The 144,179-nt window shown below is 41.8% G+C and overlaps 6 protein-coding genes, 2 long non-coding RNA genes and 1 pseudogene across 8 annotated transcripts; 1 reads left to right on the forward strand and 8 right to left on the reverse strand.

Moving 5' to 3' along the window:
* Nucleotides 1-666: 666 nt before the first annotated feature.
* On the reverse strand, nucleotides 667-64,771 carry LOC120437782 (nuclear factor 7, brain-like). The gene is made up of 2 exons (XM_039608338.1): nucleotides 64,683-64,771; nucleotides 667-2,156 (listed from the first exon to the last, which is right to left on the reverse strand). The coding sequence occupies exon 2, from the start codon at nucleotides 2,137-2,139 to the stop codon at nucleotides 754-756; it is 1,386 nt and encodes a 461-aa protein (XP_039464272.1). The 5' UTR covers nucleotides 2,140-2,156; nucleotides 64,683-64,771; the 3' UTR covers nucleotides 667-753.
* Nucleotides 36,096-37,895, reverse strand: LOC120434546 (piggyBac transposable element-derived protein 4-like). The gene is made up of 2 exons (XM_039602789.1): nucleotides 36,663-37,895; nucleotides 36,096-36,548 (listed from the first exon to the last, which is right to left on the reverse strand). The coding sequence occupies exons 1-2, from the start codon at nucleotides 37,893-37,895 to the stop codon at nucleotides 36,096-36,098; spliced, it is 1,686 nt and encodes a 561-aa protein (XP_039458723.1).
* LOC120437781 (zinc-binding protein A33-like) lies at nucleotides 62,358-64,648 on the reverse strand. The gene has a single exon (XM_039608336.1). The coding sequence runs from the start codon at nucleotides 64,562-64,564 to the stop codon at nucleotides 63,146-63,148; it is 1,419 nt and encodes a 472-aa protein (XP_039464270.1). The 5' UTR covers nucleotides 64,565-64,648; the 3' UTR covers nucleotides 62,358-63,145.
* A 907-nt stretch (nucleotides 64,772-65,678) lies between the features above and the next one.
* Nucleotides 65,679-70,082, reverse strand: LOC120437783. The gene is made up of 4 exons (XR_005611403.1): nucleotides 69,821-70,082; nucleotides 69,292-69,450; nucleotides 67,932-68,946; nucleotides 65,679-66,581 (listed from the first exon to the last, which is right to left on the reverse strand). It is a non-coding gene; the product is annotated as an uncharacterized LOC120437783 (long non-coding RNA).
* A 9,426-nt stretch (nucleotides 70,083-79,508) lies between these two features.
* LOC120437785 (nuclear factor 7, ovary-like) lies at nucleotides 79,509-81,526 on the reverse strand. Its single transcript, XM_039608340.1, has 2 exons — nucleotides 81,381-81,526; nucleotides 79,509-81,279 (listed from the first exon to the last, which is right to left on the reverse strand). The coding sequence occupies exon 2, from the start codon at nucleotides 81,260-81,262 to the stop codon at nucleotides 79,871-79,873; it is 1,392 nt and encodes a 463-aa protein (XP_039464274.1). The 5' UTR covers nucleotides 81,263-81,279; nucleotides 81,381-81,526; the 3' UTR covers nucleotides 79,509-79,870.
* A 9,050-nt stretch (nucleotides 81,527-90,576) lies between these two features.
* Nucleotides 90,577-92,072, forward strand: LOC120437788. Its single transcript, XR_005611404.1, has 2 exons — nucleotides 90,577-90,632; nucleotides 91,897-92,072. It is a non-coding gene; the product is annotated as an uncharacterized LOC120437788 (long non-coding RNA).
* A 13,118-nt stretch (nucleotides 92,073-105,190) lies between these two features.
* Nucleotides 105,191-107,682, reverse strand: LOC120437787. The gene is made up of 2 exons (XM_039608341.1): nucleotides 106,533-107,682; nucleotides 105,191-106,410 (listed from the first exon to the last, which is right to left on the reverse strand). Exons 1-2 carry the CDS (start codon nucleotides 107,226-107,228, stop codon nucleotides 106,363-106,365), a joined length of 744 nt encoding a protein of 247 aa, XP_039464275.1. The 5' UTR covers nucleotides 107,229-107,682; the 3' UTR covers nucleotides 105,191-106,362.
* A 480-nt stretch (nucleotides 107,683-108,162) lies between these two features.
* On the reverse strand, nucleotides 108,163-110,163 carry LOC120437786 (annotated as a pseudogene).
* Nucleotides 110,164-130,278: 20,115 nt separating this feature from the next.
* On the reverse strand, nucleotides 130,279-132,743 carry LOC120437784 (nuclear factor 7, brain-like). Its single transcript, XM_039608339.1, has 2 exons — nucleotides 132,620-132,743; nucleotides 130,279-132,518 (listed from the first exon to the last, which is right to left on the reverse strand). Exon 2 carries the CDS (start codon nucleotides 132,499-132,501, stop codon nucleotides 131,083-131,085), a length of 1,419 nt encoding a protein of 472 aa, XP_039464273.1. The 5' UTR covers nucleotides 132,502-132,518; nucleotides 132,620-132,743; the 3' UTR covers nucleotides 130,279-131,082.
* Nucleotides 132,744-144,179: the final 11,436 nt, after the last annotated feature.

Below are 144,179 nucleotides of genomic sequence, written 5' to 3' on the forward strand. Positions count from 1 at the left end.
AGAGGGACAAAAGGACCCCCTAATGATTATCTATCTAATCACATGAGCCAAGATGTGAAAACGGGTGTAGGTCACAATCAGCCAAGGTTTCAGGTGAGCTCATTGGGAAACCGAGCCCCACCCTATCATGTGATTTCCTGAGGTCAGATGGCCCAGGATGTGACTGAAGGTTAATTAGTCACTTTGTGGAGCATTGGACTGCCATTACCTCATAAGACTTTGTTGTTACACTATTTCCTACCGTACATTACTAAATCTCCATTTGCACTATTTGCCTATTTGCACTACTTTGCCTGGTTTACACTCAATGTCATTTACCCTTACTTGAATATTGTATATTGTATATTGTATAGCTTTTTTTGTTATACGTAAAATTGTATTGTATTTATTTAAAATTTTTACTTTTTAATTATTTTACTTGCATTTTTTAATCACTCTCTTATATTTAAATGTTCATTTGTTATTTCATCTAGGGTTTGAGAGTAACGAAATTTCTATTCTCTGTATGTCCTGTACATGTGGCAGAATTGACAAATAAAGCTGACTTTGACTTTGACTTTGAACTGAGAGGCAGCTCAACGTTTTCTGCATAAACTGCATGAAGGCGGTGCTCAGCTACCACAGTAACAGAAAGAAACAGTGAGAACTAAAATAGAAACAAAGAGCTTTGGAACAACGAGGCAGCAGGAGGACAGCTGCAGTTTAACAGCTTCAATTCACTGACAGGAAACAACATTAGAAATATCATCATCCTCAACTCATCTGCTCCACTGACACTGACACCTTCAACGGACACACCTTCACTTTACCATCAGTCTGAATGTATGGAAACATCCTGTGAGTGAAAGTGTGTGTGAAGGTGTGTATGTGTGTGTTAGTATCAGGATCAGAGAACGACAGCTTTCCTCTGTTCCAGTCCAGATTCACTCTGATCCTCTGGAACTTCTTCTCTACTGAGAGATCAGTTTTAGCTGATGATGACCATACTGAGTACTTACCTTCATAGAACCATATTCTCCATAATCCAGACCATACACTTCCCTTCCTCTGCACAGACTCTGCTAACACACCCAGTCCCCACCCTGTACTGTCTCCAACCTCAACATCCCAGCTGTGAGTCCCTGAGTTAAAGCCCTCAGAGCCCAGGACAGAGAAGTAACGATCAATCCTCTCTGGTTTATCAGGAAGCTGCTGTTCATCTCCTTCTACCACACTGGTTAGATCTTCAGACAGGATGAGGTTTGGATGAGCAGTGTTTGGGTCCAGAATGAGAGGAGTGTAGGAAACCATGTCCTTCATGTTGTTCCAGATGTTGAAGGTCAGGTTGCCCAGGTGTTTGGCCTGGTCTATCAGAGCTCCTGAGGGCAGCTGTGGATCATCCAGCAGGGGGCAGCGCTGGACTCTTTCCACTGCAGCCTTGTAGTTGTGCAGGAATGAGACGTCTTCAGCTCTCAGCTCCTCCTCTGTGGCTCTGACTGTGTCTGAAAGAGCTGCTATCTCTCTGCTCAGAGCCTCCATCTTCTCCTTCATCATCCCACTCTTCTGCTCCTCTTCCTCCCTCAGTGCAGCCAGCCTGGCCTCCTCTTCCTCTGCTAGAAACCGGTGAAGCTTCTTAAACTGCTCCTTAATCTGCCTCTCTGTGTGTCGGGCCTGGACCTTAATGTGTTCTGCTGTTTGATCAAACTTCACTTGAACTTCTTCACAAACCTTTAACTTCTTCTTTAAGGGCTCCAGAGTTTCCTGAAGTTCCTTCTTGTGTTGTTGTGCAGCTTCATCGATGGGTCTGAATCTGTGATTGTTGTGTTTTTCTGAATCTCTGCAGACGACACACGCTGGCTGCTGATGGTCCAGACAGAAGAGTTTGAGTTTCTCAGAGTGCAGACTGCAGAGAGCCTCTGAAGCTCTCTGATATCTCTCCTGTAAGAACGACTCACACAGGTTCTTTAAAGCTCGGTTTAAAGGTGGTTCATCCCTTGAAGATCTTCTCTTACAAACTGGACACTTGTGTGTTGTTCTCTCTCTCCACCATCTCTTCAGACAGTCTTTACAGAAGCTGTGGCTACATGACAGAAGAACAGGATCTCTGAAGACCTCCTGACAGACCGGACAGCAGAGATCCTCCTCTGATCTGGAAGCCATTGAGTCTGTGAGTGAAGCTGAAAACAGCAGACAGGAAGTACAGTCAGTCCTGGCTCCCCTCCCTCCTCTACTACCGTCACTGAAACTGAGTCGTGTTGTGTTTTTGCACAAACTCACACATGCATGTATTGTATCTGATGACGCATGAGGGGCGTTACCCTGATGAATCAAAAGCAATCTGAAGTGTCTTTTTGGGCAGAGATCAATGCTGTCTGCGTGCAGGATTCATCTCCCACACGTGTGTTCATTAAAATCATCGTTTTGACTAATCCGGCCAGACCAGTGTTGTTATTTGGATTTCCTCCTACAGTCCTTAATATTTGAACCTTAACAACACATATACAAATTGTTACATGTGAAATTATTTTTGGAGAGAATCAGAAGTGAGATAGTTTGAATCCACAGCTCAGCGCAAAGATGCATGAATTAAACCTGATTATAAAACACATCGAGGCAATGAAGACCAGCTTACATTCATGAATGTGAATACATGACAGAAATGCTAGATTCAACATACTTAAAGCTTGAGGTGGAGGAATAACTCAGGAAAGTTCCATGACAATAGAGTGATTTTTTTGAAAAGGAAAAAGGGATAAACCAGTGATTAAAAGCTTAAAGTAGTTTTAAAATAGTGAGTTGTTAGTGCTCTTGTGCCGATTGAGCAAAAGAAGTGACTACGGTAAAAATAAAAATAATTTAATCATGTGGTAAGGTTTTAAATATGCATTTCTCTTGTCAGGGTAACTTGTTGAGATATGACTCAGTATGCAAATTAGCTGAAATCAGTGGTGACAAAGAAGCTTCCTGTCTGGCAGTGTGTCTGAGGCTTTCAATGGAAGAAACATAGCAGTGACTGAGAAGAATTACTTGGTAAAATATATAATGGTAAAATACAGGATAATTAAATAAAGTGGTCAGGTCTGTCCAGAAGTGCAGATTTGGGCAAGAAATTTATAATTTAGTGATGACACATTGTTATAACGTGTTTAGAAAGTGCTTAAGGGGGAATATTACTATTGTGCAAACCGTGTGGCTTTTAACAAGATTTTCTGTGTATTTAGCAGGTGAAATTATGTCAGTTGACCTGAGATTGTCAGGACGCTGAAGAACCTGAGGCCAACAAAAATTGCCAAAATCACGCCTTCCTGAGGAATACCTATCTCGATGATTATCTCTATAGTCACCACCTCTGCCTCCCCTTGAACGACCAATTAGATTTACCTCCTCTGTCTTCTGCCATTTGGAGGAGCTTTGGGTTGATAGCCATGTTGTTAGATGAGTAAGCAAAACTTTTCTGTGATTAAGATTTTTGGGGTTGTTGTTTTAGTGATGGGTTGATTCTGTCAGTTAGGTTTGGGTTGTTTTCTTATTTTAATAGAGGGAGTTTTACTAATCATGGACATGGTTAGAGCTGGGCCCTTTAAAATTGTAACAGTGCACTTAGAGAAAACCTGTCAGGTGATTATGTTTTGTGTTTTGATGAGCTATTAATCAGCTCTTTTTTTCTCATTTTAAGCAGGCCTGCACGATTGAATTAACAGCGCTGCAAAAAAATTTTTGGGAGAGCAAATATAAGGTGAGCTTTTCCATTTTATAATGGGGTGAGGAAAAGCCATCTGTGCACTGTAAAATATAACTTGTTGTTTCAACTTAAAAATATGAGGTAAAGGGCTGCCTTAAAATTTTAAGTCAAGAAATAGAGTTTGTTCTTATAACACAACCAATTGTTATCTTAATGAAAAATTACATGTTGTCTAAACTTTCATCTTAGTTTAGTTGACTGAGATTTGTTAGTCAGTTCAACTCCTTTAATTGTCATTTTTACTTGGGAAAACCCTTTCAGCTAAATTAAAATAATCTATTGTTTAAACTCTTGTCCTAGTTCAGTTGACTTGGGTTTTTTAGTTAATTCAAATACTTTAGTAGTTCTTTTAACTTAGGAATCTATTTTAGCTTAACTAACATAATCTGTTAGCTAAGTTGATTTAAGTTTATTAATTAACTGAGCTCCTTAAGGTAGCTGAGTGAACTTGTAAATCAGTTTCATTTTAATTATCAGAGTTGATTGACTGGATGTAAAGAAAAATGTGTATTAAACATCTTAAGTTTTGTTTTGTTTTTTAGCTTTCTAACATCCATTTCAGCAAAACTACCTGTTAGGTTTATCTTAGATCTCAGGTTTAAATACCTACATTCTTTTAAATTAATTTTCTGTTGTTTACAGAAAAAAAATAAAACCCCACAGATTCCATTAAAGTCTATCTGATCATTTCATACAGAAAGTTTGTTTTAAGAACATGACAAGACAATTACTCATGAGCACCCAACATTCACCATTTATTGTGCCATCTTAGTCATCTGAGAAACAGAAAAATCAGTGACATAGCTCATCAGGCTCACAATCCATCAAAACTCAAAGGCTGCTCCTGTGAAACAATAAATTTGAACTTGGTCTTGAGCCCAGTTTGGGTGCAGATTAAATTCTGACCAATACTCTAGGAGCAGTAGTGATTCTTGTGAAGTAACAACATAAAGTCTGCATTAATGTAATGTATCAACGGGACACTCGCTATTTTAGAAAAGTTATTCTTTACATTTACAAAATTTTTAAACTTCATTGTGCTCAGTCACACCTGTTAGCATAAAACTTGAAATATTAAAATAGTACAAAACCTTTGATAAGTGACAGTAAAGATCAGTTTATAACAAGTAAGACATCAAACTCTTGTATTTGTCTTCGTTTACAATTGCAACAAATTCCACAGAACCAATATCTCTGAAAATGAGTGCATGCTTCTGAAACATTTGATAATATGGATATTTCAGAAACATCAGTTTGAGTCTGCTCAATTGCAAAACAAAGGAAAAACTACTGACTTGCATGAGATAAGCATCTGCAAAGTCCAGCATTATATTGTTGTTCACATAAGTTTCTTAAACCATGAACAAATGAGTAATTGTCTAATCTGGAATGTAAAGTGTAGTCATTTAGTGACATACACAAGTGAGAATGAGAACTTGCAAGAAGAAAAAAAACAAACAGTAAAATAAAAACTGTCCTTAACACTAAGGAGCATACAATTACAGTTCTGCATGGCTTTCTGCAAGAGTCTGTTTCTTAGACCATGCACTAGTGAGATGCACTGCCTTCCACCAATGTTCATTAGGATGTTCTGAATGACTTCAAAGATGTCCTTAAGTTCCTTTGGATAGTCTATGTTGAGGGCAAAAAGAAGGCCCATCAGCATGGAAATGGCACTTGAGACATCCCTCAGATTAGACAGGATTACTGCCGCCTCAAGGACAACCAACACATCGATGATGTCTTCTTCTTTCACCATCGCAATGCCAACTTTCATCCTCTTAGAAAACGTGTCTTCAATACCTGTCGGCTATAAAAGGCTTCAAAGACAAAAAAAAATAAAATAAAATTACACAATTACAATTACACAATATCCCTTGTGTTTAAGAATTCATGTCTTTCCAAAGAAGAGCCATACTGATGCCTTGGATGATGGTGATTGGCTTTGGGTAACACTTATTAGTTGTTAAAGTTTTTTCAGAATGAGATATGCACCCCCATGTTACAAATCCATTTCTTGCTTTAAACAAAGACCATAGGAGTTTGCAAAGAAAAGCGTCTGGACTTCTTTGAGTTGCTTGAAGACGTTTCACCTCTCATCCGAGAAGCTTCTTCAGTTCTAAGGTCAAATGGCCGAGAGTCCCAGATTTAAACCCAGTGGGAGTATCCCCAAAGAGGACAAAGGACCCCCTGGTGATCCTCTAATCACATGCGACAAGGTGAAAGCGGGTGTGGTACCTAATCAGCCAGGGTTTGGGTGAGCTCATTGTGAAACCTGGCCCCACCCTATCATGTGATTTCCTGAGGTCAGATGGCCCAGGATGTGAGTGGGCGTTAAAGGCGTCTGGGAGGAACTCAAAACTGGATTATAGATGGCAGACAGTTGGTGTCGTAAACCACCGCCTCTGTTCAAAGATGGTCGCTCACAGTGGACATAGATGGCCTCTTTCACTCCTCTTTCAAACCATCTGTCCTCTCTGTCCAATATGTGAACATTGGCATCCTCGAAAAGAGTGACCTTTATCCTTAAGATGCAGGTGGACTGCTGAGTCTTGTCCTGTGGAGGTGGCTCTTCTATGTTGTGCCATGCGCTTGTGAAGTGGCTGTTTGGTCTCTCCAATGTAGAGGTCCGGGCATTCCTCACTGCACTGTACAGCATACACCACGTTGTTCAGTCTGTGTTTTGGAGTTTTGTCTTTCGGGTGAACCAGTTTGTGTCTGAGTGTGTTGCTGGGTCTGAAGTACACTGGGATGTCGTGCTTGAGAAAACTCTCCTGAGTTTCTCTGATACACCGGCTACATGGGGATGACAATGTTGTTGCGTCTGTCTTTCTTATCCTCCCTCGCTGGTGTCTGAGGCACAGAAAAGAAGATCAGACACCAGCGAGGGAGGATAAGAAAGACAGACGCAACAACATTGTCATCCCTATGTAGTAGGGTGTATCAGAGAAACTCAGGAGAGTTTTCTCCAAGCACGACATCCCAGTGTACTTCAGACCCAGCAACACACTCAGACACAAACTGGTTCACCCGAAAGACAAACTCCAAAACACAGACTGAACAACGTGGTGTATGCTGTACAGTGCAGTGAGGAATGCCCGGACCTCACATTGAGAGACCAAACAGCCACTTCACAAGCGCATGGCACAACATAGAAGAGCCACCTCCACAGGACAAGACTCAGCAGTCCACCTGCATCTTAAGGATAAAGGTCACTCTTTCGAGGATGCCAATGTTCACATATTGGACAGAGAGGACAGATGGTTTGAAAGAGGAGTGAAAGAGGCCATCTATGTCCACTGTGAGCGACCATCTTTGAACAGAGGCGGTGGTTTACGACACCAACTGTCTGCCATCTATAATCCAGTTTTGAGTTCCTCCCAGACGCCTTAACGCCCACTCACATCCTGGGCCATCTGACCTCAGGAAATCACATGATAGGGTGGGGCCAGGTTTCACAATGAGCTCACCCGAAACCCTGGCTGATTAGGTACCACACCCGCCACACCTTGTCGCATGTGATTAGAGGATCACCAGGGGTCCTTTGTCCTCTTTGGGGATACTCCCACTGGGTTTAAATCTGGGACTCGCCATTTGACCTTAGAACTGAAGAAGCTTCGGATGAGAGGTGAAACGTCTTCAAGCAACTCAAAGAAGTCCAGACGCTTTTCTTTGCATACTCCTTTGACTACGATGACCTGGATGACTGAGAACCTTCACAGACAAACAAAGACCATGTTCATAAATAACTGAGCATGTCTTCAATTGCAGAATTCAAACAAAATTTTCAATTTAAATGGTAAATGGCCTGTATTTGTATAGCGCTTTACTAGTCCCCTAAGGACTCCAAAGCGCTTTACACATTCAGTCATTCACACACATGGGTGGATGACTGAATCGTGACTCAAGAGTTGACAGTTCGTCTTATAATTGGAAGGTTGCCAGTTCGAGCCCCGGCTCCGACAGTTTCAGTCGTTGTGTCCTTGGGCAAGACACTTCACCTGTTGCCTACTGGTGGTGCCAGTGTCCGGCAGCCTCGCCTCTGTCAGTGCGCCCCAGGGCGGCTGTGGCTACAATGTAGCTGCCATCACCAGTGTGTGAATTTAAATCTACTTATGCTAAATATTGGCTGTGCTCTAAACCAAATCTGGCTGAGAATACATGAAATGTGCAAACTGCAGCTACACTACAGGATCAGATTGTGGCTCCATAGACAATGCTTCTTTAATCAGTTTATTGATTAAAGTTTATTTTCCCCTATATTAACAGCATGAAAAAGAGCATATAGACATGGCTGAACAGGTTGCATAATTGGCACTGAATATCAACATCCACCTTTACCCAGCTGCCCAATGACTCTCGGCCAGTAACCTTTAATTGCTTACCCAGTCTACACAGTCTCTTTTCCAGGGTCCAGGACATTTCACCAAAGTATTGCCCCCACAGCTGTAGCAGCCGCTGCAGCCCCTTAAATATCCTAATATCTCTGCCATTACAATATACAATGTTAGAAATCAAACGTAAAGCTGAAGTGAACAGTACAGCAGCGAAATGTCAAAGACCCTGGTGAAGACATGAATAAACACAAGACACTAATAATATCAATGCTAGCTTGCCAGTTAGTTTCTCTGAAACCCAGACCAACTCCAGTGTCAAAGATCTTGTAATAATACATTTGGTGAGGAAAAAGTACATGTTATCATGTGGCATCTATTGTTTCATAGATGCCACATGTTTCATTTAAAATCCACTGTGGTGCTGTCATTATTAAATTTACTAAAAGAAACAATGCTAACCTTCACAGTCTTGAAAGTGTGAGGGATCTTCCTTTAGAAAATGAGGTCCTCTGTCCTCTTCCTTTGTGTAGGGCTCTGGTCAAAGAAGTCAAAAAGAAAACAAAAACACTTTTTAAACAGTGTTTATGAAGCATGTAGACAGCTCCAAATTCACAGCTTTTTGATACATAATTCCATCAATATATGATTATCATTGGAGATTTTGAATCAGGCTTATCAGGACATTCAAGTAGAATATGATATCCAACCTACCACCAATATACACAGATTCTGTAAAAGTTACCACACTAAATGTCCAGTTGTGAAATATGATGACAGACTTTACTTATCAGCTTTCTTTCAATGAGTTCATCAGTTGAACTGGATAACCTAAAACTTAAACAAAGGATTAGATTTCGCAGTTGAACACTTACATCATCATTGAAGCATTTTATGAGCCTAGTTAGCCCTCCTATGCCGCTCTTGATTTTGTACAGCTCCACGAACCTCTCCATAATGGTCAAGCACAGCAAAAGGAAGCCTTTCAGGTCAACAGATGTAAGACGGGCAAATTCTGCTTCAACCTGAGCAATAGAAGAAGAGGGTGGAGAGTACAGGCAGAATAAAAAAAAGATTCTTTGAGACCCAAATTTAAGCAAACAGTCATCTGAGGCCCATTAGAGAAAACACAAACACACACAAAAGCAAACAAACAAAAGATGCACTTTACCTGCCGTTCAGCAAACAAAGAAGTTCAGAGAACAATAAGCTCTGTCTTAAAATCTTTTAAAGTAGAATGATTGTGAAAATGACTTATGTGATGTAAAACTTTAGTAAACGTGCGATTAAAAGAACACTGAGTAAAAGGACAAGTAACAGTTTCCTTATTCCTCAGATGTTTACCTTGATGAGCAATACTGTTTTAGTCCAACTGCCTCATTAAAGTTACACAACAGGCTTTTTACATTAAAGCCAGCAAGTCCATTACATACTCCCTTTTAGATCTGAAATACTGTGCAGATTCTGTGTATATGTAGTGGACAGCAATTTACCCAAAAGAGTGCAAAGTTTGCAAGTCCACCTCATTTAAATGACAAAGTCAGATGTGATCATCTAGACCTGTGAAAATAAATTAATGACAAACTTGCAGTTATGGATGTTATTACAACCACAAGAACCTAAACAGTCTGCGCCATTGCTTTTGTTAATGAATCATTTGTTGGTAGCACGTCTGAATATTTAGTTTATGCCACCTGCATGTGATCATCAATAGTGCCATATTACTTCTTAAGAAGTACCCTGACACTACAATCTTTATATCATTTGTTCTGCAGAGCTATTAAATTACAATATAATCTGAGGTGTTTCCAGTATGACAAAATGCACAAATTGTAACTTACCATTTGACTCCACTGACAAAAATAAATCCCCAGCATCAAGTTTGGCTTCACAGACCTAAAATAAGTAAAATAAAAATATATGTTATAATTATATTGTTTTCGCCATTTATTCATGTTTGCTAATTTTCTGACATATAAACAATGTTAGTTTTGTTACAATACAGAGAATGCAGTTTAATTAAAAGGTAAATTATGCAAAAAAAAAAAACTTCTGCAGTATACCATGCCAAAAATCAGTGTCTCTGATGCCAATTATTTTATCACTACAGCTCTTTTAGTATGGAAACTCACACAAACTAGTCGTACTGATCACAAGAGTTCAAAAATAAGTTAAAATAGTGAGCTGTTGTTAAGCATAAAGCATTTCAGGGTAACAAATAACTGCACAATACAATTAAAGCAAAAAATAAACACACTGGAGGACTATCTGATAAAAACTAATACAGGGAGTGCAGAATTATTAGGCAAGTTGTATTTTTGAGGAATAATTTTATTATTGAACAACAACCATGTTCTCAATGAACCCAAAAAACTCATTAATATCAAAGCTGAATGTTTTTGGAAATAGTTTTTAGTTTGTTTGTAGTTTTAGCTATTTTAGGGGGATATCTGTGTGTGCAGGTGACTATTACTGTGCATAATTATTAGGCAACTTAACAAAAAACAAATATATACCCATTTCAATTATTTATTTCTACCAATGAAACCAATATAACATCTCCACATTCACAAATATACATTTCTGACATTCAAAAACAAAACAAAAACAAATCAGCCACCAATATAGCCACCTTTCTTTGCAAGGACACTCAAAAGCCTGCCATCCATGGATTCTGTCAGTGTTTTGATCTGTTCACCATCAACATTGCGTGCAGCAGCAACCACAGCCTCCCAGACACTGTTCAGAGAGGTGTACTGTTTTCCCTCCTTGTAAATCTCACATTTGATGATGGACCACAGGTTCTCAATGGGGTTCAGATCAGGTGAACAAGGAGGCCATGTCATTAGTTTTCTTCTTTTATACCCTTTCTTGCCAGCCACGCTGTGGAGTACTTGGACGCTGTGTGATGGAGCATTGTCCTGCATGAAAATCATGTTTTCTTGAAGGATGCAGACTTCTTCCTGTACCACTGCTTGAAGAAGGTGTCTTCCAGAAACTGGCAGTAGGACTGGGAGTTGAGCTTGACTCCATCCTCAACCCGAAAAGGCCCCACAAGCTCATCTTTGATGATACCAGCCCAAACCAGTACTCCACCTCCACCTTGCTGGCGCCTGAGTGGGACTGGAGCTCTCTGCCCTTTACCAATCCAGCCACGGGCCCATCCATCTGGCCCATCAAGACTCACTCTCATTTCATCAGTCCATAAAACCTTAGAAAAATCAGTCTTGAGATATTTCTTGGCCCAGTCTTGACGTTTCAGCTTGTGTGTCTTGTTCAGTGGTGGTCGTCTTTCAGCCTTTCTTGCCTTGGCCATGTCTCTGAGTATTGCACACCTTGTGCTTTTGGGCACTCCAGTGATGTTGCAGCTCTGAAATATGGCCAAACTGGTGGCAAGTGGCATCTTGGCAGCTGCACGCTTGACTTTTCTCAGTTCATGGGCAGTTATTTTGCGCCTTGGTTTTTCCATACGCTTCTTGCGACCCTGTTGACTATTTTGAATGAAACGCTTGATTGTTCGATGATCACGCTTCAGAAGCTTTGCAATTTTAAGACAGCTGCATCCCTCTGCAAGATATCACTATTTTTGACTTTTCTGAGCCTGTCAAGTCCTTCTTTTGACCCATTTTGCCAAAGGAAGTGGAAGTTGCCTAATAATTATGCACACCTGATATAGGGTGTTGATGTCATTAGACCACACCCCTTCTCATTACAGAGATGCACATCACCTAATATGCTTAATTGGTAGTAGGCTTTCGAGCCTATACAGCTTGGAGTAAGACAACATGCATGAAGAGGATGATGTGGACAAAATACTCATTTGCCTAATAATTCTGCACTCCCTGTATAATGCTGGTTTGTAGACCATATTTTGTCTCAGTCCTCAGTGCACTCTTGCAGCTTAGCATGCAGCAGTTAATAACAACTTAAGTGATTACATAGGGGTAAACAGATGACAACAAGCATCGGAGTCCTGCCAAAAAGTTCTTTTTGAACCCAGTCAGTTATTGGAAATTTTGCCAAAATGAACTTCCACCAAAATACAACAGCCTGTGAACTTGAAAGAAATTTACAAGTACCGAGACGATATGAAATAAGCTTTATTAATTAGCTGAGTTAGCTTGCTAATATCGTAACAGTGGTTGAGTGCACAACCTTAAAGCTAGCGGCACAATACTTGTGATTTGGTCAGTGCCACATTAAACACATAAAAAAGGCCATATGTCAGTTTATTAGGTCAAGTTTGGTCATGACATACAAGCTGGACCTTGTCGGCTAAAGTTACATTAGCTAAAGCAAACATTTCGGTAAAAGAGAAAAACACACATCATGCCATAGATTCAAAACATGTTCCAACTTTTGTAGCTCTCTTTCCTTATAGTTATAACCAATGTTACTCACCTTGAAAGCATATTCCAAAGAAGACGATTAGAAAACGTCCAAGTAAAGTGAGCAACCGCCAATTCCCCATGATGCACCTCGGTAGCAGTCACGTGAGGCAGTTTTGAATCCTGCTGTGCTCAACTTACCCACATTGTCAAGTTCACATAAGTTGCTCATTTAGCTGGACATGAGTTTTCAAGTTAGCTTTTTTTGGTGTAATTGGGACGTTTTTAACTTGTAATTCTATGTTATAACAACAACTTCAGTCATCTATCGTCAAACTGATATAGAATAATATGTTGAAATAACAAACATCTAGAATTACATTTTACAGTGTGGGAACCTGGGAGTTCCTGTCTAAAAGAATTGCCGCGTTTCAATCCAGACCAAAAATGATAAACAATTGTTTTTTCTTTTGAGTGAATGTGTGTGATTGGACTGAAAGTAAAGGTTTGACTGACTTGACACTGAGACAACGACTGGACCAAGGTTAGGATGAATAAAGGTTGACAAACAATTAACCACGTAGGGGAGAGAGAGGGAGACTAGAGGTTTACATAAGTTTGGAGCTGCAGACTTTTTTGGGTTGCTGATGTTTGCTTTAAGAAAATTTTGTTTTATTGACTGGGTTTAGATTATGGTAGTAAATTATATAGTGGGGAAAATGCCAAATGCTAAAGGGGAGAAAATGTTGGACGTTACTCATGTTCCTATTAACAAAAGCAGGCCACTGTAGAAGTCAATGAAATTTTATAGAGGAAAATAATTACAACCAAAGTAATATTTATGAGTCACATAGGGGATTGCTAGACTTTTTATATAAAAATGCAGTTATAGAATAACAAACACTTGTCCAAGTGACCAAGGTTTTTTTTTCCTTTAAAACAGTAAATTATTAAAAGAGCTGGTACTGCCATATATATATATATATTGGTTAAGTCTGATAAAGTAAAATCAAAATGTACCATTACATTAAGAGGAGCAAAATGAAATCAAAATATCGAAATTGTGTATGAAGAACATGACTGATAACTGTTCTGTCTTAAGTTTTGTTATAACACAGATTGCATTACAAGTGGGAAAATTGAGTTTTAGAAATGAAGTTAATGTCAAGACAGATGTTTTGTTTCTAGGCAGCTCTGAGTGGAGCCAGGAGTTTAAAAGATTTAACATGATGATTAAAGTGATTTTATTCCTGAACACAGGTTTGGAGGTCCGGAGGAAGTATACCCGAGAGGAGAATTGCTGGGGGTTTTTAGAGAAATAATATGACTAACCTTTTTCTTTTAATTTTGTAAGAGGTGGTGAAGTATTTTCAGTTTTAGTAGCTGGTCTTTAGCTTATTTGACACATAGGATGTGTCAAGAAGGGGTGATTTTGGGTTTAAGTTGAAATAAGGGGCTTTATGATCATTTTATGACTTTCTGGGTGTTTGATAATTTAGCTATGATAAAACGTACTCATAAGTAATTGCTTTTATGCTTAAACTTAATTGATTGAAAATGTTTGTTTTCGGTGATAATGATTTTCTTACATGAAGAGATGATCTATTGTGAAAGGCGACAGAGTGTAGTAAAAGGTCAATGTAAAAAAAAAAAATTGCTTGCAGAGACAGATAACAGGAAGTTAAGACACAGCTTGCTTGGAAACTTTGCACTTGCACAGCAACAGTTTTTTGTACAGGATGTTCATGATCAGATAAGAGAAGAAGAGAGCTTCTTAAAAGGGTGTCGAAAGTGTCGCTTACCCAAATGAATAACATTGAAGATTATATATGTATAAATGATTCTTTATACACACATTGCAATTGTGCTCATAGGAGTTGTCACTCGGTCAAGTGAAGGTCAAAAACGTCGTTCAGCGTGACTGACTGAACTGATATATTGTAGGGAGTGCCGATGGGTAAATGCCAACACGCTTATACACATAATTAGGCTAATCCTTTTGATTAGAGAGTTCCGAACATGATAGGTTGAACCAAGTTTGAAGAATTAAGAGAACAATTGATGAACATAATAGGTTATGAAGGCGTAGCAGGGAAAGGTGTTTTGTTTATTATTTACAGGAGATTTCAGGACCACAGCGACCACAGGGGTTGGCGAGAATCCAGGAAGCCCAAGACTGAACAGAACCAACTAGAGAAAGGGGAACCCAAAAAGAAGGATAGAGCACAGAGAACCATAGTTCCAGAAAATGTGTTGTTTAGGAGATTAAAAGAACTGGAGTAAATTTTAAATTTTAACTCTATAGAGGCTGTTTCCAAAGAATGACAGAAGTAATGTAGGCCCTTTTACCAGAAAAAGTTAATTATAACTGTTTGGATTTTACCATGAGCAGTGAGGGAAGTCAGAAGTGCGTTTAAACTGGGATTCTAGATAAAAAGGGGGTGGAGCTTGATTTATGAGTTTCATTTATTTGTTGTGGATAGAAGTAATTATGCCAAAGTAATAAGGGAACATTGAAAACATACAACCCATTGAGGGGACGGTTGACCTAAATGCTTGGGCAATGGAAAGGTTTTATTTTTTGGCATGATTTGTTTTGTTATACTTTAGCTATTATTTTCACTGTTAAGAAATAAATATATATTCTTAATGCTTATTTGCTGATTATATTGTTTTATGTATTTTAGTAATGAAGGCTTGTAAAGCAAGGCCACTTTTGACTCACAAACTAAGTGCTCAGCCAGACTGAAAAACAGGAAGTCCGTGTGCAGCTGTACAAGCATATTAATAAATACAGGAAGCTAGACAGAAAAAGAGGAAGCTACTGACATATAAGGAGTTGTGTGTATCGAAACTGTGTGACGTGCTACAAAATATATAGCGAGACGGGCTCCTGATGCCCCAGACTTGAGCTGGCGTTTCTGTGCTAAGTCTCGATTTTCCTGTAAAACACAGCACGAAACAACACAAAGAAATGAGAAGGCTGCTACTAGATTTTCATTTGCAACACTGAAAAAAAAACAGGATATAAACAGATTGCTTGTAGATATTTAGTAAAGGTAATCCAACCGAGTAAAAATTTATCAGTGCTTGCTGTACATCTGTTGCTACAATTACATACCTGTGGTTGCAGCAGCAGGAGCGGAGGGACCAGGGACTGGAGAGCCAGGAGAAGCAACAGGGGATGGCTCTGCTGCAGAATCACTTGGCTCTTTCAAGACAATATTAAATGTTAACAGGTTGAAAACAATAATCATAGAGAAAGTATATACAGCGGTCCCTCATTTATTGCAGCAGGGGTTCTCAGAATAACTAGCCCCTCACCACGCACTTTATACACTTTTTTTCCACACACACATGAATATTACTCACAGTTCTCACAAGTTGATTCTCAAAGTGCAAACCTTTGTAGATTTCAAAACGTAAAAGTATTATTATGCTGCATTTTGTCTTCGTCTGCCTGCCACTTTTGTGCGCCTTTTTCCCTCCCGGTGCAGGTGTCTATTTCCGAATGAGGGTCATAGTTATGAGTGTTTTTGTGCTGTCTTTTTGTATTGGACGTGATGGTTATCAAAACCAAACATGACAAATTTGGCAAGCGCAAGAGACACGACACAGAGGAGATTTGTCAATCAGGCTGCAGAATGCAATGCGCATTGTTGACAGTTGTACTGTGCAATAAAAACCAGCGAAAAAGCGAGGCAGTGACGGATGAACAGCGGGACCACTGTGTGCTGTTTATTAATAAACAATAACATATATTCCTATATGACAACATGCATAAAAGCAGAAGGGTATTTGTACATCAGTGGGAAAATAGCGGGGCAGTAGGCGGGTTTGCTAGCTTTTGTGCGGCTTCCCCAGGTCAGTCAAAAATTTCAAAAGAGAAATGAATGAACTTACCAGGTTGCCAGCTTCACATATCTTCCACCAAGCTAGGTCCTTTTTACTCCTGTCTCGGTACAGAAAGCAACTGGTGTCGTACAGCTCCGGTTGGTTTGCTATGTCGTTGATTAGCCTTTCCTCCATATTGAATGAAGTAAAGGCTTTGGCTGGACCTGCCCCTTTGACCTAGGTCAGACTCAAGTCACCAGGCTCCTGATTGGTTGTCGCGGCACGAATTGATGCTGGAGTTCAGATTTTTCCAACTCGAGTGGTAGACGCGATTCACGCGAATGCACAAAATGCAACACAAAAACTGACACGTATTTTTACTCGCGCGTCAAATGCACCAGACACGCTACACTGACGCACGTTTCACGCGTTTTTCTGAATTTTCGCGGGACCCATCATGGCGCTTTTCCATTGACTTTACATGTAAACCTGACACTCTGGTCGCGTCTATCGCGTTCGGTGTGAACACACCGTAAGGCTGCTGTCCTTGCCAATGAATTTGTATTGCCAAAAGTTTTAAGGTTTCTTCTAAGCGACAGGCGCATTCTGCTGTTGTTCCTCTGTCAGATTGCAAATGTTTTTATTGTCATGAAACCGGCCATCTTTTTCTGATGACTCTTTCTGTGGTTCTGGGAAGATTATGGGAAATGACCTAGCGAATAGAAAGGTGTTTTCTACTCCGAGGGTAATTAAGAATCCTGTATCTAATTCTTTGTCGTCAGATCCTTTTGCTAAGTGCTTGCCATCTGTTTTTCCTGCTTGCATTGTAACCTGCTCACACAAGCGAAAGTATGGTGATGTTGATTTGTCTGATTCTTTTCTTTGTACTGGTTCTGAACCAAAGTCTGAATCTAAAACCTGTGACCCGCTGTTAGACGACTCTGAGACGATGCTGTCCACTAGTCCATCATTGACATCTCACCTGCCTTTGGGAGTTAGCGAAAAGGATTTTGTTCTGGCACAACACCGTGACCTGACTCTCGTGACTTGTTTCTTAGCTGCCAGCACTAGTGAACAGAACCCTTGTGTTTATAGTGTTGAGGATGATGTGCTAATGCGCACCTGGTACCCGCATAGATCTGGTGATTTATGCTGGAATGTGTTTAACCAGGTTCTTGTACCTTAACACTATCAACACCAAGTTCTCAGTCTTGCCCATGACAACTTTTCTGGACATTTGGGTTTTAGGAAAACCTGCCACCACATTCTGCTCCATTTTTTTGGCCAGGATTGAGGACTGACGTGTCTAAGTACTGTCGTTCGTGTCAGACCTGTCAAATCAGTGGTAAGCCTAACCAACCCTGCCCCATTAAACCCTATTCCAGTTTTAGGGGAACCTTTTGAGCATACTCATCAACTGCGTTGGTCCACTTCCTAAGACAAAATCGGGATATCAGTATCTTCTGACTTTAATTTGCATCGCTACACGTTTCCTTGAAGCAATTCCGTTACGTGGCATTAAAGTTGTTGTTAAGGCATTGGTGAACTTCTTTTCTATTTTTGGGCTGCCAAAATCTGTCAAAACAGACCAAGACTCTGATTTCATGTCTAAGGCTACGTTCACACTGCAGGCGAAAGCGCATCAAATCCGATTTTTTTGACTTCATGCGACTCATATCTGATCATGCTATGACAGTGTGAACGGCACAAATCCGATATTTTCAAATCCGATCTGGGTCACTTTCGTATGTGGTCCTGAATCCGATACATATCCGATGTTTTAGAAAGCAACTGCTGTGTGAACGGTCAAGTCGCATTAAATCCGTCTTTTACGTCACTGACACAAGACAGACGCCAATTCTCAGCGCCAGAGAAGCGCCCGATAGGACATCGCGAACGATTTCTTGCCATCCGGTGAAACTGTTAGGAAGACCACGTTGGAGAAATGTGAACATTTTATTTTTACTGTATTTTCTGCAGATTCTGACAGAAATCTGCAACTATCCTTTGAAGCACCGCTCCTCTAAAACAGCAAAAAGGATCATTATTAGGTTATTTGCATTATTATGTAAATAACAAAATAACTTAAAGCAAAAATTTGGAAACATAAAGTCCGACGTCTTTATATTAATGGCAATCAGTCAAACAATATTGTTTGCTCTGGGTCTAAACAGAGCGAGTTGTGTGTGGCATCTTCTTTTGCGCATGCGGGCCGCATTGAGCGTTCACACTAGAGCACGTTTGATGTCGCATTTTATGTGTAGTGTGAACAAGCAGACAAAAAAATCGGATTTGATCAAAAAATCGGAATTGAGCATTAAGACCTGCAGTGTGAACGTAGCCTAAGATTTTTTCTCAAGTCTTACAATCACTGGGTATCTAGCATCACAAGTCTAGTGCATATCATCCCGAGTCGCAAGGGGCACTAGAACATTTTCACCAGACATTAAAATCTATGATGCAAAAATTCTATCTTGAGTCTGGAAAGGAATGGGATGAAGGTTTGCCACTGCTTTTTCCAGGAGTGAGGGAAAGTGTGCAGGAGCATGCCTCAAGACTTCTAGAAAAGTCTTGAGGCATGCTCAATAATCCAGGTAAGGAAATCCCAAAAAGTTGATTCTATTCATCTGTACGTATGTCAACTTTTTGTGACTTATAGAAAAGTTTAACATTAATAATTATCTGAATAATAATTATCAGGATCATGATAATAATTATCCTTTTACTCTTTTACTCCATACATATTTACACTAATATCTGTACTTTCTTCAACTTACATTTTCAAAACAGGCTCATTGCATTTGCTAACAAATTTGAGGGGAGTTTTTTACATCAGTATGAGCCTTCAAACATCAAATCAATTCAAGCCAAACTATTAACACATGAGAGTAACATATCATTGGAGGATGTTGCATAGAAAGAGATGACTTATTCCAAATTTAGGGGTTAAGTAGCAGAGATTCATTTGAATTTTAGCTGATGATGCTGAGATTCATTTACTGAATTCCACATTCACACCAACTTTATACCATCTAGAAAAAAAGTCAGCATTAACAGTGTACTGTCAGTCAGGCACGGAAACTAATGAAACATCTGCTGACATCTGGCTGAATTCATTTTTACAATTTTACAAAACAGTGTCTAGCCCTTTGTTTCCTGCCTTTCTTTCTCCCAGCAAGATTTGAGTATATCTTGTGTTGGGTGATCCTGTCCACGGCCCTGGAGATTTGCCCAATAATTGAGTGTTAGCTGCTTTGTTGTGATCTCTAGTTGCATCTCACCCATCTCTACCTGTAAAACTGCTGTTGGGCTTGTTTTAAATGCACCTGTGCAGCGTCTCAGTTCCTGATACTGAATGAAGTCTAACTTTAAAACTCAAAAGTCCACACATGACTCAAACAATTAACTGCAATGTTACAACTGATGTATATCAATTACATACACTTGCAAGCAGTTTGGGCCCCCCGGTCAACTGCAAGGTGTCCAAACTTTTGCTCTGGGCCCTTTCCTTTTCTGTTTACAAAAAATAAAAAAATAAAAAAAAAATATGAAAATGATTTTATTTATGTCAGGTGTTTTCCTGTAATGCAACTCAGGTCAGAATAAATGGCACTCAGACAGGTTTGCAAATTAACGTGCACACGGGTGAGAGCTCAAAAGAGACTCACACACCGCAGCAGTTGTCAGCCTTTATTTATACTCAAGGATGTTTGCGTAACATGTTTTCTCAGAAACGTACAGGAAAAGAATACAGAACTGTGCTGCGTCCAGGCTTCCTGTTGAGCTTGCACAGCTAGTTTCATAACGGATAGCGTAACTTCTCTATTTAAACTGAATACTAAAAGAGCAAACACATCTTACAATGAAATGTACTTTTAAACATAAACATAATAAAATCTTTTGACATTCCCTCCTGTTGTTTGATCTTTTCTTCTATATATGTACATAGCAACTCACTAACACTGTATCAGTCTACGGCCACTTGTAGAACATTTTTAGCCAAGACATCATTAAATAGTGGGTTTTGCGAGTATGTTATATCCAAATGTCTATCTCATTATCATCTTCTTCATTCTGTGGTAGGGTGATGTAAGCATTAATTGAAGCAGTTACCATTTTTGACATCATGTTCTTCAAACAAGTCATGACACATGAAGTGAAAAGACACAATAACAGTAGTAGAACACCAACAAAAACAAGTCCTTTAATCAGCAGGGACTTCCAAGAGCCGCTTAACAACCACGTGAGCCAGTCTTCTGTGTTTGTAACATAGTCTTGTTGTTGTACATCCCGAAGTTGTCTGAGTGTTTTCAGAGCATCAGTCAAATTGGATGAGTGTACATTATCTGGAATGTATGTGCAGCATGTGTTGTTATAGAGGACACATAGTCCTCCTTTCTCGGCGAGAATCATGTCCAATGCTACCCTGTGTTGCATCACTGCAATGCGCAGAGTGTCAATTTCTTGATTCTGTTCGTCGTTGATTTTACATGAAGCATTCAGAAAAAGTCCAAAACGGTAATTCAGAGGCTCGATACGTAGGGCATGTTTCCCAACTCCGACCCATGGGAACAGGGCATGTACCACTTTCTGTCCAGTGGTCCAGAGCTTGAAATCCTGGGGGACATCTGATCCCCAGATCGGGTCGTGTGGTTGGACTGCAGAGACGTCTCGTCGTTGTCGTCGAGGCATCGTAGTGTTTCCCACAGTTATTTCAAAAGTGTGATCTGATATGAAGATGGGAGCGCAAACTCCGGTCCAGCCTGGGGGTTGTATGAAATAAGCACGTTGTCCACATAGCCAGGCCATTCCTTGCACCCAGTAAGTGCCGTTAGAGCGGTTGGCTGTGTTCACAGGGGCACCTTCTCCATTTCCAGCGTTATTCATCCATGGGTGAATGTGGTCTTGTGTCATGTCACGAAGATGTGAGTTGTCATGTGTCCATCTTGTCTGCAGGTGGTGTTGTTCATCTTCTTTCTTTCGGGTGAGTGTTAATAAACTCACCAGGAGTGCAATACTAGCCACTAGGAGGACGAGCGTCTTCATGATGACCAGACGCACCAAGTCCTATAGGTGAGTAGACTAGGGGCGAGAAGAACAGGGCGGGATTCTACCCAAACAGCCCTCTCTCCACCTTCCTAGATCACCTACAGGCAGGGGCGTCGGCGTCTCTTAGTCTATGTTGTCACTCACTTTTTTACAGTGGCTCTGATGAATCCAAGAGGGTCTTTCGGCAATTTTGCACGCTGTTGGTGTGGTCAGGAGTATTTGATATGGACCTTCCCACCTTGGTGAGCTCCAATTTTTCCTTTGGAGTACTTTGATCAGGATCCAATCACCTGGTTTCAACCTGCAAGACACTGGAGAAGAATCGTCCGGCAGTTTGTTGTTTAGAACAATCTCTTTATTTTCAAGTATTTTAGTCATCCATTCAGCTAGTGTAGTTTCTCTTATTGACTTATCTATGGGCTCACTTGTGATTGGTAGTGGGAATGGTCTACCGTGAATGATTTCAAACGGTGTGAGTTTCTGAGAACCTTGTGTCAGTCTCATCCACATTTTTACCAGGCCTATACACTCAGGCCATGGTCTCCCTGTTTCTTCCATGCATTTTCTCAGTCTCTGTTTTATCGTGCCGTTAGTTCTTTCCACTAGTCCGGCACTTTGTGGGTGGTAAGCACAGTGGTGTTTGATACTGAATCCTAGTGCTTCAGAGACCTTGCTGATTACTTCATTAACAAAATGTGTCCCATTGTCTGATCTTATCAGAGTGGGGATGCCATATGTTGGAATGAAATGGTTGCACAAACATTTTGCTACTGAGATGGCGTCTGCTGTTTTTACTGGATAAATTTCTGGCCATTTTGAGAATACGTCTATAATCACTAGAGCGTATTTTGAGCCTTGGCATTCATTTAGTTCAATAAAATCCATGTGGATTGTATGAAAAGGATGAGGTGGTGTGGGAAAGTTACCTCTTTTTGGTCTGAGGTTTCCCTGTGCATTATGTTTTTGGCAAATCATGCATCTTCTGACAAATTCCTTTGCTGAATTTTCGAAATTTTGAGTATAGAAATATTTAGAGAGAATATCCATCATCCCTCCTGTTGATACATGAGTAGAACCGTGTGTCACTAATGCTGCTGTTTTCTGTAGGGATTTTGGTAGTATTGGTTTACCATTACAAGTCATCAAATCATTTTCTAGCTGTGCACCACATTTTAACCATTTCTTTTGTTCTGCAGTTGGTGTGGCTTTTTGTTCGTTTTTAAGCACATCAAGTGGTATTTGCATTGAGGATTCAGACATTAATGTGTCTATTGTTTGTTGTGCTGCTGCTTTTGCGGCTTGATCATGAAGTTATTGCCTTTAGTGACCTCTGAGTTGTCCTTCTGGTGTGCAGCACATTTACATAATGCTAACTGTTTTGGCAATGTTATCACTTCCAACAGTGCCTTTAAAAGATTTCCATGTTGCACTGGATTGCCAGTAGAAGTAATCATACCTCTATTCTGCCAAATTTTTGCAAAATGATGTACTGCTGCAAGGGTACTAATGGAGGCAGGTCTAGTGTCCAATAATAGTGGGGTTCACCCTGTCCTTCACACACACTAAGCTGACGGGCCTCAGGACTTTGCTCTTCATGCAACATTAGTTTAGCATACATGCCCTCTGGCCCTGGCACTACACCGATCTGTAGTTTTTCTAAGGCATCTCTCCCTAAAAGGTTGACTGGGCAGGATGGGTCATATATACATTGGTTCTTACAACTTCCGCTTTCTTTGTGTACTAGCAACAATCCTTCTGTTAATGATTTAACACTGGTGTGGCCTGACGCAGATTTAACTATCAGGGTGTCACTTGAGTATTTTAAATTTTTGGGCTTTTGATTTAGCACGGTTTTACATGCTCCAGTGTCACATAACATGGTTATAGGTTGGCCACTGACATGGATTGTTACTGTGGGTTTGTGTTCAGAACCTAGGAGCAACTGTTCTATGTTGAAAATTTCTGTTTCCTCTTCTGTTTCCTGTTCTAGTCACTTACTCTGATCCTCACTTCTATTCCTACAGTCTCTTGCAAAGTGTCCTTCCTTTCCGCAGTTATAACAGCGATTGTCATTTTTGTTCCCTCTATCTCCTCTAAAACCTTCTCTTTTCCTTCCTCTGTTCCTCTGCTGTCCCTGTCTCTGCCCTCTGTATCCACCAGCAAATGCCACGAATCCTGTTTCAGGATCCACAGTGAAAACACCTCCTTTCTCTTTCTTTTTAGCTTTTCGGGTTGCATGTTCTGCATACTGCAGAGCATCTGTTAGGTTACCGGTGTTCATTGTCACCCAGTGTTTTTCAACATGGGCTCTAACTGGGGGAAGGAGACCGTTTAAGAATGTGTTCTTTAATTGCTGTTGGTATGGTCTATCTGGGCCTTCTTCATAATCTAGGCCTGAATGCTGTTTAAAAACCGGGCGTAGCCGGTCGAGGAAGTCTGATGCTGTCTCGGCTTCCTTTTGTTTTACTTCTCCTATTTTTGCGTAATCTGCTCTGGGGGCCAGGTGGACTCTAATCCGCTCATACAAGTGTGTTATGGCAGTTTGTAAGTCAGCAGATACGGGAGCTAGGGCCCTACCATGTTCGTCTGATCCTGTAAAATCTTCCCTCACTGTTCCCATTTTTAATCCTAACAAGTCTTGTATCACTTGGAGCATTTCATGGCCATTTAAATACCACTGTCTTCTAATTAACTCGACAGCTTCTCTCCACTGTATGAAGCCTTCATTTAAAGGTGGGACATCTTTGAGTACATTCTGTCTATCTTTTTGTGACCATGGTCTAAAAACAAATATGTTTGGGTTTTCATCTCGCTCATTATTTGCACCACCGGTCAGCTGTCCAAATCTAGGATTAGGTGTGGCTATCATTGGGAATAATTCAGAGGGTCCTGGGGGATCAACACTTCCTCCCATTTCCCTGCCTGACGGATCTTTCCCTATGTCTTCCTGTGGATTTTTATTTACAGTCATACAGTTTAATGCGTTTCGGGCTTGAGCATAGGGGTTAGGTTGGTTGGTAAACGGGTTTTTTGATTGCGGTTCTGGTGCTGACGGTACTGGTACATAAGGGGGTGGCTGTGGGCTTTGTAACGCTGTTTCTTTTTTCTTTTGCCTTTTTTTGTCTATTTTCACTACGTCTCTCTTCCTCCTCTTTCCATGCTTTAAAATATTGCAACTCTTGAATACGTTTTGTTTTCTTTTTTGGATTCTTTTCAGTATTTATTTCTACTTGGAGGGTTTCTTTTAATTGAGTCAATGCGGAGGGGCTACATTTTCCCTCCCATGTAAGACATTTAGATTTCTTTTCATTTCTCTATCTGCATGCACTAATTTGTCCGGCGCCTGGACATTTTTTCTCTAACCACTGCTCGTCAGCAGTGAGTTCTGAAGCTTCGTTACCCATTTTAATCCTTTACAACTACACAACTGCGGCACCTTCTCTGGCACGAGAATCGAGAGAGGTAGTTGACACGGCCTTCTACTTTCAAGCTATTCTTGAAAGCGGTGTCAGCTTTACGTGATAAAACACGACCTTTTTCTCTCTTCACCAGTACTTGGGTGGCCAACAGTAAAAAAATTAGTGGAATAGTTCAGCCTCCTTATTGTGCTGTAAAATCAACTTATTCCACCAACAAAAATAAAACAATAAATACCTTTATGCGCGTGCTAACTTTACCCACTACGGGGAGCTACCAGTCCCAGATGAGCTCTATTTTATTTTAAAATGCTACCAGCCTTCTTCAGGCGAGCTTTTACATGCTACCAGCCCCTCTCTGGGCGAGCTTATACGATTTTACGCAACATGTCTCAGAATGTCAATATTCACCTGCTTGTTGAGTTATTGCCGGGTTGTCAGGACCCCCCACCGTCGTGGACCACTTCTAAAAACGCTGGCCAGAACCCGAATTCACGTCTCTGGTCTTTTATCCTGTACCTTGACAGGAGCTGTCGACAGACTTCAGCGCGGGCTTCTCACGACGTCAGGACTCGATGAGGTTTTCCCGTGGGATCACACAAAAGTGTTATGTTAATCCGGCTCGGAGGACCAAGAAATGTCAGGAGTTTTCCTGTAATGCAACTCAGGTCAGAATAAATGGCACTCAGACAGGTTTGCAAATTAACATGCACACAGGTGAGAGCTCGAAAGAGACACACACCGCAGCAGTTGTCAGCCTTTATTTATACTCAAGCATGTTTGCGTAACATGTTTTCTCAGAAACGTACAGGAAAAGAATACAGAACTGTGCTGCGTCCAGGCTTCCTGTTGAGCTTGCACAGCTAGTTTCATAACGGATAGCGTAACTTCTCTATTTAAACTGAATACTAAAAGAGCAAACACATCTTACAATGAAATGTACTTTTAAGCATAAACATAATAAAAATCTTTTGACAATTTAAAATTAAATGTCATCTGTAACTTTATGCCATTTGGAAATTATTTCGTTTTCCACTTGCTTAACTGTTCATATGAACTAAAATTTTGACCATGGTGCACAAACATTTACATTAAAGCACCACAACTGCAACAGCCGTAATCTTTTGACATCCTTAAATGCAGCACAATACACACCTTTACAGCTTACTGAATAAATTTGAGAATTCACGCCACTAATCTGCAGAGGAAGAAAAAAACCCTTATAAATCATGAAACCTGCCAAAATCCAAATACATGTATGCAATTTATATGTACGTTTATATGTAGTCTAATAATTCGCTTCAGCTGCTTTAGTCTACTACCTCTCCACAAAATAAAAGAAAATACTTGGCTTATCCTTTACATGTCCATTACATTTTACAGGGCAAAGCTAGCACAGTGGGCTACTTCTATTTCCCTCACTTCATCACGCAGCACGTCTTGGTGCGCACGAGCTAGAGTGGAACAGGTCGCCTATTAGCTCTTAAGTTGCATACTTAATTTCACATTAAGGCAAATGCATCAGTGGCAGCTGTCGTCGCGGGCCCCCTAATGGGTATTAGCGGTATAGAAACTATCCGCGTTGCAACTGCTGTGTTAACACAGTCACAGGCTACGTCCACACGTACACGGGTATTTTTGAAAACGGAGATTTTCCGTTTTCGTTTTTAAAAATAATCCCGTCCACACGTGAACGCAAAAATGAAGGAAAACGCTGCTAGGAACATGCCAAAGCAACAGCTGGCGATATATTCCTAACCGTGTAGAAATGTTGGCCAATCAGAAGTCTCGAAGCCTGGGTGGGAAATAGTAAACAAAGATGGCGCATAGAAGCAGAACCGAGTCCTGTGTGTGGAGGCACAGTAACTGTGTGTGTCTATGTAAGCATTTAAACACTACAGAGAGTACAATTAACAGTAACAGTATTTTGTCTAAGTCCCCCATTGTAGAAATTCATTTCACCGAAACAATAACGTGGCGCACAGTGTGACGTCAAAAAAGGCACACACCCCTTTGACGCTGCGTTTTCTCCGTTTTCCTCGTCCACACGTAAATGCAAAAACCGAGTTTTCGAAAATATTTTTTTAAAATATTAAAATATAGTTTTTAAAAATCTCAGTTTTCAGTGACCGAAAACGCAGTTTACGTGTGGACGAAAGGCGCAAAGGCAGAGAAAAATCTCAGTTTTCAAAAATACCCGGGTACGTGTGGACTTAGCCACAGAAAGCTGGCAGCTAACAAATTAGCAAACAACAACTCCGCTAGCCAGCAAGCTAGCGGCTGGTCTGACTACACCTGACAGACAACGTGCTTTGCCTGCATAGCTAGCGATTCCATGCCTTTTACTGTCTCAAACTACGAGCCATAGTGGTCAAGCAATGCCAAGTTAATTCTACTAAGCTGGGTGTGATATACTTGCCTTGCAGCAGTGCATGGATGATCTTTCATCAACCTCTCTCTTCCACTACGCTTTCCACAGCCACATGCGCGACCTTGTGGTTGTTAGTTCAAATTCCTCATGTCGTTATGTGTCCCAATATCCGACGGCATGTCACATTGTCTAAGGAGCTTGGAAAGAAAAGTGTCTGGACTTCTTTGAGTTGCTTGAAGACGTTTGACCTCTCATCCGAGAAGCTTCTTCAGTTCTAAGGGTCAATGAATAGAATAGAATAGAATTCAACTTTATTGTCATTGCACATGTCACAGGTACAGGGCAACGAAATGCAGTTTGCATCCATCCAGAAAGTGCTTTAGTCGTGATATAGATATATTACAATATAATAATGGTGGAGAGTCCCAGATTTAAACCCAGTGGGAGTTTTCCCCCAATGAGGGACAAAGGACCCCCTGATGACCCAGATAGCAAGGAAACATTGAAACAATGTTGAGTCAATATCAGGCGACGTCATTGAAGCAACGTTGAAGTGTGACGTTGACCCAACATCATTCTTGCACCCATTTTTAACGTTGAAACAACGTCAGGTTTTGATGTTGAATCAATGTTGAAACCTGACATTGATTCTATGTTATATTTTCTAACACTGTTAACATTGAAACAATGTCAGATTCTGATATTGAAACACTGTTGAGCTATGGTATTGATTTTCCACCTCTTTCGTACAGTTGCTTTTTATTGAAAAAAAACAAAAAAACAAAAAAGGTCAATAGACATGTATCATTTGCAAAATACTTTATTGAAAGACAAAGTTTCCTATTTACATTTCTATGTTTCACATCACTTTTTATTATTTACTCCGGGATGGGGATGGATGATGTGCGTCCTGCGCGCCACCCGTACGATCTGGAGCATATCTGAGCCATTTCTGGACTGCTTGAGCAAAGACCAACTCAGACAGAGTTCGCCCCTACCTGCTGCGCCAGGCCATCTAGGACAAAAATAGACACACACACAAAAAAAACAAAGACAAAAAAAGGGAATTAGAGCACATGAATAAGCTCTTGTTAATTGTCTTCAGCAGGGAGAAAGTATGTAAACTCCTAGGCTGATAAACATGAAAGTCACCAGGCGGAAATCAGCAAACTGCCGCATTTGATTCCCAAAGAGCTATAAGCTGAAAATGTGATATGTCTTAGCATGGTGTGCCGTGTATCCTTAAAAAAAAAAAAAAAAAAAAAGAAAACATGGGGTCCTCGGGCTGTACAAAGTGTACAACCCGAGGACAAAACAAGCCGAAGACCAAAGACTCCATCTCCAGATTAACCGGACATGAAAGTCTTGTTATTAAGAAAGACAAAGTAATATAGCAAAAAACAGACATAGGAAATGTGAAACGCACCCAGCACATCAATTGATCCCTTTATTGTTCACTTTAGGCTCATAAAACTACAATAAATGTTAAAACTTACCAAATATGCATCTGCACAGCGCTGTCTCTTCAAATGCCCTTTTTTGCTTTGTCTGGTCCTTGGTTTTTTCCCCTGCCCAGTTGAGTACAGAGGCCAGCTCCTTTGTAATGGCGTAAACCATTACACGGCGGACTCGCACCTCCAGTGTGGTCCAGCAGCACCAATCAACGCAAAGTGTCTCACCTATAGACACATTTTATGAGATGGAATTAGCGTGTCTCATGTCTTAAATGTGTATGCAAGTGCTTGTGTGTTTACTTCATGTAATTGATGATAGAAACATGTCATTTAGTTTTCCCTAAAGCCTGATTTTCAAGTCATACAAAGAATAAACCAAAGTATTGGCAGTACAATGTATTTCTATTCCCTTTGTTGGATATTCATTTGTTAGTTCTTGTAACTGCTAAAAGTGTTTACTAGTTTTTGCCTGTCACATATATTTGTCATACCATGTAAACTGTGAAATTCCAAGATTTTCAAACTTGCCTTGTAATAGTGGCCTCACAGAGTCTCTGGAATCTACAGAAAAAAAAAATCACAACAAGATGACATTCAGGAGTATAAATTGTTTTTTTTTTTTAGATAAGAGTACAATGACATTGTGATGCAGCTTTAAAGCTTTTTTAAAAGCATACCATCTATAGGGAAGACATCAGACTGCATGCTGGCGAGATCGCAAAGCTGTGTCGGCTTGTGCCGGAGTGGCGAAAGGTGCTGGAAGCTGGGTTGGGCATTATGATGGTTGCTATCAGTGGGCTGGGGGCAGACTGCGGAGTGATGAGGGCTGTTTAGAAAAGATAATTTTTAAGTATTTAAGAATACAGACAACTTGTCAAAAAGTTTCCTCGTGTCAGACACAGATATGTACACAGACACTAGACAGTATTTTATTACCTGGTATTTTCACTCGAGGGGCCTGGGGAAACCGTTTTTTGTAGGCTGCTCATCCTCGGAGTCCGTATATGTGTACAGGGATTTGGTCTAAAGAAAAGAAATTAAAAACGGTCTTAAGTAATTGTAAATATGCTTTTGGCATATTGTTTCCTAAAGTTAGTTTGATTTCTAACAACACACACAGGAAACAGAGGCGTGCAAGAAGGTACAATATACAATGAATTTTTGAAGTGCACAAGTGTACACGGCTTTGCATTTTAAAAAGTTTACAAACTTCCACTTTTGGACTATATTATGTGGTGATATTGCAGTATGCAAGCACCACAGATATGTATAAAAGACAAGATCATAAATTCTTAACAATCAAAGATATGTTTGTGAATAAAAAGGTTTTACTTGTGCTTTCTTTTAAGACTGGTCCGGGTTTTCTTTTTCGGACTGAAGGTCAGACGTATCACAGCGTTCACGTGGATATCTCTGAAGACTGCGTTCTGCTTCGTGAAATGTGCCTGGAAATACAAACACAATGTACGGCCAGACATACATTACGTGTGGACAAAAGGTGTAAACGCATAGAAAAACCAGCGGTTTCAAAATACGCTAATGCGTGTGGACGTAGCCTTATTCATTATTCAAGGCACAAATGGAAAGTCATGTATGCGTGCAACGTAAAGTCACGTGAGCATTCAAACTGAGTCTAAAGTTTTCGTGTGCGAATTGAAACGAGTGCTCTCCAATCATCAAAAGTAACAAAGTCATTGAACACGTTTATACAGTTAACTTTACGTTTATCAATCATATATCACAGATTTAGAATTTTTGTAGTACTAAGCAACTACAGAGCGAAAGTCTGGGTCAAGCGCCGAGGCCACGGCAAGAACAAAGGAAAACTCGAGCGTTAAAGCTAGCTTTGTAAGGAATATAACGAAGAAATTATGAAACGAAAATGTTTTCTTTGTTGATATACTTTGTTCGCAGTGGAGTTTATTTGTTGCGGATTGTAAGAAGTAGACACAATTTCCGGCTCGTAAATAACAGTAAAAACTCGTTAATGTACAACATTAACGAGTTTTTACTGTTATTCAAATGCAAACATGGAAATAACGAGTAGGAAAAAAAAATCATTCATTCTTACCTTATACTAATCGTGGTGCAGGCCAGTGCAGTGCATGAACTGATGCCTTCTCCGGTCAATTCCGCTGAGAGTAAATCAAATGTCCCGCTCTACTGTAGAAGACAATGAATACCTAGGGGGATGTACCAATGTGAGAGTGGTGCTGCGGAATAGTCCAAGTGATCGCTGCTTTAATTTCGGTCAACTATACATAAATTGCACGTGAGACACGATTTTTAAAGCTGGTGAACTAGACCAAGTCATTGATAACAAATGAACAATAAATCTACTTTCTCTGGTACTTTATACCTGATCAGTTGCAATGCAATTTAATGCTCAACTACAAATCGATGGTTTTGATGGTGACGGAGCCGAATGATCGTCAACTATAAATAGACGTTTTCTCGACGTTGTTGTTGTCACCTGGTCGACTATAAATACATCAAATATCAATGACAAAAAAACAATGGTGAATCAACATCGTTACAACGTCTCTATAGTAAGACCGTCGGTTTACCACAGTATTTCAATGTTGTTACAACATTGGTATTTCAACCCCGACCATATACGACGGTTTGGATGAAAAATCAACATAGATTCAATGTCGTCTTGCTATCTGGGGATCCTCTACCTAATCACATGAGCCAAGGTGTGAAAGTGGGTGTGGGTCCCAATCAGCCAGGGTTTCGGGTGAGCTCATCGTGAAACCTGGCCCCACCCTATCATGTGATTTCCTGAGGTCAGATGGCCCAGGATGTGAGTGGTCTGAACTCAGTCTGATCATCTGTGCGCTTCTCTTAGGAAGAAAAACAGCCCATTTCCTGGTTGTTTTGAGGTGAGTCATGTGAGGTGCTTTCCTGTAACATGGGTGTGTTTCAAATCTGGCAGCAGCTGTAAAACAAGTCACAACAAGAGACAAATCCAAGATGAATTGTAAAAAAAATATACTGTAATTCAATTTGCACCTTGGAGCTCCATGTTTAACGCGGATTTATTTCTTCTGGGTATCTAGCCCATTCTGTCAAAGTGTTACATCTTTTTCTGAAGAAGAGGACTTGTACATCACTTTAGGAGCACTTTTGCTCTTTATTAATGGCACTTAAACTAGCCCTTTATTTAGCATCACTCTTTAAGCATAGATTTGCACATCATAACATTTGCTCATCAGAAGTTGAATTATTTATTGAATATTTATTGAATATTTTGATAATTAGCTCCGCATCAAGAACTGTGGTGGTTCTCTCTGAGGAGGAAAATTTTTTTTACTTGGAGCAAATATTGTCTACTATTAAGGAAAACATTTGCACACACAGGCAAAAGTGTGTGCAAAGTCTAGAGGTAAAGGTTGGTGCAAAAAGTTGCTGTTGAGATTAGTGATGGGTCGGTCGCGAACGAAATGGCTCTTAGAGCCGGATCTTTGAAGTGAACGATGCGAGCCGGCTCCTTATTGGGAGCCGTGGGGGTTTTTTTTCTTTCTCCTGCCCTCTCTTTCACTTTTTTTCGCTTCACGCTGCAAGTCACCCTTGTGTTTGTGCTGAGCAGAGCAAACAGAGCCTTGCGTTTGCCCCCTCCTCTGCTCAGCGCTGAGCTGAGGGGGCGGGGCGGTAGTTACACTCGCAACAGCAGTAGCACTCAACAAGAGCAGGAGGGAGAGGGAAAGAAAGAGAGCTGGGAGCAACAACAAGAGACAACACCGTCACACTGGAAAGGTACAGTAAAGAAAATGAGTGACACCAAGAAAAGAAGCAAAGTCTGGAACCATTTCAATCTTATTGACAAAACAAAGGCAGAGTGTAGAGTCTACAAGAAAAGGATATCATATAGAGCCGGCTCCACAAACAACATGCACAGGCACCTAAGAACTGTCCACCCACCAGTGCAATGGGAAGATAAAACGCAGTCAGTTTAGTGTGATATTAATATTTCTAAATGCCAACCTTTCCCTTACTTAAAGATCTGGGCGTTCTTTTTTCCCCCTTTTTATTCCATATTTTAATTTATATTTTATTGTGTTGTGGTTTGCAGTGTTTTGTGTTGTTTCACTTTAAATTTGTTTAAAAGGAAAAAGCTGAAAATTTAAGTAGTTAAAAGTTGAAATGTATGAAATGTAAATAGTTGGTTTCTGTATTTTATAATCTATTTATTACATTTTATGTGGAGTGAATAAATAAAAGTATATTTACAGTGGCCCCTAGAGACAAAGCACGTACACACTCCAAAACACGTACAAACTCCGGAGCACGTACAAACTCCAAAATACAACGGAAGTGCTCCAGGATGCTAGGGGCCGTGTTGAGCTTTTGTTACCTAGTGGCTACACAAGCCAGGAAGTACCAACAATCGGATTGGGTGTGTGGTAGTAACTAGAGATGGACCGATCCGATATTACGTATCGGTATCGGTCCGATACTGACCTAAATTACTGGATCGGATATAGGCGAGAAATAAAAAATGTAATCCGATCCACTAAATATCAAAAAAAGCAACTCACAAAACTTGCGACACGGCGTAACTCGGCTCATAACCGTAGCATGTTGCAGCAGTATGTGCCACGTGATAGAGCGGCTGTGTGTATTTGTAGCCTCGCTACCAAACCAGCATTTCATCTCCGAGGAAGTTATCCCAGAGAGAAGTAAAGCAAGTGTGTAAGTTCATCTCTGAATGTTTGTAAAGCATTCCCACGTTAAGCTTAACAACCGATGTATGGAGCGACTGCCTCTCCCTCACCTTCCTGCTCCTACTTCAATCGTAAAACTGCTTAATGATCAGCTGATCGGCTTTTCTGTCGCGAGTCTGTCTCTCTTCTTTGTTTTTGGTCCACTTTGCAACAGAAAGAGGAAACCAGCGGCTGAACAACAGCAGCACGTTTAACCTTGATAAGCTGTTGTTAGAATTTATTTAATATTACTTTCTACACCAGGATCCTTTTCTACGTAGCTGACAGCTGGTAACTGTGCAGGGGCGGATCTAGCAAAGTTTAGCCAGGGGGGCCGATAGGGCATGAACAGGGAAAAGGGGGCACAAAGACATACTTTTCTTTCTTATTCTCATTTAAAATGTCTGGCTTTTAATAAATAATTATCTGAATCTTACACCCAAACTTTTAATCTGACGTAAAATGTATAGAAGTCCATTACTGTATATAGTAACTGTTAAGTCTAATATACCCTAGTAAGCTATACAGGGAGTGCAGAATTATTAGGCAAATGAGTATTTTGTCCACATCATCCTCTTCATGCATGTTGTCTTACTCCAAGCTGTATAGGCTCGAAAGCCTACTACCAATTAAGCATATTAGGTGATGTGCATCTCTGTAATGAGAAGGGGTGTGGTCTAATGACATCAACACCCTATATCAGGTGTGCATAATTATTAGGCAACTTCCTTTCCTTTGGCAAAATGGGTCAAAAGAAGGACTTGACAGGCTCAGAAAAGTCAAAAATAGTGAGATATCTTGCAGAGGGATGCAGCAGTCTTAAAATTGCAAAGCTTCTGAAGCGTGATCATCGAACAATCAAGCGTTCATTCAAAATAGTCAACAGGGTTGCAAGAAGCGTGTGGAAAAACCAAGACGCAAAATAACTGCCCATGAACTGAGAAAAGTCAAGCGTGCAGCTGCCAAGATGCCACTTGCCACCAGTTTGGCCATATTTCAGAGCTGCAACATCACTGGAGTGCCCAAAAGCACAAGGTGTGCAATACTCAGAGACATGGCCAAGGTAAGAAAGGCTGAAAGAGCGACCACCACTGAACAAGACACACAAGCTGAAACGTCAAGACTGGGCCAAGAAATATCTCAAGACTGATTTTTCTAAGGTTTTATGGACTGATGAAATGAGAGTGAGTCTTGATGGGCCAGATGGATGGGCCCGTGGCTGGATTGGTAAAGGGCAGAGAGCTCCAGTCCGACTCAGGCGCCAGCAAGGTGGAGGTGGAATACTGGTTTGGGCTGGTATCATCAAAGATGAGCTTGTGGGGCCTTTTCGGGTTGAGGATGGAGTCAAGCTCAACTCCCAGTCCTACTGCCAGTTTCTGGAAGACACCTTCTTCAAGCAGTGGTACAGGAAGAAGTCTGCATCCTTCAAGAAAAACATGATTTTCATGCAGGACAATGCTCCATCACACGCGTCCAAGTACTCCACAGCGTGGCTGGGAAGAAAGGGTATAAAAGAAGAAAAACTAATGACATGACCTCCTTGTTCACCTGATCTGAACCCCATTGAGAACCTGTGGTCCATCATCAAATGTGAGATTTACAAGGAGGGAAAACAGTACACCTCTCTGAACAGTGTCTGGGAGGCTGTGGTTGCTGCTGCACGCAATGTTGATGGTGAACAGATCAAAACACTGACAGAATCCATGGATGGCAGGCTTTTGAGTGTCCTTGCAAAGAAAGGTGGCTATATTGGTCGCTGATTTGTTTTTGTTTTGTTTTTGAATGTCAGAAATGTATATTTGTGAATGTGGAGATGTTATATTGGTTTCACTGGTAGAAATAAATAATTGAAATGGGTATATATTTGTTTTGTGTTAAGTTGCCTAATAATTATGCACAGTAATAGTCACCTGCACACACAGATATCCCCCTAAAATAGCTAAAACTACAAACAAACTAAAAACTATTTCCAAAAACATTCAGCTTTGATATTAATGAGTTTTTTGGGTTCATTGAGAACATGGTTGTTGTTCAATAATAAAATTATTCCTCAAAAATACAACTTGCCTAATAATTCTGCACTCCCTGTAGTACTTTTTCCTTTGGGAAAGTACTATCTGTGCAGTCTGCAGTTCTGTTGAAGAAAGATGTTGAGTCTATTTAATTATTTTTGAAAAATAATTTATTTCTGTGCATTTTTTTTTCACACTGTATCAAATTAAAGTTGATTACATCGTGTCATCCTTTAAAAAACTTACGTTGATCACCCTAGGGACCGAAAACGGTCCCGCCCCAAAACGTGCAATAAAAATATTATATATTCATATTTTTTTCAACTTTAAATTGGTCAGTCTTTTAAAACTACTTCTGCCTGAAATATTCGTATAAAGTTTTAATTATATTTTCGTTGTTTTAACCCTTTAAATCCCAGTTTTATTACATGAGCGCCCTGTTTTTTTAGCCCCCCAAAACAAAAAAACTAAATATTTTCCAAAAAAAACATTTGAAGTAATATTTGATTATTATTATAATTAGCCCTTTAGATGGTCCAAAGATTAGCACCGACATTCATTTTGACTGATCATTATTTTTTTTGCAGGGGCACAGTAAATTGAATATAATGGTATATTCTGTTTTTCACTTTTTCCCCACTAAATGCTTTTTAGCTTGCTGTGTTCTAAAATAAAATGAAAAAAAATATGTAAATGAAAATACAAGATCAGTTTGAACCAGAAAACAGTTTTATTTAGAACAATGAACATTAGCATTTGTGTTTTTGGGAACGGGGAAAGGTATGAAAAAGAGAGCAAGTGAGAGGGTGAGAGAGAGGGGGAAGAGCATATGTGGAGGTGTGGAGTGTATGTGGAGGTGTGTCAGAGTCCTCATTTGAAGCAGAGGCTGCAAATGGACAGACAGTGGTCCTTACATGCCGGCTTTTTGCATTTGCAGCAGGTGCTGACGACGCGCCTCCTTTTATCAGTGCATAACTGGCACTGTTTCCTGCACTTCGTTTTAGGGATTGGAGCGGGGCCTGGAGCGGGGCCTGGGGCGGGGCCTGCAGCGGGGCCTGCAGCGGCACTCTGCGCATCCGTCACAACATCTGCAGCACTTGAGGAGCGGGGAAGGCGTCCTCGCTTCGATATGTGTGGTTTTATCAAAGCTTCGGCCACCTCTTCAATATACAACCTCCTCCTGTATTTTTTCGGCTGTTTCCAGGCTGGGTCAATCGTTGTCCACAGCACGAAGGAATTGTAGAGGGACACATCCAGCAGGTTATGAAAGAGGGCCACTGGCCAACGATTTGTTCTCCTTCTACAGGAATAGGTTCCAACAACCTAACAAAAAACACACACACAAAAAAAATCCCCGAAAACATCAAACCTATGAATATTTTACAAGAGAATATGAATGAATAAATCTGTGCGTAACTGATGCATAATGACACCTACCTTGTCGAGGTTGTCCACACCTCCTTTGCACCTGTTATAATCTTGAATAATTACGGGCTTTCGCTTCTGTCCCTCGCTCACACCGGGTGTGCGGTGTTTTGTGCTCATTAGTAGCACGTTCTTGCCGCGTCGAGGGACGTAGGAGACGATGGTGTGCGTGAGAGTGAAGGCGAAGACTGAGGAGAAGATCGCTCTTCGTCTTGTTTGGAGCAATTGAGGTGGAAGCTCCGTCTTGTTTTTCCTGATCGTGCCCACCAGGGCAATTTTCCTCCTCAGCAGCTCTTCTCCCAGGGCAAAGGAGGTGAAAAAATTGTCACAGGTCACCACGTTTCCCTGGAGCCCCTCTGTTAGCTCCAGGGCCACCCGCATCCCCTGGTTTACCTCCGCGCGGTCGCCAGCTTTGCCGGTGTACACCTGGAGTCTCCAGGCGTAGGAGGTTTTGACATTGCATACGGCCCATATTTTCAAACCGTACTTTGCAGGCTTGCTTGGGATATATTGCTTGAATCTGCACCGTCCTCGGTACGGCACCAGCTGCTCATCAATGCAAATGTCTCTGTCCGGGTTGAAAAGCAGCTCCAGATGATAGGTCCACATATCCCACACTTTGCGGAACGCGGTCAGCTTGTCCTCACGGCGTCGGGGTCGGGAAAGCTTATCGTCAAATCTGAGCGCCCCGCCGATTTGGTGGAAGCGCTTGTGGGACATGGTGGCCCGGAAAATGTCCCGTCCGTATTTTTCTCCCCAGAGGCTGAGTGACGATTCATTTTTTGATCTGTAGACGCCGGCCAAAATTAGCAACCCCACATATGCTCGAAATTCGTCACAGTCCATTTCTCGCCAGTCGGCCACGGAGCGTCTCCCGTGCAGATTGGTCATATCCACGGTGAGCTGCACAATTTCATCCGTCAGGAAAAGTGAAAAGCTGGATGCCGGGTCCCTGATTCGGGCCGCGGCGTAGTGTGTCGGACCTGGGGTGATATTTGTCGGCGCTGGAACATAGCGGAGGGTCTCCAAATTTGTGGGGGACCAAATGATTTTTCCATTCTTTGAATTCCATCCCGATGGTGCGTTCTCCGTCTCCATCTCCCCTTCGCTCTCGTCGTCTGAACTTTCTTCATGGGAACTGGACTCCGGCTGCTCTTGTCCCACAGAAAAATCCGTGTCCTCATCTCCAGAATCCTCGGAGGAGGAGGATGAGTCGCTATCCTGGGACTCACGGTCCAGGACCATTTTCAATGCCTCATCGGTGTTATAGAATCTTGCCATCCTGAAAATGATTACTCCCGCTCTACTGCTCATTCTTATAACCTCTGCTGCAGTGCACCTGCATAAACAACCTCAGCTTTCAGACAAAATAAAGTTTCATTTGATTTCGGCCCATGCTTTTATGTTTATTTTTGTTTATATTGCAGCGTGGCCTTCTAAGAGAGGAAAGACTTATTTTTATCTTTCTTTCCCCCCCTTTTTTTTAGTTATAAAGACCTTTATTATAAAAAAAAAACCCACACATGCCATTATCCAACATAGTGACACAGAATTGGCATTTATTTGAGCAGAAAGTCTATGGAATAAATACGGAATTTACCCTGTTTCACCCACTAGGCCAAAAGTGGGAAAATGGCGCCACCTGGTGGACAAATAAAAAAATTACAATTTCAAGGCCCTGAGTCCACATCGACATCCAAAGCAAAAGAAATAAATAAAAATACATAATAATAATTTTGGGATGAAAAATAGCGTTTATAATGGTTGTCAATGGGCCGAAAATGGTCCCTAGGGTGATCAGTGTGAGTATTTTTTCTGCTCAGCCATTTTAGGCTGATTTAATAAAATCTGACTGAAATTTTAAAAATTTTTAAAAAACCAAACCGTTTGGTAAGTTTGGCTATATTACACCCAACACAGTGGAAATGGCTTTCATATGAAGAAAAAAAGTGGCACAAAAAGAACCCAGTATGAGCATCATGAGGTGGAGGGTGGGGGGTGATTCTCTATTTTTTTTTTTTTTGCTGGGAGTTTGCAACCCTATTAGTTAGGTTGCTTAATATTTCTGCTAAGTACTCTTTAAAATACCAGAATAGGGAGGATGGAGTAGGTTTAAGTTTATTAGATTGATCAGTATTACTGAACTATGAAATATTTTGGGCGCAGTGTATTTTTTACATACAGGTATAACAGAATAGCTTTAGTGTTGTTGTTTACTTAAACTTGAGTATGAACTTATACAAAATGCAGCAAGATATTAAAAAAACAGTTTTATTGATTAAAAAACACACTATATCGGATTCATATCGGTATCGGCAGATATCCAAATTTATGATATCGGTATCGGACATAAAAAAGTGGTATCGTGCCATCTCTAGTAGTAACAGGTAAATGAAGTTTTTTTTTTTTTTTTTTTTTTTTTTTTTTAATTATTTGAACATATATATATATATATATATATATATATATATGAGTGTTTGTGTATTAATACAAAAACAATAGACATATGAATTCGATTGTGTAATTTAAGTGATCTAGGTAGCTCTGTTTTGGAAGTTCAGTTAACTCTAGAAATGTGTTTTGGAGTTTGTACGTGCTTTGGAATTTCTAAGTGCTTTGGAGTTTGTACGTGTTTCGTCTCTAGGGGCCCCCATAAATATTCATATATAAACATACATAAAGAAAACCACGTTTTTTTACATTACTAATCCCTTTTGTGCATAATTTTATATTGTTGTTGATAATTAATTAATTAAAGCAACAAAACAACCTGAAGAGCCGGTTAGGAGCCGAAAGATCTGGCTCTTTTTAGTGAGCCGAGCCGAAAGAGCCGGTTCTCTAAAAAGAGCCGGAAATCCCATCACTAGTTGAGATGTGATTACTCACTTGTCTGTGTCCTCTCCAGGGTGTCAGTTGTCCGGACACAATTTAAAGGTTCAAATGCCATGGGTTAAGGGAGTGTGGCAATCACTGAGCATGGGGTTTCTGGTGTTTTTATAATAGATGTTACGGTGTAAGGGTAAAATGTAAAATATTTAATCACATGAAAAGGCTAAAATCTATCTATATATTTATTTATTAAAATGGTGTATTGTATAATCTTGGTGGAAGATTAGAAAATGGAAAACTCACCTGACATTAAAGCAATAGTTTAAAGTTTAATGACTCAAAAATATGCCTCAACAATCTGTTAACCTCTTAAGCCCCAAGGGTGTTTCTGAGCTTTCTGCTTGAAAATGCAATGCCCAAATTTAATTGATTATTTCTCTGCAATTGTCCTTACAATCTTGGTATCAAAATAAAGCTAACACTTGTGAAATTTCATCAGAGGTGTAAATATTGAAGCAGATATTACTGTGTCAAAGTTACTGAGACTGGAACACAGAAAATGTAAGTAGATTTTATCCTCGCCTAATTTTTATTTTACATTTTTAGCATATAACCCTTTTAAAAATATGCTTCAGGTCAAATTCCATTCCAGAAATTCAGTAACCAACTTATAAACATCATGTGCGCAAAGATTTATGTTTCTAAAGTGAAAGAGTGAAAAATTACAGCACTGTCAATACATGAATATCCAGACATTGTACAAAAATGTCCAATTTTGGCACACAATTGGACACCATGCCAGTTGATTCTTTTTTTAGGTATTTAAGAGCAGAAATTAATTAATTTTATTAACAGGCCTAAAAATGCTTTTTTTAATTATATATTTTTGAAGAATTAACCACACATTTACATGGTAATGGCCCTTTTCTGCCGTGCGCATGGAGCGTTTAATTGGCCTCTGGCCCTTTAAAATCTGAGGGGCTGTAACTTTGGCTTCTTTTGGTCAATTTGCACGATTGACACCTCTTTTTAATCGTTTAAGCCAATAGAATCACAGTACTGATACCACGTTCACGTCACTTCAACTAATCAGACGATGCAATGCCAAAACCCACGTGGGCCCAAATTTACTGCGTCTGGCGTCTGTCCAGTCACGTGTCTGTAGGTAGGTGGGTCTAAAATGGAGGTTGTTGATGGAAAATGGCTCTGATGCGGCTAGGTAGGCGTGGTAACTATAACTATAACTATATGATAATCATGTGGCTACCGGCTACCGGCAAAAATAACGGAGGAAATCGGGAAGGTAAGCCAATTTCTGTCTTAGCGCATTTGCGCCGCTGTGTGTTTTTGTGGTCTTCTTTTGCAGCTCATTCAGTGAATTTTGGTCAGAGCGTGGTGAAACTTCGTGTTTGGAGTCAGTAATAGCTCTGGAAGCTAACCAGCCAGTTACATGAAGTTTGAAGAATTTCTTGTTGGTTTTATTTGTTTAGTGGTCTTCTGCGCATTTACGTAACTGCTTGTTTAATCATGGCTTGTTTTCGGTGTGTTCGGTGGTTGTAGAAAAGGTTTACATGACATTTTAGCTAAGATTTAGAGGTTTCTGTGGATACCACATATGTCTGGACTTATATTTCTCACCCCGTGTTATAACCGAATAAACGTGATCTCCTCCTTTTTGTCCCCGGTACCGGAGGCGTGGGGCTTAAGTTATTTTAAAGGCTACAGTAACCTGTAAGAACCCTTAACTATGCTCTACTTATACACAAGTTTTACCTTTACTGTTTCATTAAAGGTTTAAAATGGGAATGTTCACAATTTAGATTTTAAATGCAGGATATTTTATTGAAGCAATTTTACAAAGGCAAAGTAAAAGCTGAATTAAATAATAATCACTAATCCCATCACTTGAAATACACTTATCTAATTAATCTACATTGAGTGAATGCTAATGTCTAATACTGACCTTGAGAGAACGGAGCAGCACATCCAGCCCTAACAATGCACTCCTTTCTGTTCTTTGTTGATGTCTGTTAGGAAAAATAATTATTTTTTAATGTGTATCTGGTCATTAGATTGTTTTATGTACTTTAGTAATGAAGGCTTGTAGAGCAAGGCCACCTTTGACTCACAAACTAAGTGCTCAGCCAGACTGAAAAACAGGAGGTTTTAGTGCACAGGCATATTAATAGATATGACACAGAAAAGAGGAACTTTCCATATAAGCAGTGTTTGAGACTGTGTGACGTGTAAAGTACCAAAATAAAACCTATATGAGGCACAGTTTATGATTCTAATGTTAGAGCTCTTGCAACTGGCGTTTGAGCTGTGCAGGGGTCTCTCTCTTCCGGAAGATGATTGAATAAAAAGAAATATCAATATTTTAACACACTATGAGTCGGTTTTCTCTGTTCTGTCATGGGGACAAAAGAATCGGGGTTTAATATGTCCAATAGGATAAGTCCTTGGAAATTATAATCCAACATGGCTCTTTTATACTCATTTGACCCTGTGCTTCATCCTTTGATTAGAATTAAGCAGAACTATTAGCAAAGTCAAATATTGATAAACTCTGTAGCACTCCGTGTCACGTACCATAAAAACCATAACAAGGCTGGATGTTAAGCCCTTTTATTCAACGTTTGGATGGGCATAAGCCAGAGGATCTCTTTTACACTTCAACCCTTAGTTTTAATTTTGTGTAACTTGGACTGCACACAATAATTATTTCACAATTCGTGTACAAATTTTATAACTGCTTTAATTACTTTTTAAAATTACTCGATTTTTTTTTAGCCAAAATCAGTTGCTATTGAGACAAATTGACAACCAAGGGTCTCCACATAGTGGTAGAGTCAGTCATTAATCTTAAAGAGAAGTAAACCATAAAACCACGGTCATTGTCCCAAGTCCACTAACTCCGTGATTGTGTTTTGTGATTTTTAATATTCATCAATTCAGTTTCTGGTAATTTGTTAAGGATTCCTAGTGATTAGTTGTTACTGTGCCTCCCTTGTGTCCCTTATGTTACTTCTTGTCTTCCCTGGCTATGTCCAAATTCAGGGTCTGCAGTCATCGGAGGACGCGGCCTTTGCCGTCACGTGGGCTCCATCCTCCGAATGACCGAGAAGGCCAGATGTGCAAGGCTTGTGAAATGGGATTGTCTAGCCTTCATCACACTGCTCAGGTTGTCTAGTGTTAAATTCTCAATTCTTTAATCCTTGGGCTGAAGGAAGGACAACACTCGGTGTATAAATGCTCAATCAACAATCTCTTTATTCCATACAATTCTTATTATTCCATACAAACACTTTTGAGCATAAACCATCCGGAGGGGAGATGAGCGCAAAAAAATGGTTTTTTGTTCATTCATTTTTTTATGACATCACTTTGATTAGTTGAGTATCTGAGGCTGAGACCACAGGACTGTAAAACATGATTGTTGGGCTTAATTTCTGTACTGAACAGTCATTTTAAGATTAGCTAGTAAATAACAATTAGCTTATGTTGTTCATGAGACTAAAGTCATCTCACTTTAGTAATGTAAATATAATATGGTCAATGTTATAGTTATTATATTTATCATTATTAGTTATTACAGCAGTGAACTTGAACTCTGTCAAATACTGAGCTTCAGTAAAAATTCAAGTTGCATTTATTTATATTTCCTATCACCTTAAATCTTCACTCAAAGACAGGTATCTTTTACATATAAAGCTTACATATATATATGTATATAAATTTAGTAGTGCCAACATAATAAAAGAATAATATTTTTATCTTAATGATATATATATATTAGGGGTGCAACAATACATGTATCGATATTGAACCGTTCGATACAGTGCTTTCGGTTCGGTACGCATATGTATTGAACGATACAAAGTTTTATATTTATTTTAGCAACTTTTTTTCTGACGATGCTGTCTGTGTTGAGAGCTTAGGGTATCTGCGTTCGACTACTCCGCCTAGGCTGCATTGTCGAGCGCAGATCCACTGAGCGCCGCCCACATGCATTCAATCAAGCTAGCAAGACAGAAGTTAAGCTCATTGCAACATGGCAACTGCCTCAATGCCTCCCGAAGTTGAACCTCCTCCACCGTCATTGAAATCTGGCGTTTCGAACTTTTTTGGCTTTCATGTGAAGTATGACCCTGATGGTAAGCGCGTTGTGGACAACACTACAACAGTATGTCGGATGTGCCACTCCATGGTTAATTACATCGGTGGGAACACAACAAATATGAATGCACATTTACGCCGACATCACCCTAGTGCAGGGGTCTGCAACCTTTAACACCCAAAGAGCCACTTGGACCCGGTTTCCACGCAAAAGAAAACACTGGGAGCCACAAATACTTTTTGAAATCTAAAATGAAGATAACACTGTATATATTGTTTTTTTACCTTTATGCTTTGTGTGAACAACTAAAGTAAGTAAGTAAAGTTTATTTATTAAGCGCTTTTCACAGACAGGCAGTCACAAAGCGCTATACACAAATATTAAAATAAACAATACAATCAATAGACATTATACACAATGTAAAAGATCAAATGTAAATAATGTAAAGAATATAAAATACGTAGTTCTTGTTTGAACAGAAAAGTTTTTAACTGCTTTTTAAAAGAATCCACAGAGCAACTAAGGTGTGTTGCTTATGAAATCCATGAAGTGCTACAGAGAAAATTACATTTTATTTATGTAATTAACACATTTTGAACTCTTAAAGAAATATAACAAAAGGAAAGACACCCAGCTGAACTAAAATGATCCATGTAGCAAACAAAAACTGTTGTGAGCCGCCTCCCTTTTCAGGTCAAGGCTTTTGGAGCACGGCGCACAGCGTCTCCAAATCGGGGCTTTCATCTTTACGCAGGACTGTAAGCTGTCATCTGTCAGGCGTGAACGGTGTTTGTCTTTAACATAGTTCACGGTGGAGAACAGCTGCCGACATAATGTGGATCCGAAGATCCATAATTGGCCTATCTGGGGTTGAAAGTCTCGATAAATGCACGGCGTTTGGTGGTACACCAAGCTTCCGCGAGTGTGACGCTTATTTTGAGCGATGAAAAAAATAATAAGATATAATTTTATTTTTATATTTCAAAATCACAATAATCTTCCAATTTAGAACTACAAGTTAAAAAAAAAGAACTAAACACAAATAATAGGCACTTCAGCTAAATACTTCTAATTTATTTTCCCAAACCACCCGGAGCCGCAAAATAAGGGCTAAAGAGCCGCATGCGGCTCCGGAGCCGCGGGTTGCCGACCCCTGCCTTAGTGCAATGACAAGTGAAAGCAGACAAAAATAACAACAAACATGCATGCTACAAACTTTGCCGGAGTCATTTAGACAGCCGTTAGTGCATGATTCTAAGAGGGCAAAAGAAATCGACAGGGCAATTGCTACTTTTATTGCTGTCGACATGCGACCCTTTTCTGTTGTAGAAAACACCGGGTTTCAGGAAATGCTGAGAGTACTTGAGCCTCGTTACAGTATTCCTTCACGAACCTATTTCACCGATATTACAGTTCCTGCAATATCGGTGGAGACAAAAGCTAAATTAGAGACGGCAGTGTCAGCAGCACCCGCTGTTGCTTTGACCTCAGACGGCTGGACGTCAAGAGCTATGCAGAGCTACCTCACTGTCACCGCACATTACATTGATCCGGAATGGCAGATGAAAAACTGTGTTTTGCAGACATGCCTGGTCGAAAGTCACGCCACTGACGACTTAGCTAAAGGTCTCTCTGAAGCTGTGAAAGATTGGAAGTTAGTGCGACCAAATGTGACAATACCTGTAACTACTGACAATGCTAAGAACATAGTTAATACCGTCACAGCTGCTGGACTGGGGCCACATATCGGATGTTTTGCACATACTATTAATATAGCTGCTCAGAAAGGAATGGCAGTGCAGAAGGCTTCCCATCTCCTGGCAAAGATGAGAAGAATTGTCTCCTTCTTTCACAGAAGCACAACAGGATGCAATGTGTTTAAGAAAAAACAGCAACTGCTGCAGCTTAGTGAAAAAAAACTGATTCAAGATGTTCCAACTAGGTGGAACTCCTCTCATGATATGATGGAAAGATACCTTGAACAGCAAGCTGCAGTGTATGCTGCTATGGCTGACAATACTGTGAAGAAGAGTATGAAGAACATTCAGAATCTAACTCAGGAAGAACATGCACTGGCTGAAAGTCTTGTTACAGTCATGAAAACCCTAAAAACTGTGACAGTCATGATGTGTGAAGCGTCATCTCCAACAGCATCCATGATCCTGCCACTTAAAATGAACATCCTGAACTCTATGGCACAGTCTGATGATGACAGCCCAGGAGTGAGAGATGTAAAAGAAAACATCAGGGAGGACCTGGAGCAGAGATACGCTGATCCTGCCCTTCAGAATTACCTAAACAAGTGCACAGCTTTAGATCCTCGATTCAAATCCCTGCGACACTTGGATGATGTCACTCAGTTGAGAGTCTATGGAGCACTCACCACAGAACTTGCCCTGAGCATTGAACAAGTAGGTATTCTTTTTTTCATTTTTGAAATTTTATTTTGCTACTGCTTGATTTATAAATATTATTTAAACAAATACAGTTAACAGTTTGGTTGTTTATATTTCCTCAGGACCAAGCCACAGGCACCACAGAAACTGCGACCTCCGCAGAGACTCAAGCAGCAAACTCTTCAGATTCACCATCAGCATCTCCACCAGAGAAAAAGTCGGCCATGAAGGAGTGGTTTGGAGAACTGTTCATGGCACAGGAGCCAAGGACCAGGTCTGCAGCCGAAGTGGCAGAGGAGGAAATTAACTTGTACAGGTTAGCAGACTGCATTCCCACAGATGATAACCCACTGAGATGGTGGAAGGAACATCACAGCTTGTACCCTCATCTTTCCAAGTTGGCACAGTGTTATTTGGTTGTACCTGGAACCTCTGTCCCAAGTGAGAGGGTGTTTTCCACAGCAGGTGACATTGTCACAGCAAGCAGATCTGTACTGTCAGCAGAACATGTGGACATCCTAATTTTTCTGAAGAAGAACATGGAAATTGAGTAAACTATGTTTTGGTTTGTATTTAAGTGGACCTTTTATTTAAGTTGTTTATGCTGCATATGCAGCTAAGTGCTAGCACTCCAGAAGATGAGTGTTAGGGGAGGTCCATTGAAGAGTGATTTATTTTATGGGTACCTGATTTGTTATATACGCTGCTGAGAATATACCCCAGAAGAAGGGTATAGAATAGCTTTTATTTGTATTTATTTTATTTATTTTTTATTTTTACATGGTGTTTTTTTTTTTTTTTTTTTTACACGGTGCCAAGTCTGCACAACAGAAAATATGTGAAGTATAGCTTTACCAGATTTAAGTTTTCATGTGTTTTCTGTACACCATAGAACATGGTTCTAAAAAAATTTTCATGTCAGGAATTGGGTGTGTTTGTTTTATATTCTGCCAAGAATAGAAAATACAGTCAGGGATTCCCAAACAATGCAGAACTGTATGTGGTTGATACCTTGTTTTTAGAACATTTCAAATGTTTAAAAATATATTTAGGAAGGCATTTCTGTGCAATACATGTTTTTTATTTAAGTTGTTTTTGTTGTATATGCAGCTAAGTGCTAGCACTCCAGAAGATGAGTGTGAGGTGAGGTCCATCAGAGAGTGGTTCATTTTATGGGGACCTGATATGTTCAATATGCTCCTGAGAATTTACCCCAGAAGAAGGGTATAGCATAGCTTTTATTTTGGAAAAGGACATTTCTCTGTAATAAACTTGTTTCCAAACTCTTTTATTCTTTTATTATTTTGTTGTTTCAGCAACATTTAATTTAAAAACTGTATTTTTGAGTTAAAAGAAATATTTATAATCTTAATAAATTACAAATTAAAAAAGGCATGAACCGTGACACCAAAGTATTGAACCGAACCGAACCATGAATTTTGTGTATTGTTGCACCCCTTATATATATATATATATATATATATATATATATATATATATATATATATATATACACACACACACACACATATATATATATATATATATATATATATATATATATATATATATATATATATATATATATATATATATATATATATATATATATATATATATATGCATATACATAATCGACGGCTGCCACACCACTAAGATGTTTTCAGAAATATGCAAGCAGGAGATGGTGGATGCTATATTATTAGTATAATACTTGTATGTAAAAAAAGAAACCAAAAGATTAGATTCCATAAGTTTCAAAGACATTTAGTTTATATATTTTATATAATACAGTAAATATGTACGAATGACTGGCAATAATTCAGTCACTGAAATTATCCATGAAACTAGCTAAGTAATTCCTAAATGTGTGTAGATTAAAGAAAATTATTTTACCTGGATATGATTGTCTCTGATGAGCCTAAAGTACAAAACATACCGGTGACAATGATACATATTTTCTAGCTTCTCGAGAATTAAAAATGTAAAAAAAACGGAGCGACATTTCTGGGTCCATTCTAAAGTTTTCACGCTGTGGCGCTAGCAACTGGAAAAACACAGAAGTAAGCGCGGACTTGAACGAAGGCTAAAAGGCTGTCCAATTTCACAGCCGCTCATTTCCGTCCTGCCCGTTCCTACGTGACGCAGGTAGATAGGATCCTTCGAAACATCATCTGCTGCGATCCTTTTTCTTGTTTATGCCTTCGAAAGCATTGTCTGTGAGTACTTGTTGACTTTAAGAGTATAGAACCATATTTTAGTAACATTTTGGTAGGTTTGTGTTCTAAAGGCTCAATTAGCATATTTGTATATTGCTAATCTAACCACATGTCATGTATACATACCTATTACATGATTATGTCTTTGTCTTTTTTTGCTAGCTTTGACTTGCTGTAGAGTAGATAAGGACATTTGAAGGAGCTTTGACAGTGGTGTTCTTATGTTTAACATATTGTAGCTTCCAGAGGTGGACAGTAACAAGTTACATTTACTCTGTTACATTTATTCAGTTTTTTTTCAAGTACTTCTAAAAGTACCTTTATTGCACCATACTTTTTACTATTACTTGAGTACATTTGTTAAGAAGAAACTTTACTTTTACTCCGCTATATTTGGCAACATTTGACTAGTTACTTTAAAATATATATATATATTTCACAAATTAGATAATACTACTAATAATGGATCATGCCGCCAGTGGAGTTTCCTGTAACTCTTTCACCTATCAGATGTAGCTATGCAGTCACATGACCAGTTATATACTATGGCGGGCAGAGTGGCCCAAGAAAGAAGAAACACATGAAAACATGGCAGAGGCAACTGTCTCTGCTAGAACTGAAGAGAATGAACACCCGTGGCCTCACATACAAAGCATTTTTCGCTTAAAAGCAGTACAAAAGAACAGCTTTAAAATGTGGTGACTTCAGTGTGAGCAGATACAGACAGACCTTTCAGCATGAAAGAACTCAACTCATCTAAACTTGATGAAATGTGTCCCAGACTCCTGGTAAGTTTCATCTAAATTTCTTTTTAGCTGTGGTTAGTTGGATGCCAGTCTTATGTTACAGCACCCATACCGAGCAACTTTTTGGTGTGTCCCTAGCAGAGGTGGGTCAAGTATCCAAAAATTGTACTCAAGTAAGAGTAGCATTACTTTAAAATATTATTATTCAAGTAAAAGTGAAAAGTAGTCGTCCAAAAAATTACTCAAGTCAGAGTAAAAAAGTAGTTGGTGAAAAGACTACTCAAGTACTGAGTAACTGGTTGTAATGTCTGATTTATTTTTTACTTCTTGTACTCCTCTTTCAAAAGAAGCCATCTATGTCCACTGTGAGCGACCATCTTTGAACAGAGGCAGTGGTTTACGGCACCAACTGTCTGCCATCTGTAATCCAGTGTTGAGATCCCTTCCCAGACGCCTTAATGCCCACTCACACCCTGGGCCATCTGACCTCAGGAAATCACATGATAGGGTGGGGCTAAGTTTCACAATGAGCTCACCCGAAACCCTGGCTGATTGTGACCTACACCAGTTTTCACACCTTGGCTCAGGCGATTAGGTAGAGCATCATTATGGGGTCCATTGTCCCTCTCGGTGGGTTACTCCCACAGAGCTTAAATCTGAGACTCTCCAACATTTGACCCTAGAACTGAAGAAGCTTCTCGAATGAGAAGTGAAACGTCTTCAAGCAACTTAAAGAAGTCCAGACGCTTTTCTTTCCAAGCTCCTTAGACTACGATGACCTGGATGACTGAGAACCTTCACAGATATATAGTTTGATTGATTTATAATTCTTATAGCTCTTTTTTGTAACTTGAAAATAGGAAGAGTATTTGTTTTATATGCATTACCCCATATCTCTAGACAATAAGTCATATATGGAAGCAACAGAGTATGATAAAGTGTGTATAATGATTTCTTGTTCAGGACGTACTTTGTTTTGTAGAGAATAGCAATGGTTTTTGACATTTTTGTTTTCACGTGGTTTATATGAGACTTCCAGCTCAGCTTATCAATAATTATCACTCCAAGAAATCTATTTTCGTACACTCTTTCAATTTCAATTCCATTAACCCTGATTTTAGATACAGTTTTTCATTTGTCTTGTGCCAAAAGTAATACATTTAGTTTTGTTTATATTTAACGATAACTTATTTATATCAAACCAGTTTTTTAATATATTTAACTCCTTTTCCACGGTAGTCAGAAGTTGTTCTAGGTTTTTACCTGAGCAATACAGTGTCACGGCTGCGGGGGGCAGACGTGTGGTGAGTGAGAGACAGGATCCAGACGCAGGCACTGGCTTGGATGTGAGCGAGCTTTTATTAACACAACGGTGGCACAAACAGAAACATGGCGAGCAAAACAAAACCTAAAGGTGACCTAAACTGGGAGTGACTAACAGAACGAACCTGAACGGATGACTCTAGGAGGAACACGCATGGAAGTAACACAGACGGACTAGCAACTAACACAAGTGAACACGCACAATAAATACACAGAAGGGAACGAGGAAACTATACACAGGCGGGAGGCACAGCTGATTGTGATTGACAAGACGAGGAGGGGGAAACGCAAACTGAACATACTGGCATAAGACAGATCTTCACAATAAAACAGGAAACTCAAACTCGAAGACACCGACTCAGAGACGCGGGCTTTACACAGAGGGGATACACAGGTAGGGATCACACAGAACAGGGGGAGCACGGACTTAACACTAGGAGAACAAATAACAAAACCTAAACCAGAAATAATAATCATCATCATCTTCATCATCGGACGGCTAAAGAATCAGGATATAATTATAATCAAAACGGTATCACCAAAGAATAAGAACCAATCCATAATGCAAAGATAAACCAAAACCTAAGGAACTCAAAATGCTGGGTCGAACCGACCCAGGACCGTGACATACAGAGTGGTATCATCAGCAAACAATACACATTTTAACAGTTTGGAAACACTACATATGTCATTTATATATATAATATGAATAATTTAGGGCCCAGCAGAGAGCCCTGAGGAACACCACAAGTTACGTTCAACTGATTAGATTTTACTTTATTGATTTCAACATATTGATATCTGTCATCCAGGTAACTTTTCATCCACTTGTATGCTATCCCTCTTATACCATATCTCTCTAGTTTATTCATTAATATAGAATGATCAATTGTATCAAACTCCTTTCTAGTCTATAAAAGTCTATAAAAACACCAACAGTATATTCCTTATTATCTATTGCATTAGATATCCCTTCGACAAGTTCCATCACTGCCATCGAAGTGGACCTTTTCACTCTAAAGCCATATTGGTTATCACTTAGGAGATTATGCTTCTCAATATATTAATCAAGTCTATTAACAAATAACTTTTCTAAAATTTTTGAGAACTGTGGGAGTAGTGATATTGGCCTGTAATTGGTAAATTGACATCTCTCTCAGTTTTTATGGATTGGAATAACTTTTGCTGTTTTCATTTGTGAGGGAAACATACCAGTTCGAAAAGGACAGATTACAAATGTATGCGAAAGGTTGCACTATATATTCTATAATACTTTTAGCTAATATCATGTCAATACCAAAACAGTCACTGGACTTTTTATTTATAAATGTTTTCACAATGTTAATTATTTCTCTATGACTCACAGGACCAATAAACATGGAGGACAAATTCTGAGTAATATGTTTATTTAGGTCGTTATTATTTCTTGAATCTGGAATTTCTTTTGATAAATTAAAGCCAACAACTACAAAGAAAATATTAAATTCATTTGCAATGTCTTTAGTTTTATCAAGCACAATATCTTTATCTTTTTTTAAATAGTCTGGATAATTCTTATTTTTCGAACCCTTTTTGATTATACTATTTAATAACCTTCATGTTTCTTGTGTATTACTTCTACTTTGCTCCAATAATGTGTGGTAATATTCTTTCTTACTTGTTCTTATAATATTTACTAATCTACTTTTATATAACTTGTACTTTATTTCAGCATCTTTTGTCCCCTGTTTTATGAATCTCTTATATAGATTATTTTTCTTTTTACATGCATCTTCTATCCACTTTGTGATCCATGGCTTATTTGATCTGTGATGCTTTCTAGTGATTTTCAAAAAAGGACAATGTTTTTCATATGGTGAAATTCCAGTTGATAGGAATGCATCATATGCACTATTTGGATCTTCATTTGCAAAAACCTCATTCATCAAAAACCTCATTCCTATGTAGTATTTTTAAATCTAATTCTCTTATTTTGTTGGTGATACAATATCTAAAAGGAGCAAGCCACACCTTATCCCAGTTGATATTTTCAAAAATAGCATTAAATTAATCTCTTCTCTCTTTGAGTTATTTTCTTCCCACTGTTCCAGCACCTGGATCAGGGAGAGTGACTGAGGTAGATATTGAGCTGTCAGTGTTTTGTATATCACATTAAATACCCGAGGGTACCAAGCACCAATAAGAATTCCCGAACACTGACTGGAAAATTATATAGTGCAAGAAATTCGTTGTAAGTAGTTGTCCCTCTTTATTAACCAGCCGAGCCATCAATAGGATCCCATTTTGGACCCAAGTTCCAGGAAAAATGATTTATTTTTAAATAAAATTTCTCTGTTGTTCCAGATGAAGTATTTGTGTTGTGAAACGTTGTGTTTATAAATGAGGGCCCACGCTAAGAGGACCTGCTTATGGAAAGATGAAAGTTTTATAGGGAGTTTCTCAGTGGAGATATCATCTGAATTTCAGGAGCGGGACCACTCCTCCTTCATGCCCCCTCTGGCCTCAGGCTATAAAAAAACCCCTTCTCCAATACCCGCTGTTCTCATTTTCATGCCCCCCTCCCCCTTTTTTTTCCCTCTCTTCTCCTGTCCTCTCCCCTCTTCCTTTCCTCCCTTTATTTCTCGTTAGTACAGGGGGATCTGCCCGGCCCGAGAGTCGTCGCCAGTCCCCTTCAAGGCCTTCCCCAAACCGCAGCACTAATCACACTTCCTCATCCCTCATTGCCCATCGTTACCAAGGAAATGGTCCCTGCTAGTGAAAAATAGTAATTAGGTCGGTAGAGAGCGTCTACTCCCTTCACCATCTTGGCATGCCGCCAGGAAGGTGTGTGGTCCTGCAGAGACAAAAGTGATGAAAACCCAGATTTTGGGAAAAAGAAAAGCCAGCGTACTTACCTGCTGGAAGTTCAGAGTGGCTGGATGAAGGAGAGAAGTAACGTCAGTAAGACTAGTCTTATTCGGATCGAAAAAAGCTTTTACAGACTTACCGTTGTGGTCATGCTAATGCTAGCTTGGTCTCTCACAGGCTAACCACTCATGCTTCATCCAGATAGCTACAGCAGTTCTGATACCACTATGTTTGGCTTTGTGAAACAGAGCAACGGTGAGAAACGTGTTCATTAGCCGCTCTAAAGCTAGTTTTTTTTTTTTTTTTTTGTCCGTTCACTATGAGTTTAAAGTAACCTAGAGGGTAACTTTTGGTGCAGTTCTCTCTCACGAATAGGCCTATAGTGTGGAGAAATTAAGCACACTGAACTTGCATTTGTATTTTGTTGCTTATTTGCACGTCGTTTTAAAATGGTTATGATTTATTGTATTTTGAATGTCAATGGTTACTTACCATAAGTATTGCTGAATTATTGTTTACATGAATAGATAAATGTTTGAGTACTTGAATGTTTCATTATCATATTCGATCTGCTCCAGGACAGATTCAAAAACACAGACTGGAATACGTTTACTCACACAGATATGAACCAGTACGCCTTATCTGAACTGGATTACATCTTCAAAACTACAGCCAGTGTCACCACCCATAAACAGATCATGTACCCCAACCAGAAGCCTTGGATGAACCGGGATGTTCATCTCCTCCTGAAGCACCGCAACTCCGCCTTCAGGTCAGGAGATACACAGGCCTACAATATAGCCAGGGCTAAGCTAAAGAGGGGTATCAAAAAGGCCAAACACCATTACAAAAAGAAGGTAGAAGAACACCTCCAACTCCAACCTCCGACGCATGTGGCAAGGACTCCAGACCATTACAGACTACAGGACCACCAAACCCTTCCCTGCATCCTCTGATGTCTCCTTCCTCAACGAGCTCAACAACTTTTATGCTAGTTTTGAGTGAGGGAATCCAACAGCTTCAACTAAACCAGACATGCAGGTCTGCGTGTTCTCAGAGTGTGTTCTGGGGAGCTTGCAGGAGTGCTGACAGACATATTCAACCTGTCCTTGGCCCACGCTGTGGTACCAGCCTGCTTCAAATCTACCTCCATTGTCCCGATACCCAAAAACTCCAACCCATCAAGCCTCAACGACTACCGCCCAGTAGTCTGCACCCCCATCATTACAAAGTGCTTAGAGCAGCTGGTCATAGCACACTTCAAATCCTGCCTATTTTTTCCCCTTTCACCTGAATTGATGCTTGGCCCTAAGAGTAGAATGGGTTTCTTGATGGATCAAATTTATGGATCTTACTCTGCGACGCTCCTCAGATTTTTATTGCCTGTATTTCTCCAGGAGATGGCAGCAAATTTCCACAAATATATAAGATGGATGATGATGTAGTGCCCGAGCTCTGAATTGTCACTCTTTTAATTCTCTAATGTAACCCTGAGCCTAAATCTAACCATAACCTAACTCTAACCCTGACACTAAAACCACATTCTGATTCTCAAAAATACCTTCAAACTCATGAGGACGGGACTTTGTCCTCATAAGTGTCTGTTTGGTCCCCACAAGTATAGTAGCATGCCAATTTTCTGTACTCACAAAAAAGTTTAAACAGGTAGATACTGTTAAAATCTCCCAATTCTTTTAATCTTTGGGCTGAAGGAAGGACAATACTCGGTGTATATATGCTCAATCAACAATATTTTATTTCCATATAATTCAACACTTAAGAGCATAAGAACCATCATGATGGGGAGACCTGCCTGCAGAGGGTCACCGCAAGTCTCAAAATGGTGACGGGTTACTCAGCCTTTTATAGCCCCTAGTGGCCCCCACCTAGTCGTAAAAGCCTAAACATTCACATTCTTTCTCTCACACGGCGCCTAAGTTATGATCTCGGCTCCTTGTCTTTCTGCTCTCTATAAAGGTGGGGGTATGGAATGTGGTCTTCTCTTCTATTCTAGACACAAGGTCTCCTGCACACAACATTCTCTTCATGATTCAGCAGTATGAAATGTCAAGAAACCATGTAACACATTCAACAGTGTCGAGTAATACAGGTCAATCCAATAGATCTAATGATTTTCACACTTTTTTAAGTCAGAAGTATAATGCAAACTAAAACTACATACTGATCACACACTCTATATTAAGGGGTATAATATGATCTACAGCAGTATCATAATTCAACTACTTTGATTACATATATAAGGTAACATATGATAACAGAATAATCTCACAATTCCCCCTTTTGATCTCTTTTTTAAGAGATCACTTATAACATACACTCCAGCGTTACAAGGTCCAGTTCTTCTTGGTCCTGAGGCCCTCTGTCCCCCTTTAACGGGTGGACCATATGTGGGATGACCTCTGTGTTTACGCAGTTCAGATGCAAGAAAAATTAGATTTACAACAATAACAGCAGTTACAGATGACACTCCCATCACCCCCCAATTCTCCCACAGCTTTATTTTGGTGCTACAGTTTCCCACTCCCATTTTTGGTGCCACCTTATACCTTTCAAATGTACTCAGACTAGAACCTCTGTCTAAGGAGCTTTTAACCTTTATTTTATTGCTGCAGCTACCAGTATCTTCCAGTTGGGTGATTCTCAGCTTCTTTCTTCGACCTCCGGGGTTAGACCACCCTTTAGTCGTTGCACAGATCAGGGGATTATTCTGCCCCGATTTCAAACAAAGATCTGTGTATTCTGGGGTCACAGCTGTGTCCCCCTTTTTACCAAGATCCTCTCGAACCTCGTTGGTCTGGTGTTCCTAAATTTTCGCCAACCCCTTCATGGTTATTGCTGTGTTTATGGGATCCATCTTCTCGAGGAGCCCAAACGCCATGACACTTGACCCCAGTTGCTGTCTCGGCTCTGCTGTGAAGGGTCCTCATATCTCCGTAACCTCGTCTGGTGTCTGTTCCTTTCGCTGTAAGAGACAGAAAACCAAAACACCTCTCTCCCTAGCCTTGATAATCTATTGTTGTTGTCCATTGCTCTTCTAGTGATTCAAATTTGGTGTAGAATATTATGTTCAGGACTCTCTAACCCAGGGACTTATTCTAATCATAATCTATGTGTGTGTAAGCGTGTTTGCATCCTCTGCACTCAAAGTCAATACCTACAATATATCAGTCCGGACAGTCACGCCGAACGAAGCTTATGACCTTCAAAAGACTGAGTGCTAACTCATTATGAGCACATTTGCAATGTGTGTATGAAAATGATTATAACCACTTAGCTTAGTAAAAGAAATCAAAAACAAATTAACCATTTTTAATTCTAACACATTATAAGCTTAAGTTTTGCCATACCTAAATTATTAAAACATACAAATAGGGTCATAAAAATGTTCATATAACCATTGTTTGATGTTAAAACTCAACTTCTCAACTTCCCCCTTTTTGACACATTCCCATGTGTCAATCCATCAGAGCTGGAAAATCAAAAGAGAATGTTAGTGACATCATATCTCAGAACTCAAAATTAGCAACCAAAGGGTTAAATCTGCAGTTCCACACTCTCATGTGAAGCTACAGTCTCCTCCTCCGGTCTCTCTTATCCTCCTGCTCCTGCAAAAACAAAACAAAACAAAGCATCCACCCTCCTCTTGCCGGCTAGGTGAATTGTTTGTTGGCATTTACTAATCCTAAAGTTGGTGCAGACATTGTCTCAGTATCAAGTCAGTCAAAACTTTTAGTCCGTCCATCACAGTCCAGTCACATGCATTCATTCACACCCATTCATACCAGATGTTGCTGATAATGGAGTCTCACGCGCGACCTATTCGAGCATCCATCACCAGCAAGATGACGTCATCATTTTAAAGGAAAACAATTCCTTGTTTTTTGGACTGGATTGACTCGCTGCAATCCTTTTAGACTCAGGACTTCTCACGTGATCAGTGTCCCATATAAGTGAATTTCTCCCAAGCCAATTACAATCATGGAGAAGCACACTTTGCAACTGTTTTTCAGTAATAATATTTTATAGCGCTTTAAATCTCAATCTTTCAGGCCTGGTTTAAAGAGCTGATTGTTAAATCATGAACTCACAAAATATCACCATCGGTGGATCACACCTCTCAGATGTTTTTCCTCAGTGTACTGTAACAAAAACAAACACAAACGTAACCAACAAAATACTACTAAAATAACACAAACTAGGGCCCGTTGCAGACATGTCCAAGCATAAAACTATCCCTCTCTCGCTTACGAGAAAGAACACAAGCCAAAGCTCACTGATAAAATCAAGCTAGCGCTAAGCAAAACCAAAAAATCAACCAGAAATTCACAGGAACGTTTTGCTTCCTGCCGGGACAACATTGTGTAGGAATGAGAACCTCAGGTACCACAGCACCTTTGTTCCTCCTTGAATTAAATTTCAATCACAGAAAATGTGGTACTCTGACCTAAAACTTACACTATTAATTCATCACTTTCACTCTGTGCCACTGTTCCTCACCAGGCTGTGTGAAGCACAGCAAAGAATTCAGTCAAGGCCTTGAGCCATAAACAGACATCACGCACAGACATTGTTTTCATAACCAAACTGTTTCAGACCTTATTCCTTAAATCTACATAAATGCCCTTTGGGTGACATAAAACACATTTTAAGTAATCAATGGTAATCAATGGCCTCATAAAAATTATGTATTGGGATATTTGTGTGCAGCATTTTGCATATCAGCATAAGCATTTGTTAGCAAAGCATTCTTCATTGCATCAGCGTGTGTGTGTGTGTGTGCGCATCACTCTTTATTGCACAAGCATGTGTATGTGCATGTGTATGTGTGTGGATCACTTCTCAGTGAATTGAATCAGCATTTTGATGTGTGTGTGTCATTTTTCACTCAATCAACGAGTGCACATCTGTTCATGTGTGTGTTTCTTTTCATCAGTGTATGTAGATGTGTGTGTTTGTGCTCATCACTTTCCTGTTCTGGTGTCTTGGGTAAACCACGGCCTGAAGCGTCCCCTGGGGTCCTGCCCTCCTCCTTTTCAGTCTGTTTGCGACCATTGCTGCTGCTGCTGCTCAAAGTTCTGTCCATCCTGGTTCTGACCCCAATCGGGGCAGTCCTTTCTCCAATATCCATGCTCACCGTAGGTGAAACCTGCATCTTCTTCTGTGTTTTTGTCCATTCTGAGGTGCCTTTTGACCTCAGTTGCTCCTCCTGTCTCTGTCACGCCCATTTTGCTGCCGTGTTGGTCCATCACTGTCCTGCACAGTGTTAATGCAGAGTTATCAAGGTCAGCATTCTTTTGCTCGGCCTTACTTTTCATTCGGGCTTGGCGGGCGTCTCGTCACAGCTCTGTCAGCTGACGCAGTCTGGGAATTTTCCCCCGTGTAGTGAAACGGGCCTTAGGTTTAGTGCTCTCCGTCTCTGCTGCATGAGATCGCATTCCTGCAGCACTGTTGACCTTTTCAGGTTGTTGTTGTGGGTCCAGCTGTTGCAGCATTTGGTCAGGGTCACGTAGAGGGGAGAGCAGGAGTCCAGGTCAGCCTCGGCTTTCAGGGCCGGCAAAGCAGCCTGTAATTAAACATAAAGAGAAAAAACAAAAAACAAAAACAAAACAAAACAAAAACAAACAGAAGTGTACGAACAGGAAAATGATGTTGTGTTGGCTGTGTTACAACTAAAGGGGAGAAACACCGGGCCAGGCCCTGTGTCAGCCTTCTCTCCCCCTTTTTTTTTTTTTTTTTTCACGATATAATCAACTGATAACCCACCAAGTTGACAGGACAACCTGCACCTGTTCAAATTCTTAAGATCATGTTTAAACTCACAAAAGAGAATTTTCTTTCCGTCAGTAACTCACTTGTGTTGTTCAATCATCAGAAAACATCTCACAATTTGACTCTTAACCACTAAATTTGTTGTTTCATCACTGGTTGGTCATACCAGTCTCTTTATTTTCTTTTTCTTTGAAGTTAAATTGTTGTCCTGCAACCCAGAGGGTTTATTTGTTAGTAATGGATAAACTTCATCATTTAACAACAGAAGTATGTTCATTTTTGCTGCTTTAACCTTGGTGGAAAATCTTCACATGTTCATGAGTGTAAGCTGTTTTTTCATTGCATGTGTGTGCATTTTTAGGCAGGTTAATTTTAACTTTTTCTCAAACAAGGCATTACCTTAAAAGGAGCCTTTCTCTCACACTTCTCTGCTTGTGTGTGTTTTTGTTTCACCTCTTGTTGTGATGCTCCGGACGCCTTCCCAACCTCCACAAGTCCGTTGGCCCCAAAATTCAACCCAATTTCATGTGCTCTTAAAACCTTCATTTCTCCTCTAATTCTCTCCTCGCTGCTGTCTGTTTCACAGCTGCTGATTCGTGCTGGGTGTGGTTCCCATTACTATAATTTTGCTTCGGCCGCTGTGCTTGTGGGGGCAGTTGGTCCAGGTCCGTAGCTTCCTGTATTAACACACTAAGAAATTTATTTAATATCATTTTCATCACTGTTAAACAGATAAGCAGGCAACACGCCCACCTTGACAGCGCAAACTGCACGTCAGTCTCCCAACACATCTCTCTCTGCTTCTCAATAATTCTCCACTACACACCTCTTACTCTCTCTCTCTCCTTTTTTTTTATTATTTTTATTACACCACAGAGTAATACACCCAATTATGCCCGTCTATCTCTATGTGGCTCCAAATTCCCTCTTTATTCGTAATTTCACGCTATCAGGGACAGGCACACAACAATTTAACCACTGAAACGTCACTGAAACGAGGACTCTAACCTCTATTTTTCGACTAATATAGAACTCAACCTTAGATGTCAAAGCATTCTCTTGTTCTATTCCAGAATAAATGTGAACCCGTGATTACACGGCCGCTCCAGTGTTACTCTGTTATCGCTTGAGGGCCCTCAGCTCTCAGGTGATAAGCCTGGACCTCCAGACGCCGCTGGTCCGTACGCCGCGTCCAACGACGGTGGGGAGCCAACCCCAGGGCAAAATTAATTTCCACAGGTACACTAGGCGTCAACCTTGATCTTAAAGCATTCTCTTCGCACTGATGTCCTCCTATTCACACATCAACCGTCACTGTCACTGTGTTCACGCTTCACACACGGAAACACACCCAGAGCGCGCCACACACAGAACAGCACCCAGAGCGCGCTTCACACACATTAACGCCCAGAGCGCGCCTCACCAGCAGTGAGACCCACAGAGAGCGCTTTTCATCAGCGGAAATTTACACAAAACCTCTGAACTCAACTGTTAGAACTCTTCAAGCACAATCGCACCATATACCAGGTACCCCTTTCACTGCGCTTATGGCCGCCACCACGGGCAAAATCGCATCATAAACAGAAGTGATGCTCGTCCCCGAGGCTCAAAACCGACACCATAAACCAGCGTCTACTTTACCTTTAATCGGGGTGAAGTAAATATTTTACTTATAATTTTAGGGTCGCAACCCTCGAGGCTTAACCGACACCATAAACCACCGTCTAACCTCTATTCAATGTGCTGAAACCAGCAACCCTCACTACTGTACTTACGACCGCATCACCAGAACACGGCCGCATCATAAACCAAAACCTACGGACGCAGCGCAGACGCGTTGCTGGCGCTTAACCGACACCGTAAGCCAGTATCTGCTTAACCTTTATACTAATTTTATGACCGCATCAACGAGGGCTTATAACCGACACCATAAACCAACTTCAAAACCTCTATTCAATGTACTGGACTTATGGCCGCATCTCCAAAGATTCTAATGTATTATTGCTACAGAAGCCAGTCTTAGACAAAGTTAAATGTGGAAGGTAAAGTGGGCTGCAACTAGACTCAACGTAGTATGTAATTAGTATCTTGCTAGAAGCAGTTCAGCTGCAACTAGACTCAACGTAGTATGTTATTAGTATCTTGCTAGAAGCAGTTCATTTAACACACTGGAATTCAGCCTCAACTTTTGTTGTTAGTATCTTGCGCCAAAAACCAGACACCGACAAATTTAATGTGAAAATACGTGTAACTCAGCGAACAGATTAATTTGGAAAGCCCAATATGCACATTTGGTATTTATAATACAACAGGCTGTGCTTACCTTTCTGTTTAGGCCGGCCCTCTGTTCGCCTCGCCCCACGATCTCACCACAGGCCAAATCTGCCCCTCCTCAGCACGCCAAAGATCCGGGTCACCAGGCACCAAGTTGTTAAAATCTCCCAATTCTTTTAATCTTTGGGCTGAAGGAAGGACAATACTCGGTGTATAAATGCTCAATCAACAATATTTTATTTCCATATAATTCAACACTTAAGAGCATAAGAACCATCATGATGGGAAGACCTGCCTGCAGAGGGTCACCGCAAGTCTCAAAATGGTGACGGGTTACTCAGCCTTTTATAGCCCCTAGTGGCCCCCACCTAGTCGTAAAAGCCTAAACATTCACATTCTTTCTCTCACACGGTGCCTAAGTTATGACCTCGGCTCCCTGTCTTTCTGCTCTCTGTAAAGGTGGGGGTATGGAATGTGGTCTTCTCTTCTATTCTAGACACAAGGTCTCCTGCACCCAACATTCTCTTCATGTTTCAACAGTATGAAATGTCAAGAAACCATGTAACACATTCAACAGTGTCGAGTAATACAGGTCAATCCAATAGATCTAATGATTTTCACACTTTTTTAAGTCAGAAGTATAATGCAAACTAAAACTACATACTGATCACACACTCTATATTAAGGGGTATAATATGATCTACAGCAGTATCATAATTCAACTACTTTGATTACATATATAAGGTAACATATGATAACAGAATAATCTCACAATACACACACACACGTATACACACACACACACACTAATTTACAAAGGGATGATTTTTCTTCGGCATACAGTGGGGTCTAAATCTTCTGACAGTGTTTGGACAGCACGGAGGAAAATGGTGGAGCAACTTTATTTGTAAACACTTGCTTTGTTGGTGCTGTGAACAAACACATTTCCTGCTTTGAACTGTTTGTTTTAATGAAACTTTGAAATTGACTGATTTTTTCTTCATTCAATTAGCAGGAGGAATATTTGGAATAGGCAGAATCATTTGTTTTTGGCAAATATTTATGTCCTTGTTCACAAATGGAAGATACTGACAGTGAAGCATGTACATAATACTCCAGCCTTTCAACTCTGATCTTATTTAGTTCTATTGATACACTGAAATCTCATTTGTGTCATGAAGAAAGTCTTTAATCAAACAGAATTCAAATATCAGAAACATTTCATATATGGAGTTAAACATGAATCATTGTTTCAACAATATATTTATTGTTGTCATAAACAGACAAGAAGACAACAACAAACTGCTCCTCCCATTCAACACATGTCAGTCCATATCCCAGCAAACTAAATCATCTCCATTTACACACATCACATAGAAACATGAATCACTTGTAATGATTAGAAACTTGATAGAATTTAAAATCTAGTTTGGGGAGTCATTCAGTGAGAAACAGTGAAATGATTTTCCATGTGAAAAGGTGGACAGCGCTATTAGGGACCAATAAGCCAGGAACACACAGAAAGTGTGTGTGTGTGTGTGTGTGTGTGTGTATTTAAGAAGAACGCCATTCCCCCCCTGCATGATCGCAGTAGATGGTTCAGTCCATTTTATTGGCTTCTGCTTGTAAACCAGCTCCACCCTTAACCTCCTCTTTCACTCAAACCAAGAAAGACTGGAGCGGAGGCCAGGGAACTCAAAAAGAACAGAAAAATAATTAATACAGCATGTACCCATATAAAATAATAAACAATGCAAAAGAGATTTTATACCACCATTTGTGCTGTAGCTTACTGCTGTCATGCATTACAAATAAACTTAAAATTTTGAACTGAATAAGCTATAGTCACAGAAGCTTTAGAGCACAATGTAAAAAAGGACAAAAAGCTAAACAATAATATCTTCCAAATATTTGGGGTTTTGGTTACATGCAGCACTGACAGGAAAGCACATTAGAAAAAAACCCATCCTGAACTGACCTGCTCAACTAACGCTGACACTGACACCGTCATTGTCACCGGAAAAACCTTGACATCATCCCCAGTTTGAATAAATGGAAACATCCTGTGAAAGAAAGTGTGTGTGAAGGTGTGTATGTGTGTGTTAGTATCAGGATCAGAAAACGACAGCTTTCCTCTGTTCCAGTCCAGATTCACTCTGATCCTCTGGAACTTCTTCTGTACTGAGAGATTATTAAATCCTGCTGATGGTGATCGTGTTGAGTATTTACCTAAACTGAACATTACACCCCAAAATCCAAACTCTGTGTTTCCCTTCCTCTGAATAGACTCTTCTACCACACCAAGCATCCGGCTTGTATTATTTCCAACCTCGACATCCCAGCTGTGAGTCCCTGAATTAAAGCCCTCAGAGCCAAGGACAGAAATGTAATAATCAAACCTCTCTGGATTATCAGGAAGCTGCTGCCTCTCTCCTCCATATCTCACACTGGTCAGATCTTCAGACAAGATGAGTTCTGGATGAGCAGTGTTTGGGTCCAGAATGAGAGGAGTGTAGGAGACGATGTCCTTCATGTTGTTCCAGATGTTGAAGGTCAGGTTGCCCAGGTGTTTGGCCTGGTCTATCAGAGCTCCTGAGGGCAGCTGTGGATCATCCAGCAGGGGGCAGCGCTGGACTCTTTCCACTGCAGCCTTGTAGTTGTGCAGGAATGAGACGTCTTCAGCTCTCAGCTCCTCCTCTGTGGCTCTGACTGTGTCTGAAAGAGCTGCTATCTCTCTGCTCAGAGCCTCCATCTTCTCCTTCATCATCCCACTCTTCTGCTCCTCTTCCTCCCTCAGTGCAGCCAGCCTGGCCTCCTCTTCCTCTGCTAGAAACTGCTGAAGCTTCTTAAACTGCTCCTTAATCTGCCTCTCTGTGTGTCGGGCCTGGACCTTAATGTATTTTGCTGTTTGATCAAACTTCACTTGAATTTCTTCACAAACCTTTAACTTCTTCTTTAAGGGCTCCAGAGTTTCCTGAAGTTCCTTCTTGTGTTGTCGTGCAGCTTCATCGATGGGTCTGAATCTGTGATTGGTGTGATTTTGTGAGTCTCTGCAGACGACACACGCTGGCTGCTGATGGTCCACACAGAAGAGTTTGAGTTTCTCAGAGTGCAGACTGCAGAGAGCCTCTGAAGCTCTCTGATCTCTCTCCTGTAAGAACGACTCACACAGGTTCTTTAAAGCTCGGTTTAAAGGTGGATCATTCTTTGAAGATATTTCCTTACAAACTGGACACTCGTGTGTTGGTCTCTTTCTCCACCATCTCTTCAGACAGTCTTCACAGAAGCTGTGGCTACATGACAGAATAACAGGATCTCTGAAGACCTCCTGACAGACCGGACAGCAGAGATCCTCTGATCTGGAAGCCATTGAGTCTGTGAGTGAAGCTGAAAACAGCAGACAGGAAGTACAGTCAGTCCTGGCTCCCCTCCCTCCTCTACTACCTTCACTGAAACTTCCTTTGAGTCGTGTTTTTGCTCAAACTCACATTCAGTGTGTGGAGCGTCAGCAGCTTGAAGCAGCAGTGTTGGAGTTTTCCACTTTTCTCTCCTGTAGCTGGACTCACTCAGAGGAAGCTGCTAGATTGGTCTGAACTCAGTCTGATCGTCTGTGCGTCTCTCTTTACTGAGAAAGAAGAACAGCCTGTTTCCTCATTTCTCTCAGGTGAGTGACATGAGAAGGCGGAGCTTCATTAAACTTCCACTTATTTCACTTAGCTGGGCCCACATCCTCATTTTAGGTTTGACAGCATTTTTAGTAGACAAAGGTGAATCTCTTAGAATCTCTGAGCTACGATTTGGGAAAAGCCTTGGAGGGGACTGGCAGTGGGCCTGGGCCTGGTAGATCCCCATGTACTTATGAGAAGTGAAAGGATTTCAAAGGGGAAGAAGGGTGGGGCAGGAAAATGAGAACAAACAGCTTGTATAACTGGGGGATCATATATAGATATGTTTGTGTAGATAGTGTTTGGAGGCGTAGGCCTGCTCCTAAAAGATATTTTATCTCCAAAAACGTGAGTGTGAAAGCAGAGCGCAGATGTTTATTGCAGGTCAGAAAAACTTTTCTGAAGCTCAGAAAATAAAGTGTGTCTTAGTGGTGCAGCTGTTTGGCAGCTTTTATTTCAGACTTTGTTCTGGTTATTTGTCAGATTTCCCAGCACTGGGAGTGTAATGCAGTCACACAAACAGGTGGTGATGAGGTGGATTTACTTTGTTACAGACCTATAAAAATGAAACGGATTGTAAATGTGAGTTTTTTGCTCCTCTTATTGAACAACCAGCAGTTACTGCAGGGGTGGGCACCTCCAGGTCTCAAGGACCAGTGTCCTGCATGTTTTAGATGTCAACCTGCATCTACACACCTGACTTATATGAATAGTTCATTACCAGGGTCCTGGAGAACTTCAAGAGATGTTAAGGAGGTAATTTAGCCGTTTAAATCAGAAGTATTGGATCAACAACACATCTAAAATCTGCAGGACATCAGCCCTTGATGCCTGGAGTTGCCCACCCCTGAGTTACTGTAACAGGAGCTACTTTTCCATCAGACCAACACCAACATCACATTCTGTCTGACAACCTAACCTTAACCTTTGACTTTAAGCCCTCCTTTTTTATTGCCTGAACCACAGTTTGATCAATTTGAGTTTGTAAGAAATGTTGTTTTAAACTTTCCGCTGGAAGTTTTTCAGGCAGATGTTTGTTGGTCAGGTGCAAGGTACTGGATGAATTCATGTGGAATGACCTGTACTTACATAGATAGCAAGAAGACATTGACATGATGTTAAATCAATATCAGGCAATTCCATTCAATTAACACTGAAATCTGACATTGATTTTACATCACTTTTGCATCCTCAATTAATATTGAAACAATGTTAGAGTTGGATATCGGATCAATCTTCTAATTTGACATTGATTTTACATCACTTTGGTATCCTCAGTTAATAATGAAAAGATCTTGGAATTCTAGTGTTTATTTTCCACAACATTTGCACCCATGGTTAATATTGGAATAACAATTACATCATGGTCAAAAATAAAGAGGACTTAATAGGTATTTCATTCAATACTAAACCACTGCAAATTAATCAATCGATACTGAAACCTGCAAAAAGGACAATTGTGTATTATCTAAAAACAGGATTACCATATATGTTAGACATTTTCTTTCAGCTTACCATGTTCATTATATCCCATAACATTAAGGATCGGGCATTATGTAATTAACAAAATAACAATACACATTTTTGCATCAAGAAAAATATATTATCCTATGAAGACGTTTTTTGTTAAATGACTTATTTACAACTCATTGCTTTTAGTTTACTCCAGGATCGGGTTGGATATCGGGCATCCTGCACCCCCCATCCGGAGCATAGCGGAGCCTAGGGCTGCACGATTTTGCATAAAATGAGAATCACGATTTTTTTGCTTAGAATTGAGATCACGATTCTCTCACGATTTTCTTTTCCAATATAAATATTTATTGCGCTTATTAACTGCACATCAACTTCGTAACAGTTGAAACTAAACATAAAAACAATAAATAAACAGAAAAACAATAAATGCCTCACATTTTGTCGTTGCCGCAAAATGTTGTACTGCTTGAAATTGCGTCTCCACCGTTGCTTGATACTGCGTGTATCAAGCAGGTAGTGCAACAATAGAAAAGTAGTTGCAGGAGGGCACTGTGTAGCGTTTGTCGAGGGCAGGGGTCAGCAACCTTTTACACCCAAAGAGCCATTTGGACGCGATTTCCACGCAAAAGAAAACTCTGGGAGCCGCAAATACTTTTTGACATCTAAAATGAACATAACACTGTATATATTGGGGGTTTTTTTACGTTTATGCTTTGTGTGAACAACTAAGGTGTGTTGCTTAAATGCATGAAGTGCTACAGAGAAAATTACATTTTATTTATGTAATTATTTATGTAATTAACACATTTTGAACTTTGCAAAATTCTGCCTAAGTATGTATTTTACCTGGTTAATATCTGTGGCGGGGCGTGGACTGCAGCGCCGCTCAAAAACGATCAAAAACTAATAGAAATAATTTTATATTTATATTTCAATATCACGATAATCTTCCAATTTAGAACTACAAGTTAAAAAAGAACCAACATAAATAAAATAGATTTCAGCTAATTACTTACAAAAAATTATTTATTTCTCCAAACCACGCGGAGCAGTAGAAGGACTAAAGATCCGCATGCGGCTCCGGAGCCGCAGGTTGCCGACCCCTAGTCTAGGGTGTTGATCATTTTCCTAAATCCCTCGTTTTGCACAGTGTTGATGGGAGCCATATCTTTGGTCAGGTGATAAGTAACAGCCTCCGTAATTTCTTTGTGCCTGCGGGAGTTCGACGTGTATAGGGAAGCGCTGTATAAGGTCCCCGTTATTGATGTTTGGGTGGTTGACCGGGACGGATTTTCTCCTGTCACTTCCTCGTCATCCCTGACGTGTTCTCCGTTGTTTTTTCCTGCCAATTTGAGCATCACGGCAAAGCTTCTGTATCACGTGGTATAAGGCTCCGCCCTTGTCATTTGTTGAACAGGAAGAGTGAGCGCTTGTTTTAATGCAGATTACGTCCCGGATCAAAATGCGGTACAATCGTCGTGTTTTTTTTTTTTGTTTTTTTTTTTTTAAATCGTTGTCATTTAGAAATGAGATCGCACATAAGTATGAATCGAGATCGCGATTTTCTAACGATTAATCGTGCAGCCCTAGCGGAACCATTTCTGCATTCCTTAGGCGAAGTCAAACTCAGAAACTGCATTTACCCCCACCTGCTGAGTCATATGGAGGACCACAAGAGCCACGCGCATCGAAATAAAGATTTCTGTGCTTAAATAATGAATTGTAGAATAAATTCTGCATTTGTAAATTCATTTTTGAATTCCAATTTAATAAAATGCATTTCAAAAACCTTTTTCCAATTGCACTTTAATAAACTGGATTTCAAAATCCATTTGTCACGGCCTGGAGGTTCGCTGATCAGCTGTCTCTCCCTCTTTCTATCTAGTTCTCTCTCTCTCTCTTGCCAGGGCTGAACTCATTATGGGTTCACGTCCTTGGCCCACGCCCTCGGAGGAAGGAACACCTGTGCCTCATCAGTGTGGATGATATTTAAGCCAGGAAGCAACGGCTGTTCTTCGCTGGATCGTTGTGAGAATCGCGTCAGTGAAAGTCGAGCGTCTAAGCAAGTGTTTTCCCCTGCAGTGTGTGTTTGGAATCTAACAAGCGTTTCTTTGTGTACAGACTCCCTGGACTGTTTCCCTGGTGTTCCCTGAACGACGAGTGGGCGAGTAGGTTCGTGTTTGGATTGTGTGGAGAGAGACGAGCGTGTTCCCCTGGATTCTCCCCGGAGCCCTGCCCCCCTCACCTTTTGTACCTAGCAGCACTGCCCCGCACCCCTTGTAAATAGCACTGCCCCGCATCTTTGTATATACACTCATTGGACATTGTTCTTTAATAAATTTTCTTGCATCATCCCTCGAGTCCAGCGCTTGAGTCCACCTTGTACATCGTAACACCATTTCCCTTTCCTGTTTGCTCAGGGATTAACTTCTGGATTAGTTGCTGGATTAGGCTGTCTCTCCTGCATGAAGTCCAGGTGCTGGTTTTCCAGTGTGTGCATCTGATGGCCCAAAGCTGACTCACAGCTGTAACACTATTCATGGCTGCAGTATGGAACAGATGTGGGTGTGTCCTCATCTCCCAGAGGAGTCCAAATCGTCATCAAACAGCCCTACAGACACAAAAACGTGAAAATATAAACAACCAGACTATCAGCAGTGATTTAAGTACTTTAAGACCAATGTGAAAATCATTTACAGTATATATCACAGAATTTAAGGTCTTTATAATCACAGAGCATACAGAGAAAAGTACTAAACTAAATCATTTTCAGCTTTGTTTCTCATGATGTATGTTGTATTAATAATTAAACTTCATTATCTGTGTCTTTACCACACAGGTGTAGATACTGTAGGTAGGTAGGTTCAGTGAATGCTTAATATACTGGACATTCAAAGCTAAGATTCAGCGCACTGTGTTAGAGGCTGGGATTTGATGAATTCATCATATATACAACCTTTGATCATCATTTATGTCCAGTTGAGAATGAATCTGTGCATGTGTAGCCAGTCTGGCCTTAAACTCTGAGTGCCGCTAGTTCTCTGCGTTGTGTTGTGCGAATGACCAGAGGAGTCAGCTCTCACTTTGCCAGCTGGGTGGATTTATTCTCCGAGAACTGTTTAAAATAAAAATAAAACAGTACAGCAACTTCACTTTACTGGACTTCTGCATGAACACCTCTCCTCAGCAGGGCCTCTGGGCGACTGAGGTGCAACATCACAATAAAATCTAATTAACAAATAATACTGCTAAAATGCATTTATAATCATATATAACAAATGAAAATGCACTGCATCGTGACCATATAGTGATAATTACCTCAACAACAAAATTATAGTTTAGGGAGACTTCATTTACCAATGGCAATTTTACATATTTTTTTAGTTACATATATCTAACAGTAAGTTGAAACAGTGAACATGAATCACAAACAAAAAATATAACCAGTACACATGACACAAAAATAAAAGAGGGAGCTCACATACCTGTTTAAAATAAAAATAAAACAGTACAGCGACTTCACTTTACTGGACTTCTGCATGAACACCTTCAAGGGAGAGAGAAGGATAGCGGACCACATGAGAAGCCACCTGCATGCTCCTATGCTCTCATCTGAGAATGGCTAACTAGCATGTTACAATAAAGTGCTGTACTCGACAGAGAAACAATAATTCACACTGAAACATCTAACAGAACTGTGAGACAAAATGCACAAAGGGAACGAGCAGTGTTTGAATTACTTTTAGTTACTTTAACTGTGTTTATTCGCTCTGTTGCTGAGAACACTAGCGTACGCTCACCTCTCCTCAGCGGGGCCTCTAGGCGACCGAGGAAAATAGCGCGCAGCTACAGGAAGTGACTTCGTGGGAAGTCAAAGGTCACACAAACAAAATAAACGCTCCCAAAATACAAATACAGAAAATAAACATATATATAAATAAACACATATACATAACCAATACTGACAATCCAAAATAACACTGCAGGATGGATCTTTGGTGAAATATAAATTATTTTTTAATACACCCTTTACACATGCACATATCAAATGAACTGAAATCAGTAGTGTGATCTTCAGTCTTGATAGATTGAATGAGAGAACTGACAGCTGTTATTTTAATCAGCCTGTCTCAGTTGTTTTAACTCTAAGTATCACAAAGTAATGTGGTAACATCTGGACTAACGAGTTTACTGTCAGCATTTTAATCGCTAGTTTAAAGGCTGTAGGTTGCAGCCATTGCTCTAACACTGTATAAATGTAACAGGGCTCAGTGCCGGTTCTAATAGTCTGAGCTGCTTCCAGCTTTATTTGTGAAGAGCACAGCAGCTTACAAAACACGTAGCGAGGTCGTACAGCTGCGACGTAAAACTTTCATGAGCTAAATTGACCTTAAAATAACGGGGCTACGTGCGGTGATGCTAGCATTAGCCATGTTAGCACGTTACCTTCAACAGGTCAGACTGAGAAAACAGGCACTCAGTCAGAGGTTGGGCTCTCCGTTTCGCTGCAGGGTCCCTTCATTCTTCACATATCTGTGAAGATAAGTGTAAATCCCGAGGCTGAACGGCCTTTGTACAAGCACACACGCTTCTTAACAGGGCGAAGCCATGAGCTACAAAAGTCCAAGCAGACAGCCTGTGTCTGTCCAACCAATCAGAGAGCTCCTTACATCCCACGGTTTGGCTAATTTGAATAGCCGCATGTATTTCAATTCCTATTTGTTGGATCTTCCCATGACAGCCTGCTGTTGTACATTGCAGCAGAACATACACCAGCATGCCATTTTAAGCAGTTTAACCAAACTGGAAAATGTCTTAAGTTCTCTTTTTTTTCTTTTTTTAAAATTTGTTTCCGGTAAGAATGCTTCTGCATTGTTCACGTATTGTGCAAAGGCTAATCCAGAGGGAAAACCCCAGCATCAAGCGGTTCATTGCTGCAGGATTGGTGGACGGCTTAACTCCTCAGGAAGGTCCCTGACTTCTCTGGTCAGCTCTGTCACAATGGTTACCAGTTTTTGAAAGGCTGCATCTGTTGAAAAGAACAATAAAACAGAGAATACTGGCTTGTGATAAACCAGATAATTAATGATGAGAAAAACAAATATATCCATGAGTTATGGCTTCACATTTTACTTTCAAGTTCAAATAGTTCAATCATCTCAAACTGTTTACAAGTTTATCCCTTTCAGATATAAAATAAATCCTATGTAAATTGACAAAGGACAGAATTTTACAACTTGCATTTTAATAGACTCTCTGGAATTGCCTCACAGACTCTCTTGAATCTAAAAGAAATAATCACAATAAGATAATATTTAACAATATAAAATCAGTGTTTTGATGATGTTTTTATTACAATTACAATGCACTTATGGTGAAACATATTTAATCAAAGCACACCTTCATTATTGAAGGCATTGACTGCAGACTCCATTTGCTGGGGAGGTTGCATAGTTGTGTAGGTTGGTGTGTTGAACTGGAGAGGCGAAAGGAGACGGTAGCTGGCCGGGGCATCGTGATGGTTGCAAATAGTGGGTTGGAGGACAGATGCCAGAGTGGTGGAGGCTGTCTAGAAAAATGATTACAACATAAAAAGGCTACATATAACTTATCTAAAAAGGCTCCCTTTCCTCACATACAGATATATACACATACATACACACACACACACACACACACACACACACACAAACTAAACATGACATTATTACCTGATACTTCACACAAGGGGCCTGGAGGTTGTTCATAATCAGTCTGTGTAATTGTAAAGGGGATTTGGTCTATAAGTAAAAAAAAATAAATAAAAAAATTTAGGAACTTATAAAGTGCACTAATGTACAAAGACCTTTTTTCTTCCAGAAGTGGACACATTGGTTTTGGGCTGCTAGTGAAAATAGTTCTCTTTCCAAATAACTCTCTCTGAACTAACACAGCCAATCCCTCCACATGTTTGTAGTGTCTTGCTGCCTCGCCAGATCCGCCCCTCCGAACCGTAGTAAAGAGACCTCTGGCTAATACATTGGGTACCGTGTCTGACTCCTAACTAGCTTTACTGTCTGGGTCAAATTTGCTAGCGAGAGACTGAAATGCTGCCTTGAATTGCTGCTGCATCAGAAGTTTATTGATTTGGAGGCGGCGAACAGAGTGTACAGTAGAGTCTTAACAGCTTACTTACAACTGGGTTCGTCAGGCACTCTTTTTGGCTGAAGTCGTTATTATTATATTTCCATGCTTTCATCTGTCATTTCTCGTCGGTGACTCGCACATTTTGACTCCCCTTTTTGTCCCTCCCTCTGCTCACACACACACACACACACACACACACATACACACCGGGAGGGGCAGTCCAAGACATTCTCCCAGCAGCACAGAATACACCTCCCATAAAGATGTTTTTTTTTCTTTTTAAATATCATATTGCGTTCATATTAGATCCATTATTTTATTTTATTTTTTATGCAATATGCGGGCGCAAGTAGAGGTGACGTGGGCCGTGTTTCAAACTCCTACGTAAGCATGCAACGTGATCATGGCGTAACAGGCAGTTGGTCCAGATGTATGAAAGGGTTTGTGTGTAAATTGAAGCAGGTGCTTCCGAATCTTTAAAAGTAACACAAGTTTGTACATGTCACATTATGTTTCTGGATCATATTGTACACATTTGCCCCTGGAAGTCAGGGGCACAGCAAGTCATCCTTTTCCCCTACAAAAACGAAGCCTGCACCCATTGAAGTTTTCCATGGCAACTCATTCTAGTTTTGACAGATTGTACTGGTGACTGGTGGGTAGATTGGCACCGAGAAGGAGTTCTATGGTGCAGTCGTGGAATGGTGGAAGTGACAGGGCTTTACTGTTATTGAAAACCTCTTGGATGGAGGTCATGATAAATAGCAGCCACCCCTGAACCCTGAACCAAGAACAGATGATGAAGAAAAGCAGTGTCTGTCTATGGTTACCGTTAGCACAGGCCAGAAAAGGGCAATCTAGCGGCAGGAGAGGTATATTTAACTCACTAGCCAGATACAAATCAAGGGGTTATTTTCACAGCCTGAATCAACAAGAGCCTGAAATAAGTGAGTGACCTGGTTGACAATTAATGACACCGAGAGAAGAAGACAGGGCTTGTGAATCACACGAGAACATAGGTAACTATAACTCGTTTCTCCCTCTCTCTCCCTCAGACAATTATCAATACAAAGGGAGAGAGAGGCTAACTCCTCAAAGGTGGCTGGCTTGTCAGGTGAGGCCATTTGATCTTTCATAGCTTCATTCAGGGAACAGAGGTAAACTCCCTGAAGGGCTTGACCCGGCCAGCCTGCCTCTGCAGCTGCGGTCCGAAAGTCTATTAGATAATCTGCGATTGTACGCCGGCCCTGACGGAGGCTTAATAATCTCTGAGCCGAACAACATATGAAACAATCTTTATCTTAATGGTTCATCCTTTCTGTCAGGTTGGGTAGTTTTAGGGATGATGTTTTGAAGTCTTTTTCTTCCAGAAATTCCATTATCTGACGGCTCCTTTAAATACAGAGAATACAAACTGTTGGCCCTGGTCTGAGAGAATATAGGTTGATGAGTATTTATGGGTTTAGTAAATGGGATACAGTTTCTGTCATGGCCTTCCAAAGAGGGAACAGTTCTATCCAAAGCGTGCAGTAATGCACAAAAGACTATTAAATATAGGTTTCTACTTTCAGTGAGGCCTAATCACACCCCCATCATCTGACTGGAAATGGTCAGTGTAAATGTTTTAACAGGGCTTTGCACAATTTTTTGCACATTCTAGATACCTGGTGTACACTTAATTTATTTTTTTTCAGCTGGACCACTACTGCTACTCTGGGCTGTGTTACAGAAGAGCTGCTGCTTTGCCCTTCCCCTTTTTTCACTTCGTTTGTTCTGCTTTGCTTGTGGTTAAGGGAGTGCCCAACTCTATATTGTGCTGGGCACTAGTTAGCATTAATCTTTGTTTATTACTCGGGTTTTAAGTTCCCTTGAAAAATTATGTTGTTAATGTTAATTTGTTAATGTGTTTTGAATGCATGGAGTTTTTCATTTTATTGCACAATCCACAATACTGATAGATTGAATAGATAGTTTGTTTGCTTTAAACTGCAGATTCGGTTCATTCTTTTGTTTTGGACATTTTGTTTCTGTATGATTTGTAAATTCTTATTTTTGTGTCGCAGCACTGGAAGGAGGTCATTTTGAAGCTGCATATCACCGGTGTGTTTCTACAGTAACTACAGAGGGTGAAGAGGATGACTCTTTTCATGTTTTGGATATATTCAAAACTTTTGTTTCCCTTATTCAGAAGCTGAAAGCCTAAAGTGGGCGTGGCTGGGTGGTGCTTTCAGGTTTTTCCTTGAAACAGTAAAGCTTTTGAGCTTGCAGTCACCACACCACCACCCTAGTGTGCATGCATCATGATTGCTTTCCCTTTTTACCCTCTCATCATAACTCCCTTGCGTTGCCACACATACATGTTAAATGGGAATTATATACTTTTTGATCTAGAGGCATTGAGTGAGAGAACTCCCGACCCAACCCGTCCAAAATTTTAAATCAAATCAAATCAAATACAGAAATGTTAAAATCATTACTCATAGATTAGGAAAAGTTGTTCTGTCCACTCATGTCCTCTGATTCTTGCTGGAAGACAGAATCATCCATTTCTGTGCTCTCTGGCTGCTGTAACATGTCTCCTCATGTTATAGGTGAACTCTCCTATGTCTCTTTCACTCTCACTCATGTGTTTGCACAGCTGTGGACATCAGCTACCTTCATCTGTTCGTTGCCACATAGCGTCAAAATGAGTGGATGGTGTTACATTAAAGTAGTAAAACATTGCACTCTCTTTAAAGCGATAAAAACAATGAAAAATGAATAATGAGCACTACAAAATATAATATGAATAGAGGTGTTATGATCATAGTGAACAGGTCAGTATGTGAAGGTCAGAGAAGCCGAAACTAAATGCTCTGTCGCCCACGTTGTGTCATGGTCCTGGGTCGGTGACGCATTGCTTTGAGTTTATTGTTATTATTTTCTAGTTTCTTCTGATTTTGTATTAGTTCTCAGGGTTTGATTCTGGTGTTCAGTGGTTTATTACTCCAACCTGTATTCTCCCCCTCATGCTCTGTTCGTGTCCCTGAGTTTGTGTTTCTAAAACAGTTTGTGAGTTTCCTGTTTTACTTTGAAGCTAGCTGCTGCTGAGCGTTGTCTCCACCTCCAACCAAAACTTAATCTACACGGTTAACAAAGGTCTGAGCTTTATCCTGTGTACCATTCTGGCTTGAACTACCATTATTCTCCTGACAGGAAGTGCACTCACTCATCTCATCACACCTGTTAGTCGATGTTATATGTTATATATATTTTTTAGATTCCTGAACCCCTTCACCTTGTCTCAGTGACCTTCATGATGTAGTCACCTGAAATGGTTTTCCCTACACAGGTGGGCCTTGTCAGGCTTTATTTGTGGAATTTCTTGCCTTCTTAATGGGGTTGGAACCATGAGTTGTATTGCGCAGAAGTCAGGTTGGTACACAGCTAACAGGCCTATTTGAGAAGTCTTAGGATTCATATTATTGCAAGAACCAATCAGCTAAGTAAAGAGATAATAATGCGTATGTGATAGTCCCCATAGGGAAATTGCTCCTCTGCATTTAACCCATTCACCTAGTGAAGCAGTGGGCAGCCACCAATGCAGCGCCCGGGGAGCAGTGTGTAGGGATGGTACCTTGCTCAGGGGTACCTCAGGGTAGCCGTTCAGTAGAGTTGAACCCATAACCTTCCAGTCATGAGGCAGCTGCTCTACCTATTGAGCTATCCCTGCCCCAAGAGAGAGAGAAACTACAGTCCATCATTACTTTAAGAACTGAAGGTCAGTCAGTCCGGAAAATTGTTGAAACTTTGAATGTGTCTCCAAATGCAGTCACAAAAACCATGCTACCAAGTGCTACCACAAAAACTGGCTCACATGAGGAACACCCCAGGAAAGAAAGACCAAGAGTCAACTCTGCTGCTGAGGATAAATTCAACCAAGTCACCAGGCTCAGAAATCACAAGGTAAGAGCACCTCTGATTAGAGCCCAGGTAAATGGCACACAGAGTTCCAGTAGCAGACACATCTCTACATCAATTGTTCAGAGGAGACTCTGTGAATCAGGCCTTTATGGTCAAACAGCTGCTAAGAAACGACTACTAAGGAAAAGCAACAAGCAGACGCAGAGCTCTAGACTAACTTTTTTCCATGGTTGCACTGGTGCACCTAACTTTTTTTCTTAGGCGCACCATCACAAAAGTTAGGCGCACTCAAACTTTTCAGCCACATCACTTAACACCAAAGTTTCACATGTGCACTTTTTTTTCGGGGGGGGGGGGATTTGTTTTGGGCCAAGAAACGCAAGGAATGGACGCTAGACCAGTGGAAATCTGTATTTTTGGCTGATTAGTCCAAATTTGAGATCTTTGGTTCTCCCTGCCGCGTCTTTGGGCGACACAGAAAAGGTGGACAGATGACCTCTACATGCATGGTTCCCACTGTGAAGCATAAAGGAGGAGGTGTGATGGTGTGGAAGTGCTTTGCTGGTGACACTGTTGGGGATTGTGATTGATATTTCTTTATTTTATGTATTGATAACATGTTTTAGTAATGTCACTTTTGTGTCATAATAATAATAATGATGGATTGCATTTATATAGCGTTTTTCGAGACCCTCAAAGCGCTTTACATATACACATATATACATAAAGGATAGCACCACAAATGTGTTCTATACACACACACACAGAAATAGTGCGGCATTGTAACTTCATGGGAGATGTTAAACAGATAGTGAGACTTATTGTCCAGATGGCCTGACCTCCACAGTCACCTGACCTAAATCCAGTTGAGATGTTTTGGGATGTGATGGACTGCAGAGTGAAGGCAAAAGGGCCAACAAGTGCTCAGCGTCTCTGGGAACTCCTTCAAGACTTTTGGAAAACTATTTCAGGTCATGACCTCATGTTTGTGGCTAGTAAATGGTTTAAATAAGCTGCTGATTCTAAACGTTGTCATCAGGTGTCCCTGTGGATCCTCTACAGTGAGTATAAGTAATCTCTTGTACAGCTACATGTGCTGTATCTCTATCTGACACTTTGATGTTCATCTACATTCACACAGGAGTTGTCAGGACAAAAAAGCCTGTCTATGTAATGCAGAAGTGTTCCTCAATGGAAACAAACTACAGATAATTGTGCTCAGCCCAAATGGTTTTTCTCATTACAGCAGCTTGATTTTTTTTAGAAATGTGATCATATATTTCTCCAAAAGTTGAATCTGTTCATCTGGATGTAGCGTTTTGTGGGAGAAATGTTTCGTCACTCATCCAACTGACTTCAAGTCAAGTCAGCTGAGACTGAAGAAGTCACTTGGATGAGTGACGAAACGTTTCTCCCACAAAACGCTACGTCCAGATGAACAGATTCAACTTTTGGAGATTTACTTTCCTGGATGATTGAGAATGCATCAAGACGTGATCATATATTATTTGTCCATAATTGTTTACATTGTTTCTTTTCAAACATTTCTTTTCTTATTCTCAAAAATACTTTCTGAAGTTGGCAAATAAAAACAGAAGTAATAATGTGGAAAAACACAGCTCTCTCTGATGTATAGTAATCCAGTATTCACAGATATTATCAGAAACACAAATACAGTATTTCAAATATTTAAACTTAAACACAAGAACATCTTCCTGCATTAATCCAGACACAAAACTGCCAAGTTTGAAGCTGGCTCATGTGCACACATGCAGCTTCAGTTCAGAGACAAACGGCAGCTGCACAACCGACATTGTTTGCGTTTATAAGACCAAACCACACACACTCACACCCCACACTCTCGCCCACCCATGGGGCCATTCTTGAAATATAAAGAATGACAACTTTATTCCTGGACTCTGCCTGTTTGTTCCTCTAAGTGTTCTGACCCGACACTCTGAAGCAATTGCTGCCAGCTCAGATTTCCTGAACCCTTCTAAACAATACCTGTTCACTCTACTCTTCCCTCTCTCCACTCCTGCTGAAATCAGTCTTCACACACATGACTCCAGTCGCACCATGCTTAGTTCCTATTTCTCTCTATTTCACTGTTGTTGTGTTCAAATATTTAAGAAGAAATATTTTTTGTTTAAAAAGATTTAATTTGCTTTGGCAGTTGAAATGAGAAGTTTTACAGCACTGGACTTTTCTGTGAACCGGCAAACTGCTTCACAGAAAAGATGACCCTCATCAGGCCGTACAGCTCATGTACTGTGACAATAACAAAAGATTATTATGGCTATCTTCTCCCAACACCAACGTGGCCGTCTGCTGCGAATCTTACCTGTTCAATCCAAGTCCATTCAGTCCCTCGACCTCCTATCAGTTCCTTTTCCTGAAATAAGAGAAACATGGACACAAAAACACACCCTCTGTAGCCTTAATTGTCGAATGTTATCCTACAGTTGATTATAAGGCCCAGTTCAGGACATCTTGTTTGGACTCTGTGACCCAGAGACTTATAGAAAGCCATTATTGGTGTATGTGTAAGCATGCTGCGAAACCCTCTGCACTCTATGTACCTGCAATATTTCAAATCCAAACAATAACACTGAATGAAGCTCTTGACTCTGAAAACATGAAGCGCAAACCCATTTATGAGCAAATTTGCATCGCGTATATATTAAAACAATAAAACACAGCTTTATTTATTTTATAAACATCCATCCATTCACTTCCGCTTATCTTTTTCAGGGTTGCGGGGAACGCTGGAGCCTATCCCAGCTGTCATAGGGCGAGAGGCAGGGTACACCCTGGACAGGTCGCCAGTCTGTCGCAGGGCTATTTGATAATTTATAATTTTTCAACCCCAACACTAGATGACACACTCTGCTTTGATACAAAATAAAGTTCAGATATTTTTCTCTACACTAGTTTATCTCATTACAGCAGTTTGATGTTTCCCTTTGAATCCCCCTGAAGATACTGACAGTGAAGCACGTACATAATACTGCAGCCTTTCAACTCTGATCTTATTTAGTTCTATTAATACACTGAAATCTCATTTGTGTCATGAAGAAAGTCTTTAATCAAACAGAATTCAAATATCAGAAACATTTCATATATGGAGTTAAACATGAATCATTGTTTCAACAATATATTTATTGTTGTCATAAACAGACAAGAAGACAACAACAAACTGCTCCTCCCATTCAACACATGTCAGTCCATATCCCAGCAAACTAAATCATCTCCATTTACACACATCAAATAGAAACATGAATCACTTGTAATGATTAGAAACTTGATAGAATTTCAAATCTAGTTTGGGGAGTCATTCAGTGAGAAACAGTGAAATGATTTTCCATGTGAAAAGGTGGACAGCAGAAACAGTGAGAACTAAAAGAGAAACAAAGAGCTTTGGAACAACGAGGCAGCAGGAGGACAGCTGCAGTTTAACAGCTTCAATTCACTGACAGGAAACAACATTAGAAACATCATCATCCTCAACTCATCTGCTCCACTGACACTGACACCTTCAACGGACACACCTTCACTTTACCACCAGTTTGAATGTATGGAAACATCGTGTGAGTGAAAGTGTGTGTGAAGGTGTGTATGTGTGTTTTAGTATCAGGATCAGAGAACGACAGCTTTCCCCTGTTCCAGTCCAGATTCACTCTGATCCTCTGGAACTTCTTCTGTACTGAGAGAGCAGTTAGAGGAGCTGATGGTGAGCGTGCTGAGTATTTATCTTGATAGAAGAATATTCCCCACAATCCAGACTGTATGTTTCCCTTCCTCTGCACAGGCTCTGCTAACACACCTAGTAACCACCCTGTACCGTCTCCAACCTCAACATCCCAGCTGTGAGTCCCTGACTTAAAGCCCTCAGAGCCCAGGACAGAGAAGTAATAGTCAAACCTCTCTGGATTATCAGGAAGCTGCTGCCTCTCTCCTCCTCGTCTCACACTGGTCAGATCTTCAGACAGGATGAGTTGTGGATAAGCAGTATTTGGGTCCAGAATGAGAGGAGTGTAGGAGACCATGTCCTTCATGTTGTTCCAGATGTTGAAGGTCAGGTTGCCCAGGTGTTTGGCCTGGTCTATCAGAGCTCCTGAGGGCAGCTGTGGATCATCCAGCAGGGGGCAGCGCTGGACTCTTTCCACTGCAGCCTTGTAGTTGTGCAGGAATGAGACGTCTTCAGCTCTCAGCTCCTCCTCTGTGGCTCTGACTGTGTCTGAAAGAGCTGCTATCTCTCTGCTCAGAGCCTCCATCTTCTCCTTCATCATCCCACTCTTCTGCTCCTCTTCCTCCCTCAGTGCAGCCAGCCTGGCCTCCTCTTCTTCTGCTAGAAACTGGTGAAGCTTCTTAAACTGCTCCTTAATCTTCCTCTCTGTGTGTCGGGCCTGGACCTTAATGTGTTCTGCTGTTTGATCAAACTTCACTTGAACTTCTTCACAAACCTTTAACTTCTTCTTTAAGGGCTCCAGAGTTTCCTGAAGTTCCTTCTTGTGTTGTCGTGCAGCTTCATCTATGGGTCTGAATCTGTGCTTGGTGTGTTTTTCTGAGTCTCTGCAGACGACACACACTGGCTGCTGATGGTCCAGACAGAAGAGTTTGAGTTTCTCAGAGTGCAGACTGCAGAGAGCCTCAGAAGCTCTCTGATCTCTCTCCTGTAAGAACGACTCACACAGGTTCTTTAAAGCTCGATTTAATGGTGGTGCTTCCTTTGAAGATATTTCCTTACAAACTGGACACTCTCGTATCTGTTTTTTGATCCACCATCTCTTCAGACAGTCTTCACAGAAGCTGTGGCTACATGACAGAAGAACAGGATCTCTGAAGACCTCCTGACAGACCGGACAGCAGAGATCCTCCTCTGATCTGGAAGCCATTGAGTCTGTGAGTGAAGCTGAAAACAGCAGACAGGCAGTACAGTCAGTCCTGGCTCCCCTCCCTCCTCTACCACCTTCACTGAAACTTCCTTTGAGTCGTGTTTTTGCTCAAACTCACATTCAGTGTGTGGAGCGTCAGCAGCTTGAAGCAGCAGTGTTGGAGTTTTCCACTTTTCTCTCCTGTAGCTGGACTCACTCAGAGGAAGCTGCTAGTTTGGTCTGAACTCAGTCTGATCGTCTGTGCGTCTCTCTTTACTGAGAAAGAAGAACAGCCTGTTTCCTGGTTTGTCGCACCACTTGTGTAAGGTCAGAGGCGGAGTCTCATCCACCTCCTCCTGTACATGCTGTTGCTTCATCCTGAACAGTAGTGTATTTTCTTGTCTTAAATAAATAATAACTATAAATCTAAGTTTGTGTGTGTCCTCTGTGCATTCCTGGTGTTATTAGATCGGGGACATTACCACATACAACATGGCTCCCATATCAGTATGCTTGGGAACAACATACTGTTTGCTAGCATTCAAACTGAGATCAAGTACCATTCATAGAGAGTTGACACTTAACAGGAAACCCTTCCCTGTCATTGTTTCAGGTATTCATTAATCATATTAAGTTTTTGGACCATCAAATCAGGTTTACCAAGGAGAATATGGAACATTTGACAGGGTAGACTTCCTAAACTGTGATATTTCCATCACTAATAGGGGACATTTAAAAGTTGATGTGTACAGTAAACCAACACTTATCATCCATCCATCCATTCGCTTCCGCTTATCCTTTTCAGGGTCGCGGGGGGCGCTGGAGCCTATCCCAGCTGTCATAGGGCGAGAGGCGGGGTACACCCTGGACAGGTCGCCAGTCTGTCACAGGGCCAACACACAGGGACAGACAACCATTCGCACTCACATTCACTCGCACATTCACACCTAGTGGCAATTTGAATTATCCACTGGATTTCATCAGGACACTCCAACACAGAGTGAACACCATCCCCACAGATACAGCGGCCAGAAAAGCAGAAAAACATATCAAGAAGGCCCTGAGCAAATGTAGTTATCCCAGCTGGACATTTGTCAAAGTTGGGAAGGCACCTAAAGAAAACTCCACACCATCCTGGAGAAAAGAAGGACAACTGCTGCTGTCCACATGTTCGTTTATCTGCTCCAGAGATGAGAAATTCTATCCATGATCAGAAACTTTTTTTTATGCATTGGAGAATCCAAAATGAGCATGTACATGGATCTCTGCTGTTCAGAAAACCACAGTCTGTAAGCAATTAGCTGCAGCCAACTTCCCAAAAGAAACATAGCAGTACACAAAGTTTTGTATGAGAATCTGCATCTATGTGATGCACATTGCCAGGATTTATACATCGGGGAAACCAAAAAACCTCTGGCGAAGTGGATTGCACAACACAGATGAGCAACCTCATCAGGCCAGGACTCTGGCCAGTCAATTTACACCTACAGGCAGTGGACACTCTTTCAATGATGAGGATGTACACATTCTGGACAGGGAGGAACGCTGGTTTGAGCGGGAAGTCAAGGAGGCCATTTATGTGAAAAGGGTGTATTCGAATTTCTTTCATCTATACATTGGTCACATTGTTTTATTGTATACTGCTTTGGTGCCACTGGGGTGTCTACCTCACACCCTATTCAAGCAGTCAGACAGATGGTGGGGGTCTGTTAAGGAAATGGGGACATTCACACAGGAAGCCTGGCACCAATGTTGGAAGACTCCACAGGTAGTGAAGTCTTTTTGTTTCTCTTTGAGGATGGGGGAAGAGAGAAGGAGATCAACCACTGTAAAAGGTAACAAGAGAGTGTGAACTCTTTCTTTGGGGAAGACCAAAGGTGTTAAAACAGCAGTGCAATCCCTTATGTTTCGGTAGAAGGTATTTAAACCCAGGGATGTGCAGGGTTGAGGAGAGACTCTACCGGTCACGTTCCCTGCGATGGCTGCTCTCTCACCAAGCTTGGTTTTGTTCTTTATTAAAGGATGTTTGCTACCACTCACAGTTTGTCTGCAGGCTTTATTAAATGAAAACTTCCATAAGAAGGGAAAGACCATCTCTGAATTGAGGAGGGTACAAGGGTACATCTTTCACCATCTTACAATGCTGTGATTGCAGCCATTCCCCAACTCTCTCTGAATGGTACTCATGGCCATTGATCAGTGGTCTTTGATCAGTGGTTGCTGATCAATGTTCATGACACTTTGCACATTAGTGCATATTAATTCATGAAGGAGGTGGCTAGCACAGGGTTTATCCAGCGAGAACATACAACCAAAACATCTGTTTACTACCAGAGGGAGAAAACATAAAAAGAATTACCACCTTGCAATGACTGACATACTAGCTATGCATGAGGTTGTGGATCTGGGGGAGTGAAAGAAAGCAGATGGCTTCTACAAAGCACAAGCAGCAGGGAAAATGTGACATGACAGAGACTTATACCTGAAAGAGCTACGGAAATTTGATGAGCTGAAAACAGGAAGATCACTCAGTGTTAGAAGAGCAAAGAGAGAGAGGCTCAGATAGCTGGGCCTTTGAACAAAATGATCTCTTCCAGACTAAATAAGTTAGTATAGCTGATTAACTGATGGACTGTGTAGACTTGAATTGTTTATATTTATGAAGCAGATGTGATTTTATGACAAACCTTCACATATTTTTATATTTGTTATACTGATGTATGAATCAAATCTAATTGTTCTTTGCTTCTCTCTTTCCTGGAAAGCAACAATTATTATCCACTATTGTTTAGACTGTTTGAATTTTTTTTTTTTTTTTGATACATAGCTTGCTTAGTTTTCTTGGGGTTTTTAAAATCTTGTGCTAGTGATTTTAACTCTGATTCTTCCGTCTTCAGGACATCTTTGTGGCAGCCAGTGTGCACACATGAAACTGTATGGTTGATGGTTGTTCCTGGCTTTGAATTAAAATTGTGTGCACTGGTATTTATTTATTTATTTATTTAGGACAGTGCATGTTAATGAACATAAATGTAAAAAAAAAACTTACATGAATGTAAACATACCAGATTATAGCCAAGGGCTAATTTCCATCTGTTGTCCTCAAACATAAAAAAATAGACATAATAATTCATAAAAATTCATCATTCATTCATAATAAAAACTCCATCACCAAACTTACACATACACACCATTCTGTTCCCAAATAAAACATTAAAACTATACAACCTATACATGATCACACACTTGATTTGTCCATAACCAGTTTTTAACCTTTGCCTTAAACAAACTGAATGTAGAGCATTCTCTAATGGGTTGAGGAAGACTGTTCCACAGATGGCCACCCTTGACAGAAAGGACGTTCTGCCCAAATGCTGTCCGTCTGTGGGGTATAAACAAGTCTCCTCGGATTGTAGCTCGAGTGGTCCTGTCTGAGCTTCGTTATGCCTAATGAACTGCTTTAGTGGTGGTGGAGCAAGGGAATGTAAGACTTTATATATTAAACAGACTCTTTTAAGTTTCACTAAGTTATTGAAGTTCAGTAATTTATGTTTTTTTAACACATGACAGTGGTGGTGGGAAGTCGGTTTTTTGTCAAGTGAAGTGTGTTCGCTTAGTTGGGTGACTGGTCATTTTATCTGTGATCCACACTACCGCAATTTCTATCTGTCCTCTTGTTTCCTAAATTAATCACAAGTAGAACCACTAGATTCATTTAGTAGTTGTAGTACATTAACACTACAGTGGTGGAAATGGGAAGGAATTTACACTTGAAGAACAAGAAGCTGTCCGCACACTTAAATCATTGTGACACTTTCAGTGTGGTCACTAAACATTATTAACAGCCATTCCTAAACTGAAGAAGCACACCTGACTAAGGTGTAATATTTGATTCTTTTTGACCACCTTTTTACCTCCTTGCTCGCAAGATGGCACTTGACCTTTCCATGACCAGCCATATAAGACAGGGAATTTCAGATGGAACCCTTGGAGGCTACTCCAGCTTCAATAATGGTGTGAAATGCTCCCTGAGGTACAGCTATGTGGGCAGAGGTAAAGCTACTCAGGACCAGTGTTGGTCAAGTTATTTGAAAAAAGTAATCAGTAACTAATTACTGATTACGTCTCCCAAAGAGTAATCCCGTTACTCTACTGATTACTTGTTTTAAAAAGTAATTAATTACTTAGTTACTTTGTAAAAACATGATTTACAACCTGAATAGGTGATAAAGCAATAGATCTTTCAGCCCAATTCTACTTTTTCTGCATAATCCATCATACAAAATGTAATCAAATGGAAAAGTCTCTTTTTAAAACTTGTTTCATTAGTTTTAATCTTTTAACTTTATGCATCAGGCAAAAATTAAATTATATGCAACATTCTGACTGGAAGAAATTTGTTTAACATTTAAACCTATTTTCTGCACATTCCAGCACATAAAATAAAATAGGTTTTTGTGTTTACACTCAGTCTTTCAAATAGATGCAAGTAAAACACAGCAGAAAATAAATAAAATCAAAGACTCAGCGGTCCTGTTGCTCTATTTTCACCTGTATAGCATGAGGATGTTTGCCCTGGTGTAGGTGTGCCGCAGCAGTCAGTGGAAGAATCCGCGAGTTTGTCTGTGAATTTCACATTCTGTGGTAGCGTACTCGGTGCTTGCTCGAAAGTTAAGGGGGTTTTTTTTCGCTGTAAAAGTAAGTTTTCTTCCCACGCAGTGAACAGCAGGCACCATGTAAAGCACTTTGTGCTACAGTTTTTTTTTTGTATGAAAAGTGCTTTATAAATAAAGATTGATTGATTGATTGATAATGTTTTTGTCACTTTTTACGGAATCAAACTCAAAGTAAGGTCAGTACTTCCACGCTTTAAACGCTGCACGCTCATACTCTCTCCCACACTCGATATATTATCCATTGTTGATCTGCACACAGCTGTTGCCATGAACGTCGCACTCACTTACATCATTGTGATGAGACACTCTCGCAAAAAAAAATCACGGTTTTAGTAACGCAGTAACGCAGCGTGCTTACGGGAAAGTAACAGTAATCTAATTACTGTTTTTGCAATAGTAATGGCGGACATGTGATAGTTCACGCTGACGTCTATTCCAACGTAGGAAGTGTTATGAACAGCTGATCGGATCGGCAAAACGTGTTTCTGCAATATTGTTTTTTTTGTAGCTGCAAGTGCTTTTATGCAATTTTTGCAAAGCTATATGTGGAGGGAAACTAGTGATGGGTAGATGAGGCTTTGTGAAGCATTTCAGCACATTCCCCAAACTGTATCGATACTGTGTCGACACAGTTTTGCTGTTTTGCTCCATACTGACACCTGCTGGACCTTAAATATCATTGCAGGCAACTTACTTGAGACTCACAACAGACACTGATTCAAATACCTAGTCATACTTGTATACACTGTAAGGCATTGTACTTTACATGGAATCATTTTATATCTGTTAAATTTCAAATATTGTAGACATCTTTGAAATATATTGTGAATGACATTAAGTGAAAATTAAAATGAAAGTACTGTGAATGTAATATTACCCATTGAAATGTAATTGACTCAGAGTTTATTATAAATTTTTATTCTGGAAAATAAGTTCATCCAATGTTTTTGCATTCAGTCTATTGCGTTTTTTTGACACTATTTCCCCAGCTTTGGAAAACACACGCTTACAGGGCACAGATGAAGCTGGGGTACTGTGACAAAGTGGATGAGCAGTTGCAGTGCTCTCCATTTGACCCATATGTGTTGACCTTTTTTTTTTTTTTTGCACATTATACACATTATTCTGTTTCTATTTATTTGCTATGATTTGCTATTTGTCAAGTAACATTGCTGCACTCACTATCCCGGGTTTTTTTGTGTAAGCGTTCTTTTGCCGGGAAATCAAACATTCTGCAAATTAAGTCAAATACTCAGTTACGTTTCTTTATATTTTATTATGTTACAGATTAAGTCATTTATTCATACTTACTTTGTTTGTCTTTTCAGTCTTCATGAGGGTCAGGTGTGGGGAAACGCCCACCTGGCATTTCCTCATTTGAAAATACCGATGATGTCACACATGACATCAGCAGGTCAAACCAAGTGGAGGGGTTTCTTTTTCCATAGAGATGCTTCCTTTAGTTTGTGTTAAGGTTTAAAGGGATTTGTTGAATGTTTTTCTTTTCATTAATACTGCCATTTAGTTGTGTAAATGTGCATATTAGAAGTGTAAGAGGTTTTGTGTCTTTTAGATCATCTGTGTAGAGTTTTAGAGTGTTAAGTATTTCACTATAAGCAAAGTCATGTCCAAGTGACGAGATGACGTCAGAGAGGTGCGTGCCTGCGTGCACGAGATTGTTATCGTTTTCTCTTGTGAGCATGCGCAATAAACGGCCAGTGTGGTTCCCAGGCCAAAATGGAAGATGGCTATCGTTATTTTCTCTCCGTGAATATTAAGCCACTAAAGAGTGCAAGCTAGCCACTTTGGAGAAGGTTTACACGCAAGACTGCTGTAGTAATGTCTACCGCTACAGGTTATGGGCCCAGTCATACCAGCCAAAGGTGGTTTAAGCTTTTATTCGACGGCGATGAGAAAAACTACGAGCTCTGGGAAACGCGGTTCCTCGCAAGACATGGAGTTGCGCTGCCTCGGTGCTGTCCTGCAGCAGGAAGCAGAGGACGACGAGGATGCCCGCACCGAAGGCAAGCGAAGAACGGGAAGCATACGCAGAGCTGGTACAGTGCTTGGATGACAAGAGTTTGTCACTGGTCATGAGAGATGCAAGAAATAACGGAAGGAAAGCGCTGGAGATTCTCCGCGAGCACTATGCAGGAAAAGACAAACCACGTGTCGTGAAAGTTTATACTGTGAACTGTCCTCCTCCAGATGACTAGTAAAGAAACAGTAACTGACTATATTATCAGAGCAGAGACTATATTCACGTCATTAAGAAGAGCTGATGAAAATATAAGTGATGGACTCCAGATAGCCATGGTAGTAAAAGGGCTACCTGATTCATATAAACCCTTTGTCGTGCACATCACTCAGACAAATGACACGGTAACGTTCAGCGAGTTTAAAACAAAACTGCGGAGTTACGAGAGTACCGAAAGATACGGGAGGAGGACGTGAGTGTAGAGGAGGACAACGTGATGAAGACCATCGGCGGGACAAGGTCGCGGGGAAGACAGAGAGGAAAGAAAGTGGACATGGCTACTATCGAGTGCTACACCTGTGGTAAAAGGGACACATGGCCAGGACTTGTCTTGCAGATCCCCAGTTAAAGAGAGGAGCAAAACTGGGGCACACCACAACGAGGAAGAGGACGCGGTCGTGGGACGAGGACGTGACTACATGAATAAAGCAGAGGAAGAGGCTACATCCTTTTGTTTCTTTAAAATGAGTGACTGTCCTATGCAACAAGAAAAGAAAAGTCTTTTAGTAGACTGCGGTGCCACCACACACATGATTAACGACGCCACAAAGTTCAAGACAGTGGACAAGAACTTCAAACCAGAGAACCACGTGATCGAACTTGCAGATGGAACCAAGGTGAAAGGAATGGCGAAGATGAGGGGCGACGCAGAGATCTACATCCTGGACAGCGAGGGACGGCAGGTGAAAACAAGGCTGAAGCAAGCACTCTTCGTCCCATCGTTTCCTCAGAACATTTTCTCAGTTAAAGCAGCAACAGCCAACGGAGCCGAACTCCATTTCAAGAATGGGGATAACTGGTTATTCCACAAAAATGGAACCAAATTTGAGGTGAAGGTGTACGGTAGGCTGTATTACCTGAACACTGTAGAAAATGAAAATGTTGATGAGATATATGGTTGTCATGATATTCAGACCTGGCACAGAATACTTGGTCATTGTAACCTAGATGATGTTGCAAAACTTGAAAAGGTGGTTAAAGGCATGACCATAAAAGGAAAACAGGAAGGGTCCAACCAAAACTGTGAAGTTTGCATACAGGAAAATTCACACAAAACAGAAACAGACAGGCAGATGCTAAAGCTAAAACTATACTGGAGCTAGTACACACAGATTTATGTGGCCCTATAGAGCCAGTAGGCAAAGATGGGTACAAGTATGCGATAACATTTACTGATGATTACAGTGGAATGATTTTTCCGCACTTTATAAAAGCAAAGAGTGGCACAACAAAAGCTACAGAAAAGTTCATTGCAGATGTAGCTCCATATGGAAAGATAAAATGTATAAGATCCGACAATGGTACAGAGTTTACCGGGCAAACTGCTCCAAACTTTACTCAGGAGTAATGGGATAAGGCACGAGACTAGTGCACCCTACTCACCACACCAGAACGGAACTGCAGAAAGAGGTTGGAGAACCTTATTTGAGATGTCACGATGCATGCTGTTGGAGAGCAAACTCCCAAAGCATTTATGGACGTATGCTGTGCAAACAGCTGCCCAAATCCGCAACAGATGTTACAGTAGGCGACTGGAACAGACTCCTTACTGTGTATTCACTGGAAAACACCTGACCTATCAAACATGAAGGTATTCGGTTCTGAGTGCTACGTGTACAAACAGGATAAAAAGAAACTGGACTCTAGATGTGAAAAGGGAATTTTCCTAGGCTATGACAAATATAGCCCAGCCTACAATGTCTACTATCCTGAAGTAGGAAAGATCCAAAAACACAGGCTGATAAAATGTCTTACTAAAAGTAGTGCAGACAGTCAGACACAAACAGATTTTGACGTCAGAAATGTTTTTGAGATCCACAAAATACACCACCAAACATGGTTGACCAAAATGAAGTAGAACCAAAGGCGAGTGTAGAACCAAACCTAGATGAGTTTACAGGGCAGATTCAACAGAAAGTACTCAGGAAGGAGAAGAAGTGAGGTATCCTACAAGACAGAGAAAAGCTCCAGAGTATTTAAAGGATTATCAATGCAAAACTGAGTGTGACAAGGATGATGATGAAGGTGTAGACTATTTCTATAAAGTGGCTTATGGGGTGCCAATAACATTCAAAGAAGCCATGGACTCTAAAAATCAAAAATGTGGAAAAATGCCATGAGAGAGGAAATGAACTCTTTAAAGGAAAATGAGACTTTTATTTTGATGCCACTGCCAGAAGGTAAACAAGCAGTGGGAGGCCGTTGGGTGTATGCAGTAAAGGAAAGCCCAGATGGATCTGAGACTTACAAAGCAAGGTATGTTGCAAAAGGATATGGACAAAAGAAGGGATTGACTATAAAGAGACTTTTTCACCAACAGCGAGTATGACGTCTGTTCGAGCTTTGATGCAGGTGGCGGTGCAGGAAGACCTCACACTGCACCAAATGGACGAAGACTGCTTATCTCCACGCTCCGATGGACTGTGAAGTTTATGTGGAGCAACCAGAAGGTTTTGAGGTAAAATCCAAGACAGGAGAACACTTAGTGTGTAAACTGAACAAGTCACTGTATGGTTTAAAACAGTCGGGACGTAACTGGAACTTGTTACTGCACGATTACCTTGAAGAGAATGGTTTTGTCCAGAATGATGCTGATCATTGTGTCTACAACAGAGGTTCTGAGAGTGGGAAGGTCATTCTATTAGTGTGGGTAGATGACTTGATCATAGCAGCAAGTGACAACACCTTACTCAGGGATGTGAAAGAGATGTTAAAGAAAAGGTTCAAGATGAAAGACATGGGTCCACTTAAACATTTTCTAGGCATCGATTTTTCACAGGATGAGGGAGAGATTAAAATGACTCAAAAAGACATATTGAAAAGGTGCTGACAAAATTGGGGATGTCCGATTGTAAACCGAGATTCACGCCAGGCGAGCAAAAGTTAAGTTTTGACAGTGAAGGAGAGATCATTGATCCTACAGGGTACAGAGAGATGGTGGGAAGCTTGATTTACATTATGACATGCACCAGACCCGATCTAAGCTGGATCGTTAGTAAATTATCACAACATCTTATGGAACCAAAACAACAGCACTGGTCTGCAGCAAAACATCTATTGAGATATTTGAAGGGTACTAGAGACCAAGAGCTTCACTATCACAAAAGTGAGAAAGGTCTAAAGCTTGAAGGGTACAGTGATGCTGACTGGGCGTCAGATAAAGATGACAGGAGGAGCACAACTGGATACTGTTTTAGTCTAACTGAAAATGGTCCAGTTATATCCTGGAAAAGCAGAAAACAGTCAACAGTAGCTCTATCTACGTGTGAGGCAGAGTATATGGCGCTGGCTGCTGCTACCCAAGAAAGTATGTATCTTGTACAACTACTTAGAGGAGTAGATAGTAGAGAGCATGTACCTGTTAAGATATATGAAGACAACCAGGGGCGATAGCTTTATCAAAGAACCCGGTATGCACACAGAGGAGCAAACACATAGATATAAAGTTTCACTTTGTTCGATCTGCGCACACTGAGGGAAAGATATCTATTGAGTACTGCCCTACTGAAAATATGATAGCTGATGTTCTTACTAAGTCAGTGACAAAGGTCAAGTTCGAGAGTTTCAAGGAGTATCTATTTGGAAAATAAAATGGATCAGCACAGAGAATCCTAAAAATGAACAAAGGAGCGATGCAAGTTTTTTTTTTTTTTGAGTATGGCCAGTATTGAAAAATATATCTGTATATTTTTTTTTTTTGTTTGTTCTATTTTCTATTACAGAGAACAACGAACATGTCTTTGAGTGGGAGTGTTAAGTATTTCACTATAAGCAAAGTCATGTCCAAGTGACGAGATGACGTCAGAGAGGTGCGTGCCTGCGTGCACGAGATTGTTATCGTTTTCTCTTGTGAGCATGCGCAATAAACGGCCAGTGTGGTTCCCAGGCCAAAATGGAAGATGGCTATCGTTATTTTCTCTCCGTGAATATTAAGCCACTAAAGAGTGCAAGCTAGCCACTTTGGAGAAGGTTTACACGCAAGACTGCTGTAGTAATGTCTACCGCTACATAGAGTTTCAGGCTAATTGGAGGGAAATTGATAGCCCTATTTAAAGCCAGTCTCTACCAGATGCAAGAGAGAGGAGGTTACCAGATCCATGTTATGTTGAGTTTTGTTAAATGAATTGATTTGGGGGGGGGGAGTTTTGTTAAGTTAGATATTAAGTTAAGTTCACTGTTAATAAATTGCTCACCTCTGGAAATCTGAAATGTCTGCGTAGTCTGCTTCTCTACCACCTTCCTTGACGTTCCAGTCTGACTACTTCACAGGTGCACAAAAACTGTAAAGCCAGGTGGAAAAGGTTTGGATAAGATGTTCTGCAGTACATTAAAGGATCCTCTGATCTTGGAATGTTTTTCTCCTCCAAGTAGCGCTGGACTTCAATAATGGAGTCCGCTGTTGCATTATTGGTTTGTCTGCCAACTTCTTCATCGAGCTGCTGCCACAGGTTTTCTGAAATTATAAAAATGCATGGCCATTTTAGTTTTTGTCATCTACCCCAAATTAGTACACATTAGCATCAAAATAAATGTATGAATAAGCTGATAATACTGAACTTGCCTGGGACAGGTGACTGCTCTGATGAAGGTCTAGGCTGTGGCTCAGATGTTGTGCGGGCAATTACTGCAGCACACTCCATTTTCAGGCGATTGACAGCCTCACTACACTTGGAGGAACTAAGAAATGTGAGTGTTTTAAATCTGGGGTCTAAAAGTGTTGATAGGGTCAACACACTTAATGACAGATTAGAAGCAGTGTCTGTGACATGACGCCTAAGTTGGTCATGGAGATGGGTGGCTGCTTGTGTGTATAGATGTAAAGAGTTCCGCTCAAGTGCACAATATAGCATTTTCATCATCGGGATGACCTTTGATCCTGAAACTCTCCTCTCCTCAGACAACTCCACTGTGGCCTGATGGAAAGGGGCCAGCACAAGAAGTGCTTCCTTTACGATGTAACACTCATCGGCCGTAAGTGGAGTTAAATCTGTTGGAAGAGAAGAAAGAGATACCCAGACTGGTTCTTTCTCATCATATAGCTGTGACAGCATCTGATATGTGCTGTTCCAACGTGTTGGTACCTCGTTGATAAGTTTCAAGACGGGCCGTCACATCTGCTGCTGCACTTGAGCAAGCTTTTCTTTGGCTGTAGTGCTGGATCTGAAGAATAATAGGATTTGTCTAGATTTGTGTCTTATGGATGAAAGTTCAGGGATTTGATCACATGATTTCTTGACTAATAAATTGAGTTTGTGTGCAATGCAAACTGAATGTCGAATTTGGAGAGTTCTTGTTGCTGCAATCATGTTTGGTGCTGCGTCGGTCACAAGAGACCTTACCTTATTTGTGATGCCCCAGTCATCCATCATGCCCTTTTTGAATTGTCTGCAGTGTGACTTTGTGGAAAGTGTTTCACACCCAAGACAGATGCACACAACTGCATATTCTCATTAATGTAGTGACAGATAAGAGCCAAGTAAGCCTCCATGTTCAAAGAGGTCCACATATCAGCTGTTGTACTCACTGCCACAGCTTGCTGTACTTCCATTTTCACTCATTCGAGTTCCCCCGCATGTTTTTTGCCTATCAATTCCTTCATGGTCTGAAGATGAAACAAAATTAAATCAGTATGCAGTACTTAACATCAGCTACCTGATGAGACATTATCTATACAAACCTTTCTGGTTGGCAAAACGTATGATGGATCAAGGACCTGAACCAGCTCCCTGAACCCCTCACTCTCCACAATACTAAGGAGTTATCAGTCCTTTATAATAAAATTCAGAACCGTCTGGTCCAGAACAGTCTTCCTAGATGCTTGATTTCATAATAATAAAAAAACACATATGAATAAAAATGATGATAAAGTAGCTCAATGTCTATATAGGCCTATCTGTGTTCATTCTCGGTGTGTTTGTCTCCTCATTTTCATGTTTCGCTCTGTAATGCCTAACATTGAGGAAGTGCTTTTGTTTGTGTAAGAACGCTCTGCAGAACAGATGCGACATTTAACCTGCATAAAATGAACCGCTTCCTGTGCCTGAGGAAAGCGGGGAGGATCATCAAGGACTCCAGTCACCCCAGTCATAAACTGTTCAGACTACTTCCATCAGGAAGGAGGTTCTGCAGCATCCGGTCCCGAACCAGCAGACTGAGAGACAGCTTTTTCCATCAGGCCATCAGACTGCTGAACACTTCATAGACACCTCACCCTCATTCAACAACATTATGCACTCCACACTGTATATAAATGCCACTTGTTTTGCACATGTCTCAACTACCAACCTCTGTATATTTTATATATTTTATTTTATTGTTTAATCTATTTAATTTGTAAAATATGTATACACACACACACACACGTAAAAAAACAAAAAAAACAAAAACATATTTAGTATACACATCCAGTAATGCATACACTCTTATATTGTACATATATTTATTACACTCAGATTTAGCCATTCTTATATTTTGCTTGTTTTACGTTATTGTATTTTTGCACAACTCTGTTGCTTGTGCTTGGGAGCTTGTGAAGCTCCCACACAAGAATTTCACTCGCCTGTACTGTATTAGCGTACCTGCACATGTAACATGACAATAAAAGTGATTTGATTTGATTTGATTTGAAATGAAATAAATAATTTACACTGGAAGTCACAATGCTGTTTTTCCTATTCTGATAGATTACACTGAAACAAAGACAGACAAACAGTTACCTTGTTTGCAGTTAAACGATTGAAATGATCCCACACACCAGAATCTTTTTTTTTTCTTTCGGGCTCCATTTTGTTATAGAGAGATATGTATTTTTTTTATCTTTGCGAGAGTAATTTTGTTTTGTGTTTTTGGTGGAGACTCATTCCATTGACAGATGCGGATGTGGTACCTTTTAAACACAGTTTGATGCATTGGCAATGAGCGATACAGCACCTGTATCGATCGCGTGACTTTTTCTTAAAGCGACGCACGCACCGATACAGGTTTCGCCCTGTGAGCTTGATACAAGCGTCGGTGCATCAGTGTTGTTGGACCTATCACTAAAGGAAACTGTGACCTAGGACAGGCTGAATGCATACAATATAAGTACAATTCCTCCAGTTTCATATGCAAAAAAACGTATTGTGCTAGCTTATGTGGTTGCAATCCAGACAGTTTCCACCTAATCTCCAATTATAATGAGAGGGTAGTGGATCTGTCTTTGTCTCCACAGTCCAGTATGAGCTCTTTTGTTTTAAGGACATTCAGCTTTAGGTTATTTTCTGAGCATTGTGATGGCCAAACCCACATGGCCACACTCAAAAGTTGTTGCCAGACAAAAGGTGGTGGCCAGGGTTCAGAGCAATGAAATACAAAGAGGGATATTTGGAGCGCACCACCACTTCCTGCTGAAGGGGAGAATGTGTATTTTCTTTGATTAATAAACAAAGTATTTGTACTTAGTTAAATATTGAGTTTAGGGTTTAGTATTTTTGGTTTCTTCTTTGGTCTTTAGTTTATTAACAAACTAGAGTGTGCTATATTGATTTTGTGTTCTATGAGTGTGTTTTGTTTAGTTACCCCTCATGTATCATGGTGGTCTGATCAGCCATTATATATGCCCTTGTGTGTCATTTCCTTTTTAGGTCAGTTGTATTTGTTTGGGCAGTCATTTGGTTTGTTAAATTTGCTGGCCTTTGCCTGAGTTCAGTTTGTTTCTTTGACCTCTTTTACAAGCTCAAAATGATTACTTTTTGTAAAAATAATTTTTGAGTTAAATAAATGGCAACCCTATTTTTCTAATAATTCCTGTGATGACTCCTGCTTTTTCAGCTCAGTTCATCACAGAACCAACAGGACAAGTTCTCTACTTCTACTTCTGCTCTGCAGCTGTCTCATCGCCATGAGAGATGAGCCCAAACACTGTGGTGTCATCGGCATACTTGACGATGACATTAGTTGGGTGGGTTGGTATGCTTTCATAGGTGTACAGGGTGTACAGTACAAAGCTGAGAATGCAGCTTTGTGGGGATCCACAAAGTATGAGGTGTTATTCCGAGCGAGCCCCTCCAGATGTAATCCAGTTTGCACTCAGAGATCTTGTTCTGAGTATTCACGGCAGCCGTAAGCTTCTCCAAGATCTTATCGGTGCTGCACTCAATGAGCCTGTTTTGAGAACTCACGCCTCGTCCCATCGTTTCAATCCCAGCGGGCAGCCTTTTGGGGGTTTCAACAGCCGGTTCCGCTTTCTTAATTCTTCGATAAGCCAGAGCCAAGCCAGCTCCGATCAGCAAGAACCCTGTTATCATGGTTCCGAATAGGTAGATATCTTCAGCACTCAGGCTCACCCAAGCCCAGACTTCTCGTTGAGAAAAGGGTGTCAATTGCATTCAGGGACCAGTTGATCAAACCCATAATTCCTCTTTAGGTTTTAGAGAACAGTCTGTGAGAGAGTGTTCCAGGGAAAAGTAATACAAAAAACACAAGACTAGACAAGGACACAAGAGGCTAAGCAGGGAAGCTAAGGGAGAGGAGGAGAGGAGAAAAGTGCGACCGCCTTCGTCAAGAGCAAGAGAGAAGGGGGCCCTGTCATTCGTAGTTAGTGAGGGCTTGGATTCCTCTCTACACCTGGCTGGGGTTGTTGTTGGTGAGAAGGCCCTCTATCCTCCTCCTGTAGGCTTCCTTGGCCTGTTTGATGCACCTCCTCATGTTGGCCCTGGCAGGGCTGTAGAGAGACCTCTCCCTCAGCCTCAAAGCTAACTTACGTGTTGTGGAAACTGGTCACTTTTGCCGCACTCTGACTTTTCACTGGACCTGGGGTTTATACCATGGAGTAGGATTTCATCTGATTTAGCTAACTCCAGGGTAACCTTGAGATTTCTGCAGTACTAAGGTGGTTGACGTCTTGTTGGGGTAGCTTACCATGGGAACTTATGATGCTGAACTAAAAGTTCATACATAAGTTTTCACCACTGTTTTCCAAAGAATTAAAAATGTCCGAAGAATGTCCACAATATTAGCCTTTAAATCCACATAGGATATTTTACTTTCTTTCATTTTACAGTTACAGCTCAATCAGATAATATGAATTTTAAGATTAAATCACAAAACACTCACAATTTTCTGTCTATTCTATGCTGTTGCTAAAGGTCTCCTACCAGTCCTGAAGATGATTTGAGAGAGGCGAAAGAGTAAATCCTGGCTATAGATGTGGTCCTCTCCTGGCTGTGCCCAATGAAGTCCAAATGAGGAAGTAACTCAGTACATAGTCCCCCAATTTCCTCAAGGCTTCAATTCAGCACGGCAAAGTAAGCAAAGACCAGGGCCGTGCAGAGACGTTTAAAGGGGCGGGTGCTCAAAGTTAAAAAGGGGCACATTGAACCAGGTTGAATAACAACAACACACATTCATCAAGAATCTAATATGGGATTGCATCATACTATATCACTGTTGTGAGGTGGCAACAAGGCAAAGCAAACTCATTCCCTCCTCAATACGTGGACGAGCCCCCAAAATGTTGCGGGTTCAAATATTGAGGATGAGCACAAAAACAACAATGGTCCAGAAGAGTTGGTCAAACAATGATTTTTAATGAACACACGCGTGGGGAGATGAACACTGCAACGCCAGCTGTAGATCTCCGCCCAAGACTACACAAGCAGTTGTTTTTATAACACCAGGGTTGGACGTCCCCTCTTGCGTCAAAGCAGATACAATACATGCATAAGTTTCAAAACCACAAATGTTCTGTTGACGACTTTTGACACATTTAAAAAGAACATTTTCTCCGTCTCGATGCCAGGTGCTTCCTGTTAATCTTCTAACTCTCGCTTATATCCTGGAACAAACTGTCCCTTATGCAGACACAATTTTGCAGTTAAAAGCTTTTGCAGACTATTATTTGAACTCTTACCTAAACACGAGTCTAACTACTGTTTGTGTGTGTGTGTCTGTCTCGACCTCAAATGCACTCTGTCTCATCAGACATGCTTTTCAGAATCAGAAAGAGCAAGTGAAAGAAAAACAATTGAAACCTCTAATAATCCTCACAGCACACACAAAAAATGGAAAAAAAAAAATTAAAACACACCAGCATTTATTGCTGAAGAGAGGTTACTATTGAAAGTGATATATTGGTCTTAGGTATGTACAGTGGACTCAATATACATCAAAACTCAGTCAATTACTATAAATCCACTGCAACAACTCAAAACTTTATTTATAGCCCTCTACTAAACATAAACGGCGTCTTAAATACACGCATTCAACAATGTTCGCAGCAGTATTTGTGAAACCCACGGTGGTTTAAGCAGTTCAGAGCTTCCGTATTTGCATTTTCACACACACACAGACAGCCTCAAAATAGCAACAACCCTGCAGGTCACTGCCAACTTACAGACTTCCTCCACATAAAATGTCTTACATTATATTACAATGACGTCTTATATTTACAACCATTATCAGGCCTGACATTTTAACACCTACACTATTTCGACAAATTTAAATTAACCGTCCAACGGATAAACTCCAAGTTTTTTGTCATCAATTAACCAGTATCAGTCCCGGACTGTGGTCAGATATCTAGTGCCCTAACTCAATTTAAAAGCGTGTCACGCCCAAGTTCCGAACTTTGCTGGCCAAAAAAACGCAAACCACCGTCCCGGACGGTAAAGTGACCCAGTCACTAGCTATTTAGGAGTGTCCCCAGTTCTCCACAGTTGTCAACTGGACTATCCCTCCCAGAGGAAAATGTGCGCGTCCGCAAACAAATTTGAGGCATCACCCTCGAACAATGCACTTCTAAGGACTCCCAGAGTCCCGTTCTAAAAAATTTAATTACTTTGAAGACACCTCGCAAAATCACACAAGCAATTTTATTGATGTCCAAGCCCGGCTTTATATTCAATTGAGACTTTACTGTCACAAACAATTCACCAATTACCTATTATCCTATATTTTCTTAACCCTCTGGGGTCGACGGATGCGCCGGCGCGTCAAAATGATGTCGGCGATTAAAGATGACGTAGCAGCAAGACGGCGCCTCACTGAGATTCCGTTTCAATTTGTCTTGAAAGTGCAAACTTCAAACTACATACCAGTTTTTAAATTGTGTCGATAGGCCAAGATTAACCCGAGTTATGATTAATTATATTCGGCTTACTTTTTCGCGAGCACTGCTGTCACGTTTACTGCAAAACGAGCCGATAAACATCGGACTTTCTAAAGACAGCGCTCCCATTGCAAACGAATCCGCACCCACCCACACCCCACCCAACAACACGGCATCCCCTTTCCTATTGGTGGAAAAAAATTAACCACATCAACCAATCAAAAAAAGATATGGCAACCATGCGACATTTGGTTGCTGAGGCTGAGGGGAAGATTGTGGGAGTTACGGCGGCAAGCGATTGACAGCGATATTGATTTTGAGTTGTGAAAATTTGAGAAATTTAGGATATTTAGCAGTTTTGGAGTGTGTAGTTAGTGTCTTCTGTAGTTGTTTATTTGTTGTTGTTTGACGTGTCACGTATCAAAACAATGAGACGGCTACTAAATGTGGATCAGGCACTGAAACTCTTTTTTGAGTCGGAAGAAAATGCGGAGCCAGACTCTGAGAGTGACGAGTGTGACGATGAAGTGGACGATCCACTTTTTGTTCTAGAAGAGGTAAAGAGAGAAGGAGTGGAAGAGCAGCCTCTGACATCTACACAGAGTGTTAGTAGGAGGTCTGCAGAGAGACAGGGAAGGCGTGACACGCCCACCAGGTCCAGATCTCCACTGCCTCAGGCAGCGGAGCCACATCTCAGCTCTGAGTCCTGGAAGTCAGAGGGGGATGCTGACATTACCCCAGAATGTAGCAGGTTTCAGCCACAGAGAACACCAGGAGTCCAGATAGAGAGACTTTGCCCGCAAAGCCTAAAAGATCTTTTCTTATTGTTTTTTGCTACTGACACTGTCAGTACAATTTGTGCAAACACAAACAAAAATGCTACAAAAAATCAGCATTTAGGCAAAAAATACAAGTGGACTGATGTAGAGACAGAACATCTCTATCAGTTTTTTGGTCTCCTGATTTACATGTCACTTGTGTCACTTCCAAGTCTCAGAGATTACTGGAGGCAGAATCATATCTTGTCTGTGCCCCTTCCATCCAAAGTGATGACGAGAGACAGGTTCCGCAGCATATTTTGGAACATCCACCTCAGTGATCCTGAGGAGGATCTAAAAAATGATGCAAAGAAGGGAACACCAGGCCATGACAAGCTTTTTAGAATCAGGCCTCTATATGATGAGATCCTCAGTGCCTGCCAGGCTTATTGCCACCCAAGGAGGGAGTTGTCAGTAGATGAAAGGATGGTGGCAACCAAAGCAAAAACTGGGATGACACAATATATGAAAGACAAACCGACTAAATGGGGGATGAAAATGTTTATATTGGCTGAATCAAGAAGTGGCTACACCATCAGCTTTACCATATACACTGGCAAGAATCAAACTGCAAGTGAGCATGGGCTGGCCTATGATGTGGTGATGAATCTTATTCAGCCTTCCTGTCTTGGTGCTGGGTACCATATTTACATGGACAATTTTTATACAAGTCCCAGACTGTTCCTGGACCTGACAAGCATGAGATTTGGTGCATGTGGCACCTACAGGGAAAACAGAAAAGGGTGTCCGAAAGACCGGGCAAATGCTCTGAACAGAAAATGTCCAAGGGGATCTGTGAGATGGATCAGAGAGGGCCCACTTGTTTTTGTGAAGTGGATGGACACACGGGAGGTGTCTGTGTGCTCCACCATCCATCCTGCATTTTCATGGGAGACGGTGAGGAGAAAGGTGAAGGATAGAGATGGACACTGGGCTACGAGAAAAATCCCCTGTCCCACACCAATCATGGCATATAACAAAAATATGGGTGGGGTTGACCTGTCTGACCAGCTCATTCAGTATTATTCCACTCACAGAAAAACTGCCCGCTGGTACAGGACCATGTTGCTGCATTTTTTGGACATTGCGACCACAAATGCATTCATCATGCATCGTGAGATGTGCAGTGCCAAGCAGGTTCAGCCCATGGCACACAAAGATTTCATGGTGGAGCTGGTGTGTCAGCTTTGTGGCATGGACAAGACAGGTGTTCCCCACAGCAGGAGAGCTGAACACATTCCTGTTCCCATTCTCACAAACACAGATGCTGTCCAGAAAGCCACTAAAGGCAGACTCAAATGTAAGCGCTGTCTCCAGGAGGACAACAGGAGTGACACACCCTGGAAGTTTCAAGCCTGTGGTGTGCCCCTGTGTCTTGTGGTGGACAGGAACTGTTTTCTTGAATGGTACAAATGATTTGTATGAAGTCTTTTTGTGACACCTGATCATCTTGTAAATAGATGGACAAAAAACGCCTGAGGCATTGGCTGCATTTTTAGGCAAATAGTTCCATATAAGTTTGTTGTTTCAAAAATTCTACATAGGTTTTTAAAGTTTACTGTTTATATTTTCATTTTAAGTTCTGAAAATCATTCGTTAAACATGTTTGTGGTTTTTACAATAACAAATATCACTTTTTTCCTACTCGGATTTTATGTTTTTTGTCTGATTTTATATCAATTGTGCCAATACAGTTAGTCAAAATGAAAAACTAACTGTAAATTCAGACACATGAGGTTGTGCTGAAAAAAAAAGATACCAAACAAGGCAAAGTAAACAGTTTTTAAAGGTGAAATATAGAGGTAAAATAAAAAGTAGGTAAAAACGGCCAATTATACCCTGGACCCCAGAGGGTTAAACATTTCTCTGCTTTCTCTTTTCATTTCCTTATTTCTTTAACTCAGTACGGTCATTTTCAAAGTTTCATTATCCTTACTTCAACTTTCAATTCTAATGAGACTTTCCCCAAAATCAAAACAGACATTCACCGGCAATTTTACTGAATAGACATTTAATTTTGTCATCCAATTCAGCACAATTTGGATAAAATCAACAGGCCTGTGCCTACCTCTTTTTATAAAGGCGCCTGTCCACTCAGTTCGATTGCCGGATCATGCCTGCCTGTCTGACCGCCTCGGACCCCGGATTTCTCCGTCTACACCTCCAAACTCATTCCCTCCTCAATACGCGGACGAGCCCCCAAAATGTTGCGGGTTCAAATATTGAGGATGAGCACAAAAACAACAATGGTCCAGAAGAGTTGGTCAAACAATGATTTTTAATGAACACATGCGTGGGGAGATGAACACTGCAACGCCAGCTGTAGATCTCCGCCCAAGACTACACAAGCAGTTGTTTTTATAACACCAGGGTTGGACGTCCCCTCTTGCGTCAAAGCAGATACAATACATGCATAAGTTTCAAAACCACAAATGTTCTGTTGACGACTTTTGACACATTTAAAAAGAACATTTTCTCCGTCTCGATGCCAGGTGCTTCCTGTTAATCTTCTAACTCTCGCTTATCTCCTGGAACAAACTGTCCCTTATGCAGACACAATTTTGCAGTTACAAGCTTTTGCAGACTATTATTTGAACTCTTACCTAAACATGAGTCTAACTACTGTTTGTGTGTGTGTGTCTGTCGACCTCAAACACACTCTGTCTCACCCCGCCGACAACCTTACAGACAGAGGCCACTCTCATGTGTGTAATAACCTAAATGAAACTATACATGTAATGTGCTGAATAAATGTTTTAATCAAATGCCACTACTCAAAGCTTAATAAAAAGGATATGAACAAATAAAAGATAATGATGAATAACGTGGTATATGTGTTTTGTAAGCATGTAGGTAATCTTTCACAGCCCTAAGTCACTTACACAATAGATTGTCTGGACATAGCGCCAAACAAAGCTTACGGCCCTCAATTAACTGACTGAGCTTCAACTCTTTAAGTAAGCACAAAATGCAAGGTGTGTAGAAAATGATTATGACTGCACTGTGTAATAAAGATTAATAGGAGATTATGATAACACCTGTAATACAAGTTTTAACGTAAGGCCAACAGCTTCAATAAATGCTTTGATGAAATGATAATTAATGTAATGGTAATGATGATGGTTATGAATAGTAGCAGTAAAATATTTGTCTAAACTCCACACTCCCTCTTGACCACAAGAGGTCACCATACGTTGCGTTGTGTCACTCCTCGGCCCACTCAGCTGCTTCCATGTCCATCAATGGCATCATGGGCCCGGGTCACCGTTCCCAGGTCCACTGCCCTCACTCTGACCCTCTCTAGCCATCCTCTGGCACAGGGAATGAGACAACCTCAGGTGTTCGAGGTGGTCGAGTAGTAAGACGCCAGCTCCCACTTGAGAACACTTCATGCTTGAGGTTGGTCACACACAAAAGTATCAGTGAGACTAAAGTTGGTCAGTGGCTGGAGAGAATGAGAGTGCGAGCTGAGCTCAATCAGCACTCCTCCCTCACCACTGAACCCACTGACCCCGGTGAGATACCCCTTACACTGGTGAATCTCTAGTGGTCTGTGCTTCTTTTCTGGGTCCATCTCTGGTGGCTCCATTCGGTCTGGGGCCTCCAGGATCCTCGCCACCCCTGTGGTCGCTGTGGTCCCGAAATTTCCTGCAAAGGAAACAAACACCTTTCCCTACTACGCCTCCCTCACTTATTATGTTCCTCAATTGGTCTCTTAATTATTTAAACTTGGTTCAAGCTATCATGTTTGGGACTCTCTAATCAAAAGCGAGCCTGACTTATGGCCTTGGCTCCCTATTTCGTCTGCCTTCAACAACGGTGGGAGTGAAGCTCCCGTGGAATGTGCTCTCTGTCTCCTCTACTATCAGAAAAAGCAAGGTCCTGACTCTCTGAAAACAGTATTTCTTATAACTCAGCAGTATAATGCATCATAAATAATATCATTCATTCACACTGAATCAGCAGTCTAATTTAATACAAATCAGTCTAATAAGCGTAAAAATTATCACCTTCTTCTAATTCAGGAGAACAATGCAAACTAAAACTACATAATAATTTCACAATCATTAATCAGGGGTATAACATAGCATAACATAATATCACAATCTCACAAGTTGCAGATGATAAAGGATTCAGAAAGTTTATTCATTCAGGCCCATATGACAGAGAATATGACAGACGAGGCCGGACCTGGCGAAGGCGACGCTGGAGCTGGAGGCAACAGAGCCGCAGGTGGCGAAGCAGGTGGTGGCTGGACGGGCTCCTCGGGCCCTCCAGCTGACGTGGCGTGAGGCTGGACGGGCTCCTCGGGCCCTCCAGCTGACGTGGCGTGAAGCAGCAGGGATGCTGCGGGGTGCCGCGCTGGCACACCCGGGCATCCAGCAGCAGATGCAGGATGAGCTGCTAACTGGACAGCGAGCTGGGCTGCTAACTGGACAGGGAGCTGGGCTGCTAACTGGACAGCGAGCTGGGCTGCTAACTGGACAGGGAGCTGAATAGGAGGCCGTCGTGGCGGCGATGATTCTCTTGAGCCTCCAATGGAAACATGAGCTGGTGCAGGCACCTGCAAGGCAGCAGCCGCTCCCCCATGGGTTCTTAGTATGGGTGTGGAGCTTAGCTTCGCGCTGGCTGACCTCACCCTGGGCGCCGCAGTGGATGCAGGGTCAGACCGGATGCCAGCCACTCCCACCCGAGAAGTAGAAACGGGTGCAAGAGATGGCTGACCCACAGCTGCCCTGACCCCAGTAGCTGGAACTAGAACAGGCGCTGGCTGGGTGACCGCTGCCTCCACCCGGAATTCAGGCACGGGTGTAAGGTCGCGCGGCGCCTCAGCCACCCTGTGAGTAGGAGATGGGTCTGGAACATTAGTTTCTTGGGTTAGCACGGGAGCAACGCATGAAACAGTCATTGAGTTTATTAAGTCTTTAACACAAGTCATTCAATCTTCATTCACTCTTTCTAAGGGGCAGAGCACAGTTCCTTCTGACTCACATGACTCTGTCAGTGCTTCAGCCTCTGAGGAAGACAGTCCAGCTACACAAACAACACTCACATCTTTGCCCAAAGAAGGATTATCTATAAAGTCATACCCAGTACCAGCCTCTAGGGCGGCTGACTTGTCCCCCCCGAACTTTATTCTGAAGATCATAGTCTTTGAGTGCATTGTTAATGAGTCTGAAACACGTGTTAGTCTCCTTGCTGGGGGACTCGGAATTGAGCTTGAGAGGAGTGGCTGTACTAGGGCTACATAGTTCCAAACCATGATGCACAACATCTTGAGAGAAACAGAAACCAGTCATTGGGGATTCAAAATCCAAATTGCTATGGGCCACATTTATTTTCTCATTTTCAATATTCAGGATGGGTTCATGATTTGCTCCTTTAGCTTTTAACTCACTGAGCACAGGTACTGCAAATAAAACATGGTTCCCAGTCAACTCAAACACAGTCTCTTCACTTTTTAGATCATGAATGGCTCCCCTTGATCAACAGACACTCACCGAGATTCCAGAAGGGGCAGGAGGAAGGATGCCACAGTTCTTGACAACAGGCTCGGAATCACTCATCATGGCTAGTTCATTAACAGGGGCATGACTTGGGGGCTGAACAACTCAGGTACAGAGGCACCTTTATCATGAGTGACGTGCATAGACATAAGCCTTTCCAGAGATTCAGAATCCCCACCATTACCCACATTATGAACACCATGGTCCATGGAAGACTCATTACATTTAACTGTGGAATCTAAGAAGCCTGCAGGACCACTACTATTGTCTATGGTAGCCTCTGAAACTGAATCTTGTAACTCTGGCTGTGCTTTACAAAACCCACATTTTGCCTCGGCTAGCTCAGGAACAGTGCCTTTATTCATGTAACCCGCGGCACAGAGATAGTGGGATTCATTGCTAACATCGGACACTTCCGAACTATGAGTCTCTCTGTGCTTTTCAGACGCTGGCAACACAGTCCCATTCTTCCTCTCCTCGGTGGAGGTTTGGGATGAAGAAATACAGTCACTCACCTCCGACTGTTGCGAGGGGTGACGACGACGCAGATGTCCTTTCCTTCTAGTAGGAACCTGTGAGCCCAACTGTGGAGCCCCCTGCGCGCTGGATGGCGTTGCTGAGACTGGGGAGCTGGGCGCTGGTGGTGTGAGTCTCTGGCAACTCAGGGGGCCCCCGAGAGCCAGGCGAGTCCCCCGGAAACGGTGCTGATAATTGGGGGTGAGCCACGGCTTTCCCCGGAGCTCCTCCTCTAGCTGGGCACAAGCTGCTTCCTGCCGCTCAAGGAGGCTGGAATCCATGACGCCCGTAGTAGGTCCCTCTGAACAACTAAACACAGTTCTGTCAGCTTTGGAGCACAATTCCACTATAGTTTCCGGCCCCGGCAAATCAGTGCTCATCTCACTCTTCTCCATATAAGGATCGTGAGGCACAAAAACACAGTCACTCACCGGAGTTAGCGCGGTGCAATGGCGGCACCGGCGCCGCTTCTTTCTGGTAGCTGGTGCGAAGGACACTGATGCCACCAAAACAGAGGGTGACGTGGCGGCAATCTCACCCTCTGCCCATATCCTCGCTAAAGGCGAGGCAGGGGAAGTGAAGTCTGAGCGGGGTGGAGAGGGCGAGCAGCTGGTAGGCGGTGCAACAGGTGAGAGTTCCTCCTCCAGAATGAGCTTCCACCAGAGCTCGTCCTCCCGATAAGCCCGTAACACCTGCTGCCGCTCTTCCTCACCAAAGTCAATGGCCTCCGTCGTCTCCGTGCGCCGCGCCGTGCGGCTAGACTGTGGTGAGGACGCGGAAGCCGATGAGGCGCGAGCGGATGGTGTGTCGGTGGTGAGCCTCACTGTTCCGACCCTAACTGCTTCTGGCTCGCAAAGCAGCGGGGAAACAGGATCACAGCAGGGCTCAAGCGGCGCAGCCCGCACACTGGGCAGCTGAGGCTGCAGACGGAGTTGGAGAGCGGTGACGAGAAGGTCAATGATCAGCGGGTGTAGTGCCTCCCATAACCAGGGAAATACAGATGTGCATACTCCTACTTGGCGGGCTAACTCTTCCCATTCCTCCTCTCCGGAACACTGCAGCCATTTACTACATAGCGACTCCACCGTCTGGATGATCTCCCTCTTCTGTGTCGCTGGGTCCGGCATGGTCGCGTCGTACTGTCACGATTTGTGGAGACAGACCGTGCGGAGATGTGTGTGGTGGACCCAGGTGCGAACACAAGTGAGGATACGGGAGTGAACTTAAACGAAAGCGAGCCTTTTATTGTGGCTGATGATCACGAAAGAAACAGACAAGAATGCGGGCAACACAAGAGCAGTAACTAACCAGAAACCTAAACTGGGAACAAACTAAGGTAAGGCTAAGGCTGAGGATACAAAAGACTGGGCATGGAAACACAGAGGGTGGGAACACAGACGACGCGACACAGACTGCATGAAACACAGAGACTAAATACACATGAGGGATGATCAGGGGAAGCGGCCACACATGGGAGCACAGCTGACACACATGAACCTAAGGACAGGACAGGAGAGGTGAAACTAAATACACTGACATTGAATACAGACTTTCAAAGTAAAACAGGCAACATGGAGATTAGACATGGAAATAAAACATGACATGAACTTAACATAACTGCATAGACATGAAACGTAGACACAGAAACCAGGGAGACTGAGTACAGGGGAAGATGGCAGAAATAACTACATGAACTTGACAACATAAGACACACAGACATAACACACGAAGGGCAAGGGAGACTTAACACAAGGGTAATATAATAACAAATGAGCTACAATACATGATGAACCTAAACAATAAACATCAAAATAAACTAAAACTCAAAACACTGGGTCGCATGACCCAGGACCATGACATCTACACTAGTTTATCTCATGACTTTGAATCCCCCTGAAGATACTGACAGTGAAGCATGTACATAATACTCCAACCTTTCAACTCTGATCTTATTTAGTTCTATTAATACACTAAAATCTCATTTGTGTCATGAAGAAAGTCTTTAATCAAACAGAATTCAAAGATCAGAAACATTTCATATATGGAGTTAAACATGAATCATTGTTTCAACAATATATTTATTGTTGTCATAAACAGACAAGAAGACAACAACAAACTGCTCCTCCCATTCAACACATGTCAGTCCATATCCCAGCAAACTAAATCATCTCCATTTACACACATCAAATAGAAACACGAATCACTGTAATGATTAGAAACTTGATAGAATTTCAAATCTAGTTTGGGGAGTCATTCAGTGAGAAACAGTGAAATGATTTTCCATGTGAAAAGGTGGACAGCAGAAACAGAAAGAAACAGTGAGAACTAAAAGAGAAACAAAGAGCTTTGGAACAACGAGGCAGCAGGAGGACAGCTGCAGTTTAACAGCTTCAATTCACTGACAGGAAACAACATTAGAAATATCATCATCCTCAACTCATCTGCTCCACTGACACCTTCAATGGACACACTTTCACTTTACCAACAGTTTCAATAAATGGAAACATCCTGTGAGTGAAAGTGTGTGTGAAGGTGTGTATGTGTGTGTTAGTATCAGGATCAGAGAACGACAGCTTTCCTCTGTTCCAGTCCAGATTCACTCTGATCCTCTGGAACTTCTTCCGTACTGAGAGAGCAGTGCGAGGAGCTGATGGTGAGCATGTTGAGTATTTACCTAAACTGAACATTACACCCCAAAATCCAAACTCTGTGTTTCCCTTCCTCTGGATAGACTCTTCTACCACACCAAGTATCCAGCTTGTGCTTTCTCCAACATCAACATCCCAGCTGTGAGTCCCTGAGTTAAAGCCCTCAGAGCCCCGGACAGAAATGTAATAATCAAACCTCTCTGGATTATCAGGAAGCTGCTGCTTCTCTCCTGCTCCTCTCACACTGGTCAGATCTTCAGACAGGATGAGGTTTGGATGAGCAGTGTTTGGGTCCAGAATGAGAGGAGTGTAGGAGACCATGTCCTTCATGCTGTTCCAGATGTTGAAGGTCAGGTTGCCCAGGTGTTTGGCCTGGTCTATCAGAGCTCCTGTGGGCAGCTGTGGATCATCCAGCAGGGGGCAGCGCTGGACTCTTTCCACTGCAGCCTTGTAGTTGTGCAGGAATGAGACGTCTTCAGCTCTCAGCTCCTCCTCTGTGGCTCTGACTGTGTCTGAAAGAGCTGCTATCTCTCTGCTCAGAGCCTCCACCTTCTCCTTCATCATCCCACTCTTCTGCTCCTCTTCCTCCCTCAGTGAAGCCAGCCTGGCCTCCTCTTCCTCTGCTAGAAACTGGTGAAGCTTCTTAAACTGCTCCTTAATCTGCCTCTCTGTGTGTGGGGCCTGGACCTTAATGTGTTCTGCTGTTTGATCAAACTTCGCTTGAACTTCTTCACAAACCTTTATCTTGTCTTTAAAGGGCTCCAGAGTTTCCTGAAGTTCCTTCTTGTGTTGTTGTGCAGCTTCATGGATGGGTCTGAATCTGTGCTTGGTGTGTCTCTGCAGACGACACACACTGGCTGCTGATGGTCCAGACAGAAGAGTTTGAGTTTCTCAGAGTGCAGACTGCAGAGAGCCTCTGAAGCTCTCTGATCTCTCTCCTGTAAGAACGACTCACACAGGTTCTTCAAAGCCTGGTTTAAAGGTGGTTCTTCCTTTGAAGATCTTCTGTTACAAACTGGACACTCATGTGTTGGTCTCTCTCTCCACCATCTCTTCAGACAGTCTTTACAGAAGCTGTGGCTACATGACAGAAGAACAGGATCTCTGAAGACCTCCTGACAGACCGGACAGCAGAGATCCTCCTCTGATCTGGAAGCCATTAAGTGTGTGAGTGAAGCTGAAAACAGCAGACAGGAAGTACAGTCAGTCCTGGCTCCCCTCCCTCCTCTACGACCTTCACTAAAACTTCCTTTGAGTCGTGTTTTTGCTCAAACTCACATTCAGTGTGTGGAGCGTCAGCAGCTTGAAGCAGCAGTGTTGGAGTTTTCCACTTTTCTCTCCTGTAGCTGGACTCACTCAGAGGAAGCTGCTAGTTTGGTCTGAACTCCGTCTGATCGTCTGTGCGTCTCTCTTAACTGAGAAAGAAGAACAGCCTGTTTCCTCATTTCTCTCAGGTGAGTGACATGAGAAGGCGGAGCTTCATTAAACTTCCACTTATTTCACTTAGCTGGGCCCACATCCTCATTTTAGGTTTGACAGCATTTTTAGTAGACAAAGGTGAATCGCTTAGACATGAACTGAGCTTCAATTTGGGAAAAGCTTTGGAGGGGACTGGCGGTGGGCCTGGTAGATCCCCATGTACTAATAAGAAGTGAAGAAGTGAAAGGATTCAAAAGGGGAAGAAGGGTGGGGCAGGAAAATGAGAACAAACAGCTTGTATAACTGGGGGATCACATATAGATATGTTTGTGTAGATAGTGTTTGGAGACGTATGGCTGCTCCTAAAAGATATTTTATCTCCAAAAATGTGAGTGTGAAAGCAGAGCACAGATGTTTATTGCAGGTAAGAAAAACTTTTCTGAAGCTCAGAAAATAAAGTGTGTCTCAGTCATGCAGCTGTTTGGCAGCTTTTATTTCAGACTTTGTTCTGGTTATTTGTCAGATTTCCCAGCAGTGGGAGTGTAATGCAGTCACACAAACAGGTGGTGATGAGGTGGATTTACTTTGTTACAGACCTATAAAAATGAAACGGATTGTAAATGTGAGTTTTTTGCTCCTCTTATTGAACAACCAGCAGTTACTGCAGGGGTGGGCACCTCCAGGTCTCAAGGACCAGTATCCTGCATGTTTAGATGTCACCCTACATCTACAGACCTGAATTATATGAATAGTTCATTACCAGGCTCCAGGAGAACTTCAAGAGACGTTAAGGAGGTAATTTAGCCGTTTAAATCGTTTAAAAAAGTATTGGATCAACAACACATCTAAAATCTGCAGGACATCGGCCCTTGATGCCTGGAGTTGCCCACCCTTGAGTTACTGTAACAACAGCTACTTTTCCATCAGACCAACACCAACATCACATTCTGTCTGACAACCTAACCTTAACCTTTGACTTTAAGCCCTCCTTTTTTATTGCCTGAACCACAGTTTGATCAATTTGAGTTTGTAAGAAATGTTGTTTTAAACTTTCCGCTGGAAGTTTTTCAGGCAGATGTTTGTTGGTCAGGTGCAAGGTACTGGATGAATTCATGTGGAATGACCTCTACTTACATAGATAGCAAAAAGACATTGACATGATGTTAAATCAATATCAGGCAATTCCATTCAATTAACACTGAAATCTGACATTGATTTTACATCACTTTTGCACCCTCAATTAATATTGAAACAATGTTAGAGTTGGATATTGGATCAATCTTCAAATTTGACATTGATTTTACATCACTTTGGTACCCTCAGTTAATAATGAAAAGATCTTGGAATTCTAGTGTTTATTTTCCACAACATTTGCACCCATGGTTAATATTGAAATAACAATTACATCATGGTCAAAAATAAAGAGGACTTAATAGGTATTTCATTCAATACTAAACCACTGCAAATTAATCAATCAATACTTAAACCTGCAAAAAAGACAATTGTGTATTATCTAAAAACAGGATTACCATATATGTTAGACATTTTCTTTCAGCTTACCATGTTCATTATAATATCCCACAACATTAAGGATCGGGCATTATGTAATTAACAAAATAACAATACACATTTTTGCATCAAGAAAAAAATATCCTATGAAGACGTTTTTTGTTAAATGACTTATTTACAACTCATTGCTTTTAGTTTACTCCAGGATCGGGTTGGATATCGGGCATCCTGCACCCCCCATCCGGAGCATAGCGGAGCCATTTCTGCATTCCTTAGGCGAAGTCAAACTCAGAAACTGCATTTACCCCCACCTGCTGAGTCATATGGAGGACCACAAGAGCCACGCGCATCGAAATAAAGATTTCTGTGCTTAAATAATGAATTGTAGAATAAATTCTGCATTTGTAAATTCATTTTTGAATTCCAATTTAATAAAATGCATTTCAAAATCCTTTTTCCAATTGCACTTTAATAAACTGGATTTCAAAATCCATTTGTCACGGCCTGGAGGTTCGCTGATCAGCTGTCTCTCCCTCTTTCTCTCTAGTTCTCCCTCTCTCTCTTGCCAGGGCTGAACTCATTATGGGTTCACGTCCTTGGCCCACGCCCTCGGAGGAAGGAACACCTGTGCCTCATCAGTGTGGATGATATTTAAGCCAGGAAGCAACGGCTGTTCTTCGCTGGATCGTTGTGAGAATCGCGTCAGTGAAAGTCGAACGTCTAAGCAAGTGTTTTCCCCTGCAGTGTGTGTTTGGAATCTAACAAGCGTTTCTTTGTGTACAGACTCCTGGACTGTTTCCTGGTGTTCCCTGAACGACGAGTGGGCGAGTAGGTTCGTGTTTGGATTGTGTGGAGAGAGACGAGCGTGTTCCCCTGGATTCTCCCCGGAGCCCTGCCCCCCTCACCTTTTTGTACCTAGCAGCACTGCCCCGCACCCCTTGTAAATAGCACTGCCCCGCACCTTTGTATATACACTCATTGGACATTGTTCTTTAATAAATTTTCTTGTGTGCATCATCCCTGGAGTCCAGCGCGTGAGTCCACCTTGTACATCGTAACACCATTTCCCTTTCCTGTTTGCTCAGGGATTAACTTCTGGATTAGTTGCTGGATTAGGCTGTCTCTCCTGCATGAAGTCCAGGTGCTGGTTTTCCAGTGTGTGCATCTGATGGCCCAAAGCTGACTCACTGCTGTAACACTATTTATGGCTACAGTATGGAACAGATGTGGGTGTGTCCTCATCTCCCAGAGGAGTCCAAATCATCATCAAACAGCCCTACAGACACAAAAACGTGAAAATATAAACAACCAGACTATCAGCAGTGATTTAAGTACTTTAAGACCAATGTGAAAATCATTTACAGTATATATCACAGAATTTAAGGCCTTTATAATCACAGAGCATACAGAGAAAAGTACTAAACTAAATCATTTTCAGCTTTGTTTCTCATGATGTATGTTGTATTAATAATTAAACTTCATTATCTGTGTCTTTACCACACAAGTGTAGATACTGTAGGTAGGTAGGTTCAGTGAATGCTTAATATACTGGACATTCAAAGCTAAGATTCAGCGCACTGTGTTAGAGGCTGGGATTTGATGAATTCATCATATATACAACCTTTGATCATCATTTATGTCCAGTTGAGAATGAATCTGTGCATGTGTAGCCAGTCTGGCCTTAAACTCTGAGTGCCGTTAGTTCTCTGCGTTGTGTTGTGCGAATGACCAGAGGAGTCAGCTCTCACTTTGCCAGCTGGGTGGATTAATTCTCCCAGAACTGTTTAAAATAAAAATAAAACAGTACAGCAACTTCACTTTACTGGACTTCTGCATGAACACCTCTCCTCAGCAGGGCCTCTGGGCGAATGAGGTGCAACATCACAATAAAATCTAATTAACAAATAATACTGCTAAAATGCATTTATAATCATATATAACAAATGAAAATGCACTGCATCATGACCATATAGTGATAATTACCTCAACAACAAAATTATAGTTTAGGGAGACTTCATTTACCAGTGGCAATTTTACATATTTTTTTAGTTACATATATCTAACAGTAAGTTGAAACAGTGAACATGAATCACAAACAAAAAATATAACCAGTACACATGACACAAAAATAAAAGAGGGAGCTCACATACCTGTTTAAAATAAAAATAAAACAGTACAGCGACTTCACTTTACTGGACTTCTGCATGAACACCTTCAAGGGAGAGAGAAGGATAGCGGACCACATGAGAAGCCACCTGCATGCTCCTATGCTCTCATCTGAGAATGGCTAACTAGCATGTTACAATAAAGTGCTGTACTCGACAGAGAAACAATAATTCACACTGAAACATCGAACAGAACTGCGAGACAAAATGCACAAAGGGAACGAGCAGTGTTTGAATTACTTTTAGTTACTTTAACTGTGTTTATTCGCTCTGTTACTGAGAACACTAGCGTACGCTCACCTCTCCTCAGCGGGACCTCTAGGCGACCGAGGAAAATAGCGCGCAGCTACAGGAAGTGACTTCGTGGGAAGTCAAAGGTCACACAAATAAAATAAACGCTCCCAAAATATAAATACAGAAAATAAACATATATATAAATAAACACATATACATAACCAATACTGACAATCCGAAATAACACTGCAGGATGGATCTTTGGTGAATATAAATTATTTTTTAATACACCCTTTACACATGCACATATTAAATGAACTGAAATCAGTAGTGTGATCTTCAGTCTTGATAGATTGAATGAGAGAACTGACAGCTGTTATTTTAATCAGCCTGTCTCAGTTGTTTTAACTCTAAGTATCACAAAGTAATGTGGTAACATCTGGACTAACGAGTTTACTGTCAGCATTTTAATCGCTAGTTTAAAGTCTGTAGGTTGCAGCCATTGCTCTAACACTGTATAAATGTAACAGGGCTCAGTGCTGGTTCTAATAGTCTGAGCTGCTTCCAGCTTTATTTGTGAAGAGCACAGCAGCTTACAAAACACGTAGCTAGCTCGTAAAGCTGCGACGTAAAACTTTCATGAGCTAAATTGACCTTAAAATAACGGGGCTACGTGCGGTGATGCTAGCGTTAGCCATGTTAGCACGTTACCTTCAACAGGTCAGACTGCGAAAACGGGCACTCAGTCAGAGGTTGGGCTCTCCGTTTCGCTGCAGGGTCCCTTCATTCTTCACATATCTGTGAAGATAAGTGTATATCCCGAGGCTGAACAGCCTTTGTACAAGCACACACGCTTCGTAGCAGGGCGAAGCCATGAGCTACAAAAATCCAAGCAGACAGCCTGTGTCTGTCCAACCAATCAGAGAGCTCCTTACATCCCACGGTTTGGCTAATTTGAATAGCCGCATGATTTTTAAAATGAAGTTGTTAATCCAACAAGTAATCCAGCAGCTAATCCAGAAGTTAATCCCTGAGCGAACAGGAAAGGGAAATGGATTTTGAAATGCAGTTTATTAAAGTGCAATTGGAAAAAGGATTTTGAAATGCAGTTTATTAAAGTGCAATTGGAAAAAGGTTTTTGAAATGCAGTTTATTAAAGTGCAATTGGAAAAGGGATTTTAAAGTGCAGTTTATTAAAGTGCAATTGGAAAAAGGATTTTGAAATGCAGTTTATTAAATTGGAATTCAAAAATTTATTTACAAATGCAGAATTTATTCTACAATTCATTATTTAATCACAGAAATCTTTATTTCGATGTGCATGGCTCTTGTGGTCCTCCATAGAGTCAGTCCATGTAGTACAAAAACAAACACAAAAAACGTTAAACAGAAAAACAGAGGCTGAATTAGAGCTTATATATAAATAACCTCTTGTCAAAAGTTTTTAGCAGTGAATAAGCCTATAAACTACTAGGCTGAGTGCTGAGTGCTGTCTTTTTAAGTGTCCTCTTTTGCTTGGTCTGGTCCTTATTTTTCCTCCCAAGTCCAGCTCATTTGTAATGGCATAGATGGCCTCGCACCTCCAGTGTGGTCCCTCCAATAAAAGAAAAGCGTCACACCTATCAAGAAATTAAAAATTAAAAAAAAAAACATTATTGTGAGTCATGTTTTAAATGTGTACGAATATGCTTTTATGTGATTTTTTTTCCTAAGCCTAATTAATCCAGAGATAAAAGGTATTGCCTGAAATTTTTTACAGTGACATGTATTTCAATTCCTATTTGTTGGATCTTCCCATGACAGCCTGCTGTTGTACATTGCAGCAGAACATACACCAGCATGCCATTTTAAGCAGTTTAACCAAACTGGAAAATGTCTTAAGTTCTTTTTTTAAAATTTGTTTCCGGTAAGAATGCTTCTGCATTGTTCAACTCATCCGTATTGTGCAAAGGCTAATCCAGAGGGAAAACCCCAGCATCAAGCGGTTCATTGCTGCAGGATTGGTGGACGGCTTAACTCCTCAGGAAGGTCCCTGACTTCTCTGGTCAGCTCTGTCACAATGGTTACCAGTTTTTGAAAGGCTGCATCTGTTGAAAAGAACAATAAAACAGAGAATACTGGCTTGTGATAAACCGGATAATTAGTGATGAGAAAAACAAATATATCCATAAGTTATGGCTTCACATTTTAATTTCAAGTTCAAATAGTTCAATCATCTCAAAATGTTTACAAGTTTATCCCTTTCAGATATAAAATAAATCCTATGTAAATTGACAAAGGACAGAATTTTACAACTTGCCATAGACTCTCTGGAATTGCCTCACAGACTCTCTTGAATCTAAAAGAAATAATCACAATAAGATAATATTTAACAATATAAAATCAGTGTTTTGATGATGTTTTTATTACAATTACAATGCACTTATGGTGAAACATATTTAATCAAAGCACACCTTCATTATTGAAGGCACTGACTGCAGACTCCATTTGCTGGGGAGGTTGCATAGTTGTGTAGGTTGGTGTGTTGGACTGGAGAGGCGAAAGGAGACGGTAGCTGGCCGGGGCATCGTGATGGTTGCAAATAGTGGGTTGGAGGACAGATGCCAGAGTGGTGGAGGCTGTCTAGAAAAATGATTACAACATAAAAAGGCTGCATATAACTTATCTAAAAAGGTTCCTTTTCCTCACATACAGATATATACACATACATACACACACACACACACACACACACACACAAACTAAACATGACATTATTACCTGATACTTCACACAAGGGGCCTGGAGGTTGTTCATAATCAGTCTGTGTAATTGTAAAGGGGATTTGGTCTATAATAAAAAAAAAAAAAAAAAAAAAAAAAAATTCAGGAACTTATAAAGTGCACTAATGTAAAAAGACCTTTTTTCTTCCAGAAACTTGTTTCTTATTAACAACGATTTTAGTAATAATTTTCTTCTTATTTAACAAAATTAAAATGTGGACACAAGTGGACACATTGGTTTTGGGCTGCTAGTGAAAATAGTTTTCTTTCCAAATAACTCTCTCTGAACTAACACAGCCAATCCCTCCACATGTTTGTACTGTCTTGCTACCTCGCCAGATCCACCCCTCCGAACCATAGTAAGGAGACCTCTGGCTAATACGTTGGGTACCGTGTCTGACTCCTAACTAGCTTTACTGTCTGGGTCAAATTTGCTAGCGAGAGACTGAAATGCTGCCTTGAATCGCTGCTCCATCAGAAGTTTATTGATTTGGAGGTGGCGAACAGAGTGTACAGTAGAGTCTTAACAGCTTACTTACAACTGGGTTCGTCAGGCACTCTTTTCAGCTGAAGTCGTTATTATTATATTTCCATGCTTTCATCTGTCATTTCTCGTCGGTGACTCGCACATTTTGACTCTCCTTTTTGTCCCTCCCTCTGCTCACACACACACACACACACACACACATACACACCGGGAGGGGCAGTCCAAGACATTCTCCCAGCAGCACAGAATACACCTCCCATAAAGATGTTTTTTTTTCTTTTTAAATATCATATTGCGTTCATATTAGATCCATTATTTTATTTTATTTTTTATGCAATATGCGGGCGCAAGTAGCGATGACGTGGGCCGTGTTTCAAACTCCTACGTAAGCATGCAACGTGATCATGGCGTAACAGGCAGTTGGTCCAGATGTATGAAAGGGTTTGTGTGTAAATTGAAGCAGGTGCTTCCGAATCTTTAAAAGTAACAAAGGTTTGTACGTGTCACATTACGTTTATGGATCGTATTGTACACATTTGTACACATTTGCCCCTGGAAGTCAGGGGCACAGCAAGTCATCCTTTTCCCCTACAAAAACAAACCCTGCACCCATTGAAGTTTTCCATGGCAACTCATTCTAGTTTTGACAGATTGTACTGGTGACTGGTGGGTAGATTGGCACTGAGAAGGAGTTCTATGGTGCAGTCGTGGAATGGTGGAAGTGACAGGGCTTTACTGTTATTGAAAACCTCTTGGATGGAGGTCATGATAAATAGCAGCCACCCCTGAACCCTGAACCAAGAACAGATGATGAAGAAAAGCAGTGTCTCTCTATGGTTACCGTTAGCACTGGCCAGAAAAGGGCAATCTAGCGGCAGGAGAGGTATATTTAACTCACTAGCCAGATACAAATCAAGGGGTTATGTTCACAGCATGAATCAACAAGAGCCTGAAATAAGTGAGTGACCTGGTTGACAATTAATGACACCGAGAGAAGAAGACAGGGCTTGTGAATCACATGAGAACATACACAGCAAAATCGCCAGTGTCAAATTGACACTGTGAGTGTTAAATTTAACACTAGAAAAGTGTCTATATGTGTCCACTCTTTTGAGTGTTAAATTAACACTTTTCTAAGTGTTATATTTTTAACAATGAGCTAGTGTTATTTTAACACTGCACAGAGTTAAAGTTTAACACTGAGTAACACTGACCAGTGTAAAAAATATTCTACACTGGTGTTAAGTGTTAAAAAATTAACACTGAATAGTGTTGGTAGTACTTTACACTAGCCCTGGTGTTTAAAAATTCAACACTGAATAGTGTTAATTTTCTAACACTAACACTAGTGTCAGTCAAATCATTAATACCACCAGATTACAATAAACTCCCATTAATCTCTGATATCTCTACTGCTACAATTAACCCCTAACATCTACCCATTACAAAGAAATACAAGACATTAACGTTCCAAAATACTTTGTATTCTGATACACCACAAGTAAACAAGTTATACAAAATTACAGTATGGGACAATGTAAATTTTGTCATCAGTGCCATTTGAAAATTGCCTATCATAAGGTCTGTAGTACACCAGATCATCTACAGAGATCAGTGCAAAGACATCTAATCCATCCTCAATAACAAATGCATTTAAGTGATCATTGAAATATACTGTTGAGACCTTACAAGTTAAAAGATAAGCATTGCAATCTCTAACAATTATATTGACAATCTTACTGAACAAAGGCATCTCATTTTCAACACCAGAACAAACATACATCCCAACTTGATATTCTGTACCATAGCTTTTGACCCAGGAAGTTGTAGAAACACTAGAAGAAACGTCAAACACTTTATTCAGTGCTTCACTGCCTTTTAAACTGCTGGCCAAGACTTCATTAATGGAGCCAAACTGTAATCTTTTAAATAAAAATTTTCAAAATGAAAGGCTAATTGATTCTGATGTTTTTTTTTACTAGTGTTTTTGTGATATTTTTAAAGTTCTTTACAGATCTTTTGAAGAACTTGTGCTTTGCTTCAAATCTCATGCACCACATATGTATGAGTGGCCCAATTTTTCTAATGCAGCGTGGGTAATGGATCATTAGGTGGTGCTTTGGAATCAAATTCCATTCTGGAAAGAGAGATTTGAAAGCCTTGTGATGATCGGCAATCAGATGTTTCAAATAGCAAGTCATGCCGTGAGTTATAATGGGTGAAAAAACAATGTTCACAATTTGAACTAACAAAAGTAGCAAGTTCCAATGGCCATTATTTCTGCAAACGATATCTCCAAAAATCAATGGGCTATTCCGCAAAAGACACCATGACTGCACAGCATTAAGCCCAAGATCTTTGCTGTTGTCATCCAGTTTTAGCCCACCTGGCCTGTTCCTTCTCTGTGCATATCCATAGTTAAAGCTTATAATTCTCTGTGGCAATGAATTCAAGGATATCAAAGAGGTCTTAATCAAGTACTGAAACACAAGCTTTAACTCATACTGCACCACTCCCTCTAGTAGATCATGCATAATGTCTACAGCATAGTTGTCTGAAATATGGAACAGCCGAAGTGAATTGAGTAGACAATTTCTTTTTACACCAAATGTTGAGGCCAAAGCAGGATTTTGTTGGATGGCACCACAGTGTTTGTAATGAAGTTCTTTGGAACGCAGTGTTAAGCCTACATGATCTTCACTAAAAACTGACTGCAACTCTGTCTTATCAGTTAAACAAAATCTACAACAATAGTTTGCACTAAATGATTCAACAAAACCAAAAATGCTATGTAAAGCCAAGTTGTCACCTGTAATCTGAAAAAGTGAACCTCTCACAGGTGTGGCTGAAAAGGGCACTTGCATTCCTTCAGTCTCTAAAATCTTTAGATCATCAACAAGTGGCTTTAGGATAGGATCAAACCCATATTTTTTTAAGTCTTCTGAATGAAAAAGGGCTACAAGATGAATGTTCATCAACACAGAATTTAACTTTGGTGGCAAATTTCTCAAAACAAAATAAATACAACCAAGTTTGTGCACTCCCTTTTTTGAGCCTAAAGGATTAGCAGTTTCAAAATCGTCATAGTAGAGCTGGATCTGGAGAGCATGTTCTTGTTGTGAGAATAAACTGTGTTTTTTGAAGTAGGAGCCGTCATTTAAATCTCTGTAAAATCCCTCCATGTTTGGTTTTGTTTTTTGGAAACTGCTACAAAGTTCACTGTTTCGAAACATAGATGAAAGGGATCCCATGATAGGAACGTACATGAATTTATCATTGACAGGAACTTGCCTGTATGTCCCTGTTGTTCTATCTTTGCGTACATCAAAACGTACACCAAGAACATGCTCTATGGGTTCAACTATTTTCCATTTTTGCTCAAAATGTCTTATCCTTTTAGATTCTGTGTTAAGACATGAAAATGGATTTTCAAGCTGATCAAAGCAATCCTCAACTTTTTCTAAGGTTTCTCTTGATGTATCAGTTGACAAACAGTCAACAACAGATTGTTTTGCATGTGCATGAATGTCATTAACCAGTTCCTCCAATGAACCAACTAAACACTGCACAGTACTTTCAGGAACTCCCGATGATTGTACTTGAGCAATAACAGAGCTGCACATGTTCAGTATTTGCCTTTTTTCAACTGGAACCTGTGTAGTAATTGTCATGGGATGAGCCACATTTGCAGGCTGTGAAACAGAGGTTCCATCGTTAGGTACAGGCTCAAAATTATTGATGACCTCAGAGTGAACACAGTCTCCATGTGCTCGGAGTAAGTGCCGCTTGTAACCAGAGTACGTGCGAAAGATAAATGAACATCCAGGCTCTCCACAGGTCAAACGTAAAAACCTTCCTGGGTACAAACCATGCTGGAACTTCAAATGTCTAAATAACACTGAGCAACTTGTGTGGTGTATCTTGCAAATGTAACAGATGAACATTTCCAGTCAAAGTGCTGAATAGTGGATATCTTTAAACTGTACAATGAAGACTTCCTCTTGTTTCCCTGACCCGAGGACTCTCCTTCACGCTGCCAACATCAATGCCATACATGGTGGTCTGGATGAATGTGTAGAAGTTGTCCAATGCCTTGTCAAAGGACACGGCAAATACAAAATGTGCCTTGAAAAGTTTTGCCTTGTCAAAACCTGCAACTCCCATCTGTGTCACACAGGGAATGACCTTTTGATCTAGGACAATGTAGAAACTCTGGATGATGTTCTTTCTTTCTCCAACACACAGGACGAATGGCTGAGTGGGGCCAGCCTTAAGAAAAGCCTCCGTGCTACCTCCCACCTGAGGGAGAGAAAGAAACCAAGTGATTCACATTAAACAAAATTGGTAATCTGATGTTGAGGCATAGCTGCCTGAAATTATGACAATATTAAAATGTTTTACTCTGCGCGCACAATTATTTTTGTTTCAATGTGTACATTTAGTTTTAATAGAAACAATAACATGTCAGTCCTGCAACACCAAGCCTGTCTGGGATAGATACATCTGCTGCACGTTGGATCACCTTGCCATCTTAAAATATCAGCCCTTGATAACTTGCATCTGTTCTCATCAAAAGAGAAATATACAATTCTAAAAATCATACCTTGATGAATTTCGTTAGGTGGTGAGCAGCATCGAATGTGCTAATCTTTGAGGACTTCCCTCCCTAAGATGTTGGAGATAACAAGTGAAGCAGCAAAAGTTGGCAGCCGCCTCACAGTCCCAAACTACAGAATAGGAATTAAGATCATCACAATTACTGTCATTTAAAGGACCACAGCAGTCATTTTTTCCACGTTATGTAATACCATGATGACATTTTAGACACCCGATAATTTTTCAAATAAGGCAGTTTTCCAGTGCCTTGGTATAAAAATTCATTTCTAGAGACTTAAAACTTATGTACTTCACCACATCTAGATACCTGGTTTGCACTTAATATTTTTTTTTTTTCAGCTGGACCACTACTGCTACTCTGGGCTGTGTTACAGAAGAGCTGCTGCTTTGCCCTTCCCCTTTTTTCACTTCGTTTGTTCTGCTTTGCTTGTGGTTAAGGGAGTGCCCAACTCTATATTGTGCTGGGCACTAGTTAGCATTAATCTTTGTTTATTACTCGGGTTTTAAGTTCCCTTGAAAAATAATGTTGTTAATGTTAATTTGTTAATGTGTTTTGAATGCATGGAGTTTTTCATTTTATAGCACAATCCACAATACTGGTAGATTGAATAGATAGTTTGTTTGCTTTAAACTGCAGATTCGGTTCATTCTTTTGTTTTGGACATTTTGTTTCTGTATGATTTGTAAATTCTTATTTTTGTGTCGCAGCACTGGAAGGAGGTCATTTTGAAGCTGCATATCACCGGTGTGTTTCTACAGTAACTACAGAGGGTGAAGAGGACGACTCTTTTCATGTTTTGGATATATTCAAAACTTTTGTTTCTCTTATTCAGAAGCTGAAAGCCTAAAGTGGGCGTGACTGGGTGGTGCTGTCAGGTTTTTCCTTGAAACAGTAAAGCTTTTGAGTTTGCAGTCACCACACCACCACCCTAGTGTGCATGCATCATGATTGCTTTCCCTTTTTACTCTCTCATCATCACTTCCTTGCTTTGCCACACATACACACATGTTAAATGGGAATTATATACTTTTTGATCTAGAGGCATTGAGTGAGAGAACTCCCGACCCAACCCGTCCAAAATTTTAAATCAAATCAAATCAAATACAGAAATATTAAAATCATTACTCATAGATTAGGAAAGTTGTTCTGTCCACTCATGTCCTCTGACTCTTGCTGGAAGACAGAATCATCCATTTCTGTGCTCTCTGGCTGCTGTAACATGTCTCCTCATGTTATAGGTGAACTCTCCTATGTCTCTTTCACTCTCACTCATGTGTTTGCACCAGGGTTTTAATAGTTTTGCAATTTTCATTAGTCTTTATTTTTATTTCGTTTTGACTTCAGATTTTCAATTTTATATTAGTTTTAATTAGTTTTTACCAATTGTTTGCTAGTTTAGTTTAGTTTTTAGTTTTTTGAAAATCCTTAGTTTCAGTTTAGTTTTGATTAGTTTCAGTTATAGTTTTAGTTGTGTTTGCAATAAAGTGTAACAAAATCCCAGTTTCATCATATCAGTCATTCTCTTCTGCTTATCCTTGGGTATGTTGCTATTCCAGCTACCATACCCTGCACCCTGGACAGGTCGCCTGTCTGTCGCAGGGCTAACACGCAGAGACAGACAACTCACATTCCCACCTATGGGTTCTTTAAATAAATAAATAAAGGCAGATGAACAACCATTGATACCAGGCAACTATAAAATGTATATCTTGGCCCCAATGAGACTATTAACTCCTGCAGCACCGGGTGTTAAGACAATTGACTCACACAGTTATGTAGATATCCCAGTCCTGTTGTCTCGGGATGCATCACGCTGCCTTGCCTGGGGTTAGCTTCTGTTTCTGGGGATGAGGGTTGAGAATTCTCCCTTACCTTCTCAAGGTAAGCTAGGTTAGCCTTCTTGTGTGAGCTTTTCAAGTGCACTTTAAGGTTTGTGGGATTTTTCTCACTTTAGAAATGTCCCTTATAATTTGTCTTTTTCCACTACAAGACACTTGCTTTATCCAAAACACAGTCATATTCAAAGTAATCCCAAATTGGACTCTGGCGCTTTCTCCAGACTTTTCCTGACATGATTCTGCGCGTGGACGGAGCAGCAACACAGACGACTCGACTAACGTACTGCCACCTGCTGGCATAATGAGACACAGCAAGAAAAAAACCTGGAAACTAAACTTCTTTTTCACCCTTGACTATTGTATGACACGCACACATCAACGAAAACTAAACACATTTTTGCTATAAATTCAGTTAATTTTAGTTAGTTTTGTGAACACTCATTACAGTTTTAGTTAGTTTTCCTTTTTTTGTTTTATTTTTATTTCCGTTAACGAAAATGTTTTTTCACTTCTAGTTTTCATTATTTCGTTAGTTTTCGTTAACGATAATAACCTTGGTTTGCACAGCTGTGGACATCAGCTACCTTCATCTGTTCGGTGCCACATAGCGTCAAAATGAGTGGATGGTGTTACATTAAAGTAGTAAAACATTGCACTCTCTTTAAAGCAATAAAAACAATGAAAAATGAATAATGAGCACTACAAAATATAATATGAATAGAGGTGTTATGATCATAGTGAACAGGTCAGTATGTGAAGGTCAGAGAAGCCGAAACTAAATGCTCTGTCGCCCACGTTGTGTCATGGTCCTGGGTCAGTGACGCATTGCTTTCAGTTTATTGTTATTATTTTCTAGTTTCTTCTGATTTTGTATTAGTTCTCAGGGTTTGATTCTGGTGTTCAGTGGTTTATTACTCCAACCTGTATTCTCCCCCTCATGCTCTGTTCGTATCCCTGAGTTTGTGTTTGTAAAACAGTTTGTGAGTTTCCTGTTTTACTTTGAAGCTAGCTGCTGCTGAGCGTTGTCTCCACCTCCAACCAAAACTTAATCTACACGGTTAACAAAGGTCTGAGCTTTATCCTGTGTACCATTCTGGCTTGAACTACCATTATTCTCCTGACAGGAAGTGCACTCACTCATCTCATCACACCTGTTAGTCGATGTTATATGTTATATATATTTTTTAGATTCCTGAACCCCTTCACCTTGTCTCAGTGACCTTCATGATGTAGTCACCTGAAATGGTTTTCCCTACACAGGTGGGCCTTGTCAGGCTTTATTTGTGGAATTTCTTGCCTTCTTAATGGGGTTGGAACCATGAGTTGTATTGCGCAGAAGTCAGGTTGGTACACAGCTAACAGGCCTATTTGAGAAGTCTTAGGATTCATATTATTGCAAGAACCAATCAGCTAAGTAAAGAGATAATAATGCGTATGTGATAGTCCCCGTAGGGAAATTGCTCCTCTGCATTTAACCCATTCACCTAGTGAAGCAGTGGGCAGCCACCAATGCAGCGCCCGGGGAGCAGTGTGTAGGGATGGTACCTTGCTCAGGGGTACCTCAGGGTAGCCGTTCAGTAGAGTTGAACCCATAACCTTCCAATCATGAGGCAGCTGCTCTACCTATTGAGCTATCCCTGCCCCAAGAGAGAGAGAAACTACAGTCCATCATTACTTTAAGAACTGAAGGTCAGTCAGTCCGGAAAATTGTTGAAACTTTGAATGTGTCTCCAAATGCAGTCACAAAAACCATGCTACCAAGTGCTACCACAAAAACTGGCTCACATGAGGACCGCCCCAGGAAAGAAAGACCAAGAGTCAACTCTGCTGCTGAGGATAAATTCAACCAAGTCACCAGGCTCAGAAATCACAAGGTAAGAGCACCTCTGATTAGAGCCCAGGTAAATGGCACACAGAGTTCCAGTAGCAGACACATCTCTACATCAATTGTTCAGAGGAGACTCTGTGAATCAGGCCTTTATGGTCAAACAGCTGCTAAGAAACGACTACTAAGGAAAAGCAACAAGCAGACGCAGAGCTCTAGACTAACTTTTTTCCATGGTTGCACTGGTGCACCTAACTTTTTTTCTTAGGCGCACCATCACAAAAGTTAGGCGCACTCAAACTTTTCAACCACATCACTTAACACCAAAGTTTCACATGTGCACTTTTTTGGGGGGGGTGGGGGTTGTTTAGGCCAAGAAACGCAAGGAATGGACGCTAGACCAGTGGAAATCTGTATTTTTAGCTGATTAGTCCAAATTTGAGATCTTTGGTTCTCCCTGCCGCGTCTTTGGGTCGACACAGAAAAGGTGGACAGATGACCTCTACATGCATGGTTCCCACTGTGAAGCATAGAGGAGGAGGTGTGATGGTGTGGAGGTGCTTTGCTGGTGACACTGTTGGGGATTGTGATTGATATTTCTTTATTTTATGTATTGATAACATGTTTTAGTAATGTCACTTTTGTGTCATAATAATAATAATGATAACAATAATGATGGATTGCATTTATATAGCGCTTTTCGAGACCCTCAAAGCGCTTTACATATACACATACATACATAAAGGATAGCACCACAAATGTGTGCTATACACACACACACAGAAATAGTGGGGCATTGTAACTTCATGGGAGATGTTAAACAGATAGTGAGACTTATTGTCCAGATGGCCTGACCTCCACAGTCACCTGACCTAAATCCAGTTGAGATGTTTTGGGATGTGATGGACCGCAGAGTGAAGGCAAAAGGGCCAACAAGTGCTCAGCGTCTCTGGGATCTCCTTCAAGACTTTTGGAAAACTATTTCAGGTCATGACCTCATGTTTGTGGCTAATAATGTCAGGGTTCCTGGGTCGGTGACCCACTGTTTTCAGTTCTGTTCATGTTCAGTTTAGTTTGCCACACTAATGTTCCCACTTCCTGTTTTTTCCCATGTCAACTTGTGTCATTAGTCAGATTATGTTCAGCCCTGTACTCACCCGTTTCCAATCATTGTCATCATTCAACCTGTGTATTTAAGCTCCTCGGTTTCACCAGTTCTTTGTCGTGTCATTGATGTTAATATCGTCTCTCCGCATGTATGTTCAGATCAGTCAGCCAGCCATTCAGTCCTTCAGTCAGTCAGTCGTCCACTCAGTCAGCCATTTCAGTTCATGTTCTGTTCATCCAACCTACCTACAATAAACCCCATTATCCTGCACCGTGAGTCCAGCGTTTGGGTCATCTCTTCCTCGCCTCCACACACGACACTCCTGACAGAATAACACGACCTGCTTTTGACCCAGCGGACTCTGACCTTTTTGAGCGGCAGGAGGCAGCGCTCTCCATTTGGGCGGAGAAGCTTAAGGAGAAACAGCGGCTCTTCGCGGAGCAAGAGCACATCTTCGAGGGCACTCGCCTGGCTCTGGGCGGGCCTCGGAGACACCGCGTTCTCTCACCCGCTGGCCCTGCCTGTCTCCAGCCAGAGGCATCCGCGCCTCCTGGCCCTGCCTGTCTCCAGCCAGAGGCTTCCGCGCCTCCTGGCCCTGCCTGTCTCCAGCCAGAGGCATCCGCGCCTCCTGGCCCTGCCTGTCTCCAGCCAGAGGCTTCCGCGCCTCCTGGCCCTGCCTGTCTCCAGCCAGAGGCTTCCGCGCCTCCTGGCCCTGCCTTTCTCCAGCCAGAGGCTTCCGCGCCTCCTGGCCCTGCCTTTCTCCAGCCAGATGCTTCCGGGCCTCCTGGCCCTGCCTGTCTCCAGCCAGAGGCTTCCGCGCCTCCTGGCCCTGCCTGTCTCCAGCCAGAGGCTTTCGCGCCTCCTGGCCCTGCCTGTCTCCAGCCAGAGGCCTCCGCGCCTCCTGGCCCTGCCTGTCTCCAGCCAGAGGCCTCCGCGCCTCCTGGCCCTGCCTGTCTCCAGCCAGAGGCCTCCGCGCCTCCTGGCCCTGCCTGTCTCCAGCCAGAGGCCTTCGCGCCTCGTGGCCCAGCCTCCGAAGCTGTTGCTCCGTCACCGCCAGCTCCCATGCCGTCGCCTGGTCCAGCCTCGGCTCCAGCTTCCGCTTCGCCTGGTCCAACCTCGGCTCCAGCTTCCGCTTCGCCTGGTCCAGCCTCGGCTTCAGCTTCTGCTTCGCCGGCTTCTGCTTCGCCTGGTCCAGCCTCGGCTCCAGCTCCTGCCTCTGCGTTAGCCTCGCCTGGTCCTGCGGCTGCCACGCCGTCGCCCAAGCCACGTTCTGGACGTTGCCGCCGTCTTCCTCGCGGCCACCCACCGGACCTTCTCAGTGGCCGCCGCCGTCTTCCTCGCGGCCGCCCACCGGACCTTCTCAGTGGCCGCCGCCGTCTTCCTCGCGGCCGCCCACCGGACCTTCTCAGTGGCCGCCGTCGTCTTCCTCGCGGCCGCCCACCGGATCACCTCCAGCGTCACAGCCGGCCACGTGGCCGCCCAACTGAACTGTCTCTGTTTGGACTCCGTCCTGGGCCCCCTCCGCCCGCCCTGTTCTGGTCCTTCTCTCTTTCGGTCGTCGGGTGCCGGCCTTTGAAGGGGGGGGGGTACTGTCAGGGTTCCTGGGTCGGTGACCCAATGTTTTCAGTTCTGTTCATGTTCAGTTTAGTTTGCCACACTAATGTTCCCACTTCCTGTTTTTTCCCATGTCAACTTGTGTCATTAGTCAGATTATGTTCAGCCCTGTACTCACCCGTTTCCAATCATTGTCATCATTCAACCTGTGTATTTAAGCTCCTCGGTTTCACCAGTTCTTTGTCGTGTCATTGATGTTAATGTCGTCTCTCCGCATGTATGTTCAGATCAGTCAGCCAGCCATTCAGTCCTACAGTCAGTCAGTCGTCCACCCAGTCAGCCATTTCAGTTCATGTTCTGTTCATCCAACCTACCGACAATAAACCCCATTATCCTGCACCGTGAGTCCAGCGTTTGGGTCATCTCTTCCTCGCCTCCACACATGACACTCCTGACAAATAAATGGTTTAAATAAGCTGCTGATTCTAAACATTGTCATCAGGTGTCCCTGTGGATTCTCTACAGTGAGTATAAGTAATCTTTTGTACAGCTACATGTGCTGTATCTCTATCTGACACTTTGATGTTCATCTACATTCACACAGGAGTTCTCAGGACAAACAAGCCTGTCTATGTAATGCAGAAGTGTTCCTCAATGGAAACAAACTACAGATAATTGTGCTCAGCCCAAATGGTTTTTCTCATTACAGCAGCTTGATTTTTTAAATATAATCTTGTGATCATATATTATTTGTCCATAATTGTTTACATTGTTTCTTTTCAAACATTTCTTTTATTATTCTCAAAAATACTTTCTGAAGTTGGCAAATAAAAACAGAAGTAATAATGTGGAAAAACACAGCTCTCTCTGATGTATAGTAATCCAGTATTCACAGATATTATCAGAAACACAAATACAGTATTTCAAATATTTAAACTTAAACACAAGAACATCTTCCTGCATTAATCCAGACACAAAACTGCCAAGTTTGAAGCTGGCTCATGTGCACACATGCAGCTTCAGTTCAGAGACAAACAGCAGCCACACAACCGACAGTGTGTGCGTTCATAAGACCAAACCACACACACTCACACCCCACACTCTCGCGCACCCATGGGCCCATTCTTGAAATATAAAGAATGACAACTTTATTCCTGGACTCTGCCTGTTTGTTCCTCTAAGTGTTCTGACCCGACACTCTGAAGCGATTGCTGCCAGCTCAGATTTCCTGAACCCTTCTAAACAATACCTGTTCACTCTACTCTTCCCTCTCTCCACTCCTGCTGAAATCAGTCTTCACACACACGACTCCAGTCGCACCATGATTAGTTCTTAGTTTGTTTAAAAAGATTTAATTTGCTTTGGCAGTTGAAATGAGAAGTTTTGCAACACTGGACTTTTGTGTGAACCGGCAAACTGCTTCACAGAAAAGATGACCCTCATCAGGCCGTACAGCTCATGTACTGTGACAATAACAAAAGATTATTATGGCTATCTTCTCCCAACACCAACGTGGCCGTCTGCTGCGAATCTTACCTGTTCGATCCAAGTCCATTCAGTCCCTCGACCTCCTATCAGTTCCTTTTCCTGAAATAAGAGAAACATGGACACAAAAACACACCCTCTGTAGCCTTAATTGTCGAATGTTATCCTTAGACCCAGTTCAGGACATCTTGTTTGGACTCTGTGACCCAGAGACTTATAAAAAGCCATCACTGGTGTATGTGTAAGCATGCTGCGAAAACTCTCTGCACTCTATGTACCTGCAATATTTCAAATCCAAACAATAACACTGAATTTATGATTTTTCAACCCTCCGGCTGGAAGACACGCTCTGCTTTGATACAAAATAAAGCTCAGATATTTTTCTCTACACTAGTTTATCTCATGACTTTGAATCCCCTTGAAGATACTGACAGTGAAGCACGTACATAATACTCCAGCCTTTCAACTCTGAGCTTATTTAGTTCTATTAACACACTGAAATCTCATTTGTGTCATGAAGAAAGACTTTAATCAAACAGAATTCAAATATCAGAAACATTTCATATATGGAGTTAAACATGAATCATTGTTTCAACAATATATTTATTGTTGTCATAAACAGACATGAAGACAACAACAAACTGCTCCTCCCATTCAACACATGTCAGTCCATATCCCAGCAAACTAAATCATCTCCATTTACAAACATCAAATAGAAACATGAATCACTTGTAATGATTAGAAACTTGATAGAATTTCAAATCTAGTTTGGGGAGTCATTCAGTGAGAAACAGTGAAATGATTTCCATGTGAAAAGGTGGACAGCACTATTAGGGACCAATAAGCCAAGAACACAGAGAAGTAATCTATTAAACAAGTGTGTGTGTGTGTGTGTGTGTGTGTGTGTGTGTGTGTGTGTGTGTGTGTGTGTGTTTAAGAAGAACGCCATTCCCCCCTGTGTGATCGCAACACATGGTTCAGTCCATTTTATTGGCTTCTGCTTTTAAACCAGCTCCACCCTCAACCTCCTCTTTCACTCAAATCGAGAAAGATTGGAGCGGAGGCCAGGGAACTCAAAAAGAACAGAAAAATAATTAATACAGCATGTACCCATATAAAATAACAAACAATCCAAAACAGATTTTATACCACCATTTGTGCTGTAGCTTACTGCTGTCATACATTACAAATAAACTTAAAATTTTGAACTGAATAAGCTATAGTCACAGAAGCTTTAGAGCACAATGTTAAAAAGGACAAAAAGCTAAACAAGAATATCTTTGAAATATTTGGGGTTTTGGTTACATGCAGCACTGACAGGAAAGCACATTAGAAAAAAAACCATCCTGAACTGACCTGCTCCACTAACGCTGACACTGACACCGTCATCGTCACCGGCAACACCTTGACATCATCCCCAGTTTGAATAAATGGAAACATCCTGTGAAAGAAAGTGTGTGTGAAGGTGTGTATGTGTGTGTTAGTATCAGGATCAGAGAACGACAGCTTTCCTCTGTTCCAGTCCAGATTCACTCTGATCCTCTGGAGCTTCTTCTTTACTGAGAGATTATAGAATCCTGCTGATGGTGATCGTGTTGAGTATTTACCTAAACTGAACATTACACCCCAAAATCCAAACTCTGTGTTTCCCTTCCTCCGAATAGACTCTTCTACCACACCAAGCATCCAGCTTGTATTATTTCCAACCTCGACATCCCAGCTGTGAGTCCCTGACTTAAAGCCCTCAGAGCCCAGGACAGAAATGTAATAATCAAACCTCTCTGGATTATCAGGAAGCTGCTGCCTCTCTTCTCCATATCTCACACTGGTCAGATCTTCAGACAGGAAGAGTTCTGGGTGAGCAGTGTTTGGGTCCAGAATGAGAGGGGTGTAGGAGACCATGTCCTTCATTATGTTCCAGATGTTGAAGGTCAGGTTGCCCAGGTGTTTGGCCTGGTCTATCAGAGCTCCTGAGGGCAGCTGTGGATCATCCAGCAGGGGGCAGCGCTGGACTCTTTCCACTGCAGCCTTGAAGTTGTGCAGGAATGAGACATCTTCAGCTCTCAGCTCCTCCTCTGTGGCTCTGACTGTGTCTGAAAGAGGTGCTATCTCTCTGCTCAGAGCCTCCATCTTCTCCTTCATCATCCCACTCTTCTGCTCCTCTTCCTCCCTCAGTGCAGCCAGCCTGGCCTCCTCTTCCTCTGCTAGAAACTGGTGAAGCTTCTTAAACTGCTCCTTAATCTGCCTCTCTGTGTGTCGGGCCTGGACCTTAATGTGTTCTGCTGTTTGATCAAACTTCGCTTGAACTTCTTCACAAACCTTTAACTTCTTCTTTAAGGGCTCCAGAGTTTGATGAAGTTCTTTCTTGTGTTGTTGTGCAACTTCATCGATGGGTCTGAATCTGTGATTGGTGTGTTTTTCTGAGTCTCTGCAGACGAGACACACTGGCTGCTGATGGTCCAGACAGAAGAGTTTGAGTTTCTCAGAGTGCAGACTGCAGAGAGCCTCTGAAGCTCTCTGATCTCTCTCCTGTAAGAACAACTCACACAGGTTCTTCAAAGCTCGGTTTAAAGGTGGATCATAAACTGATATTTCCTTACAAACTGGACACTCGTGTGTTGTTCTCTTTTCCCACCATGTCTTCAGACAGTCTTCACAGAAGCTGTGACTACATGACAGAATAACAGGATCTCTGAAGACCTGCTGACATAACAGACAGCAGAGATCCTCCTCTGATCTGGAAGCCATTGAGTCTGTGAGTGAAGCTGAAAACAGCAGACAAGAAGTACAGTCAGTCCTGGCTCCCCTCCCTCCTCTACTACTTTCACTGAAACTTCCTTTGAGTCGTGTTTTTGCTCAAACTCACATTCAGTGTGTGGAGCGTCAGCAGCTTGAAGCAGCAGTGTTGGAGTTTTCCACTTTTGTCTCCTGTAGCTGGACTCACTCAGAGGAAGCTGCTAGTTTGGTCTGAACTCAGTCTGATTGTCTGTGTGTCTCTCTTTACCGAGAAAGAGGAACAGCTTATTTCCTGGTTTGTCGCAGCACTTGTGTAAGGTCAGAGGCGGAGTCTCATCCACCTCCTCCTGTACATGCTGTTGCGTCATCCTGAACAGTAGTGTATTTTCTTGTCTTAAATAAATAATAACTATGAATCCAAGTTTGTGTGTGTCCTCTGTGCATTCCTGGTGTTATTAGATCGGGGACATTACCACATACAACATGGCTCCCATATCAGTATGCCTGGGAACAACATACTGTTTGCTAGCCTTCAAATGACACTATTTTCAGGAAACTGAGATCAAGTATCATTCATAGACAGTTGACACTAACAGGAAAACCCTACCCTCGAACACCACCAAGTCATTGTTTCAGGTATTCACTGATCACATGAACTTTGTGGACCAACACATCAGGTTTACCAAGGAGAATATGGAAAATATGACAGGTTAGCCTTCCTAAACTGTGAGATTTCCATCACCAATAGGGAACAAAAGTTGTACAGTAAACCAACACATACACTTATCAAACACTGAAGCACAAACTGGATGTCATCAGGACACTCCAACACAGAGTGAACACCATCCCCACAGATATAGCGGCCAGACGCACACACAGTGATATTTGAGAAGTGAAATGAAGTTTATTGGATTTACAGAAAGTGTGCAATAATTATTTAAACAAAATCAAGCAGGTGCATGAATTTGGGCACCACAAAAAAGAAATGAAATCAATATTTAGTAGATCTGCCTTTTGCAGAAATTACAGCCTCTAAACTCTTGCTGTAGGTTCCAATGAGAGTCTGGATTGTGGTTGAAGGTATTTTGGACCTTTCGTCTTTACAAAACATCTCTAGTTCATTCAGGTTTGATGGCTTCCGAGCATGGACAGCTCTCTTTAGCTCACACCACAGATTTTCAATAATATTCAGGTCTGGGGACTGAGATGGCCATTCCAGAACATTGTACTTGTTCCTCTGAATGAATGCCTTAGTGGATTTTGAGCAGTGTTTTGGCTCGTTGTCTTGTTGAAAGATCCAGCCCTGGCGCAGCTTCAGCTTTGTCACTGATTCCTGGACATTGGTCTCCAGAATCTGCTGATACTGAGTGGAATCCATGTGTCCCTCAACTTTGACAAGATTCCCAGTCCCTGTACTGGCCACACAGCCCCACAGCATGAGGGAACCACCACCATATTTTACTGTAGGTAGCAGGTGTTTTTCTTGGAATGCTGTGTTCTTTTTCCTCCATGCATAATGCCCCTTGTTATGCTCAAATAACTCAATTTTAGTTTCATCAGTCCACAGCACCTTATTCCAGAATGAAGCTGGCTTGTCAAAATGTGCTTTAGCAAACCTCAAGCGGCTCTGTTTGTGCTGTGGGCAGAGAAAAGGCTTCCTCTGCATCACTCTCACATACAGCATCTCCTTGTGTAAAATGTGCTGAATGGTTCAATGATGCACAGTGACTCCATCTGCTGCAAGATGATGTTGTAGGTCTTTGGTGCTGGTCTGTGGGTTGACTGACTGTTCTCACCATTCGTCGCTTCTGTCTATCCGAGATTTTTCTTGGTCTGCCACTTCGAGACTTAACTTGAACTGAGCCTATGGTCTTCCATTTTCTCAATATGTTCCTAACTGTGGAAACAGACAGCTTAAATCTGTGAGACAGCTTTCTGTATCCTTCCCCTAAACCATGATGGTGAACAATCTTTGTCTTCAGGTCATTTGAGAGCTGTAAAGCACATTTGGACAAGCCATCCTTTATTAAAGGATGTTTGCTACCGCTCAGTTTGTCTGCAGGCTTTATTGAATAAGATAAGATTGTGGAGGTAAACACAGACGACACGAGAGCTCTCGATTAACACTCCTCGTTTATTACTCATCACCACAGAACTGAACACTTTTCCCTCCAAAACATAAACATGAGAACTGGGTGTGAGTGGAGCCCTCCAGCAGTGGTCCACCACACATGCCCCCCCCCCGAACACCCAGTAGGGTCATCCCCTAGTCCAGAACCCTTGCTTTAATCAAACGTCCAGAACGGCTGAACTGGGGAGGTGGAGAGCTGGCTGAGGGGAAACGAGCCTGAAAACCAGGCTGGCATGGGCGGCCAGGAGAAGCTGAAGATAGCTCGGGCCCTGCCAGGTGGGCCTGAGCCGGCACCAACTGATCATCCTGCAGCACATGTGCCGGTTTAAGTCTGTCAATAGAAACAGTCTCCTGACGACCCCCAAAGTCCAAAAGGAAATGCTTCCGGCCCGGTTGAATAACCCTAAAGGGGCTGTCATACAGTGGACGCAGCGGAGGCCTATGAGCGTCATGCCTGACGAAAACAAACTGCGAAGAGTCCAACGACCTCAGAACAAAGGTGTCGGGCAGACAATGGTGCACTGGGCCAGGAAGAGAAAATGAGTCTCTCGGGGGACGGAGAGACAGCACAGAGGGAGCGAAGCACGGGGGTGGGCTTTCGGGCAAGAATTCCCTGGGGACCCGGAGGGGCTGACCGAGGACAAGTTCAGCCGGGGAAACCCCGAGGTCTTCTTTAACCGTGCAGCGCAACCCCAGTAAAACCCATGGAAGGCGGTCAACCATCTGTGAGAGAAGCACGGAACGCGGCCTTAAGCGACCGGTGGAAACGCTCGCACATCCCATTGGCCTGCGGGTGGTACGCAGTGGTTCGGTGGACCTTGATGCCCAGGCCGTCAGCCATGGCAGACCAAAGCTCGGAAACGAACTGGGGGCCCCTGTCTGAGGTGATGTCGGCGGGGGGACCGAAACGCAAAACCCATGTTGACAAAAATGCCCTGGCCACTGCTGCTGCTGTAGTGGACGCCAGAGGCACTGCCTCAGGCCAGCGGGTTGTGTGGTCCACCACAGTCAAAAGGTGCGTGAAACCTTGTGACTGCGGCAGGGGACCAACCAGATCCACATGTACATGATCAAAACGCCTCCCTGGAACGCGGAAGGATTCGAGGGGCGCCTGTGTGTACCTATGGATCTTAGCACGTTGGCATGGGATGCACGCTGCTGCCCAGTCTTTCATCGATTTACGAAGGCCCGGCCAAACGAACCTAGAGCTGACCAGCTTGACCAAGGCCCGGACGCCCGGATGAGAGAGGGCGTGTACGGAGTTGAAAACGCGACGACGCTACGAAAGTGGAACTACAGGGCGTGTTCGGCCGGTGGAAACGTCACAAAGCAGGCTAGGCCTGCCGTTCCACACGGGTCTGTCCTCCAGTACAAGGCCCGTTTGCTCAGAAAGAAGGGCAAGGACGTCCGGGTCCGCCCGTTGGTCAGCGGCCATAGCGTCAAAGTCTATGCCAACATAAACGGGAGAAACCAGCGCGTGGGATAGACAGTCAGCCACGCAGTTGGACTTACCAGCCACGTGCTGAATGTCAGTTGTGAACTCGGAAATGGCTGCCAGCTGGCACTGCTGGCGCCCGCTCCACGGGTCAGAGACCTTGGACATCATGAATGTCAAGGGTTTATGATCGACGTACGCGGTGAAACTCCGACCCTCGAGAAAAAAACGAAAATGCCGGGTCGCGAGGTGCAGGGCCAGCAACTCCCTGTCAAAAACGCTATATTTGCGCTCACTGTCCCTAAGCGTGCGACTGAAAAAGGCAAGCGGTTGCCAGACACCGGAGACCCGCTGCTCCAGCACTGCGCCCACCGCCACGTCTGACGCGTCGCTGGTCAACGCAATCTCCGCCGACGGAAACGGGTGGGCCAGCAGGGCGGCGTTTGCCAGCGCGGCCTTGGCCTCAGAAAATGCCTGGATGCATTCAGGGAGCCAATCAATCGGGTCCTTAGCAGTTTTACCCTTCAAGGCAGCACAGAGAGGCTGCAGCAGGTGCGCAGCTCTGCGGAGAAAGCGCTTGTAGAAATTGACCATCCCCAAGAACTCCTGCAGCGCTTTAACGGACGCGGGACGCGGGAAAGCCGAAACGGCCCGGACCTTGTCCGGCAACGGAACCACACCGTCAGCGGAAATGCGGTTGCCCAAGAAATCCAGAACCGGCAAGCCGAACTGGCACTTGGAGGGGTTGACGATCAGGCCGTGTGCCGCCAAGCGCTGGAAAACCTGACGCAAATGTGACGCGTGCTGACTCTCAGAACAGCTGGCCACCAATATATCGTCAAGGTACACGAAGACGAAAGGCAGCCCGCGCAAGACAGAGTCCATCAACCGCTGAAAAGTCTGGGCGGCGCCATTCAGTCCGAACGGCATGCGTAAAAATTCAAACAGACCGAAAGGGGTAATAGTGGCAGTTTTTGGGACATCTTCGGCGCGCACGGGAACCTGGTGATACCCCCGCACCAAGTCAATTTTAGAAAAAATCGAGGTGCCGGCGAGGTGGGCGGAAAAATCCTGTATGTGGGGAATGGGGTAACGGTCGTTCTCCGTGACATTATTCAAACAGCGAAAATCCCCACACGGCCGCCACCGACCATCGGACTTGGGCACCATGTGTAGCGGAGAGGCCCAGGCACTATTCGAGCGCTGCACAATGCCGAGGCGCTCCATAGCGGCAAACTCTTCCCGAGCGACAGAGAGTTTTCCGGGGTCGAGGCGGCGCGCGCGTGCGAACACCGGGGGACTGACCGTCGGAATATAATGTTCAACCCCGTGCTTCATTGCCGTGTTTGAGAAATTAGGAACAGTCAGTGAAGGGAACTCAGAGAGCAAACGCTGAAAAACATTCCCAGAAGTCACCAAATTAGCCCGATTCAGGGGCTCGATGGTGCGAGTGAAACAGGGTACTGAAGAAAAAGGCTGGGCATCGATTAAGCGTCTGTTAGTGACATCGACCAGCAGTCCGTGGGCACAAAGAAAATCAGCGCCCAAAATAGGTACAGAGCTAGCGGCAACAATAAAGGTCCATTGGAAATCCCGACCATGAAAACAAACAGTCACGAACCTTTCCCCGAACATTGCGATGGGAGAGCCATTAGCCGCAATAAGCTGCGGTCCGCAGCCCGCTGCTAAACTGTCGGCGCTGGACAGGGGAAGGAGGCTCTTCTGGGAGCCGGAGTCGACCAGGAAACGTCTCCCGGAGTGCGAGTCTTCTATGAAGAGCAGTTTTTCTTTGTCGCCAGTGGTCCCGGCCGCTACAGCGCGCTGTCGGGGCCCGTGTCCCAGAGTCAGAAAAGCACAAGGCAGCAAGCAGCGGCGTGCTCTGGGGCCAAAACGCTGATGGTAGAAACAGAGGTCCCGTCCGCGGTGTCGCTATGCCGCGACCTTTGCCACCAGTGAAGGAGCGGACACGTCGGGGCAGGTCAGCGGGGAAGTAGAAGGCGAGGCGAGGCTGGAACTAGGTCGTGATCGTGGAAAACGCGGGTAGCCAAGAGAATACGATCCGCGTCCTCAGCCAGGGAGCGATAATCCTTCGTGCCCAGAAGCGGAGAGTTGGCGAGGCCGGCTCTCACGCCCGCCGGCAGCTGTCGGAGAAAGATGTGGGCGAACAGGAACCCCCCGTCGTCCGGACCGAGAAAGGACAGCATGCGCTCCATCAGTTCGAGAGCCGTACCGCCACCCAGGCCTGAGAGGGAGAGGAGCTTCTCGACTCGCTCTGCGTCGGAGAGGGCATAGTGCCGAAGAAGCAGCTCCTTAAGGGCGGCGTACTTCCCTCAGGCGGGTGGGTCCCGGAGGAGAGTGAATGCACGATGGGTGGCTAGCGGGTCAAGAGAGGCCACCACCTGGTGATATTTCGTGTCGTCAGCTGAGATGCCACGAAGGACGAACTGAGCCTCCACGTGCACGAACCACGACGGGGGATCGTGAAGCCAAAAGTCCCGCAGCTCGAGCGTCACAGCAAACGCAGCTGCAGCCGGAGGCAGAGGGCTGGCGGCTGCTGATGCATCCAGTGCCACGGTGATGGTGCTACCATCGGACTGCAGCATGTTCGAGTCAGGGGTCACCAATGTGGAGGTAAACACAGACGACACGAGAGCTCTCGATTAACACTCCTCGTTTATTACTCATCACCACAGAACTGAACACTTTTCCCTCCAAAACATAGCAACAACACTTCCTGAGAACTGGGTGTGAGTGGAGCCCTCCAGTGGTCCACCACAAGATAACCTTTATTAGTCCCAAACATGGGAAATTTGTTTTGTCACAGCAGGAAGTGGATAGTGCAAAAGTTATATAGCAAAAAAATAGAATACAATAAGAATAAAATACTGTACACAACTATACAGAATAGAATAAAATAAAATACTATATACAGTACAGGGTGGGCCATTTATATGGATACACCATAATAACATGGGAATGGTTGGTGATATTAAAGTCCTGTTTGTGGCACATTAGTATATGTGAGGGGGCAAACTCCTCAAGATGGGTGGTGACCATGGTGGCCATTTAGAAGTCTACAATCTTGGATAAAACTTTGGTTTTTTCAATAGGAAGAGGGCCATGTGACACATCAAACTTATTGGTAATGTCACAAGAAAAACAATGGTGTGCTTGGTTTCAATGTAACTTTAGTCTTTCATGAGTTATTTACAAGTTTCTCTTTGTTCACAGCCATTGACATGTCGAAGAGGTTAACACGTGAGGAGCGGATCGAAATTGTGTTGATATCTGGTGAACGCAGTAACCGGGTCATTGCAGCAGATTTCAATGCAAGACACCCTACGAGACCACCCATCTCCCATGCTACAGTTAGCAAACTGCTTGCTAAGTTTCGTGAAACTGGTTCAGTGTTGGATTTGCCAAAATGTGGACGCAAGAAAACTGTCACTAATGAAGAAACATCAGTGGCTGTCCTAGCTTCATTCAGCAAGAGCCCACAGCGTAGCACTCACCGCATGTCACTGGAGAGTGGCATTAGTCGAACATCCTTGGCGGATATTAGCTACTCACAAATGGCACCCTTACAAACTCCAGCTACTGCAGCATCTCAACGAGGATGACCCAGATTGGCGCACAGAATTTGCAGAATGAGCCAAACAAAAATTGGAACAGGACCCTCAGTTCACGCAGAAGATTTTGTTCAGTGATGAGGCAAACTTTTATGTGAATGGTGAAGTTAACAAACAAAACCACCGCTATTGGTCTGACACTAACCCACATTGGATGGATCCCTCTAAGACTGTTGGAACAACAAAAGTGATGGTTTGGTGTGGTATATGGGGTACAACGATAGTGGGTCCATTCTTCATCAATGGAAACCTCAAGGCCACTGGATATTTGAAATTGCTACATGATGATGCGTTTCCCTCTTTATGCACTGAAGCTGGAACGTTCCCTGAGTTTTTCCAGCAAGATGGTGCACCACCACATTATGGGTGCCAGGTCCGAGCATTCCTAGATGAACAGTTTCCTGGAAAGTGGATTGGTCGTCGTGGGCCAGTTGAATGGCTCCCAAGGTCTCCCGATCTGACCCCCTTAGACTTTTATCTTTGGGATCATCTGAAGGCAGTTGTCTATGGTGTGAAGATATGAGATGTGCAGCACCTGAAACTACGGATACTGGATGCCTGTGCTGGCATTTCTCCTGCGGTGTTGCTATCAGTGTGTGAAGAGTGGGAGAAGAGGGTTGCATTGACAATCCAACACAATGGGCAGCACATTGAACACATTTTATAAGTGGTCAGAAACTTGTAAATAACTCATGAAAGAATAAAGTTACGTTGAAACCAGGCACACCATTGTTTTTCTTGTGACATTAACAATAAGTTTGATGTGTCACATGGCCCTCTTCCTATTGAAAAAACAAAAGTTGTATCCAAGATGGCCGACTTCTAAATGGCCACCATGGTCACCACCCATCTTGAGGAGTTTGCCCCCTCGCATATACTAATGTCCCACAAACAGGACTTTAATATCACCAACCATTCCCATGTTATTATGGTGTATCCATATAAATGGCCCACCCTGTAGAATAAATAAAATAAAATATACAATAGGATAAAAATAGAATACAAATGCTGTATACAACTGAGTAAAAATACAACTTTGTCAGAAAAAGAGTATTGCACTTAGTGTTATTGCTATTGCACATGTGTGGATGTGTGTGTGTTTGATCAGTTGGAGTCTTTGTTGTGGAGTCTGACAGCAGTGGGGAGTATAGACCTGTGAAATCTCTCCGTCCCACATCGTGGGTGCCGCAGCCACTGAAGGAGCTGATCAGTGCTGTCAGAGTCTCCTGCATGGGGTGGGAGATGTTGTCCATCAGGGATGACAGCTTAATCACCATTCTCCTGTCACTCACCACCTCCACTGGGTCCAGAGGGCATCCTAGAACAGAGCTGGCCCTTCTGATCAACCTGTTCAGTCTCTTCCTGTCCCCGGCAGAGATGTTGCCACCCCAGCAGACCACACCTTAAAAGATACATACATACTACAGAGTCATAGAATGTCTTCAGGAGTGGGCCCTTCACTCCAAAAGACCTGAGTCTTCACAGCAGGTACAGTCTGCTCTGCCCTTTCCCGTAGCGAGCGTCTGAATTATGATTCCAAATGAAAACTTCCAGAAGAAGGGAAAGACCATCTCTGATTCAAGGATTCACCATCTTACAATGCTGTGATTGCAGCCATTCCCTAACTCTCTCTGAATGGTACTCATGGCCTTTGATCAACAATATTTGATCAATGATCAATGGTCCTTAATCAGTGGTTGTTGATCAATGTTCATGACACTTTGCACATTAATGCATATTAATTCATGAAGGAGGTGGCTAGCACAGGGTTAATCCAGCGAGAACATACAACCAAAACATCTGTTTACTACCAGTGGGAGAAAACAAAAAAAGAATTACCAGATAGCAATGAATGACATACTAGAGGTTGAGGATCTGGGGGAGTGAAAGAAAGCAGATGGCTTCTACAAAGCACAAGCAGCAGAAAAAATTTGACATGACAGCAAAAGTGACATGACAGAGACGTATACCTGAAAGAGCAACGGAAATTTGATGAGCTGAAAACAGGAAGATCACTCAGTGTCAGGGGAGCAAAGAGAGAGAGGCTCAGATAGCTGCCAACTATTTACAGAACATAATTTATAGCTTTATCTTTCTACATCAGAGAAACACACTTATTTCAATATGACTTGTCAAACCATATTCAGCATCTTCAGTGTGGCTTTAAATACATCAACATGTTGTGTAAGCATAATAAGAACAGATACACTTTAAAGGTTTTTGTCTGCATATTTTTGGTCCGCTCTAAGCTGCGTGAGTAAGTTTGGTTTTTAGGAACATTGGTGAAACCACACAAGCAGCTGCAATCAGATAACAGAAAGGAAGCTCAACATTTCCCAATTTCTAGCCAACAGCAACATGTTTGTTTATCACACCACTTTTATGCAAAATAAACCTTAAATATTTTGCCTACATGTCTCATTGCTCACCTTTGTCTCTGTCATTTTTTAAGAAAAAAAGCCTGAAGCGTTCTAACAGAAATATCACACTGTGTGATAATTATTTGATGTGTAGTCAAAATTAAAACAAAAAAAAGAAGTAATGGTATATGAAAGAACTGGTCACAAGCACTGGATGCTGCTGGGCGTGAAAAAAAGAGGTTCTGGAAAAGAACAGTACTAGTGTATTATTCCTAATGTGAAGGGAGCAAAGATAGTGTATTGGATTTCTTAGAACCCTTGGAGTATGGAAAATTTTGTTCACTGTATGTAGATGGGAAGTGCTTATATAAGCCCATGTATCAGGTGTAGTAGGTGTCTTGTCCTCCTTACTGAAGGCTGGTTCAGCACAGTTCCCCAAGTTATACATGTGCAGTAAATGTACCAATGGCAAGATTCATTTTGAGATTTGTCAAACTTGAGTCCTTTTGCATTTGCTGTAATAGCTGATGGTGTGTTAGAGGAAAGCTGAACAAAATGATCTCTTCCAGACTAAATAAGTTAGTATAGCTGATTAACTGATGGACTGTGTAGACTTGAAATGTTTATATTTATGAAGCAGATGTGATTTTATGACAAACCTTCACATATTTTTATATTTGTTAAACTGATGTATGAATCAGATCTAATTGTTCTTTTCTTCTCTCTTTCCAGGAAAGCAACAATTATTATACACTATTGTTTTGACTGTTTTAAATATTTTTGATACATAGCTTGCTTAGTTTTCTTGAGGTTTTTAAAATCTTGTGCTAGTGATTTTAACTCTGACTCTTCTGTCTTCAGGGCATCTTTGTGGCCGGCAGTGTGCACACATGGAACTGTATGGTTGATGATTGTTCCTGGCTTTGAATTAAAATTGTGTGCACTGGTTGTTGTGGGATTACTCTTTAGTGTATTGTCCTTTAATGTATTGTCTTGATTAAATGCTTTCATGTTACTTAGTTTAGTATGTCTGGTTCACACCTCATTCACGCTGGGAAACAGTGGTGGTCCTGGTGGTTTGAGGCCCCAGGCTTGTGTTGGGTGCGGCCCATCACAAGGACAGTGGCCCGCACACGTTGTTGGGGAGAAGCCGACCCAGACCTGTGTTCGGTCCAAGTACGTCACAGGGACAGCGGTTCGGGTACACTGTCGGAGTCCATTTCTGCGTACTACAGTGCGCAGAGTGGCGGTGTTCGTTCCTTGATCCGTAGAAGGCAAGGACCTCACGGGGGACGCCTCGTGTAGTAAAATGGGATCTAGATCCAGTAAGGCAGTCAGCGGAGCCGGATTAGCGGCTTGAGAGGCGGCTGCGGCGGCAAGCGCTCCACCAGGTGGCCAGGGACAAAACTCAATATTTGACTGTGTGGTTAAGAAATGGGGAATTGAGTGTATGAAATATGTTGTTAAGTGGCAAAAAGTAAACGGGTTTCCTGAAAAGGGATCGCTGAGTGTTAACCAGTTAAAGAAAATATAGGAACAGTTGTGGGAGGAAGAAGCAAAATTATTGAAGAAAAGGAAAGTTAGGACTGTAGATCTGCGTAGGGTAAGCGATGAGAAGGAATGTTTGAAAATGTGGATGAGGGAAGCAGAAAGGAGAGAAAATAAGGCAGCTCTGAAAGAATTACCTAGAGAAGTGCGTGGAAGGGAGGCTGACGCAGAATCTGCCTCAGCGCCTCTTCCACCTCCGTATAACATGGAGAACAGAACATCATTTCCCTGTTCACGCACTGTTTGTGCTTCCCCAGTACAGGCTGTTTTGCAGGGCCTGAAAGCCGAAAACACAGCAACGGAGAGATGTGAGAGGAAAGTGCAGAAGTAAGGACAGCCGCCATGGATATTACGCCTTTTGCCACGGATCAGCCTGAATATTGTCCCACTGATGATGAGTGGGACGATACAGAGAATGCAGACAGCAGCGAGGAGGTCGAAAAGTTCCAGACCGTGCGGAGAACGCGGAGGCAGCGACAGGCGAAAGGAGAAAACCTGCAGCTCCCGATGGTGGAAGAGGCGGGACCCGAGGGACCTATTTTAGTTCACAGACCGTGGACACAGTCAGACATCGCTGATGCCACAAG

Source organism: Oreochromis aureus, linkage group 3 (assembly GCF_013358895.1).
Source record: "Oreochromis aureus strain Israel breed Guangdong linkage group 3, ZZ_aureus, whole genome shotgun sequence".
In the NCBI taxonomy this organism is placed as follows: Eukaryota; Metazoa; Chordata; class Actinopteri; order Cichliformes; family Cichlidae; genus Oreochromis; species Oreochromis aureus.

What these genes read in the sequence shown, in the direction of transcription:
- LOC120437781 (XM_039608336.1), bottom strand. Translation starts at nt 64,564, where the DNA reads ATGGCTTCCAGATCAGAGGATCTCTGCTGTCCGGTCTGTCAGGAGGTC.
- LOC120437784 (XM_039608339.1), bottom strand. Translation starts at nt 132,501, where the DNA reads ATGGCTTCCAGATCAGAGGAGGATCTCTGCTGTCTGTTATGTCAGCAG.
- LOC120437782 (XM_039608338.1), bottom strand. Translation starts at nt 2,139, where the DNA reads ATGGCTTCCAGATCAGAGGAGGATCTCTGCTGTCCGGTCTGTCAGGAG.
- LOC120434546 (XM_039602789.1), bottom strand. Translation starts at nt 37,895, where the DNA reads ATGGTCCTGGACCGTGAGTCCCAGGATAGCGACTCATCCTCCTCCTCC. An exon ending in GTGTGGACAACCTCGACAAG is followed by an intron (nt 36,549 to 36,662) that starts GTAGGTGTCATT and finishes GTTTTTTGTTAG; the next exon opens with GTTGTTGGAACCTATTCCTG.
- LOC120437785 (XM_039608340.1), bottom strand. Translation starts at nt 81,262, where the DNA reads ATGGCTTCCAGATCAGAGGAGGATCTCTGCTGTCCGGTCTGTCAGGAG.
- LOC120437787 (XM_039608341.1), bottom strand. Translation starts at nt 107,228, where the DNA reads ATGCCGGACCCAGCGACACAGAAGAGGGAGATCATCCAGACGGTGGAG. An exon ending in ATTGCACCGCGCTAACTCCG is followed by an intron (nt 106,411 to 106,532) that starts GTGAGTGACTGT and finishes AACTGTGTTTAG; the next exon opens with TTGTTCAGAGGGACCTACTA.